Source organism: Eptesicus fuscus, chromosome 12, assembly GCF_027574615.1.
Source record: "Eptesicus fuscus isolate TK198812 chromosome 12, DD_ASM_mEF_20220401, whole genome shotgun sequence".
In the NCBI taxonomy this organism is placed as follows: Eukaryota; Metazoa; Chordata; class Mammalia; order Chiroptera; family Vespertilionidae; genus Eptesicus; species Eptesicus fuscus.
Window position 1 is genome coordinate 35,521,481 of NC_072484.1, and position 113,520 is coordinate 35,635,000.

General features: G+C 48.6%; 6 protein-coding genes and 1 pseudogene across 10 annotated transcripts in view; 3 read left to right on the forward strand and 4 right to left on the reverse strand.

The window, feature by feature from the left end:
• Window positions 1-5,872: 5,872 nt before the first annotated feature.
• On the reverse strand, window positions 5,873-9,558 carry GDF5 (growth differentiation factor 5). Its single transcript, XM_008149686.3, has 2 exons — window positions 8,934-9,558; window positions 5,873-6,816 (listed from the first exon to the last, which is right to left on the reverse strand). The coding sequence occupies exons 1-2, from the start codon at window positions 9,556-9,558 to the stop codon at window positions 5,942-5,944; spliced, it is 1,500 nt and encodes a 499-aa protein (XP_008147908.1). The 3' UTR covers window positions 5,873-5,941.
• Window positions 9,559-15,303: 5,745 nt separating this feature from the next.
• Window positions 15,304-16,408, forward strand: LOC103293419 (polyadenylate-binding protein 2-like; annotated as a pseudogene).
• Window positions 16,409-24,653: 8,245 nt separating this feature from the next.
• CEP250 (centrosomal protein 250) lies at window positions 24,654-68,729 on the forward strand. Of its 2 annotated transcripts, XM_008149685.3 has the most exons (33): window positions 24,654-24,766; window positions 31,210-31,498; window positions 32,555-32,611; window positions 33,545-33,627; window positions 33,852-34,017; window positions 34,811-34,917; window positions 35,171-35,422; window positions 36,852-36,948; window positions 39,094-39,195; window positions 39,881-40,042; window positions 40,573-40,751; window positions 41,073-41,255; window positions 43,675-43,819; window positions 44,577-44,723; window positions 45,836-46,066; window positions 46,877-47,070; window positions 47,294-47,421; window positions 48,530-48,699; window positions 50,401-50,568; window positions 50,957-51,091; window positions 52,395-52,538; window positions 53,222-53,355; window positions 54,876-55,014; window positions 55,872-56,214; window positions 56,838-56,959; window positions 57,951-58,071; window positions 59,132-59,253; window positions 59,730-62,339; window positions 64,849-64,962; window positions 65,141-65,296; window positions 65,749-65,850; window positions 66,538-66,597; window positions 68,078-68,729. In XM_008149685.3, the coding sequence occupies exons 2-33, from the start codon at window positions 31,313-31,315 to the stop codon at window positions 68,345-68,347; spliced, it is 7,329 nt and encodes a 2,442-aa protein (XP_008147907.2). In that variant the 5' UTR covers window positions 24,654-24,766; window positions 31,210-31,312; the 3' UTR covers window positions 68,348-68,729. The 2 variants fall into 2 exon arrangements, with proteins under 2 accessions (XP_008147907.2, XP_054579972.1); XM_054723997.1 differs by lacking the exons at window positions 24,654-24,766; window positions 31,210-31,498; window positions 32,555-32,611; ... (8 more) ...; window positions 41,073-41,255; window positions 43,675-43,819 and having other exon boundaries at window positions 44,686-44,723; window positions 45,833-46,066.
• Window positions 68,730-72,341: 3,612 nt separating this feature from the next.
• Window positions 72,342-72,681, reverse strand: LOC129150948 (60S acidic ribosomal protein P1-like). The gene has a single exon (XM_054724278.1). The coding sequence runs from the start codon at window positions 72,679-72,681 to the stop codon at window positions 72,385-72,387; it is 297 nt and encodes a 98-aa protein (XP_054580253.1). The 3' UTR covers window positions 72,342-72,384.
• Window positions 72,682-78,777: 6,096 nt separating this feature from the next.
• On the reverse strand, window positions 78,778-81,186 carry C12H20orf173 (chromosome 12 C20orf173 homolog). 4 transcript variants are annotated; one of them, XR_003620698.2, is made up of 6 exons: window positions 81,084-81,186; window positions 80,585-80,948; window positions 80,174-80,352; window positions 79,891-80,093; window positions 79,739-79,790; window positions 78,778-79,075 (listed from the first exon to the last, which is right to left on the reverse strand). XR_003620698.2 is itself a non-coding variant. In XM_028157954.2 (6 exons), the coding sequence occupies exons 2-5, from the start codon at window positions 80,894-80,896 to the stop codon at window positions 79,764-79,766; spliced, it is 642 nt and encodes a 213-aa protein (XP_028013755.2). In that variant the 5' UTR covers window positions 80,897-80,948; window positions 81,084-81,186; the 3' UTR covers window positions 78,778-79,075; window positions 79,739-79,763. The 4 variants fall into 4 exon arrangements, 3 of the variants coding, with proteins under 3 accessions (XP_028013755.2, XP_008147986.2, XP_028013754.2); XM_028157954.2 differs by having other exon boundaries at window positions 79,922-80,093; window positions 80,633-80,948; XM_008149764.3 differs by having other exon boundaries at window positions 79,928-80,093.
• Window positions 81,187-86,320: 5,134 nt separating this feature from the next.
• Window positions 86,321-98,290, forward strand: ERGIC3 (ERGIC and golgi 3). Its single transcript, XM_008149683.3, has 13 exons — window positions 86,321-86,487; window positions 86,623-86,693; window positions 86,813-86,900; window positions 87,120-87,239; window positions 89,349-89,442; window positions 90,503-90,668; window positions 90,802-90,859; window positions 95,870-95,901; window positions 96,713-96,809; window positions 96,887-96,951; window positions 97,609-97,745; window positions 97,822-97,877; window positions 98,066-98,290. Exons 1-13 carry the CDS (start codon window positions 86,400-86,402, stop codon window positions 98,143-98,145), a joined length of 1,152 nt encoding a protein of 383 aa, XP_008147905.1. The 5' UTR covers window positions 86,321-86,399; the 3' UTR covers window positions 98,146-98,290.
• A 1,540-nt stretch (window positions 98,291-99,830) lies between these two features.
• The window catches only part of LOC103293417 (fer-1-like protein 4), a 31,293-nt gene continuing 17,603 nt past the window's right edge, over window positions 99,831-113,520 (reverse strand). Inside the window, exons 24-45 of the mRNA XM_054723930.1 lie at window positions 113,257-113,381; window positions 112,482-112,616; window positions 112,187-112,360; window positions 111,614-111,730; window positions 111,358-111,519; window positions 108,861-109,056; window positions 108,667-108,725; window positions 108,447-108,578; window positions 107,771-107,813; window positions 107,581-107,681; window positions 107,367-107,504; window positions 107,149-107,265; window positions 105,668-105,795; window positions 105,314-105,484; window positions 104,735-104,889; window positions 103,995-104,155; window positions 103,124-103,209; window positions 101,658-101,756; window positions 101,193-101,434; window positions 100,468-100,754; window positions 100,281-100,381; window positions 99,831-100,174 (exon numbers count right to left, since the gene is read on the reverse strand). Coding sequence (XP_054579905.1) covers window positions 99,970-100,174; window positions 100,281-100,381; window positions 100,468-100,754; window positions 101,193-101,434; window positions 101,658-101,756; window positions 103,124-103,209; window positions 103,995-104,155; window positions 104,735-104,889; window positions 105,314-105,484; window positions 105,668-105,795; window positions 107,149-107,265; window positions 107,367-107,504; window positions 107,581-107,681; window positions 107,771-107,813; window positions 108,447-108,578; window positions 108,667-108,725; window positions 108,861-109,056; window positions 111,358-111,519; window positions 111,614-111,730; window positions 112,187-112,360; window positions 112,482-112,616; window positions 113,257-113,381 — 3,134 coding nt within the window. The 3' untranslated portion in view covers window positions 99,831-99,969. The remainder of the gene's footprint in view (window positions 100,175-100,280; window positions 100,382-100,467; window positions 100,755-101,192; window positions 101,435-101,657; window positions 101,757-103,123; window positions 103,210-103,994; window positions 104,156-104,734; window positions 104,890-105,313; window positions 105,485-105,667; window positions 105,796-107,148; window positions 107,266-107,366; window positions 107,505-107,580; window positions 107,682-107,770; window positions 107,814-108,446; window positions 108,579-108,666; window positions 108,726-108,860; window positions 109,057-111,357; window positions 111,520-111,613; window positions 111,731-112,186; window positions 112,361-112,481; window positions 112,617-113,256; window positions 113,382-113,520) is intronic.

Here is a 113,520-nt window from a genome sequence, read left to right on the forward strand (position 1 = left end):
TGATGAATGGCTAAATAAAATGCGGTATATCCAGAAAATGGTTTATTATACAGCAATAAAAGGGAATAAACTGATACATGCAAGAACTTTATGCTATGTGAAAGAAGTCAATCACAAGAGGTTGCATATTGTATAAGTACGATTCCATTTCTATGAAGTGTCCAGCTGTCTATTCCTGGACCTCATCACCAGAATTATAATTCTGAAATTTTTAATTTATGTCATTCTGTGTTCTCATCATCCTGTTATTTCAGCTCTTATTCATTACTCCTACTACACCTGTCACTCTACCTTGTTGAGACCTCCAGGCTTTTAAACTCCTCTTTATCGTCTGTCAACCCTCGCCTCTCTTTACTACTTCTCCTATCTAGCTCAGACCATGTGGTCTGTCATTTTAATTATTTTTTTGCCAGTATTAAGTCTTTTGCTCAAATGTCTTTCTATCCTGTCCACCTGGAAAGACCCCAACCTTGTAATTGTCCCTTTAACCTACCCCTACACCTAGATTATTGAGTACTATTGGAGAAAATCATGCAAAGGCCTATTGGTAACTCCCAAATATGACTACCAACTTCTGTTATGCTCAACCCTGCCACCCGCCCCCCTTATCCAGTACTACTATTTGTAACTGTATTAGATTCCTAGGGCTGACATAACAAAACAAACAAAAAAATCAAGTGGCTTAAAACCATTAAAATGTATTGTTTTGAAGTTCTGGAGGCTAAAAGCCCAAAATCAAGGGGTTGGCAGGACCATGCTCTGTCAAAGACTCTAGAGGAGGATCATTTCTTGCCTCTTTCTAGCTTCTGGCAGTTGCCAGCAATCCTTATGTTTCTTGCTTTACAACTGTATCATTCTATTCTCTGCCTCTCTCATCACACGGCCTTCTCCCTGTGTGCTTGTCTCTGTGTCTCTTGTCCTCTTATAAGGATTCCAGTCATACTGGATTAGGCCCACTAATGACTTTATATTAACTTGATTACATCTGCAGAGACCCTTTCTACTGTCTCTGGACAGATTACCTCACCTCCTACTTCACAGAGAAAATAGAAGTTATAAGCCATCAGAAGGAAACTCAACTTCCAACCACTAAACCAAGTACCTGATTTTATTGTATGCATGCATTCTTTCTTCTTTTTTCATTTCATGGAAGAATTGCTGCTTTTCCTACTTAAAGCTAATCTCTAAAGAGTTTTTCTGGCCCTGGCCGGTTTGGCTCAGTGGATGGAGCGTCGGCCTGCGGACTGGGTGGGGGGTCCCAGGTTCGATTCCGGTAGGGGGCATGTGCCTTGTTCACAGGCGCATGGCATCCCCAGTGGGGGGTGTGCAGGAGGCAGCTGATCGGTGTTTCTCTCTCATCGATGTTTCTGACTCTCTATCCCTCTCCTTCCTCTCTGTGGAGGAATCAATAAAATATATATTTTTTTTAAAAATAGTTTTTCTGGTCAGGTCACAAATAAGACGCAACCAATGAATGCATGGGTGGGTAGAGCAACAAGTCGATATTTCTTTCTCTCTCCCATCTTCACTCTCTCTAAAATCAATCAATAAATAAAAGAACTTTTCAAACTTGATGTCCAAAGCTGACCTCATCATCTTCCTCTCAAAATCTATTTCTCTTTCTGTGTTTTCTTTTTTTATTGTTGAATGGCACACCGTTTACCCAGTTACCCAAGCGAAAAACCACAGGATTCACCCTTGACTTTGCTTCTCTCCCTTACTCTCTCCATCCCAACACTCTCCAAGTCCTGCTTAACTAAGCAGAAACACAGTTTCCTTAGGACTTAACACTACATGTCTATTAATGAAGCCCACACTTGTATTCACATTTAAGCACCCAAATAATATTCAATTGATTTCATAGCCACCTACAACACTCTTTCCCATCTGAAGTTATGAAATCACATTTTTTTCCACATCCTGTAATTGTAGGGTTGATTTCATGCATTCAGATGTATAATTTGACTTTTTCTCCTGTGCTGTTTGTTTGTTTTTTTATCTCCTTTGATTGGGCCTATCATAGACTTATCATCCTAGCATCTTTGGGGAATCTTTATTTTCTCTTCCAGTCATGCATGAAACTTGAGGACATGATCATTGCAAGATAAGAGATTTCATGGAAAATGCTAGGCATAGTACCTGGCACATAATAAGCCCTTAATAAACATTAACAATTGTGGTTGTTGTTATTATTTCAATACTCAGCACAGAGTCTAGATCAGAGTAGACCTTTAATAAATACTTATTGGTTAGTGAATGAATCAATCAATCAATAAATCAAAGATTGATAGAATGAATACATCTCAAGCGCAGTAAACTCGATATTATTATCCCTCTTCTGCAGATAGGGAAACTGAGGCTCAGAGAGGTTAGATAACTTGCCCAAAGTCACTCAGCTGGAAAGTGGTGGAACCAAGACTGGAACCTAGTTCTGACTGACTTCCAGGCCTATGTGACCAATCCTTCTCTACTCTGCTTTCTCATATCTATTCTCACATTGGATATAACAACTAAGTTGTGGAGTCAGAGTGAAGGCTGAGAGGCTTCCCAAGGTTCTGTATTCCAAGCCTTAGGAAAGCTGATTCTCCTGCTTATGGCCCTGGAACGTGGGATTGTGGAAGAGGCCAAGAGATGGGCATCATAGCACTGGGAGCCCCACCTCTTGCCTTTCCTATGGGCCTCCCACTTTCTCTGCCTTAAGCTCTCTGCTTAGCTGTTTCTCCCAAGGAACTAACAATGCCGTGTGTCCCCAAGGGGATACTTTTAACACAAGGAGCCAAACCCCAGGTGAGTAATTCCACTGCTTGCCAGGACTGGGGTCAGTGGAATCTAGGGCCCAGAAAAGAACCAAAAATGGTATAAAGAACACTGAGACCTGTAGGACACCTGTAGTTACCTCCCTGGCTGTCAATTTCCTTTTCTGTAAAAATGGGGTGGGGTCGGGGGGAAGAGTGATAGTCCTTGACCTGCCTGCTTCATGGGACTGTTTGAGGCACATTAATAATAACAGCTAGCCGAAACCGGTTTGGCTCAGTGGATAGAGCGTCGGCCTGCGGACTCAAAGGTCCCGGGTTCAATTCCGGTCAAGGGCATGTAACTTGGTTGCGGGCACATCCCCAGTAGGGGGTGTGCAGGAGGCAGCTGATCGATGTTTCTCTCTCATCGATGTTTCTAACTCTATCCCTCTCTCTTCCTTTCTGTAAAAAATCAATAAAATATATTTTGAAAAAAAATAATAATAATAATAACAGCTAACATTATTGAGTGCCACCTCTGTGCCAGGTACTGTGTTGTGTGCCTTTCATATCCTCACAGTCAGTCCTATGAAATAGGTAGACTGTTTACCTCTTCCCCACCTGTTTCCCCCCACAAATGAGGAAACCAAGATTCATGGAATTAAGTTACTTGCCCAAGTGCTCTAACTCTAAATGACAGATCTGAAATTTGAAACTGGGCTGCCTTTGAGCCCTTCAGTGCTGCAAGACCACGGCCCGGAGAATGTTTGTGAATTCTAAGGAATGATATAAGCCTTGTACCTTTTTTGTACAAGAATGCACTGTATAAATATGCAGCTTGTTAAGATTGAGACTGGAGGAGGGTGCCTGGTGGAGATAATTTTCCAAGGAGGCAGTTGAATAGATCAGATGGTTAGGATGGAAGGGCTGTTCCTACCCACCCTACAATTTTCTGGGTGGGAAAAGGGGGACAGTACACAGTCTGAGTGGCTCTTTTGTGAAAGAGAGTCCTAGGGCAGGTTGAGATGGGAGAGGAGGTTCCTTGTGTATCGAGCCAGAGCCACAACAGTCAATAGTCAATTCAACGCAGAAGAGCATTGTGGCTGAGGTGATATGAAACTCTCTGACGGCTCGAAGGCAGGGAGCAGCTCCAGTTCTGTCAGACTTTCCAGGAAACTAGGGACACGCAGCCCAGAAAACAAGTGTGTGCAGGAGCCAGCCCCACCTGTGACCCCTTCGTCCCCTGCCTCTCTACCCTTGGGGCTTCAGCCACCCAGTTTCTACACTGCTCACTCTGTATGCACAGCCCGCTGCCTGGCTTCCCTGGTACCTCCCTTCCAGGCTCATTCTCTCTCCCACACACCAGAACTCTGTCTGCCGTGGCAGCTTCTTTGTTTACTTCCAGAGTTAGCGGGCCTGCCACTCGCCAAACACAACGAAGCCCAGCCAGGGAGGGCGAGGCTCCAAGCTCAGGCTGCCCCCTGCACAGGGCGCTTGCTTTAGGTCCTAACAACCCAGGTTTCAGGTCTGGAGAGAAGGGACACAAGATCTGCCCATAGCTGGGCAGGAATCCCCACTGTTGAAACAGCTTTGGCCAGGAGCCCTGGGAATCAAAGACTCAGCTGGAGAGAAGCAGGGAAAAAGTTGAGGCCCCTTGGGTGGGAAACAGAGGCCTGGTTCTCCCTCTCTTCAGCCAGGCAGATTCTGGTCCTGAGCCCTTAGAACGAGGACTTGGGTGCCCAAGTTGCCCTACCAGAGCGCTGTGCGCCCCTCCCAAGAGTTCAGGTCTCATGCCCCTCCCCAAAGATCCTAGTAGAGAAAGGGAAGTGGGCTTTTAGTCTGGGCAAAGCCCCAAGTAGGAAACATTGTCAGGATGTGTCTGGCACTGGACTGTCTGAGATTAGTGGGGAGGTTATTTATCTCATATGTAATTATGCATTTATATCATGTATAATGTTAAGGGGAGGGGCTCTAGCTCTGTTTCTGGAGATGGGGTGAAGAGGTCGGAGGTGACAGGTGAGCAGTGAGGTGTCCTGAAGGTGCCAAGCAGGAGGGTAGCAGGGCCATAGACAAGATCACGTGAGGAACAGTGATCAGTGGCAAAAAGGAGATGTCTCAATAGGAGAGGAGACATCTCTGGCAGCCCGGGTTCCCCAGAGAAAAACAGAGGCCCCTTTAAATGGTGGTCAGTTCATTCTGTGAGTATGTGGGGGGAGGGAGGGGGGAGCAGGCAGCTGATACTAGTGATTTTAGAGGAAATGAAATCCCCAATTTTCCTCACATTTAGGGAATTTCCCTCACATTTAGGGATCCATTTAAGAGACAATAAGTTTGACTAAGAAGTGCCGGAAAGAAAACCTAACTAACGCTGTTGGCAGGCCACAGCAGAGCAGATCGAGCTCCAGACCGACGGGCCTTTGGAAGGAACAGGAATGGGGTTAGAGGTAGCACTGGCCCCGCTCAGCCTGTACTCTCTGCCCCATTCTGCTTCCGTTTCCAGGACTGGAAGCAAGGACTGGGCCCTGGACACCAGGTTTATACATGAGGCAACCCATCTCCCCTCCCTGGGCCAGTCATCCTTTGAGGGGTCATTGGGTCCCCTGGAGTAAATAAGAAGTTTTCCACAGTTTTAGGCACAGCTTTGCTTTTTATCTCATCAACGTACATTTTAATCTAACAGTCTAACAGCCCCACATTCCTCACCCCTGCCCAAGCCCTCTCCCCCTCTTTCCCACCCCTGCCCAATCAGCATCGCATCTACATCAGGGGCAGAAAGTCACCAGGCACCATGTGATTCCAGGAGGATGCAGCACCCGTGGCTGTCCCAAGGGGAGCACTCCCTGGGGTGTCCAGAGTCCAAGGAGGCCCAGGAAAGGAGAGGTTCGTGGGTTGAGTCTCATTGGAAAACCAGGTCTGCTGGGTCTCTGTCCCATTCAGAATCTGTCTCCCTGGGCATGTCCCTGCCAGTCAGAGCAGCAGAAGAGCAGAAATCCCAGACAGAGGGACCTGTGGGTAGAAAGGGGCCTGTAGCCCAAGTCCCACTCTGAGGGTGAGCAAGGCTGTTGGAATCCCCTTTCCGGGCTGGCTGTAGAGATGCTCCTGGCTGCAGCTTCCTGACTGCTCTGTGATCCCACAAGTGCGAGGAGGGGCTCTTGTGACCAGCATCTTGGGGCTGTGCCACCAAGGAAGACAGAGGGCCAGTGCTGCTACCTGCAACCACAAGACTCCACCACCATGTCCTCATACTGCTTGTAGACCACGTTGTTGGCGGAGTCGATGAAGAGGATGCTGATGGGACTCAGCCGCGTGGGCACACAGCAGGTAGGTGGCGTGGACTCGGGGTCCATAGAGTTCATCAGGGTCTGGATGACGGCATGGTTCGTGGGCTCCAGGTGGGAGCGCAAGGGGAACTCACATAGCCCCTCACAGTGGAAGGCCTCATACTCAAGGGGTGCGATGATCCAGTCATCCCAGCCCATGTCCTTGAAATTGACATGCAGCGCCTTCCGACTGCAGCGGGCCTTGGGGTTCTTGCTGGGCCGCTTGCCCTGGCGTGTGGCCAGGGGAGCCCTCCGCTTTCGCCGCTGGCTGAACAGGTACTCATACACAGTCTTATCATCCTGGCCGGAGCGGGCCTTAATCTCATTGAAGAACAGATCCCGTTTCTTGGTGCGGCCAAACACCAGGAACAGGGCCTTCTCGTGAACCTGACGGGCAGCCCGGTCAAAGCCCAGGCCACGGAGGTCCACAGCCCGGCCCCGTTCCCAGGCCTCCAGCTCCAGGCACAGCTGGGCTGAGTTCTTAAAATTTCGGAAGAGCTTCCAGATGTCGAACACCTCCCAGCCAGATCCGTCCAGGCCTGGCACTGAGCGCACATCCAGCAAGGCTGCCGGCTGCCGGCCGCTGGGGCAGCTGGACAGCTTCAGCTGGGCAGCCCGCCCGCTACTGGGGGCCACTGGCTTGGCTGTGTCTGAGGGCTTCTTCCGCATTATCCGCAGCTCGGCCCCTAGCAGCCCATCCTTCTCCAGGGCACTGATGTCAAACACGTACCTCTGCTTCCTGACCACAGGACCTCGGTCATCTAGAGAGAACACCCAGAAGTCATTCCCTGCAACCTCATCAAGAAAGCCAGTCACCTCCGCCTCAGGGGAGGGCCAAGCCCTCTCCCCTCTAGAGAGCTTTCTTTAACCTCTTCCCCACTCTGAGAGAGGCCAAGACCCAACCACGGAGAGCCTTTTTCAGAATAAGGAGCGTCCTACACAGCCTACCAAGGGTTGTTTATCTGTAGATGTGGCTGGGGTGATTTGAGTGGTTCTGGGTATTTGTGTCAATCACCGTTCATATCAGAAATCCACCAGCTTCAGGATTGCCTTCTACCTACCTCTCTCCTATCTGTTATCTAATATGATATCTCACTGGTGAAATAGGTTTGGCGGCATTGTAATTAAGCCTGTTTTCCCGGCGGGGGAACCTGAGGCTCAGAGAAGTTAGGTCTTGCTCAGAGTCACCAGCTAGGAAAAAGCATAGTTGAAACACTAGCCTAGAACTTTTTATACTCAATCTGAAGCTGCTTCCACTACACCTTAAAGAAGATCTTCGTGTTCTCTTTTTACAGATGTGGCACAGAGAGGGGGAGTGACTTGACTATAGTCACACAGTGAGTTAATAACAAAAGTGGTCTACAATCCAATTGCCCTGCTTCCCAGTCTAATGATTTTGTTGTGTATGCGTCTCACCCTGTTGGGTGTATGAGTGTGTGTGTGTGTGTGTGTGTGTGTGTGAAAGTTTGTGTGTATGACTGGGTTCATATGTGAGTAAAAAAGTGACATGTCAGGCGTATGTATGATTTGGCTTGTGTCAAAACGTAAAGGGCATATGTGTGTGTGTATGTAAGAAGATTCCATGTATACATATGTGTAAGAAGGTGTGTGCACACCTAAATACATATATGTGATTCAGCATGTATGTACAAATATAAGGCTGTGTGTATGTATAAGAAACTCAGTAGTATGTCCGAATCAGCATGCCCTCTTTCCTAAATACCAATTTGCCATTGGGAAGCATTCATATATTGCTCTAGAAGGTGACTAATTAGGCCTTTAAACTCCCCATCTCCCCCTCTCTGAGCTCCCTTAGTGCTGGGGGGCACAATGACTTACTTTATGAGCCCCCAAGGGGTCACAGCTTTCCCTGACTGGGCAGGCAGCCAGGTCACCTCCCCCACCTCAGCCAGACCTGCTGCCTCTGTGGCTCCCCCGCCCTCTGTCATTCCCCCACAGGCCAGCTCTAATGAGGAGCCTCTCCCACTCGCTGACCCCTCCCCCACCCTGCCAGCCAAAGTCCTAAGACTCAGAACCAGAGCGTATGAGCTGCAATCACACTTAGGGAGAAACTGAGGCCCTGAGAGGGGAAGAGACTTGCTGAGATCACACAGCAAGTTGAGAGGAAAAGCCAAGACAGTAATGCCAGGTGGGCAGAGGGAGAAATGAGGAGAGCAGTTATTCTCCTGCGTTAATGATAAAAATTATCTGTTTAGGACAGGACATAAGTGTCATATTTGAAGGGCTCTCAGAAATCACCCAGTCCAGCCTCCATATAGTTATACAGACGGGGAAACTGACCCGGAAGGGAGAAGGAGCTTTCCCAAGGTCACATTGTTAAACCCTAGGTCTGTTGTCCACTCCCAAACCCCGTATAGCTGAATGTCATTCCATGACTCCAAGATGCCTCAGTTACTGTCTTCACCTATCCTGCCTCCTCTGCCCTCTAATCTGAGGGCAAAGTTGCAGAACCATGCGTGGCTAGAGATTAATTTCTCTGCCTTCTGAGAAAACCTACAAACCCCTAGAGCCTACAAAGTTTGGCCAATCCACATAGGAACAGAGCATGGCCTGGTGATCAAGAGTCTTAGAGTCTGGTCCCCAACTCTGCCACCAACTGGCAGGTCTTGTCTCCTCTCTGGACTTCAGTCATCCCCTCTGCACCTTGCAGGAACTGGTCTTGGTGATTCCCAGGTGCCTCCAACTCTGACATGCCAGCAACCCAGAACCTGGTATGTGTGAGATAGTCCCAGAGACCAGCCCAGGCCAGGTGCACACTCCGTCTCCCACCAGGGCAGTGCCAGGGCTCTGAAAGGCCCCTCCATGCATGCAGGTGCCCCTCCCTCTGAGCCGTGCCCCTGCCACCCCGCCCCCTCACCTTGCCCTTTGTCAATAAAGCTGGTGATGGTGTTGGCCAGGCCAGCCTCCAACTTCACGCTGCTGTTGCTTCCCTTTCTGTCAGCATCGGACAGCGTCCTGTACAGCGAGAGCATGTACTCGTGGGGCGTGATGGGGGGCGGGCGGAACGGCTCCTTGGGCTCTCGAGGGGCCCCAGGCTCCCTGGCCTTCTTCAGCAGGAAGGGGCTGGGGACAGCTCCTGCCTTTGGGGATACCTTACCCCCAGGAAGCTGTCCTTTTGGGGTCACAGTCCGCGTTGCAGCCTGCCTTGCCTGGGAAGGGTGTCCTGGCTTGGGTTCGGGGCCACCCGATCTGGGGGCCGGCTTTTTGGGTTCATCCTTCTTGGGCTGTGTCAGGCCTCCTGCCTGCCCGGTGCCCCCCTTTGCCCTGGCATTGGTGGCTCCCCCACCATAGCTGTGACCCCCTGGCCTGAATATATTCCGGGCCAGAGGGGGCCTCTCTTTGGCTTCTGCTTTGGCCAATCCTGGCCTGGTCCCCTGGGGTCTCTGGCCCAAGTCAGGGGCCCCCACAACAGTGCAGATAAATTCCAGGTCCAGCCAAGCCAGGTGCCAAAGCAAAAAAGTGAGGGGTTTGGAGAGTCTCATCCTCTGGCCAGCCGCTGAATGACACCAAAGAGAACGGCGGCAGCAGCGAAGGTGCCTCTGGTTTGGCAGGAAACACCATGAAAGGAGTGGACCCTCAAAAGCAGCGGCAGCAGCAGTAGCAGCAGAAGGAAAGGCTTTCTCCTCAGTCTGAGACTCTTTAAGTCTGCCGGGTGTGTGTTTGTATCCAGTCCCATAGTGGAAATGCTCTCGTATCCAGACGTGCACCGTCTCCAGTCAGCAGCTGAAAATAACTCGTTCTTGAAAGGAGAAAGCCGACCGCCCCCTTTCTCCTGCACAACTGACTGAGGGCTTGAAGGAGGCTTGTATAAGGCTGAGGGATTTTTCCAAGAAGGAAGAATGGCGTAATGCTGCCTGTGTGCTCCAGTTTTTTTTTTTTTTTTTTTAAGTTTTGAATCCTTTCCAGTGAAAATACTTCACACACACACACACACACACACACACACACACACACGCCTGCAGGTGCTCAGAAAAAATCTTTTACAAACCTGAACTCAGGAATTGGAAACGGAATTTCAACCCAAACCAATTTAATTACTCTCTGATGTCATGCTGTCTAAACTCATTTAAGTGCGATATATTTATGTGAAAAAAATCACCGCTGCCCTTTCGAGGCCATGGCTCACGGGGGCTCTTGGCACAGAGCCCCGAAGCGTGACTCTAGGCTTAGGGGGCCCCTCAGTCCATGGAACAGACTCAGGGGTCTTCACCTCCACCGTACCGGGCAGCCCACCCCACCCTCCTGAGGAGCGATGCTGAGGAACGAGCTCAAGGATCTTAAGCTCCCAAACATGGGGAGTGTGGGTTTTCAGCTAAGTCCTTGGGGTGTTTTTAAAGCAGTTTCAACTCCTGCGTCTAGTCTGGGGCCTGATTTGTTGTTGGGGGGGGCAGCACAGATGGCAGCATTTACCCACAGTTTCTTTTATTTTAATAAACTTGTGGTGACCTAGAGACAGAAAAATATCAGTACCCACCACACCCCTCCCCCAAACGCCATTGACTGAATTCAGATGATCTCTTCAGGCATTGGAGGGGCACTGCCACTCGGGAGCCCACTGCTTGGATAGAGGTATGTCCAGGGTGTACCTCACTACCACCCCAGGAAAGACGGACTCAGAGTTTTGTTGGAAAGGACTGGTTGAGTCCAGAGGCGGCAGACCCAGCCTGGGGCAGCAGCGGCCCCTGCAGGAGGCTGGGAAAAATGACTTCCCACATGATGGGTTTCTGGTAGCTCTGGAAGAAGTCTGAAGTCCAGCCGGAATACCCTCCTTTAACTTCCACCACTGGAGGACGTCCTCCTCCTCCTGAGAAATTCATCCTGAAAATTCACCTCCTCTCGGAAGCCTTCCCTGATCCCCAGACAAAGCCAATGACCTCTTCTTGTACATTTCGCTACAACACTTGTCACAATGTAAGAGGTATATCAGGGGTAGAAGCAGTAGTCAGGCAAGCTTCCTTCTTAATCTGAGATTCTTGGAGCCTGCCTAACAGAGATCTGTTCACACTCCAAGGTCACCAGACTGGTTTTCCAGCACAAGCTGACACACAGTGGAAGCGGCGCAGTGTCTGATGGACGAAAGATGAAACTCACAGCTGGGATATGCAGGTGCCTGACCAGCCCTTTCGTTGTGATGCTCCTGGGTCCTTGCTGATCTTCAGAGCGCAGCAGTAGAACTTGGCCATTTCAAGCTTCATTTGGTGCTTCTAGGTGAGAAACCCAGCAGAGCTCCACCACCCCATCTCAAAGGACCAGTGCACACCAGGCACACTCTTCGGGGAAGCTTTGAGGAAGACTCTCCCTCCTGTTTCCCAGATTCCCAACACTTGGCTTCCCTTTTGACTTGTCCCCACTTAAGCAGTCATCTCTGGCATTCCTCCCTCCTCTCCATTTCCACTGCTTCACTGTCTTCATCCTCCTCACGGCCTGTCCTACTATAATTCCCTTATGACTGGCTTCCATGCCTTGAGGATATCTCTGTTCCAACCCTCCCTCCCTCTAAAACATACCCAATGAAAAGTGCCATCTCATGCGCCCTCTCCTACAAGAAGCCTTCCCTCGTCTGCCAGAAAACACACACTGCAGATTTGCCTTCACACATTTTCTGTGCTCCTTTCCACTTTGGTAGCTCAAAGATATCCAGTTCTGCCCCTGCCCTTTGTCTCAAACACAGTTCATTTCTTCCACTCTGTACTCTTTTCATATTTTAAATACATTTTTATTGATTTCAGAGAGGAAGGGAGAGGGAGAGAGAGATAGAAACATCAATGATGAGGGAGAATCATTGATCGGCTGCCTCCTGCACACCCCCTACCGCAACCCGGGGCATGTGCCCTTGACCGGAGTCGAACCCAGGACCCTTCAGTCCGTAGGCCGACACTCTATCCACTGAGCCAAGCCAGCTAGGGCCATATTTTTTTTTAAATCATAACTTAATTCCTCATAACTGTAATAATTTATTTACATATCTGTCTCCCTCATTAGATTATGACTAGACTGTAGTATATTTATCTTTCAATTATTCCCAGCGCTGGGCACAGGGCCCAGCACATAGCATATTCTCAGTATGTGTTGTATGGATGAATAAATCTCTAACTGGCCTTATATATGAAAGCCATCATTTTCTGCTTTAATATGTAGTTATTTGTAGACACACCATGCCTTCCCTGCTGGACTCTGAGTTCCTTAAAAGAGGGATTCTGTCTTGCCACTTACTAGGAACTTTGTAAGGTCGAGTGAGTGAATAAATGAAGGGATGAATGAATCAAACATCAATATGTCCCATGCGCCTGGTTTGATAAAGAGCAAGGACTCGGGAGCAAGCAGACCTGGTTGTGAATTCCACTTCTGCTGTGTGGTTTAGTGCATTGTGCGATCTTTGGAAACCTCTAAACGTCTCTGAAACGCTGAACAGGGATCATGACAGTACCTACTCACAGGGTTTTTATGGGGATTCAATGAAATGAATCATAAAAAGTGATTAGCCTAGCACCTGGAAAACATTAATAACAGCTACTATTTACTGAGCACTCCAGTAAACTAGACTTAGGCCCTGGTGTCCCACAGCATTTTCACCTTATGATGAAGGTATTGTTAGTCCCACATTTTGCAGATAAAGAAATTGAAGTTCAGAAAGGTTAAATTACTTTTTGAGCCTAATTCCTGCCTTGACACATTTTTTACCAAGGAATCCCAACCTGGCCTCTAGAAACACAAGAAGTAAAAGGGTAGTGGGGCAATTACGGTATTCTTGGCTTTCAGTCAAGGTCTCATCCAATGAGCTGGAACTTTGGGACATGGATGATTCTGATCAGGGGCTATTGTTTGAAGACCCGGGGACCCCAGAGTGGGGTGGGAGCAGGGAAAGGGGACTCGGAGCTTACTTAGAAGGCCCTCTCCAGGGAGGAGCCCAGGAGACCAGCCTGGCTCTCACTATAAAGGTGACTAATCACTTCGGTCCCCTCTGGTAATTGCAACCAGATGCTGCCGCTGGCAGCGCTTCAGTCCTAACATGTTTAATTACTGGGACGTAGAGTCCCTCAGTCCCCCATGTCCCCTTACCTCCCCCTCTCCTGTCAGCAATATTAATGTCAAACTTGAGGTAGAGGATGGGAGCCTTGGGAAGCCACTGGCATGGAAATATTCTTTACAGTCCCTTCTACCATGTAGAGCCTTTAACTCTTGTACATGTTTACCCATCCATTATCTCATTGGCACTCCACAAAACATTCTCTTAAGGCCGGTAGGCAAGAATATTATTATCCCCATTTCACAGATGAGCAAACAGTAAAATGAATAATAATAATATAATAATAATAATCCATTGTTTTCAAAAATTTGCTAGTAGCAATTTTCGAAGTGGTTTTACATTCATTATGCTGTCAGAACCTCCCGAGATCTCTTGGAATCGGCCCAGCACAGCACAGTGACTAAGAGCATAGCCTCTGGGATCAGACAACTCAGTCTGTGTCCTGGCTCTGCCACGAACCAATTGGGTGACCTTGGGTATTCATTCATTTGCGCACTTAATTATCCAGCAACTATATATTAGGTGCCTAACGTATGGTAGGTCCTGGGCCTGACCACTGGATATCTAACAGTGGACAAGACCACCAAGTCTATGCTCACATTTTGTGAAAGAGACAGATAACGAAGAAAACAAATGCATAGTTTCAGAGAATTCTGAGTACTGTGAAGAAAAATTAAGCCGTGTCAAAGGGATGTCTATTTTAGATAGGAATGTCTCTTTGATAGATGACATTTGAGCAGAGAGGTGGATGTAGTGAGGGAATGAGCCATGCAAGGGTCTGGGGGGTAATCATTCCAGGTGGAGGAAACAGCAAATGCAAAGGCCCTGAGGCAGGAATGTGCTTGGCATATCTGAGGGAACATCTGAAGCAGAGTGAGGGGAGAGTGGTAGATAGGGTCAGATCATGCCGGAACCACGTCAAGTATGGCCTCACACACCAGAGGAGGAAGTTGGATTTTGTTTTCAGTGCAGTGGGAAACACAATGAAGGGTTCTAAATAGGAGAGCTCTCTGATCTGTAACATCATGTTTAAGAGTTGGGCTATCTGCCTTCAAATCCCGGCTCCCCAATTCACCAGCCATGTAATTTCAGGCTAGTTATTTAATCTTTCTGTGCCTCAGTTTCCTTATGTATAAAACTAGAGGCCCAGTGCATGAAATTCATGCACGGGTAGGGTCCCTAGGCCTGGCGGGCGATCAGGGCCGATTGGGGCTTTCCTTCCAGCAGCTGCCGGCCGAGGCCTTCCTTCATTCAGCACTGCCCCCTGGTGGTCAGTGCACACCATAGCAAGCTGTCGAACTCCCGATCGGTTGAACTCCAAAAGGGACAATTTGCATATTAGCCTTTTATTATATAGGATGAGGATAATAATAATATACCTACTTCATAAAGTTGTTGTGAATTAAGTTGTTGTGAGTCAAGTTCTTAGAACAGTGGCTCCATGCATAGTAAACACTACATAAATGTTGGCTATTGTTTACGTAAAAAAAAACACAACACTTCCTGAACCTGCTTCTTTACCTATAAAATGAGGATAAAAATATCTTCTTCACAGACTTGTTATAAGAGCTAAATGTATTTATATATGTCAAGTGCCTTTCTTCCTTTTTTTTTCTCTTTCTTTCAGCAGATAGTAGGTGCTTGATAAATTATAGATTTTTTTTAAAGATTCAGTTGTTAATATTGTTCCTGTTTCACAAATGAGGAAATTGAGTCTCAGAGAAGTTATGTGATTATCAAAAGTTTGAATTGTTTGTTTGTTTGTTTGTTTGTTTATAGCTATAAAGGATGGAAGTAAAACTAAGCCCAGACCCCTGACTCTGAATCAATGCTCTTCCCACATCAAGGAAGAACTGACCTTTCTTGCTATCACCCTACATGTTAGGGATCGGCTGGAAGGAAGGCCTGGAATCCCTGACCCTCTATCTGTTTTTCTTCTAATCGGAGGGGCCTGGGCTGTCCTGATCCAGAGAAACCAGTCCTCCCCCAGCCATCCTTCTGGTTTGTGGTGTTTCCATTCCCCAGGAATTGCCACAGTTCTCCTCCAGTAAGCTCTCAATGGCTCCCCCAGCTGAGCTTCTTGGAAACTGCACCTTGTCCAAGCGTGGGCCTTTTGTCCTGGTCAACACATCTCACTAGTCACAGAAAACCAATCTGAAAATTATGTGTGGGTGTATGTGTGTTTCTGTCTCTTGAGGGTATGGGGTGTGAACAAAGTAGCTATATATTGTTCACTTTTATTCTTTATTTAAAATATTTTTTCCACCCTGGCCACTGTGGCTCAGTTGGTTGGAGCATCTTTTGTACACCAAAAGGTGGTAGGTTCAATTCCCTGTCAGGGCATATACATACCCAAGTTGCAAGTTCCATCCCTTGTTGGGGCACATATGGGAGGCAGCTGATCGATGTTTTCCTCTTTCTCTCAAATTAAAAAAAAAAAAAAAAAAGGTTATGTGTTTTCTTTTAAAAAAGAAGAGTGCCCAGAACCTCCCAAGCTGCTTCCAGTTGCTTTTTAAAAAAAATATTTATTGGCAGAGGCAGCAGGGCCTGCAGGTGCAGGGCGGCGATGTCATCTTGTGCCTGGCTGTGGGTTAGGGTTAGGGACAACCCGGCGGGGGGGATGCAACAGGCGACTATGGAATGGCCTGGAGCCTGAGGAACAGGAGCCTGAGGAGCTGCTGCTGGAGCCTGAGCCTGAGCCTGAAGAGGAGCCAGTCGGGCCGTGCCCCACCAGGCGCCCCAGGCCCTGGGCCTGGCTCGGGAGTCCTCCCCCGGTCCCCCTTCCCCCCCCCCCCCCCCCCCCCCCCCGCCAGGAGGAGGAGGAGGAGCCGGGACTGGTCAGGGGGACCTGGGGGACCGTGCCATTGAAGACCCGGAGCTGGAAGTGATTAAAGCTCGAGTCAGGGAGATGGAGGAAGAAGCTGAGAATCTAAAATACAGAACGAGGTAGAGAAGCAGATGAATACGAGTCCACCTCCAGGCAATGCTGGTGCAGTGATCACGTCTATGGAGGAGAAGATGGAGGCTGACGCCCGTTCCATCTGTTGGCAATGTGGACTACGGTGCAACAGCAGAAGAGCTGGACGCACATTCTCATGGCTGTGGTTCAGTCAACCATGTTACCACGCTCCGTGACAAATTTAGTGGCCATCCCAGAGGGTTTGCATATATAGAGTTCTCAGACAGAGTCAGTGAGGACTTCCCTGGCCTTAGATGAGTCCCTCTTTAGAGGAAGACACATCAAGGTGATCCCAAAACGAACCAACAGACCAGGTATCAGCACAACAGACCGGGCATTCCCATGACCTCCATGCCACCAACTACAACAGTTTCCCATCTCTTCCCCATCTCTATTCTACAGTGGTTTTAACAGCACGGGTCTTGTCTACAGGTGCAGGGCTAGAGCGACTTCATGGTATTCCCCTTACTTAAGAAAAAGTGTGGCCCTGGCCAGTTTGGCTCGGTGGATACAGCAATGGCCTGCAGATTGAAGGGTCCCGGGTTCGATTCCAGTCAAGGGCACATGCCCAGGTTTCGGGCTTGATCCCCAGTAGGGGAGCGTGCAGGAGGCAGACAATCAATGATTCTCTCTCATCATTGATGTCTCTCTCTCTCTCTCTCTCTCTCTCTCTCTCTCTCTCTCTCTCCCTCTTCCTTCCTCTCTGAAATCAATTTAAAAAAAATTAAAAAAAAAACACGTTTGTATTAGGTAGAGAGAAAGGAAAAAAAGAGGAAAGAAAGCGGGGGGAATAAAAAAATAAAAAAAACAACAACAGAAGATGACCTTGATGGGGAAAAAAAAAAACCCACAAAAAGATATATTGTGGAAGCAGGGAGAATCCTACAACTAACTGCTGAGGAGGGACCTGCTTTGGGGGGTAGGGGAAGGCCCAGGGAGTGGGTCAGGGGGCTGCTTATTCACTCTGGGGATTCACCATGCACTCGACTCAACTGTGCAAGCTGCTCCCACTGTTTCCTTGTCCCACTTCACCCCTTTGGGGGCTGCTCAAGGGTAGGTGGGCATGGATGGAAGGAGGGATTTTTTTTTTAAACCCAGGGCTCAGGAAAGACACCAAACTGTTCTGCTTGTCACCTTCCCTCCATCTCTTCCTCACTTTCACAGTACCCTCCTGCCTGCTCCTGTCCTGCCAGGTCAACCACCCACGCCACCCCTTTTCTGGCTCCCTGTTCCTTCAGATTGCCTGGTGATATATTTTGTTTCCTTTTGTGTTTCTTTTTCTGTTTTGAGGTTTCTGTAGCCGAATATATGATTCTGCTCTAGTGTAAATTCCCCTCCCCACTGGGGAAATGCACTACCTTGTTTTTGGGGGGGGGGGTGTGGGGACTTTTTTTGTTTTTCAGTTTTGTGTTTTATTTCCTTTGCTTCCCCCTCCCCTTTTTTATTTGGAGGGAATGGGCACAGAAGTGGGCACAGAAAGGGGGGAGGTGGCTTTTATTTTTCTAGCTCATTTCCAAGGGGTGGGAGTTTTTTTTAAATATGTGTCATGAATAAAGTTGTTTTTGAAAATAAAAACTGTTTGGCTTTTTGAATGTAAATATATATATATATTTTTTAATTTATTTATTGTCTAAAGTTTTACATATGTCTCCTTTTTCCCCACTTGACCCCTCCCCCCCCCCCCCCCCCCCCCATTGATTTTTATGAGAAAGGCAGGGAGAGGGAGAAAGAGATAGAAACATGGATTGGCTGCCTCTTGCACACCCTCTACTGGGGATCGAGCTAGAAACCTGAGCATGTGCCCTGACTGGGAACCGAACTGGTGACCTCTTGGTATTTGGGTTGACGCGCAACTACTGAGCCACACTGGCCTGGCTCCAGTGGCTTTCCTGTACAAACGGCCTGTCTTGGCTCATGCTGCAGATTTTCCTAAATTCTCTCAAAGGTTCACAAGCCCCAAACAAGTAGCATCTGGCCTTGGCATGCCATGTGCCTCTGGCTAGTGGCCCCAAGCCTGTACTACTGGCAGCCCAACTCAGTTTGCAACTTGGCCTCTCGCAGGCACTCCAAACCCAGCACAAGTAATAGCTATCTGTAGATCTCTTTGTAACTCATGTCGGGTGGCCCCAGGGCAGAGCAAAGGTGGCAGCTGACCTTGGCCTGTATCCCTAGGAGGCCCCAGAGCCAGCACACCCAGTAGCCAGCTTCAGATCACGCCAGAGCACCATCCAATCATCTCCATGAGTGATACACTCAAGGGGCAGACTCAGCGGGCACCAGAGGCCTGCTGAAGCAAGTCCTGCTCTGTGGGATTGGCTACTGCACAGCAGCTCCTCCACTATAGTCATTCAGATTCTCATAGCCAATTGGCCTGGCACATTTGATGTGGCAACAACAATCAAGGCTCAACTACAACAGGAGAGTGCACACAGACCCACATGGGGGTTCACCTGGAACACTCAGCCTGGGTGATCAGGGAAGCTGTGCCTACAGGACACTTACTACATAAGACCACCCTGACAAGCCTGGGAGACATAGCAGATATATCCAATACACAGAAGTAAATACAGAGAGGCATCTCACATGGGAAGACAACAACAACAACAACAACAACAACAACTAACATATCCCAAATGAAAGAACAGGAGAAATCTCAAGAAAAAGAACTAAATGAAATGAAGGCAAGCAAACTACCAGATACAGTGTTCAAAACAATAATTACAAGGATGCCCAAGAAATTTAGTGAGAATTTCAAGAGCATAAAAAAGGACATAGAAACCATTAAAAAAATCAATCAGAAATGAAGAATACGATAACTGATTGAAGAATACACCAGAAAGCCCGGCCGGTGTGGCTCAGCGGTTGAGCATCAACCCAGGAACCAAGAGGTCACTGGTTTGATTCCCGATCAGGGCACATGCCTCGGTTGCGGGCTCTCGATCCCCAGTAGGGGTGCATGCAGGAGGCAGCTGATCAGTGATTCTCTCTCATCATTGATGTTTCTATCTCTCTCTCTCCCTTCCTCTCTGAAATAAAAAATTTTTTAAAAAGCATAACAACATTCACATCATAGGGGTACCAAAAGGAGAAAAGAGAACACAAGGAATTGAGAATCTATTAGAAGAAATAATGACTGAAAACTTTCCTAACCAAGTGAAGGAAAAAGACACACAAGTCCAGGAAGTATAGAGAATCCCAAACAACATGAACCCAAAGAGGCTCACACCAAGGCACATCATAATTAACATGCCAAAGACTAAAGACAAAGTGAGAATCTTAAAAGCAGCAATAGAAAGACAGTTATGACATGGGAGCTCCCACAAGACTGTCAGCTGATTTCTCAACAGAAAGTCTGCAGGACAGAAGGGATTGGCACAAAATACTCAAAGTGATGAAAACCAAGGACCTACCAAGATTATTCTACCAAGCAAAGCTATCATTTAGACTCATAGAAACAGATAAAGAACTTCTCAGACAATAAAAAGCTAAAGGAGTTCATCACCACCAAATCAATATTATAAGGAATATTAAAGGGTCTTTAAGAAGAAAAAAAGTTTAAAATATGAATAATAAAATGACAATAAATAGTTATCAACAATTACATTAAATGCAAATGAATTAAATGTTCCAATCAAAAGACATAGGATGACCCTGGCGAGTTTAGCTCAGTGGTTAGAGCATTAGCCTGCAGACTGAAGGGTCACAGGTTCAATTCCCAGTCAAGGGCAGGTACCTGGGTAGCAGGTTTCCCTGACTCAGTTGGGGCACGTGCGGGAAGCAATCAATCGATGTGTGTCTCTCACATCGATGTTTCTCTCTCTCTCTCACCCCCTCACCTTCTCTCCCTCCCTTCCACTTTCTCTAAAAACCAATGGAAAAAATATACTCGGGTGAGGATTAAGAAAAGAAAAAATACATAGGGTGGCTGAATGGATAAGAAACAGACCCTTATATATGTTGTCTACAAGAGACTCATTTCAGATCAAGACACACACACACACACACACACACACACACACACACACACACACACAGAGACTTGAAAGTAAAGGGATGGCAAAAGATATTTCATTAAAATGGAAACAAACAAATAAATTAAAAGCTGGGGTAGCAATACTTTACCAGACAAAATACACTTTAAAACAAAAGCTATAACAAGAAACAAAGAAGGACCCAGAAATTCCACTTCTGGATATTCATCTGAATAAACACAAAACACTAAATTAAAAAGATATATGCATCCATATGTTCATTGCAGTATTATTTTCAGTAGCCAAGATATGGCAGTAACCTAAGTCCATCAATAGATGAATGGATAAAAAAGTGATATATTTATGCAATGGAATATAATTCAGCCATAAAAAAAAAAGAATGAGATATTGACATCTGCAACAATATGGATGGACCTAGAGGGTATTGTACTGAGTGAAATGTCAGACATAGAAAGATAAGTGCCATATGATTTCACTTATATGTGGAATCTAAAAAACAAATAAATGAACAAGCAGAATAGAAACAGACTCACAGATACAGAGAACATTTTGACAGTTGCCAGATGGGAGGGAAGCTGGGGGATGGGTGAAAAAGGTGACGGGATTAAGAAGTACAAATTGGTGTTTACAGAATTGTCATGAGGATGTAAAGTGCAGCACCGGGAACATAGTCAATAATATTGTAATAATTACGTATGGTGTCAGATGAATACTATTTTTATCAGGGTGATCACTTCGCAAGTTATATAAATGTCTAATCACTAGTTTGTACACCTGAAACTAATATAATATTATATGTCAACTGTAATTGAAAATAAAAAAATTTATTTTTAAAAAAGAAGAGTACCCCAAGGAAATTCCTGGCATTCCCCTAACATCCCATGCTCTAGCATACCACATACCTGCACACTCTTGGCATGTCCTTCCTGCCTTTGTCTGCTCAGCAGATTTATCCTTCACCATCAGCCTCTATAAAACCAGCCACTTCCTCTTTATAGAATTTACCACAGTGTGTGTGTGTGTGTGTGTGTGTGTGTGTGTGTGAAATATTTGTTTACTCACCTGCCTCCCATGTGAATCTGTGAACTGAAGCTCTGGGCAGGGTTCATGTGGTTTTGTTCTATGCTTCTCTCCCAGCGTCTAACTCAGGATTTGGCACATGGCAGGTATTCAATCAATATCTGTTTAATGATGAATGCATGAACTCAGATAGACAGCAGCAAGTTGTTCACTACAAGCAACTGCATCCTTTTGGTGCCCATGACTCTGCTTAAGACAGTTAGCTTGCAGTAAGAAAAAGAAGAATAATTTTCCCCCTCTGTCATCCTCCGATCACTTCAGTCACTCGGGGTGTTGATATGGAGAGGAATGTGGAGAAAGGAGTGGGAAAAGTCTTCTCTGAACTAGTATTATAGCTGGCTTTGTGCTTTCTGGGCCTGGAAGATGTTTATAGCTGTTTCTATGCATCATCAAAGCATCATGGGGTGCTTTTAGAAGCTGTGCTGGGCTCTTTTCCCTCAGTAAAGGCATCTCTATTACCAGTGGTCACTTTTCCTCTTACTTCTGGGCTCCCTGTACACCACTAGGAGGCCCTACTGAAGAGGGCCCAGGGGGGGCCTATGCAGGCTCTTTTCCCCTCACTTAGTCCACATCTGGTCTACAGAAAACATTCCCTGACAATTTCTGGGAGAGCAGGCCAACCTCAACATAGCAGCAATCTCCTGGGTTCTGCCATCAAAGCAGTTGGCATGCTTGTCTCTTGTTGATAGATTTCCCAGACAGGAGGTAGAACGAGTCACTATGCTCCCCAACTGCAATGGGGACCTCAAACAATCATGGAAGTTCCTTCCCCCAATCACCTGATCTTCCCAAGAAGGGTGGGGACTCACAGCCAGAAGTATCTCCACATAAATTCTCTATCCTCCACTCTCTTGACCCTAGAGGTAGGGATTGAAGGACTTTAAAAATCGATTTTAGGCTATTAGAAAAAATATGTATGACATTTTAGTACCTCACTTTGAAATTTCACACATATCATTTTTAAAAAATGTGTTTTTGCTAATTTTAGAGAGAGAGAAAGGGAGAAGGATAAAGAGATAGAAACATCGATGAGAGAGAGACATCAATCATTGGCTGCCTCCTGCACACGTTCCCCACCCCCACCCCATTGGGTATGGAGCCTGAAACCTGGGCATGTGCCCTGACCGGGAATAGAACCGGGGACTTCTTGGCTAATGGGTTGACACATTGGCCGGGCCACAATAAATGTTTGATGGGTGAATAAATAAATGAATAAGGGAATGAGTGAATTAATCTCCCTTTACAAAGACAAAAGATTACTGTTTGGCTTTAACCCCTTTCTACTCCATTTACCTTTTATTGGTATGTCTTTGTAGTCCCAAACCTCTGTTTACTCCTCATGGTCTTAAAAATGTATTGTGCAGCTTGCTGATAGATTTTATGTCATTAACCTTTGTAACACTGAGGCTGACTTGATTAATTCATTCAATGGATACTTATTCATTAACACCATATGTCAGGCTCTGTGCTAAATGCTAAGTCATACATAGTCTTCTATCCTCATGAAGCTTAAATTTTAGAGTGGGCGCTGGCCGGTTTGGCTCAGTGGATATAGTGTCGGCCTGTGGACTGAAGAGTCCCAGATTTGATTCCAGTCAAGGGCACATGCCCGGGTTGCAGGCTCGATCCCCAGTAGAGGGAGTACAGGAGGCAGCCAGTCAATAATTCTCCCCCATCATTGATATTTCTATCTCTCTCTCCCTCTCCATTCCTCTCTGAAATCAATAAAAATATATTTTTTAAAAATTTAGAGTGGAAGAAAGATAATAGGTAAGCAAACAAACAAAAAAAAAACAATGAAAAGTACTGTGAAAGAACCAGAGTACTGTGATAGGAAAAGATAGGGTATTTATTTTTTTTAATATATTTTTATTGATTTCAGAGAGAAAGGGAGAGAGAGATAGAAACATCAATGATGAGAGAGAATCATTGATCGGCTGCCTCCTGCACTCCCTCTACTGAGGATTGAGCCTGCAATCCGGGCATGTGCCCTTGACCGAAATCAAACCCAGGATCCTTCAGTCTGCTGGCCAATGCTCTATCCGCTGAGCCAAACCAGCTAGGGCAGGGTATTACTTTAGATAGCATGATCAGGGAAGATCTAGCTAAGGAAGTATCATTTAAGATGAGATCTGAAGGGGGGAAGGTATCAGCTAAGCCAAGAGCTGGGGGGAAAGTGGTCTAGGTAGAGGACAAAATATGTGTAAAGGCCCCGAAGCAGAAAAGAAGTTGGTGTGTGTAACCTTCAGGGTTGCTTTCATTTCTCCATTCCCTATATTGCTGTAGCGAACATTACACAGTACCTGCTGCATCAGTATTTCCCTGGGATGGATTCCTGGCATCTCTTTATCTGTCCAGTTTCTGGGATGTATCTTCCCTCTCTAAATTGTTTGCCTTTCAGAATCAGTATCCCCCCTTCCTCCTTTTAACCTCCTTTATCTTTTTCTCAAAGTAACTATTAAGAAATTTTTTTTGTTCTTACAGGAGAAAAGATAATGTAAGTTATCAAAGTGGCTATGAATTGCCTGTTTGACTCCCGTTATCCATTCATCCATCCATTTACTCACTTAGCACTTACTGAGCACCTGTTTTGTACCAAGCCTTATGTTGGGTGCTAGAGATGCACCATCTTATGTAGGGCTTCTCAAAATGTGTTCCCGCAGCGTATTTGCTGAAATGCAGATTCCTGGGCTCCACCCTTGTTTACTGACTCTCTAGGGGTGGAATCTGAGCATCTGCATGGGGGCGAGTGGGGGGGGGGAGTAATTTTTTTTTTTCTAAATCCCAACTAAAACCTTACAACCTCTTAGTGGAAGTTAGACGCAATTCACAACTCTTAAGAAAGGGCAATGATAATTTATGCAAAAAAAAAAAAAAAAAAAGCTATGGGAATAACGCCAGGGTCATGGAGAGAAGAAATAAGTCAGGTTTACGCAGAAAATTAGATGTCAATTTTCGGGACGGATGTAGGACATTCAGGCAAAGAGAACACCCTGTGCAAAGACAAGGCGAAAACAGTGCTGTGTGTTCAAACGGCACGCATTAGCTCTGAGTGTTTGTGTTGCCTGAGGCTGCTGGGAGCTGCGGGTCTGAAGGTTGAGAAAAACCTAAAACCGGTGGCCCCGCCGGTGTGACCGCGACCTAGGAGCGGGTTCTCGGATGGCTCCTGCAGCTGCTAATTGCCCTCGGGTTTGTGGTCGGAGCGGTGCGCGGGCCACCGGGCGCCCACACACATGCGCAGTGCGTGACCCCGAAGCCAAACGTGGGGGGGGGTTGAGGGCAAGTTTTTCTCTGTTACTGAAACTCCCCTTGCTCAAATTCAGCAACCCTGGCTGTCCCCGTTTCTGGCTAGGAAATCTTACTGTTCTTCATGCAAGATAACCCCTCCTTGCATGCCGGGCTGCTCCAGGAAATCGCTGCCAGTACTCAACATGGCGGACGGCCCTGAGCGGCGCCGGCGCTCCTAGGCGCCCGGGTCGGAGGGGCGGGGCTCTCCCAAAGGGCGGGAGCTGGGGGGCGGGGCCTGGCCCCGGCCGGGCGGTGGGCCCGTTCCCGGCCAGGCCTTAGCTGCGGCTTCGGCCGCTCCCGCGCGGAGCGACAGGCTGGGGGATCCGCGGACCGAGCGCGGTGAGGTGGGGCCTCACGGGCAGGTGGGAGGTGCCAGGTTAACGGTCCGAGGCCGGAGACCGCCCGGCTAAGGCGCCTTAGGGAATTACGGTCCCCGGGAGGACCCCGAGGCCCACGGCGGGTTGGGACCTGTCCCAGGGCTCCCGGCCCCTTCCCTCCGCGTCCGGCAGCCGCCCCCACTCTGGGCTGCAGTCCGCGCTGAAAGGGATCTTCCCGATCCCCTCTCCCGGCTGCCGGCGGGCCGGGGGCGTCCGGAGCCGGCGCTGAGCTCTCCGCCCACCTCGCTCCCGGCTCCCTCTGCCTTTGGGGCTTTGCACGTGGTCTGCCCGACCCGCTCTGGAACGCTCCTTCCTCGAGACCCCCGACTCAAGTAGCACCACTTCCTCGGAAACCTTTCCCAACCCCCCTGCGGGCGCAGCCCGTCTCGCTGCTCGGCTTTTGCACTCTCGGCGCCCAGTCGCTTTTCCTGCCCTCGTCTACACCCGTGCACTTGGTTGGGGCGTTAGGCTTTGCTCTTTTTCATCTCCGTATCCCGGGTCTAGCACATGATGACAATAATAATAACCAATATTTACCGAGTAGCCACAAAATGTCAAGTGCTACTTAATGCATGACATGTACGGGCCCATTTAATCTTTTAAGCAGTTCCATAAGGTGGGTTTTATATGTTCTCATTGTATGCAAGAAAGAAGTTGAGGTACTCAGAAATCTATTTGCCTAGAGTCCTACAACTAGTGAGTGGAGCTGGGAAACGAATTGAAGGCGGTTGGTCCCAGGAGCATGTGATAATTTCACTAGAGAGCCTTTGGGTTTGTTAAATTTCTCTTTAGTTGGTCTACATGAGCCCCTGCAGTTATGGAGGCCAGGACTATGATACACATGGTATTTTATCGAGAAGGCTTAGAAAGGAGAGTTGATGTTCCTAATCATGCAGGGAGTTCATGACAAAACCAAGGCTGCAACTTGCTGCTCTTCCTTCAGTCACACTCCTTTTCCATCAGAAAGCTGCAGACTTCATCATTTCACACCCTTTAGGCAGTGTCCCTCGCAGAGTTGTGATTTCATGTTTCATGATTTGGGAGGCACTTACGTAATGGAGAGGGCACAGAGTTTGAAAGCAGGTTGCGGTTTAATCTTTGACACTGACCAGCTATATCCCTTCCATTTTTTCAACCTCAGTTTTCTTGTCTGTAAAATGAGGACAATAATTTTATCTCAAAGGTTTGTGGGGTGTTTTTTTTTAAATGAAGACTGCAAATAATTGTTGTGAGAGAGTAAAGTGCTATACAACCTACATGATCTGTTTGGGTTTTTTTAAATCTTTTATAAAGTTATAGAACTGTCAGCATTTTGCAAGACCATTGGTGATATGAATCAATTTACCTAATTTCCTGATGTTCATTCAGGCACTGTTTTAGGAGCTGGGAATGCAGCACTCAACAAAACGATGTTCTTACATTTGGGAAATTTAGACTCTAATAGCTGTATTACACATAATAATCAGGACGGGACAGATAAGGCATGGTAAGGTAAATAGAAATTTGTGTGAAGGGTGGTGGAATTTTATTTTGGGTGGTTAGGGAACAACTTAATGAGAAGGTGACATTTGAACGGAGACCTGAAGGTGGTAAGGGAGTGAATCATGAGGATAAATGGAGGAAGAGGCCCTGAGATGAGAGCGTGGCTTGGTGTGTTCCAAGCATGTACAGCAAGGAGGGCTGGTGGCTGGAGGGTTGTGAGCAAAGGGGATAGGAGTAAGAATGGGAATGAAAACAATGGGACACTGGGATCAAATAATTAGGACCCTGTTGGCCATTATAATGATCATGGGTTTTACTCTGACTAGTACTCTGCGTGGCATAATCTGTCACTGTTTTAAAAGGATCACTTTGACGACTCTTTTGAGGAAAAGCACATACTGGAAGCAAGGTTGGAGCATCGCTACCATCTAGGTAGCTTTCGCAGTAACCCAGGTGTATTATCTATTTTTTTGTGCAAGTAATTAGCCCAAAATTTAGTAGCTTGAAACAACAATCATTTATTATCTTATATGTTTGTGGGTTGGAAATTCGGGAGCAGCTTAGCTGCATGTTTCTAGCTTAGGATCTCCCGGGAGATGGTAGTCAAGTTGACGGTTGCTCTGCTTCCAAGATGGTTCCTTACCACTGAGCTGCCTGAGTCTCCTCAGGACACTGGGGAGAGCTGGAGTGCCTTTTATGACCTTGCTCTGGAAGTCATTTCCGCTTTATTAGCTTCATTAACTTTATTCCAGCTCACGTTTAAGGGGAGAAAGTTAAGCCCTGAAACTGGATGAGATTACCTAGGAAATAAAGGTTGATGGAGAAAAGGTCTGAAGCCTGAGCTCTGGGGCCTCCAACTTTTGGGGAGATGAGGAGAGCCAACAAAAGAGATAGAAGGGAGAGGCCAGAGAGGTGGGAGGAAATCCGAGAGAGAGAGAGAGAGAGAGAGAGAGAGAGGCCCCAAGTATGAGATTTATAGAAGGAGCTGCATGTTAACTTTTTTTCTGCAGTAAGAAACTAATTGTCTCTGCAGACTAATATATATAGTTTCTTTGCTCAGAAAATAAAACGCTTATGCCCTCAATTGTTTTTCCTTTTTTGCTTTAAGTGACAAATTCTATTTAATAATAGTAGTCCACATCTTAGTCCTTGCAGCATTTACTAGTACACCTCTATTCCAAGTTTAGGTGGTGGTGCTTCTATTTTAAACACCATTTAAATACTCCTTTTTGAGTATTTTGAATGAAGGAAGACCAAATACATAATCTATGTCACTCTTCTCTCGCTGTCCACCCAGGTTCAGAGGTTCCTGCCCTTCCCAGTCCGGTTTCTAGCAAAAGTAGGAAGTTGGTCTTATTCATTTCTGTATCACTGGTAGACAGACTACCTGATACTGAGCTGGAATTCATGAGTGTTTATGGGGTAAATTAATGTATAAAAGAAGTGATTCTTTTTCCTTTTCCTACAGTAATGATAATGTCTCTGCAGTGGTTTACAGTTTACAAAGCACAGTGACATCCATTATCCCATTTGAATGCAGTCCAGTCTGTTACCATTTGCCAACTTCTGACCTTTTCCTTTTCTGAGGGACATCGAAACCTACCTCCTTTTGGAGCTGTGCTAGTTTATTTTCTGGCTGATCTGACAGTGTGTTAATAAAAGGGTGCTGAACTGTGTCTTGAAGCTCAGAACTAAATCTCAATTTCAGAATTGTTGTAATATACTATGCTCCCTCCCTCTTTTTCTTGTTTTAGGGAATTGCAGTTTTATAGGGATTTTTTTATTTGTTTGTTTTAGTCATAAAACACTTCAAATCGTTTTTAAAATAAACTTAATTTTTTAGGAACGATTTTAGATTTATAGAAAAATATCATAGTACAGAGAGTTCCCATATACCCTGCACCCAGTTTTCCCTATTAGTAGCATCTTACATTATTAGTATGGTACATTTGCTGCAATTTCAAATCATTTTCTGAGGTAAAGAGGGCATATAAATAAAATGTGAATAAAATGAAGTTACTTCAACTCTGTAGGCCTCAGGTTCCTTATTGTCAAATTAGAGGTTTGGACTAAATTTTTAAATAGCTCTAAAAATACTTAATTATCTGCTAAGGTAAAATAATTATATAATTCCATTTCTTTACTGAAGTATTACTATTACCTTCTCAAATAATGTTTACATGTCAACAGCAGTCTGATCTTAAAAGAGGATTTAATATGTGAATTCTGGTAACTGGCATGGCTTCTTATACACATTAGATTGAACTACATGAAATTAGCATTCTTACAGGTTCAAAAAATGGGCAAGCATTGGCAATTTCATTAGGTTCAGCCCAATATCTGGGAAGTGAGGATTCAAAGAAGGGTAGGGAGCCTTTGGGGCCTCTGAGACTCCCACTGTGTGCAAAAGCCTGGCCCAGCCCTCACGGTATTAGGAGAGAGAAGGCTTCTCTTGGAGCTACTCACGTTGGTATTGTTGGCACTAAGAGCCGTTTCCCAACAGGTGTGTGCCTCCAACTAGCAGAGAGATTGAACTAGCCACTTACAGAGCCATGGTGAGTTGGTTGACACTGCCTTGGTGGAAAGGAAGGTGTATGGAGTAGGGGAAGGCTGTATTAACCCGGTTTATAGGCTAGGAAGAGGCTGCCTGGGGTATTGGTACCACTAAGCCTTCATTGGTGCCACTCAGTTCTTCCTACTTGATGCACTTTCCTTCCTGTCTAGCACAAGCTCTGCAGTTGCCCAGGAGGTAATGTAAATTAGCAAACTGGGTTTTCCTCTATAACTCTGTCATAAGAAAAGCACCAGCACATGCCGAAACCGGTTTGGCTCAGTGGATAGAGCATCGGCCTGCGGACTGAAGGGTCCCAGGTTCGATTCCGGTCAAGGGCATGTACCTTGGTTGCGGGCACATCCCCAGTGGGGGGTGTGCAGGAGGCAGCTGATCGATGTTTCTCTCTCATCGATGTTTCTAACTCTCTATCCCTCTCCCTTCCTCTCTGTAAAAAATCAATAAAATATTTTTTAAAAAAAGAAAGAAAAAGAAAAGCACCAGCACAAGTATAATGGTAAATGACAACTGAAATCTGCTATCAGTGTGAGGGAGAAAATAGGTTGGAGTGGGGGTGGGGGCAGAGACTGGTGGACTAGAGAGCATATGCTCTAAAGGGGATAGACACTGTTCAACTGCAGGTGGCTGTGCCTCATGGGACTGTGGGTCAAGGGTCACTAGCTATTCCTATTTTCCAGAATATGAGTCGTTATATGCATTTTCCCAATGGTAAATATTGGCACCTAATTTGAATTCTTAAAAATTCCTTGTATGGGCCACACAGTGGTTGAAAAGAGCCATTGGGCCACATTTATAACCTCTGGCCAAGGGTTTAAATCTGCCAGGAGTAAGGCCCCATGCATTTCTTCATTATGCATTGCTGATAACCTATTAATGAGTAAGATGAATTACTCTTGTCTTTGAGGCACTCACAGATTAGTAGAAGAGATAGGCAAATAATGATAAAATGTAGTATAGACATTATATTCTCTCTGTATTATATAAAAATATTTTTATTATATAATATATATTTGATAGAATACTATAGGTGTGTGTATATACATATATATTATATATCTATATCTGGGAGGACATGATAAGTGACATTTGAGCCAGGATGCAGGAGGTTATTGGATGTGTTTAGAGGCATAAGAAACACAGAGGTCATGTAGCTGGGAACCCTCATTTTTGGACAAGGAGAATGAAGAGGAAGTGGCATGCCCAAGGTCACAGAGCCCATTAGAGGCAAAGCTTGGACTAGCACCTAGAACTCTTCTTGACCACCATGCCTCCACCTCTCCTGGGTATATCTAAAGCTCATTGCCTGCAGGTAGCCCATTGCCCTGTTTTGGCCCAGCTCCTGTGGGTGAGGAGGGTTTGCCATCCTGCTGAAGCTGGTTCCTTCTTCCCTGTCTGTTGGATCTCCTGCCTGAAATGCCTGCTACTCCATTTCTTTGTCAGAGGGTCAGACTGTTTGTATTCAAATCCCTAACCAATCAAATGCCAACTGTATGAACTAAGACAAATTGCTTAGTTTTCTTCTAAGCCTCAGTTTCCTTATTCATACATAGAATTATAATCGCACCTATGCAGAAGTGTGATAGGGAGGCATTGGAAGGCTTTTAGATTCTTACAATGACGAAATGGCATAGTGTTTGTAAAGAACCTATGAAGTGACTGAACCCTAGAAGCACTTAGCAAGTATTAAATATGATGATTCACACCGTTCACAGCCATCAGGTTGGTTAAATGCCCTTCCTTTGTTTTCCCAGACTGTCCTGCATTGCCTCTATTATTGCATATACTACATTGTACAGGTCCTCAAATAACATATTTTGTTCAGCGTTGTTTGGTTATAATGTTGATGCAATGCCATAGGAACTTAACTCTTGTTTATATCAATTAGCCTGTGTTAAAATTGATTTTGTTATACGTCGTTTTACTTAAAGTCATAGAACCTATGAACGGCATTAAATGAGGACTTACTGTATTGTAATTGTGTCTATCTCCCTTGATAGATTAACATCACCTTTAGTGATTCATTCATCAGGTGTTTGTTAGGCACTGTGCCAGGCTCTAGGGATGCAATGGTAAGCCAGGAGCTCTTGGTCTAATGCAGAGTTTCAAGAGGCATGCCAGGCAACACTCGTCCTGTGAACTTGGTCATGGTCAAATAAGTTTAGGAGATAATGCTCATCAAAGCTCTCCTTAGAGATTGGGGTCCATCTTAGTATTATAAAGGCTCTGAGGGGTCCTGTAGTAAAGGAACCTATTTACTTTGCCCAACCCAGCTTTGTGGGACTGAATGAGTATTTGCTGAATGAATTTGAGTCTTGCAGACAGTCCTTTTAACCACACTGTGTGCTTTGGTCCCCAGCTCAAGAGAAGGTCCAAGTGGCACAGCAATGATTAGAGACCCTGCTGGGAGCGAACAGCCTCTGGCTGCATAGGGGCCGGTGGGCTTATCGTCTGGTGCCTCCATGGAGACAGGAGGCCCTGGATTGAACAATATGAAGCCCCAGTCACTGCAGCTGGTGCTGGAGGATCAGGTGCTGGCGCTACAGCAGCAGATGGCAGAGAACCAGGCAGCCTCCTGGCGGAAGCTGAAGAACTCCCAGGAGGCCCAGCAGAGGCAAGCAGTCCTTGTGAGGAAGCTTCAGGCCAAGGTGAGGCCGCTGCCTTTTCAGGGAGGGGAAAAGAGAAGAACACCTCCTAGAGCTGGGTGCTGAGGTGGGATAAGGGTTGCAGGTGGCAGAACCATCTGGTAGGAATTCCCAAACAGCCTCTCCTTTGATGCTCACAATTACTCCATGAGATATATATTGTCTCCCTTTTATCTTTTTATTATTATGTTTAATCCTGACCTGAGGATGTTTTTTTCTAATGATCTTCAGAGAGAGAGAGTGGAAGGGAGAGAAGAGGGGGGGAGAGAGAGAGAGAAAACATTGATGTGAGAGAGACACGTTGACTAGTTGCCTCCTGCACACGCCCTGACCGGGGCCGGGGATCAAACCTGCAACCGAGATGCGGGCCCTTGATTGGGAATTGAACCCACAACCCTTCGGTCCATGGGCTGACGTTCTAACCACTGAGCAAAGCCTTCTCTCAGGGCTATCTTATCTCCCTTTTAAAGATGGCGTTCATGAGGGTTAAATTAGTTGTCTAGGGTTGCTTCCCTAGTCTAAACCTAGGACCTACCATAGGTTTTCTGGTTCCAAAGTCCATGATCTTGCTTTTAATACAAGAGATGTAGAGAAAATATTTTTTTAATATATTTTTATTGATTTCAGAGAGAGAGAGAGAGAGAAACATCAATGATTCGAGAGAATCATTGATTGGCTGCCTCTTGCACACCCCACACAGAGGATCGAGCCCGCAACCTGGGCATGTACCCTGACTGGGAATTGAACTGTAACCTCCAGGTTCAAAGGTCGATGTTCAACCACTGAGTCACACTGGCTGGGCAAGAAAGTATTATTTAGATGCCCACATAGAAACTATAAAATGTTATTTTTGGAGGGGTGGCGGGGGGCTGGAAGAGGTCAATGGGGGGAAAAGGGGAAAGAAAAAAAAAAAGAAACTATAAAATGTTATGGCCTTACTTCAATGTCATCACCGAGTCCCCTGTTCACAGCAGATTTGCCCATGATTCTTGGGGCCTTTGGTTTGGGCAGTTTGTACCAGCTGTGCCCATTGCTCACATCCTGCTCTGTTTGCTTCAGGTGTTGCAGTACCGGAGCTGGTGCCAAGAGCTGGAGAAGCAGCTGGAAGCCACTGGGGTGAGTGAGGCTGTTCTGTGCTCCCCCTGAGCCCTCAGTGAATATGCTTGTCAGGCTTCGCTTGCTGAGAGGGGATGGGTGTGATAAGGCGGTGTTTGACAGAAGCCTCTTTCTTCAGCCCCTGAGAGCTTTGTCATACAGATACCTTATTGGACCTAGCTACTTCAGGCCTGTCAGACTTCAACCTTTGGCTCTCTAAGGACAAAATGCAGCATCAGGAGATTTAATCAGAGTGGAAGTTTTGTGGAATCAGAGGGAAGAAATGCATTTTTCCTCCAGAAGGTGTCAGTGTTTCTCTGTCATAGAGAGATGTGCCTCTGCAGCCTAAAAACCATGTTCGCGGCAGAGGGATTTGTTTGTGCTTTTGGCTGGGTAGAACTGGCTTTCAACAGCTCATTTGCCTTTGCTCCACCTCCCTCTCAGTACCATCTCACATTCCCCTTGGAAAATTCTCTCAGAGGAAGGAAAGAACCAACATTTATTGAGTACTAAGTCTATGTAGGCCTGGCACCATTAGGCATTGTTATGTAATTATATCACTTAATCTGCAAAACAACTTTCTGAGGGGGGTTATATTACCTTCATTTTGTAGCTAAAGATTTTGTGGGTCAGAGAAGTTAAGTAACTGCCCAAGGTCCAAAAATTCGTGTGGTAGAAGTCAAGGCCATCAGTGAAAGACATAGCTTACGCTTCTTGGGTTGAAAGTTCTTTTCACTACCAGGTGCGTCTTTCAGGGGAAGTCACAGTTCCCTTTTGGAGAGAGGGATGCAGTGGACTTACTTTCAGGATGCAGTGATTGAGAAAAGAGGCATGCGGCAAACAAAGGGAAGAAAGAATAAAAAGAAAGTGGCTGCTGTAGAAGAGGGCATCAGGGAATTGGTCTGAGTGCTATCCTCTTTGGAGGTAAATAAGGCTTCTCTCTGTCTGGCTAAGGGACCGATCCCTCAGATGTGGGACAGTGTGAAGGAGCCAAACTTGGAACAGCTGCTGATGCGATTGGAGGAGGAACAACAGAGGTGATGGACCCCGAATTCTCTGTCCTGGGTGCTTGGTTAGTGGGTAGAAAAGGCTGATGGGGAACTTCTGTTCTGGGGCTAGCACAGATTAAAACCATGGACTTTCAGCCGTAGCCCTCCAGTCTTGGCACTGGAAAATTCCAGTGGTTGTCCTCTTACTCCAGGAAGTCAGCGGTTGGACCAGACCTTTATTTTGCACTTGCTCTTACCCTTCCCCAGTGCAGGTGTGAGAGTCTAGCAGAGGTGAACACTCAGCTTCGGCTACACATGGAGAAAGCTGACGTGGTCAATAAAGCACTTCGGGAAGATATGGAAAAACTGACAGTAGATTGGAGCCGGGCCCGGGATGAGCTGATAAGGAAGGAGAGCCAGTGGCGCATGGAGCAGGAGGTAGGAGGGACAGGGGCTGGGACTGTGAGAGGAGGGCTTGTACTCTGGGCACCACCCTGGTCAGTGTTGGAAGGGGTTTACTTGAGGACTTGGATGGAAACTGGGCTGTCGTTAACGTCTCTGACCACCCTCACCACTCATGCTGGCAGCTGACCCTGCTTGGGCCTTCAGCTTAGTTCTGCCCTTACTTGCTTAGTTGAGCTTTTGCTGGCAGATGACATGACACTCAAAGCAACTCTGTCCCTGTGTAAGTAGACTAGCTTTATAGATGGATCTGAAGTTACTGACTCCCTCATCTGGAGGTCTGCAGATGTAGATGCTAAGGAGGTAGCTATTGAAATTGAATGGGGAAGAAGTACCAGATATGGACCCTAAGGAATTTTCAGATCCCAGTTAAAGGACACTAATGTTTTCTGAGTCTTCACTCTGTGCCAGGTATTATATATTATGATAGGTGATTTAAGATATGTTGCATCATTCAATCCTTATTTTAAGTCTAATAACAATGGTAATACAGTAGATCCCATTTGTTGAGCAGCTACTATTTATCCTTTTCTAATCTAGCTCAAAGGAAGGCCAGAAATGCAGGTCATATATCCCAGGCCCTTTGATCTCTTGAATCCCTCTACTGACTTGATTAAGCTCTTCAGCACAACTTGAGTATAGACACCCATTTATAAGTTATAAGTCCCTCCTTCCCTCCCCCTCAGTAGTTAGGAGGAATCCAAGACTCCTGGTTTGGCAAAAGATAGCCCTCTGCCCTTTGGTATGACCTGGGTTTCTGGACACACAGTTCTTCAAGGGCTACCTGAAAGGGGAGCATGGTCGCCTTCTCAGTCTGTGGCGGGAGGTGGTGACCTTCCGACGCCACTTCCTGGAAATGAAGTCAGCCACTGACAGGTTAGTGGGGCATTAAGTGGGGAGGTGGTTTGCCTCTACCATTCTGGACTTAGGATGGTGGGCTGCTGTTGGAGGGGATCAGATGACAGAGGGCAGCGGGGGGGTAGGTGAGTGGAAATGTTGGTGGGGAGGGCTGGTGTTACTGCATTCAGATGATTTCTCCTAGACCTGCTCCTCAGGCTTCAATGGTCTGATCTCCATGCTCCCTTCCCTGGTCCCTATTGGAGTCTGCTCTTTCCTTGCTTGTACTCAGAGACCTGACGGAGCTCAAGGCTGAGCATGTGAAGCTTTCAGGATCCCTGTTGACCTGTTGTCTGCGCTTGACTGTGGGAACACAGTCTCGGGAACCTGATGGATCTGGGCGACTAGATGGGAGTGCGCCAACCCAGCTGCTGCTGCTACTAGCCAGGACCCAGGAGCTGGAGAAGGAAGCCCATGAGAGGAGCCAGGAGTTAATGCAGCTGAAGAGTCAAGGGGATCTGGAGAAGGCCGAGCTTCAGGATCGGTGAGATGGGCTGGGGTCCAGAAAGGGGTCACTGGGGGGGAGTTGACTCCCATAGGGTGTGAGAGATAGTGGAGGAGATGTGAAGAGCATTCCTCCCATGAAAGGGGAAGGAGATGTGCCAGAGGGAGTTGGGTTTGAAATGCAATGCCACAGCTGGGGCCATGTCACTGCCCTCTGCCCTCAGACTATGTTGCAGCTCAGTTTCTCACCAGTTGACTTAAAGAGCTTGCTATGACTCTTTCTTCTATCAACACCAAACTACTTGCCATCCCCAGACCAGCCGAGCTCTTCCATGTTTCACTGCCGTTGTACATGCTGGCCTTAGCCTGCAATGCCTCCTTTCCCTTCTCTCTGCCTTATCCTTTAAGACAGTTCAGATGTCACCTCTTCTGTGAAGCCTTCTCTGACCTCAACAGCCTGTTAAATTAGGCCCATCTTGGTTTTTTGACCTGCTTGTTGCAGCATTGATCTCATTGTAGCTCATTGATTATTTAGTTTCCTTTTTTCATTAGATTTTTTTGTGGATTTTTTTTTTTGGATTATAATAAAAAAGATTTTTTTAAAATGATGATAAGAAGGACAGGGACATAAACAAAGAGCCTGTTTGAATCTCAGGGCAAAGTTCAGTTTATACTCCATGGCCAGGGTTGTATCACCACCTATTGGTGGTGTCCATAAATTGCAGTTTGTTTGGTTTGATTGTGAAGGCCCTGGGAAGCATGGCAGAGACCTTGTCTTAGTAAGTTTTGTGTCCCCAGTGTTTTGCACTTTTTCTGCCATATAGTACATACTCAGTAAATGTTTATTGAATGATGCAATAATTAAATGAATGACCATACAGTGAGTTAAGGCTCTTAGAGTTGGTACAGAATAAATGATTAAGACTTTGAAAAAAATTAAGAGTCCTAGATGACATTAATTCAAGAAATATTTCTTCAGCTACCCACATAACACCCGGTACTGAGCTCCAGGATACAGTGTTAAAGTGATAGAGATGTGTGGTGATTTTCCTGGGAGGTTAACCATAATCTCCCCCAAGTTGCCCCTCCTTTTTTCCTATCAGAGAACCTTGGGACTATCCCATGTGGCAGTTCTGATGTTCTTATTGACTTCAGGGTGCTTGACTTCAAGATCAAGCGGGGCCTGGAAGGGCCTGGGCCAGGGCTTACCTTCAGCTCTCAGGCCCACAAACACGTGTTCCAGACTTGAGATGTGGTAAATCCCTGCATGTGTCTGAGTGGCTTTTGGCTTCCCCCCAGTTCAAAACGATAGCATCCTGTGTTATTCAGGGAGTGCAGGGGCTGTGGGCACCCGGGGCTCTGTGGGGGCTACAGTGGGAGTGTCTGTGTTGGGCATGGGGTGTGCTGCATAGTAGCTCTGTTCACATCAGTGGGCTGCCCAGGTGACAATGCTATGCTCTTCTCTTCAGGGTGACCGAGCTCTCTGCTCTTCTGACCCAGTCTCAGAAGCAAAATGAAGATTACGAAAAGATGGTGAAGGCTCTGAGAGAGACAATGGAGATCCTGGTATATGATCCTGTGTTCTGGGAAGGAGGTGGGAGTAGGCTTGTAGATTCCTTTGACCCTCATGAACAGGTAGTACTGGGTAGAGTTAAATCTCTCTCGATGAAACCCCCTAAAGCTAGAAAATAAATATTGGCTGAATCTGAAAATTGATTAACTCATTCATTTATTCATTCAAGAAATATTAACTGTCTACTGTTCCTGGGGAGACTACAGTGGTATATGTATGCAGTGTGTCCTTATCAGAGAGAGTGGGACACACTTTAAGGGCACACTGGCAAACTAGGAAGGGGATGTGTGGAGAGATTCAAAACCTAGTCATAAAGGAAACAGCTGGGGAGTGTGGCAAGGTTAGCCCAGGAAGAAAGGCTTGAGGAAGCCGTGATGGCTGCCTTCACATATCTGAAGGACGGACACCGGGGGAAGGCGTTGACTTGCTTAGTGTTTTCCAGATGGGCACAAGCAATGTCAATGACTACAAGTCACAGATTGGTAGGGTTTGGCTGACAGCTAGAGCTTTTCAGTAGTTGAATTGTCTATCTTGGGAAGGAGCAAGGTGTGTGTCACAGGCTTGACATCTGCCAAGGCTGTTATCAAAGGGATTCTCTCAGGCTGGGTGCTAGAACTGCTGGCTTGATCCCACATTTCCTTTCATCTCCAAGAGTTTCCAGACCTCTGGTTTTAGGCAGATCCTGAACCCTTACCCACATGCATACCCCTAGGATCCCAGCTGGGATCAGCTGGGAGCTGGACATATTTATGCCTTTTTGGTTCCTGTTTGTCAGGAATTTGCAAATTCAAAAGTCTGCAGGGTCCAGGTAAGGTAAAGTGAGTGAAGTGGTAAGAATTCAAGGGCTGTCATATTAAGTTTTCAGTACAGAGAGCACTTAATCTTGGTGTTAAGAAAACAGTGAGGAGTAGCAGGGACTGCAGGACCCTGAAGAATACGTGTCTCATCGGGAAGTGGTATCCACTACTCACTTAAGTAAATTATTGCCATTTAGGAATGAGGGCTGGTGTGGCCCATTTGTTAAGTTTTTGAGAAGACAGAAATTCAGATCTCAATTCATAAAATCTCTCAATTTTGTAAATTTTGGTCCAACAAAACATCGCTACAGGTATGTGTCATTAGGCCTTCACTAACACAATATGATAGGAAGAGAGGAAATCTTTTTTTTAACTATATTTTTATTATTGATTTCAGAGAGGAAGGGAGAGGGAGAGAGAGAGATGGAAACATCAATGATGAGAGAGAATCACTGATTGGCTGCCTCCTGCACACCCCACACTGGTGATTGAGCATGCAATCCAGACATGTGCCCTGACCGGGAATCGAACTGTGACCATCTGGTTCATAGGTCAACCGTCAACCATTGAGCCACAGCGGCCCGGTGGAAGAGAAGAAATCTTGAGTCTTTCAGATTTATTGCTAGCTTTGGGGCTAGAGGTTTCTTTGGTTTAACCTTAGTGTCTTTTTTTTTTAATGTATATTTTTATTGATTTCAGAGTGGAAAGGAGAGGGAGAAAGATATAGAAACATCAGTGATGAGAGACAATCATTGATTGCCTCAAGTCCCCTACTGGGGATCGAGCCCGCAACCCAGGCATGTGCCCTGACCGGGAATCAAACCGTGATCTCCTAGTTCATAGGTCGATGCTCAACCACTGAGCCAAGCTGGCTTTAGTCTTAAGCATCATTTTGCTGTTTAGAGACAGTAGCCATCCTCCAATGACAGCTCACATTTATTGAGCATTTGCTTTGTGGCAGGCATTATGTTGAGTAATTTACATGTATTGTTTCCATTTAAGCATCAAAACCTGTGGAGTAGTTACTGCTAATTATTTGTGTTTTAAAGAGAAGGAAGCTGAAAGGAGCAGTTACCTAAAGTTACCAAGTTAGTAACTGATAGAACAAGAACTCTGATCTAGGCAATCTAGTTTGGAGCTCTTAATCACCAAACTGAGCTCTTAATCACCACATCCTATTGTCTTCAGTCTCCCGGGACAACGTTAGCATTCACGCATGGTCAGGAAAAAAAGTGGGTTAACAGAATAGACAGAATGAGACTCTGGTTGATTTGGGGCTTTGGAAAGATAAATTCTTTTCTGAGAATTTGGCTCTTAGGTCCTATTTTGTTCCCTATTCAGGAGACAAATCATGCAGAATTAATGGAGCATGAGGCATCTCTTAGTAGGAATGCCCAAGAGGAGAAGCTGTCATTACAGCAAGTGATCAAGGATATAACCCAGGTACTGGCAGACCTCCTGTTCATGATAACCAGGTTATGTCTCACTCCTCCCAGGCTTCCCATCATGCCTAGATTTCCACTCTCTGAGATGTTTGGACTTAGGATCCCGTGGGATGATATCTCTTAGTGTATTTGAAGACTGGGACCTAAGGAGTAGCTAAGCATTCGTGTGTTCGTTCTGCTTGCTGGAACAGGCCCCCTCTACTCCCGTTACTTCCCCCCATTGATTTATAGAGAGAGTGGGAGGGAGGAGGAGAGACAGAGAGAGAGGGGGAAACATTGATTGGTTGCCTCCCACACGTGCCCCTACCAGAGCTGGGGAACCTGCAACCACGACTCTTTGGTCCATGGACTGACACTCTAACCACTGAGCCAAACCGGCTAGGGCCAGGTTCCCTTTCTTATTGCCATCTGTAATTCTCAGGCCAGTGGCTGGGATCTGGTCTATGTTACCTCAAGAGCCTCTTCTTCCTTCATTTCATCATTTATTACCTCAGAGAGTGCTCTAGCCTTGTTGCTAGTCCTAGCTTTAGGTGACCGAAGGTGAAGAGTTGAAGGAACCACCTGTTTTGCTCTTAGATACCCTCTTCCCACTCCCTAGGGAGAGAACCCGAGAAGGAAAACATCAGGTTTGTCCAGCCTGTGGTGTTAGTCCCTGTGTGGACTCTGGCTGTGTTGGGTTTTAGGTCATGGTGGACGAAGGGGACAATATGTCCCAAGGCTCTGGTCATGAGAGCACCTTGGAGCTGGACTATAGTGACTTCTCCTCCCAGTTTGACTCCCAGGACCCAGACAAGGCTGTAACTCTGGTGCGTTCAGTGCTGACTCAGAGACGCCAGGCTGTGCAAGTAAGAACCCCAGATTCCTCCTCAACCACAGGGGTGGGTATCTAGAGTGATATGCGCCCCAGGTACCCTCCTAGCCTGGACTGCCCCTTTCACTATGTTGACCAGTCATGAAGTGTTTTGTCAACACCCCAAAGTTCCCATTAGAATCTCTCTGTGTCTGCCCAGTTGTACTGGTGGGTAACAGGCACATTCTCTGTGCCAGTCAATGCAAAGATTGGTGATCGAAGCCCTGGGAGAGTATGGATGAGTATGTCCCAATTCTAAGCCCTCTTCCCCACCCCACCCCCACACACACACTATATATATATATATATATATATTTGAAGGTGATGGACTCTGAGACTCCAGGAGCCACAGAAGCTCAATAATCTCTGATCCTCTGTCTTCTCGACTGGTCGCATTTCTTCTTAGCTTACCCGTGTCGCGGCAGCCCCCAAGCCCTTTGCCCAGCTCTCCATTCAGGCTTCCAACATCCCTCCTCTCCCTGCCCTCTTGTCCACCATCTCACTTCTGCTACTCTTCCTGCACAGGACCTAAGGCAGCAGCTTTCAGGCTGTCAGGAAGCTGTGAGCTTCTTGCAGCAGCAGCATAATCAGTGGGAGGAAGAAGGTGAGGCCTTGAGGCAGCGGTTACAGAAGCTCACTGGGGAGCGGGACTCTCTGGCCGGGCAGACTGTGGACCTCCGGGGAGAAGTGGACGCGCTCAGCAAGTGAGCAGGGGCTGCTCGTTCCCCGCTTTCTTCCCGGGCTCAGTTCTTGCCTGGCCACTTACCCTCTCCCATCGTGTTTCTGGTTGCCTGGCCCTGCTCTCCCTGAAACCCAGGGCTGCTCAGGGCTGCCTTGCTTTGTGCTCTGCTTGTTCCTGCTCACTCGGTTTTGGGTTCTTGTGGTGACAAAAAGTGTCCTGCTCAAAAGGGAAGATGAGATGTTTAAAGGAAACAGATGCCTCTGTCCTTTAACCCTGTGATGTCTGCTTCCAGGAAGGACTCTAGGTTCCAAGGTCTCTGCTCATCTCTGGCTCCTTCTTCCAGGGAGCGAGCGCTCCTGCAGGAGACCCGGGGAGAGCTGCAGCAGCAGCTGGCGGTGCTGGAGCAGGAGGCCTGGCGCCTGCGCAGGACAAACATGGAGCTGCAGCTGCAGGGGGACTCTGCTCAGGGCGAGAAGGAGGAGCAGCAGGAGGAGCTGCACCTGGCTGTCCGAGAGAGGCAGCGCCTGTGAGTGTGACCCGTCCCTGCTCACTGGGGCTTGATCTTCCCTTCATTTAAAAAAATATATGTTTTTATTGATTTCAGAGATGAAAGGAGGGAGAGAGAGATAGAAACATCAGTGATGAGAGAGAATTATTGATCTGCTGCCTCCTGCACGTCCCATACTAGGGATCGTGCCCACAACCTGGTCATGTGCCCTGACCGGAAATGGAACCGCAACCTCCTGATTCATAGGTCGATGCTCAACCACTGAGCCATGCTGGCCGGGTAGTCTTCCATTTAATTCCACACCCTCCTCCACCACTCCCCTCTCTTAGAAAGTGGAGTAAATAGAAGCCTGGTGTGAAGTGGGTTCCGATTAGCTTACTACCCCTTTCTTGGCAGAAAGATGAATACAGAAAGTTCATCCAGGCTTTGCTCAGCACCTGTGGGGAAACAGAAATAAGACACAGGCCTTAATCTCAAGCAGTTTGCAATCTGATGGGGAAGACAGATAAGAACTAATTGTAGCATGAGGCCAGATGAAGTATGAGCTAAATAGAGTTTCAGGCCAGGAGCATAGGAATAACATTTATTTATTTATTTATTTTTAAATATATTTTATTGATTTTTTTACAGAGAGGAAGGGAGAGGGATAGAGAGTTAGAAACATCGATGAGAGAGAAACATTGATCAGCCGCCTCCTGCACACCCCCTACCAGGGATGTGCCCGCAACCAAGGTACATGCCCTTGACCGGAATCGAACCTGGGACCCTTCAGTCCGCAGGCCGATGCTCTATCCACTGAGCCAAACCGGTTAGGGCAGGAATAACAATTATTGAAAGCTTCATGGAGAAGAGGGTAGACTTTGAGTTGGGCCTTGACATATTTTGATTTGTGGAGAGTGGAAGAAGGGCTAAAGGTGTAGGTTAGCAAAGAAAAGGAGGCAGGAAGGTTTATGGCGTGTTCAGAGTAGCCTGGGCTGGCTAAAGGGTAGGACTTACCCTGGAAAGTAGTGGGAAATGAGCTGGTCAAGAAAAGGAGTTCCCACCCTAGCCATTTTGGCTCTGTGGATAGAGTGTTGTCCTGTGGACTGAAGGGACCCGGGTTCGATTCCGGTCAAAGCCACATACCTTGGTTGCAGGCTCCTCCCCAGCCTGGGCCCTGATCAGGGCGTGTGCAAGAGGCAACCAATTGACGTGTTTCTCTCACATTGATGTTTCTCTCTGTCTCGCCCTCTCTCTTCCACTCTCTAAAAATCAATGGAAAAATAACCTTGGATGAGGATTAAAAAAGAAAAAGAAAGGTAGCTCCAGAGTAAAGAGACCCAGCTAATCTGTAAAAAGTAAGGCCTTTCAGGCGGAGCAAAAGCTTGGTTTAAATTATGGCTCTGCTACTGGGACAGTTTATTTGTAAAGTGGGGGTGATAATATTTACCTTGACCAGTCATGAGGTGTTTGGTTGCCTCCCGCTCGTGCTCCTACCAGATCTGGGGAACCTGCAATCACAACCCTTCAGTCCATGGACTGACACTGAGCCAAACCGGAAGTGTCGTTGGGAAGATTAGAGTTTTTGCAAAATGCCAGTGTAGAGCCCTGCATACGGTAGGCTTTGTGCAACTGGTGCCAGGAGCTGTATCTTCTTCACCTCTAGTATAACCCCTCCTCCCCTGTGCCCTACCTCCTTGCACCTTAATAAGCACAAATAGTGGATTCTTGAAGGATTACTATAAGGATCACAACTTGTGCAAGGAATGGTTCTTCTGTACCAAGGAGAATTATTAACAATCCATAAAAATAACCACATTATAAAATCTAATTTGTTTGAATAGATAATACTTTTATCAATATTTGTATGATTCAAAAGTCAAAACTATTTTAAAAGATATACACAGAGCCTGACTGGTGTTGCTCAGTGGTTGAGTGTTGACTTATGAAGTAGGAGGTCACGGTTCGATTCCCAGTCAGGGTACATGCCTGGGTTGCAGGCTCGATCCCCAGTGTGGGGCGTGCAGGAGGCAGCCAATCAATGATTCTCTCTCATCATTGATGTTTCTCTCTCACTCTCCCTTCTTCTCTGAAATCAATAAAAATATATTTTAAAATAAATGAACAAAAAGATTTACACAGAGAAAGTATTACTCTCCGCTACTTCATTCATCCCATTTTCCTTCCTTCTCTAGGTAATCATTTAAATTAATTTCTTGGTTGTCTTTCCGGTGCTGCTTTATGCAAACAATGCATACTTCTTATTTTCTCCAGTATCTTGTATACACTACATACACTGTTCTGCACCTTTCTTTTTGTCTCTTTATGTCTTGGAGATCTTATCATTTATTAGAGACCTTCAGTTTTTTTGCATAGCAAAGGTAATTATATTTCTGTTACCTTTTGTCGTGTGGCCACTTGTAAGACTTCCTCTAGCCCCATCTCCTTCCCACCTTAGTCAGGAGATGCTGGCCGGCCTGGAAGCCAAACAGTCAGAATCACTCAGTGAACTGATCACTCTTCGGGAAAACCTGGAGTCAAGTCGCCTGGAAGGGGAGTTGCTGAGGCAAGAGCAAACCGAAGTGACCGCAGCGTTGGCGAGGGTGCGTAGGCCTCCCCCTCACCTCATTCTTCACCCTGCAAGCCAGGTCCTTTATATTTTTTGCCTCAATCACTAGTCTGTGCTTTTGTGTTCTTTCCCTCCCAAAATACTCTCTATCTCGGAATTAGAATGGTTTTCTGAAGTATAAATATGTCAGTCTCTTTTCTAAAACCATTTAGTGGCTTCCTAGCTCCTTGGAGCTGCATTCAAAGCCCTTTGCCATCTGCCTCAAACTGTTTCTAGCCTCCCCTTCATTCCAAACCCCAGTCCTAGCTCCTCATATGCCTGTACTCCTGCCACAAAGCATGAATTGCAATTTCAGTTCCACTGTGTTCTTTCATGACTCTAATACTTTGCAGGTGTTACTGCTTCCTTCCTCCCCTTTAACCACAAACTGTTCCTTATCTCAGTAGTATCCAACTTAATGGTCAACTCTTCTCCAAGCATATTTGATTCTCCCAAACTGAATCCATGCTTTCTGTGAGTTCCCAAAGCACTTTGGCTTACATTGTCTATGATGTCACTCCAGTTGTAGTTGTTTACATCCCTCTGTCTGTGCCTCTATACTGTGAGCTCCTCTTTCTCCTCAGGGAATGAAGAAATGAATGAATGAGTGAGTGGAAAACTTGGTCAGACTGTAAGGGAAGGAATGGAGTGTTAACAAATCTCTGCAAGGAAAGCAGCAGGTGTTGGGGATGTGAGCTGTGAGCTGTTGCAGGAAAACTAGTAGGAAACCCTTTGACTCTCTTTATTTTTAGGCAGAACAGTCCATTGCAGAGCTGTCGAGTTCTGAGAACAGCCTGAAGGCTGAGGTAGCTGATCTTCGGGCTGCAGCTGCCAAGCTCAGCGCCTTAAACGAGGCTTTGGCCTTAGATAAAGTCACGCTGAACCAGCAGCTTCTCCAGGTGAGGGGAGCTTTTCCTGATAAACGGGGTAGGGCTGGGCCCGACGGAGGGTAAGCCAGTGACAGAAGCAGCTGATACCCATGACAAGGAAGAGTCCTTAAATGGATCAGCTCAAGGCGGATCAGCTCCCAAATGTAGTCCAGAAATGAGCAGAGCATTTATGGTGCAGAGGAGAGCAGACTATAAGGACTGGGCTTAGCCATTAAACTACTCCCTTCCCTCACCTACAGCAGAACCACGTTAGGGCTTTAGGGTAAAATCACCAGGGCTGGGAAAGAGGCCCGTGGCCTCAGAAAGGAAGACTAGGTTTTTATTTATTTAATTTATTTTTATTAGCATAACAATTTATTAGCAAACAAATGAAATGACACCTCTAGATCTCAACACATATAGGATCTTAAATAATAAACATCACAAACACAAGGAGATTAGGGTTTCTTAAAATTGCTGATAGTATTACAGATGTCTCCCAATTCCCCCCGCTCTGTACCCTTCCACCCAGCCCCACCCCACCCCACCCAGGCCTTCACTACATTATTGTATGTGTCCATGGGCTATGCATACATGCATATATGTTTTTGGTTAATCTCTTCCCTCCCCCTCCCCCTGCTCCCTTCAGGTCTGTCAGTTTGTTCCATGAATCCATGCCTTTGGACCCATTTTGTTCATCAGATTATTTTGTTCATTTTGGAAGACTAGGTGTTTAATCCTGCTGCATGAGATACCAGCAATCACCAGAAAAGGACTTGCTGAAGAGCCTAAGTCTCAAAGCATCTTCTCTGGGTTACAAATTTAGCATATCTCAAAAAAAAAAAAAATTTAGCATGTCTCTTTACTACCTGTTCCCTTGAGCCCCAGAAATCTTTGATGTTTTCCTATTCTGAATTTTTTGAGAATAAGATTTTGCCTTGTTATCTCTATCCCAAGCATCAGTCCATCTAATACCTGGAATATAGGCACTAGATCAAATGAATGCATTGTCCCCCTCTGTTATAAGCACTCCTGTGTTCATCTTTGGAGAATAGAGTCATATCTCACTTGGATTTCTGTCTCAGCACTTGATCGCTAAACTAACCACTTGTCTTTGATGCCTTTCCCTTGTTGGTCAGTAGTTAGAACAGGAGAACCAGTCTGTGTGCAGCAGAATGGAGGCCGCAGAGCAGGCGAGAAACACTTTGCAGGTGGGCCTGGCAGAGGTAGAGAGGAGCAGGGAAGCCCTGTGGGAAAAGAACACTCACCTGGAGGTCGAGCTGCAGAAAGCAGAGGAGACCGGGGCTCAGCTGCAGGCAGATCTCAGGGGCATCCAAGAAGAGAAGGAAGAACTTCAAGAGAAACTAAGCGAGGTAAGAAGTAAAATGCATACCGTCACGTTAAGGTATAATACATGCTCACTGCAAAACACTACAGAGATGATTGAGAAAGAGATAAAGTCTTACTTCCTAGAAATGACCAGTGTTACTAGTTTGGGGTATATCTTCCAATTTTTAAAAAGAATTCCTGTAGGAATCCTTCGTGATCCCCCACTACTCCACCCCCCAGTTTGAATTAGATGCCTCTCCTGTATGCTCTGGGAGTACCTTGTGCACATTTCAAACACCACACCTTCATACTATATTATAATTGTCTGTTTACCTGTCTCCACCATCAGAGCACAAGCTCCTTGAAGGCAAGACTATATCTTATTTGTTTTTGTCCCTCCAGCTTATAGTACAGTGTCTAACACATAACAGGGGCTCAGTAAGTTTTTTCTGAACCAATGACCTGCCTCAAAGGTCATCTTTCTCCTCCACCACACTTTCCATTGCCATAATAATTGCACATAATCTCCCTTCTCAGAGTCCCTTTCTTAGGGCACTGATCATTTTCTTCCTGGTATTATGCATGTGTCTTTTCCTTAAGACTAAAAGCTCCTTAGAGGTAGGTCTCTTGCAGCCCTAGCACAGAGTCTTGCTCGAAGGAGAGCATGCTTCCTGTCTGGGGGCTCGATGGGTTGATAGAGAAATACATTAATGCTACTTTGTATGAGTGGGCAATGCCCAGGGCTCACAGAGCTGGGTCCAGAATCTCTGAAGAGCCGATGGTCCTAACCCATGATGGCAACTCTGTGGGGAATCCTGTCCGTGTTCTGAATTTCACCAATGTCTTCCCCTCAGGCACGTCACCAGCAGGAGGCAGCCTCAGCTCAGCTGGAGCAGCTACATCAGGAAGCAAAGCGACAAGAAGAAGTGCTGGCCCGGGAAGTTCAGGAGAAGGAGGCCCTAGTTCGGGAGAAGGCAGCTCTAGAGGTGCGGCTGCAGGCTGGGGAGCGGGACCGGCAGGACCTCTCTGATCAACTACTGGGGCTCAGGTAGGACCCAGACCCAGTTCAGCCAAGGGCAGGAGGAGCTTTTCAAGGCAAAGGGTAGCCAAGCTAAGTTCCCTGCCCGAAGTGTATGGGTTCTATATGAGTTACGAATTTGTGATTGCCCCCCTAACTTCTTCAAGTAGCCAGTACTTAGAACCCAACTCCTCTTAAGGAAGGGTAAGGGCCTTGATGGGTAAGAACTCTTCCTGATTCCTGAACCTGACAGCTCAGCCAAGGAGTTCCTGGAGAGCAGTCTGTTTGAGGCCCAACAACAAAATTCTCTGATAGAGGTCACCAAGGGGCAGCTGGAGGTCCAGATTCAAACTGTCACTCAAGCCAAGGAAGTAATCCAAGGTGAGAACCGAATGGAATGGCCACACATGGGGATGTTGAAAGCCTGGAAGGCAGAGGGAAGCTATTAGAGGTCCTTCTCTAGCCCGGTTCAGGGCTTCTTGGATGGGAGTTGCTCAGAGGTCTAAGGAGAGGAGTTTTGTGAGTGTGTTTTAATAGATTTTTAAAAGAGAAAGATAAGCCGAAACCGGTTTGGCTCAGTGGATAGAGCGTCGGCCTGCGGACTGAAAGGTCCCAGGTTCAATTCCGGTCAAGGGCATGTACCTTGGTTGCGGGCACATCCCCAGTGGGGGTTGTGCAAGAGGCAGCTGATGGATGTTTCTCTATCATCGATGTTTCTAACTCTCTATCCCTCTCTCTTCCTCTCTGTAATAAAATCAATAAAAAAAAAAAAGATAAGAAGGGAGAGAGAGAGATAGCAGCATCGATGAGAGAGAAACATTGATCAGCCCCTTCTGCACAGCCCCCACCAGAAATTGAGCCCACAGCTTGGGCATGTGCCCTGACCAGGAATTGAACTGGCGACCTCTTGGTGCATGGGTCTATGTTCAACCACTGAGCAACATTGGCCCGGTGGGAAGAGGAGTTTTGTTGTTTTTATAATATATTTTTTTAAATATATTTTTGTTGCCCTAGCCGGTTTGGCTCAGTGGATAAAGTATCGGCCTGCAGACTAAAGGGTCCCAGGTTCGATTCCGGCCAAGGGCACATACGGGTTGCGGGCTCGATCCCCAGTGTGGGGTGTGCAAGAGGCAGCCAATCAGTGATTCTCTCTCATCTTTGATGTTTCTATCTCTCTCTCCCTCTCCCTTCCTCTCTGAAATAATAAAAATGTATTTAAATAACTAAATAAATAAATAAATAAATTTTTATTGATTTCAGAGAGAGAGAAACATCAATGATGAGAGAGAATCCTTGATCGGCTGCCTCCTGCATGCCCCCTACTGGGGATTGAGCCCACAACTCAGGCATGTGCCCTTGACTGGAATCGAACTCAAGACCCTTCAGCCCACAGGCCAATGTTCTATCCACTGAGCCAAACCAGCTAGGGCGGAAAGAGGAGGTTTTAAAAGGAGGGCTCAGAGACCAGATCCTGACCCTTGCATCTTAGGGGAAGTAAGGTGCTTGAAGCTGGAACTGGACACTGAACGGAACCGGGCAGAGCAGGAGCGGGATACAGCAGCCAGACAGCTTGCCCAGGCTGAGCAAGAGGGGCAGACTGCCCTGCAGCAGCTGAAATCAGCCCATGAGGAGGAGGTGAACCAGCTCCAGGAGAAATTGGTAGGTGGTGGATGTGGCTAGGGGATGGGAGAGGCCTCCCTGGCCTCCCTTCAGGGAGTGTTCCACCTGCTGACTCTTGGTCCAGATATTACTGCTTATAAGAGTGAAATATGTATAGGACTAGCCTGGTAACCAAGGTGCCAACTCCTGCTTCTAGCTCATTTTTATTTTATTTTATTTTTCAAGTACAGTTTACAGTCAATATTATTTTGTACTAAAGGCCTGGTGCACGGATTTGTGCACTGGTGGGGTCCCTCAGCCTGGCCTGCAGGGATCGGGCCAAAACCAGCCGTCTGACATCCCCTGAGGGGTCCTGGATTGTGAGAGGGTGCAGGCCAGGCAAGGCCGAGGGACCCCACTGGTGCACGAATCCGTGCACCAGGCCTCTAGTATGCATATAAGATCTTTGGTTAATCTCTTCCCGCCCTCCCCCTTCCCCCTTCCCTCTGAGATTCATCAGTCTGGTCCATGTTTCCATGCCTATGGTTTCTGCTCCTGTGTTGAGCATCTGCCCTCTGGTGGTCAGTGCATGTCATAGCTACTGGTCAAATGGTCGGAGAGTTGGACAGTCGCTTAGGCTTTTATATATATAAATTACTTTCAGGTGTATAGTAGCTAGGCAGTCATATACTTTACAATGTGGTCCCCCCATATTTCCAGTACCCACCTGGCACCATGCATAGTTATTACAACTTTATTGATTATATTCATATGCTATACTTTACATCCCCTTAACTATTTTGTAGCTACCAATGTGTGTGTGTGTGTATATATATATATATATATATATATATATATATATATATATATATTGATTTCAGAGAGGAAAGGAGAGGGAGAGAGAGATAGAAACATCAATGATGAGAGAATCATTGATCGGCTGCCTCCTGCACGCCCCCTACTGGGGATCGAGCCTGCAACCCAGGCATGTGCCCTAGGCCGGAATTGAACCCAGGACCCCTCAGTCCACAGGCCGACGCTCTATCCACTGAGCCAAACCGGCTAGGGCTACATGACTTATCTTAATCCTCTAAACAATCCTAGGAGGGAGAACACTGTTGTTATCACCATTTTTCTAGATGAGGAAACTGAGGCATGGAGATGTGATAGACTTTAACTGAGGTCACACTAATAGTGTTGGACTAAAGACTAATCCAGGCAGCCTGGCTCCAGAGCCCTTCACCACTAACAGAGGGTGCTGGGTTAGTCTGGGAGATCAGGGAAGGCTTTGGTGGACCTCTGGGAGGACCGGATCCCGTGTCCTAGTGCTCTTGTATAATACAGGAGACACCCTTGCTGGGCTTGACCTGACTTATTGGAAGGCTAACTGCCACCCTGAGCAGGGGAGAGTGGGCAGCAGAGAGCGAATCTGCCACCTCAGTTCATTGTTACAACCGTGAGCCATGATGCGGTTGCTTTAAAATAAGGCATACTCGTAACTTATGTTAGGGACAACTACACTTTAGAAAGCACTTTTATGTGTGATACCATTTGATTTTTTTATAAATCTCATTTGATTCTCATAAAGTTTGGTGTGATCGGGAAGGCATGGGTTATTAGCCTTACTTTACAGATGAGGACACGGGCTTGGAGCAGTACCAAGGTCATACAGCTGGCGAGCAGTGGACTTACTCTCATCCAGTTTTCCTGCCGCCTCTCCTCACCCATTTGGTTCTAACAGTGTTTCCTTTGTATGACCAGGAGAAAGAGTGCTCCCGGCACCAGCAGGAACTGGGTAAGGCTCTGGAGACCCTAGAGAGGGAGAAAATGGAGCTAGAAATGAGGCTGAGGGAGCAGCAGGCAGAGACTGAGGCTCTCCGGACCCAGAAGGAAGAAGAACGGGCCAAGGCCGAGAGCGCCCTATGCCAGGTGGGAGTCTGGATGTCCAGCCTGCCGCTCCCCTGCCTTTGAACACTTCCTTTCCCACTCCCCCGAGCAGGGCCGCGGGGGCTTCTAGAAGAGAGTGTAGCTACCCATTTGCTGCGAGTGAGCTGGGTGACAAGCAGCATTAATTGCAGGGCCGGCAGTATGTCATACTTCCTGAGGGAGGGCTGACGTTTACCACATCCTGTCAGCTTGAAAACTAGTGGCAATCTTTGCACTTCCTGGTTCTCAGTCAGTGGGTCCAGACCTTCCTTTGCCCTCAGCCCCCACCCCATTTGCCGGAAGAGCAATAGAATAGCTGGAATATGCTGGTGGCCTAGTGCTGAGCATGGTGACCAGATCCAATAAGCCCTGCGCTCCTGTCCCGCCACAGATGCAGCTCGAGACAGAGAAGGAGAGGGTGTCCCTCCTGGAGACGCTGCTGCAGACCCAGAAGGAACTGGCAGATGCCAGCCAGCACCTGGAACGGCTGAGGCAGGACATGAAGGTTCAGAAGTTAAAGGAACAGGTATGGAGGGTGGTCCTGGGCAGGGAAGAAAGGGGAACATCGATTCACTCATGCAGCATTGGCCAGTTCTTTGGCACTTGGGGTCAGGCCCTGTACGGGTGGTAACGTATGGCAGGCATCACGGTGTGGCGCCCAGTGAACATGACAGACATGGTCCCTGCCCTCCAGGAGCTTACTTTCTAGTAGCAGAGACAGACAAGGAGGAGCAGACACAAAATAAATGAGGTAATTGCAGGTTGTAGTAAGTGCTGTAAAGGAAATGCATAAGGTGATATAATTGAGAGTGATTCAAAAGTGGCCACTTTGGGCAAGGAGGCCAGGGAGGACCTCACTGAGAAAGTGACATTTGAGCTGAGACATGAGGTTTAAAAGCCCCGTGAACAATAGGGATGAACCTTGGGAACATGCGGAGTGAAAGAACCAGTCACAAGAGGCCATACAGTGTATGATTCCATTGATAGGAAATGTCCACAATAGGCCAATCTACAGAGAGAAAGTAGAGGAGTGGTTGGGAGCGAGAATAAGGGATGGGAATGTACAGGTTTCTTCTGGGTGATGAAAATGTTCTAAAATTGATTGTAGTGGTAGTTGCAAAACTGTAAATACACTGAAAAACGTTGAATTTTACGCTTTAAATGGGTGAATTGTGTGGCATCTGAACTATGTATGATAAAGCAAAGAAGCCAGCGATTTGAAGAGTGGTTTAGACGAGGAAATAGGCGCCATAAGGGCCCTGGGACTGACAGTAAAGGGTTGGGGAGTTCCAGGACAGAAAGGAGGCGGCGTGGCCCCAGCGTGATAAGCTCAGGGGTGAGCGGAAAGATAGGCAGGAGCCCTTTGTCAGCCATGGGAGGAGCCTGGATGTGTCCAAGGGCAATGGGACGATGTTGGTACGTAAGAAGCAGAGAAGGACATAATTTAGGGTGTGTGTGTGTGTGTGTGTGTGTGTGTGTGTGTGTGTGTGGTAGTGTGTGTGTGTGTGGGGGGTGGTATGAAGTAGAAATAGGGCCATGCAACAGGAGGTTGTTGTGATGGTCTGAGGGACTGCTGCCAACTCAGGGACCTTGACCGAGAAACCCTGGGTGAGCCAGTGCACTTGTGAGGGAGGAGCGGGAAGAGGAGGTGAGGAGTTGAGGTGGCAGGGCATGACAGACACAAGGTGGATTGTGGGTCCTGCCTTAGCTTTTGCTACCCCAACTAAAAAATTAGTATTTATATGATATTGATTTCTACAACATGAATTTCAAGACCAAGGCCCCTGTGAAAGTTTTCCTCTTCTCACAACTGTCTTCTCCCTTTGCAGGAGACCATTGGAATGCTGCAGACGCAGCTCCGGGAGGCTCAGCGGGAGCGGGAGCAGGCAGCCCAGCAGCACAGAGATGACCGCACTGCCCTCCGAGGAGAGAGCAGCTCCCTGCTACAGGATAAGATAGACCTGCAGAAGCAGGTCCCTCCTCCTCTCTCCCAGCCCCCCAGCACTTCCCCAGCAAAGCCAGGCTGCCCCACTCCCTCCTGCAGGACAAGGGGAGCCTTGGGAGCTTGGGAGGAGGAGGGTAGGCCCCAGTACTGAGTGGGAGATTGAAGGATGCTCAGAGCGGAGCATTCCCCTTGAGCTCTGGGGTGGTAATCTTTCTGTGATGACTACAGAACTTAGATATTCTCAGGCAGCTCCACTGTCAGTTGTTCTTTTTTGTCTTCCCTCCTAGTTCATGGGTTGACACTCAACCACTGAGCCACACCAGCCAGACCAAATTGCTTTTTTTATTCTGATTGCTTTTCCTTCCCAAAATCCTATATCAGATGGTATTCTGATTGTTCATTTTAAAAAATACAATCACTCTACACTTGCCCATCACTTTGCCTTTGGGTGTATTTTCAGCAAAGATTTTTATTTGTGTCTGTCTTTATCCAGATGACTAAGCTAAATGGTGGGAGACAGATGACTAAGCTAAATGGTGTTTGGGGAGGAGGGTAGTTAAGAAGAGTATGTAAGGATTGATTGGTGGAACCTCCAGAGCACTGGAAATGAGCTGGCGATTGAAGTAAACCTGGAAGGACCATGAAGCCGTAGGCGAGAGGCATCCTCCCTTTGGGCCCCTCTCCTTGGTCCTCATGCCCTTAACTTTCCAGGTGGAGGACTTGAAGTCTCAGCTGGTTTCCAAGGATGACTCCTGGAGGCTGGTGGAGCAGGAGGTTCAGGAGAAGCGGAGAGAGGCCCAGGAATGTGGCCGAATTCAGAAAGAGTTGGAAAGAGACAAAGCCAGGTAGGCTAGACAAGCCATGGAGTTGGCTTTTGCCTGTCTCGCTCCAGTGGTCACTGGGAGGTTGACGGTTCTTTGTTCAGGTCATCTAGCCTTTCATGTCTCCAGCTGTGGGCTGTACAGGTAGCCAAGGGGGTAGGACACAGACCCTGTCTTCAAAGCCTTCACTTCATTTACTTAGTAAATATTTAGACAAATGCATATGTACCAGGCACTATGCCAGGGGTCAGGATACAGTGATAAACAAGATAGTATGGTCCCCATTTCAACAGAATTTATAATTTGGTAGGGAAGACATTAAGCCAGTAATCCCCAAAATAAATTACTGCAGATTATGTTCCATGGTGTGGAGGAAAGAAACAGGATGCTGAAATAGAAATGGGGCAGGCTGGGGAGGGAGATCTACTTTAGACGTTAGGGCAGGCCTTCCTCCAATGCAGGATGGAATGGAGCCACCATGCAAAGGGTGGAGAGTTCTATGCAGTAGGGATAGAAGTCACACGCAGTGGGAGAGTTCTATGCAGTAGGGATAGAAGTCACACGCAGTGGGAGAGTTCTATGCAGTAGGGATAGAAGTCACACGCAGTGGGAGAGTTCTATGCAGTAGGGATAGAAGTCACACGCAGTGGCTCTGGGGCAGGTCAAAGCTGGGGGTGTTTGGGGAACCTGAAGGTGCAGCATGACTGGAGCCTGGAGACTGAGAACAGTGACTTGAGCTAGACAAGTCCATGTCATTCAGGATATCGTAGGCCACAGGAAGGAGTTTGTAGTTATTTTAGGTTTGGTAGAAAATCATTGCAGGGCGTTGAGCCAGCAACTCAACATAATCCAATTTATGATTAGTAGAAGAGATAGTGATGACATGAAACATCAGGAATGAGGTCAGATCACCCAGAATGAAAAGCAGCATGTATTCTCAGGGCTGTCGGAGGTTGGGAGGGACAAATCCTTTTGTGAACGACTCTAGAAGCAGGAAGACAAGTTAGGAGACTAGTACGGTTGTCTAAATGAGAGATACTAAAGCCAAACCAGGATAGGGGAGTGGGATGGGGAGGACTGAAGGGGTTTAGAGGACGTTTAGGAAATTGTAATCAGTTATATGTAGTCATAGATTAGGTATATGTGGGATGAAGGGCGAACTGTGATATGATCAAGGCTTCTAAGCTGGGGTACTAGGTGGGTGGAGGTGCCATTCATTCACTGAGCTAGGGAACATAATAGGGGTGATTGGGGAGGTGCAGAGGGGATAGAACAGATTTGGACATGTTGAATTTTAGGTATGATATAGATATTTCTGGAATTTCCCAGAGAAGAATAAACTATGAAGTTGAAATTGGGTATCATATGCTAGAAGTATCTAGGAGCACTCAGTAAGTGCTCAGTAAATGGAAGTTTTTATTGTTACACTGTAATGATTATCATTACTATATCCATTTTGATTAAATGTTTAGAACAGTCAGATGAGAAGGCAGTTCTTCATTCCCTGAGAGGATGGCCTAGCTCTCTGACCCCTCTCTTTTCAGCCTGACTCTGTCTCTAGTGGAAAAGGAACAGAGACTCCTTGTTTTAGAAGAAGCTGACTCTGTTCGACAACAGGAGCTGAGTTCCCTGCGCCAGGATCTGCAGGAGGCCCAGGGAGGGCAGAAAGAGCTCAGTGCCCAGGTACTTCCCGCCGGTGATGGGCCCTATTCCCTGGTGGAAGCCTGCCCCTGGAGTGGGAGATGATTGCTCAGAGTCGGTTCATGAAGAGGACCTTTCTCTTTCCTTATTACAGGGCATGCTGGGACTTCAGCAGCCCTGGCAGGAGGGGGAAGCCAGGAGTGGGCAGGGTGGGGTTTGGAACCTGACACAGAGTTCTGCCACCTGTGGAGAACCTGATGGCCCAGAACATTGTTCCTAAAGGGCAGAGCTCATGCAGTTCATTCAAGCTTGGCTACTCCCTAGTGTGCTTTGTCTGTTTGGCAAGACACAGCAGGGCCATAGTATTACTCCAGAATAAATAGGCAGCAAGGGGACTCAGTCTGCTCACCGGAGGACCCACCCCAATCCTTGGTGCAGAGGAAAGATGGAACTAGGAGGAGACGAGTAAGAGAGCAAGAGAGAGACAGGAGACTGCAGCAGATAAGGACCCAGATCCTGAGTTAGATTCCCAGCTCTACTGCTTCTGGGTCCTAGTTCCATCTTTCCTCTGCACCAAGGATTGGGGTGGGTCCTCCTGTGAGCAGACTGAGTCCCCTTGCTGCCTATTTTTTTCAGTGTCAGGGTTTCAGGCAGAATTCTAATAGCAGGGAGTTGGCATAGTTGCCGGGGGGACCAGGGCCAAAGCCCATATGCGTAGCCTACATTCACGTGTTAGGAGTGAGTAGGTAGGCGTGCAGGTCAGATCTAGGGTAGTACTCCTTGCAGTCCTCCCTTCCTGCCCTGATCAGGTTGGTGCGGGATTGAGTTGTGTAAGACCAGGGAGGGTCTGAGGAGCAGGTATCCACTCCCTGCTCAGGGTGACTACTTCCTCCCTGTAGGTGGAACTACTGAAGCAGGAGGTAAAGGAAAAAGAAGCTAATTTTCTGGCCCAGGAAGCACAACTGCTGGAGGAGCTAGAAGCATCTCGAGTAACAGAGCAGCAGCTGCGAGCTTCCTTGTGGTCCCAGGAAGCCAAGGAAGCCCAGCTACAGCTGCGGCTGCGCAGCATGGAGAGCCAGCTGGAGGCGCTGGCTGCAGAGCAGCAGCCCGGGCACCATGCCCAGGCCCAGCTAGCCAGCCTCTATTCTGTCCTGCAGCAGGCCCTGGGGTCCGTTTGTGAGAGCAGGCCTGAGCTGAGCGGCGGGGGAGACTCTGCTCCCTCCTTCTGGGGTCCTGAGCCAGGTGAGGCAGCCATCCAAGAACTCAGTCCTTTGGGCCAAAGCCAGGCCTAGCTCCCAGGGGAGAAGGAAGAGGAATGCAGTTCCTTAGACCAGTGGTCGGCAAACTCATTAGTCAACAGAGCAGCAACCCGCGGCTCGCGAGCCGCATGTGGTTCGCGAGCCGCGGTTTGCCGACCACTGCCTTAGACAGTATGCCACAAGGCTAAGGCCACAGACTCTGGAATTAATCCAGTTTGAATACCCCACCCCTGCCAGCTCTGCAATTTGCTAGATGTATGTCCTTGCCCAAGTCACCTGTCCTCTCTGAGCTTGATTCTCTCAATTATAAAATGCAGATATTAAAAGTACCTGCCTCTCAGGACTTGTCTAAGGAGTTAATGAGGTTACAGAGGTAAAATAGCCCACACAGTTCCTGGCACTTATTAGATGATAGCTAGCATTACTGAGTGCCCACCACAGTGCCCGGCACATAGGTATGCAGACAGTGCATGATGAATGAACTACTTAGAAGGGCTTCTTTGAGGAGAGGAGGGATCAGGGGGAAGGCCAAGGCCATGTCTGGGGTGGTAGAGCTGTTTTTTTCAGACGGTAACCAAGTCAGGAGGTATTGCCTCATTTGTTCAGATCAGAATGGAGCGAGGGTCCTCTTTAAGAGAGGGCCCCTCCTGACAGCTCTCTCGGCTGAGGCGGTGGCGTCTGCCCTCCACAAGCTCCACCAAGACCTGCGGAAGACTCAGCAGGCCCGGGTATGTTCCCCTGCTCTCCTCCCCTGACCGCTTCACCTCCCCTGAAAAGATTCATGCAGCAGTTTAACCTGTTTTCTTCCTGAGATCAGGTTGGGATGAGTTCCATCTTTATCACTTACTACCTGGAAACCATGAACAAAGCATTTCTGGGCCTTGGTTTTGCTAGTAAAGTCGGGCAAATCATGCCTGCCTCACAGGGTTGAGAGTGTTAGATCAGTGAGGGGCTTATGTGAGCCCTATAAGCTGAAAACCCTGTACAAATGTGTCACATTATTTTGCATCATTTTCCTCTCAACCATGAATTATTCTTGGTGCCAAGACCTCCAAGAAAAAAACCAACAAATTGAGACCACTGAGATTTGAGGTTGTCATTTATAGGAAAATGCTAAGCCTAAGACTGAACTAAATGTCCTGTAAATTCCATCTCATAGTGAAGGTATTAGCCAATAAAAATATAGTGCCACAATGTGCCAGCTCGTCTGAGCTGGGAACACAAAATGCAGAAAGACCTGATTGCTCCCTCAAGAAGGCTTATAACATGGCTGAGGAGCCAAACTGTATTGTAAGACAAACAGAACCAATAGAATTAACTGGATCAATACAGGTGCACATGATGGTAATAGGAGGGACAATTCATTCTGACTTGAGGAAGGTCAGAAGGAAGAAATGACCTCTGAGTTAGGCTTTGAAGGAGGAGTTTAGGGAGAGGAGAGGTGACCCTGGGCTAAAACTTTAGCAACAGTTCTGTTTCAAACGACACAGATGGGACCAAAAGGGACTCTAGGCTCTAGTCAGCTGGAGCAGAGCTTGTCATCACTTCAGGAAGCCAAGTGCATACGAGTTCAGAGGTAAATAGCTCAGGATTATGAGAGTAGGTCCCACTGGCAAACCCCAAAAGAGACTGAAGGGGAGAAGAGGGCTTGGACCCTGGACTGGGATAGGTTTGTGGGAGAAGAGGAACGTGCATTTAGCCATGCCCTTTCTCTCCCAGGATGATCTGAGGAATCAGGCACAGAAGCTGAAACAGCATCTCACTGATACAGAGGCTGAGAAGAGCCAGGTCCAAACAGAGTTGCAGGATCTGCAGAGACAACTCTCCCAGAACCAGGAAGGTGAGAAGCTCAAGGCAGGCACAGGGATTTGGAGGGAGGAGAGAAGAAAGGCGGGAAGCCCAGAAGGGGCAGGAACAGGCCTAGCAGCCTCTCTTTACTGCTTGTCCACAACTGTGAGGAGGTACCTACAGGCATCGCCAAAGGGGTGAGACCCCATGAACGAGTTTCTGCTTCCGTGGCCTTTGAGGGCCGTCCCGGCAGAAGGGATTAAGAGGAACAGATTTGCTGAAGTGAGAAGTTGCTGGCTAGGCTTTTGTTTTCTCTCTCTGCAGTTTAACAATTGGCAACCCAGGGCCAGGACTGTGAGGACGTTTTAAAATTCTTTATCTTTTGTCATTTATCCATGTTACTTATTTTTTTCATCTTCAACTATGTCCCCAAAATGATTTAACCTTTGACAGCAGGGTTGAGGACTGTTTGAGAGATAGCAAGGAGGGGGATATGGGGAGAACGTATCTGAGCCACAGCCAAGGGCTGAAAAGGGTGGCGACTACTTGGAAGGGAAAGGAGAGGGGAGGATGTTGAGGCTCAAGGCTCTACTGTGGAAGAGAAGAGGACAACTTGGGGAGTGGGTCTGGGTCGTGAAAGTATCCCAGAGGTCTCCCTGAGAGACACACACGTAGAGCTGGGTTAGGTGCATTTTGAAGAAACAGTAGGGATGGGGGCAGCCAGCAGAGCAACCCTGGTCTCCAAGAACCAGAGCAAAATCATAGAGTAGGAGACTCGCAAGGATCTCCAGCGTCATTCAGCTCAACCCTGTCTGGAATCCAGGGTCGAGGATCTGAATGTGATCAGGCTGAGAAATTGTTGGGATGATTATAAGGCAGTGCTGGAGCTGGGCAGCAGACACAGACATGAGTCTGGAAGCAGCCAGGAGCCTAGACAAACAGGAGCAGATGGCAGATGGGTGATGTCTCTATGAAACTGGATATAATTCTCTCCTTGGCCTTCTTCCCCTTTGATTCTATTTCCCATCCTCCATCTGCCTCTGCCTCTGCCTCCCACTTTTCCTCTACCCCCCACCATCGGCCTTGCTCCACTACCTCTTCTCTTCCCAAAGAGAAATCCAAGTGGGAAGAAAAACAGAAGTCCCTAGAGTCTGAGCTGATGGAACTGCACGAAACTGTGGCATCCTTACAGAGTCGCCTACGGCGAGCAGAGCTGCAGGGAATGGAAGCCCAGGTATGGTGGTACTGGTGTGGGGCGGGGGTTGCTTCAGGAGTAGTCCCTCAGGACCCAGCTCTAGCTCTCAGACCCATCTTGGTCTATAGTCCTATCTCATCCATATGTAGTGCCCAGCTTCCTTCAGCAGTGTCTGATTCTCTGGCTGGCTCCACTCCCCGAGCCACTATTAAGGATCCAGTGAATCCTCATTCAGTTATTTTTCTAAACTAAGTTTAAAACTTTTGTCCCTTGCCCTGAAGGACCAGAGTCTGGGATGACTCATTTGCACAATGTGTTCTCCTCTGGGCATAGCTGAGCCCTGGGACGTGGTAGGTCTGCTCTTTCGCAGTAGTAGCTTAAGTGGAATGCAGGAGTTCTTTTGGTCCAAGTCCTTGACAATGCTGGTGCCTCAAAGTAAGGAAAGAAAGGACCCGTGTTGGAGTGATGGTATCAAGGAAGTGTGGTCTAAGGTGGCTGTGCATCTTGTTTTGCAGAATGAGCGAGAGTTACTTCAGGCAGCTAAGGAGAACCTGACAGCCCAGGTGCAACATCTGCAAGCATCTGTCGCAGAAGCCAGGGCTCAGGCGAGTGCTGCAGGGGTCCTGGAAGAAAACCTGCGAACTGCTCGCTCTGCCCTGAAATTGAAAAATGAGGAGGTGGAGAGTGAGCGCGAGAGAGCCCAGGCTCTGCAGGAGCAGGGCGAGCTGAAGGTGGCCCAAGGAAAGGCTTTACAGGAGAACTTGGCTCTCCTGGCCCAGGCCCTCTCTGAAAGAGAAGGGGAGGTGGAGGCTTTGCAGGAAAAAATCCAGGAACTGGAGAAGCAGCGGGAAATGCAAAAGGCGGCTTTGGAATTGCTGTCTCTGGACCTAAAGAAGAGGAATCAAGAGGTGGATCTGCAACAGGAACAGATTCAGGAGCTGGAGAGGTGCAGGTCTGTTTTAGAGCATCTGCCCATGGCCGTCCAGGAGCGAGAGCAGAAGCTGACTGTGCAGAGGGAACAGATCAAAGAGCTCGAGAAGGATCAAGAGACGCAGAGGAATGTGGTAGAACATCAGCTTCTAGAACTCGAGAAGAGGGACCAAGTGATCGAGTCCCAGAAAGGACAGATTCAGGATCTGAAGAAGCAGCTGGTTACTCTGGAGTGCCTGGCCCTGGAACTGGAGGAAAACCATCGCAAAGTGGAGTGCCAGCAAAAGGCAATTGAGGAGCTGGAGAGCCAGAGGGAGGTGCAGAGGGTGGCTCTGACCCACCTCACCCTGGACCTAGAGGAGAGGAGCCAGGAGCTGCAGGTGCAAAGCAGCCAGATCCACGAGCTGGAGAGCCACAGCAGCCTTCTGGCAAGAGAGCTCCAGGAGAAGGAGCAGGAGGTGAAGTCCCAGCGAGAACACATCGAGGAGCTGCAGAGGCAGAAAGAGCATCTGACTCAGGACCTCCAGAGGCGGGACCAGGAGATGGTGCTGCAGAAAGAGAGGATTCAGGTCCTTGAAGATCAGAGGACACTGCAGACCAAGATTCTAGAGGAGGACCTGGAACAGATCAAGCTTTCCTTGAGGGAGCGAGGCCGGGAACTGGCCTCTCAGAGGCAGCTGATGCAGGAGCGGGCAGAGGAAGGGAAGGGCCAGAATAAAGCACAGCGAGGGAGCCTCGAGCACATGAAGCTAATCCTGCGTGACAAGGAGAAGGAGGTGGAATGCCAGCAGGAGCGTATCCAGGAACTTCAGGAACACAAGGACCAGCTGGAACAGCAGCTCCAGGGCCTGCACAGGAAGGTGGGAGAGATCAGCCTACTCCTGACCCAGCGAGAGCAGGAGATAGTGGTCCTACAGCAGAACCTGCAGGAAGCCAGGGAGCAGGGGGAGCTGAAAGAGCAGTCACTTCAGGGCCAGCTAGAAGAGGCCCAGAGAGCCCTGGCCCAGAGGGACCAGGAGCTCCAGGCCCTGCAGCAGCAGCAGCAGCAGGCCCAGGGGCAGGAAGAGATTGTGAAGGAAAAGGCAGGCACACTGCAGAGAGCTCTGGAGCAGGCCCACGTGACACTGAGAGAGCGCCAGGGAGAGCTTGAGGACCACAGGGAACATGTGCAAAGACTCAAGGAAGAACTGACAGTGGAGGGACAACGGGCACAGGCCCTGGAGGAGGTGTTGGGTGACCTAAGGGCTGAGTTTCAGAAGCAGGAGAAGGCTCTGTTGGCCCTCCAGCAACAGTGTGCGGAGCAGGCACAGGAGCACGAGGCAGAGGCCAAGGCCTTGCAGGATAGCTGGCTACAGGCAGAGGCCATGCTTAAGCAACGGGACCAGGAGCTGGAGGCCCTGCGGGCAGATAGCCAGTCCTCCCAGCGTCGGGAGGAGGCTGCCCGAGGCCAGGCTGAGGCTTTGCAGGAGGCTCTCAGCAAGGCTCAAGCTGCCCTGCAGGAGAAAGAGCAACATCTCCTTGGACAGGCAGAACTGAGCCGCAGCCTAGAGGCCAGCACGGCCACCTTGCAGGCTGCCCTGGACTCCTGCCAGGCACAAGCCCGGCAGCTGGAGGAGGTCCTAAGGAAGCGGGAAGGTGAGATCCAGGACCGGGATCTCCGACACCAGGCGGCCGTGCAGGAGCTCCAGCAGGCGCTTGCACAGAGGGATGGAGAATTGAGACATCAGAGGAAACAGAGGCAGCTGCTGGAGAAGTCTCTGGCCCAGAGGCTCCAAGAGGATGTGATCCAAGAGAAGCAGAATCTGGGCCAGGAGAGAGGAGAGGAAGAGATGAGGGGCCTTCATGAGAGCCTAAAGGAGCTACAGCTGACTCTAGCACAAAGGGAAGAGGAGATCCTGGAGCTGAGAGAGCAAAGGAAGAATCTGGAGGCCTCAGCCCACAGCCGCAAAGCCTCCCCAGAGGAGGAGCCCTCTACAAAACTTGATTCTTTAGGACCCAGGCTGCAGCAGGAGCTGGAGCGATTACAGGCAGTCCTGAGGCAGACGGAGGCCAGGGAGATTGAGTGGAGGGAGAAGGCCCAGGACTTGGCGCTGTCCCTGGCCCAGAGCAAGGCCAGTGTTAGCAGTCTGCAGGAGGTCGCCATGTTCCTCCAAGCCTCTGTCCTGGAGCGGGACTCAGAACAGCAGAGGCTACAGGTGAGTCATCAATGGGTCATAAGGACCAGGGGGCAGAGCCATGGGCGGCTGAACTCAGGGGCTGCCTGCCACCCTCCACTTGGGTACCTCAAGGTGTGGGAGAGCTGAGATCACGAGCATCTCAATGTAAGTGGAATCCAGGTGGTTGTGCTAGTCTGGGGGGTTGGGGGATACAAAGGGAATAAGATACCCACGGTCCCTACCCTCATAGAGCTTACAGTCTAGTGGGTTAGCAGTTAGAATGCAGCGCCTAATTATACTCAGTGCTTCTTTGGGGAAGTTTAGTGTGCTCTGAGTATGCTAGAGGGACACCCTACCTTTCCTGGGGGTGAGTCCTGAAGAGCTTCCTGGTAAAAAGTCGTGTTTAATTTAAAAAAAAAAAAAGTGGTGTTTAAGGTTAGATCTGAAGGGACCAGCAAGGTATTAGCCAAGCACAGGTGGGGAGGAGCTTTCTGGGTAAGACAGAACATGGAGTATCTGTGTAGGGAGTTCAGGCTCCTGGAACCTAGAGGAGGAGATGGCAGGAGAAGTGAGGACAGCAGGGGCCCCATCATTCCGGGCTTATGAGTCTTGTTAAGGATGTGGATGACCAGGGAGAAGTGGATGAAGGGTTTAGGGCAGGCGAGTGACATGATCAGATATACAGTCCAGAAAGATCGCTCAGGCTGCTGTGTGGAGCAACACCAGACCTGAGGACACCAACTAGGAGGCTGTAATTGAGGTCAGGGAAGAGATGGTGACCTGAGATAGTAAGTGCAGATGGAGGCACAAGTGCAGACCTAGATGATCATAGGACGTCAGGCAGTTGATTGGCTAAGAGACTGTGGAGTAAAGAAAGGACAGAAAGAAATCAGACCCCAGGTTTCTGCTCACTGAGATGCACCAAGGCGGGTTTGGGGAAGAGGAGTGGAATGAGTTTAATTTGGAAATGGAGTGAGGTACCTGTGGGACATGCAAGGGGAGATGTCCAGTAGGCAGATCTGTCAAGTGATCTGAAGGTAAAAGATGAAATTGAGACTAGAGAGACTTTGGAGTATCAGCAGTTAGGAATAAGTAGGCTCCTTGGTGGAATGGTGAGTGAGGAAGGAAGTGGACCTTGGGGTATAACATTTAACCTCAAGGTCAGGGGCCATGTCTTAGTCATCTCTGCACCCCCAGCACTGAGCACAAGGCCTCCACAGCGTAGGCAGTCAGGAAAGAAGGGTTGACTGTTGGACACAGAGAGGCATTGTCTCTTTTGCCATGAGGAACCAAGCCCATTTTTCCTGGGAGACTGACTACAGCCTTGTGCTGGGCCCCAGAGAACCCCCTTCATCATCTCGGGGGACTTCCTTCTGGGAGCTCACAGTGCTCTGCTCTGGTCAAAGGGCAACATGCATAGAAGGGGTTACGTTTATGAACTTTGGAGTCAAGTTCCTGGGTTTGCAATGCAGTTCCTCAGTTTATTAGCTGTGCCTTCACTTTTCTGGCTCTTGGCTTTCTCGTGGATAAAACAGGGAATGATGGTACCAGCCCCATAGGGCCATTTTGTGTATGAAATGAGATAGTATGTACAAAGTGCACAGGAAGAAAGCATTCAATGAGTGGGGTGACTGTCCTATTTCCAGGCCCACGTTTGTAGGCACAGAAACAGTAAGGTAGACAGCTGGGCAGGCGGGCACTTCCTGACCATGCTCTTGGGTCACTGAGCAGTGTTTTCTCTACTGCGGCTCGGGTCAGTCTCTCCTGCCACACCCACTCAGGAACATCTTTCAGATGCAACCCTTCGTCACAGTAGTACCATTTTTTTTATTTTAGGTATTTTATATGCTGGGCACTGTCATTCTCACTTTTTTCCACAACAAACCCGGAAAGTAGGAACTGTTATTGTTTTCACTTTATAGATGAGAAGTGACAGTTAGGGGGGTTGAACAACTTGTCCAAGGACATACAGCTTAGTAAGTGGCAAAACTAGAATTAGGTCCAAGCAGCCCTTTTACTACGAAGCTCTTCCTCCCAGACAATCTTCACCCACACACGCACACTCATCTGTCTCGCTTCTCGACCATTATCACTTATGAAACAGAGTGCCTAGAATATATCAAGCACTAGGTTCCCCACTTATCTAAAGGGATTAATTCCAAAGGTTTGATTTATGCTTCATGGAGCATGTATTCATTTGACAAATGAGGAAATTGGGGTTTGGAGAGAGCCTCTCCTGACCAAAGTCACCTAGCCAATAAGTGATGACCTAATACCCAGCTCTGTGTGGCTCAGCGTCCATGCTCTTCCCAGCGCTCCAAGTTATCACTTAGCCTCTGGGAGATCTAAAACAAGACAGGTTTCAGTCCTAGCCCGCCACGTATCTTGTTTTATCCATCTGAGAAGTGAGGGTTTTGCACTAGAATAGCTCAGAGGCTCCAGGACACACAAGATTGCACCCAGATGAGAAAATTGAACTGAGGATAGAGGTGGAGTGAGTCTGGATCTGAGGTTGTGATGACATTTGTTTCACACCCTGACACCCCAGGATGAGTTGGAGCTCACCAGACAGGCCCTGGAGAAGGAGCGCCTCCACAGCCCTGGCCCGACCAGCAGAACAGAACAGGGACCCAGAGGAGAGGCAGGTGGACAGCTGGGCCAGGTGAGCTGTGGGTCTGGGGGAACAGATGGCCCAAGAGAGAGCTTGTGTCCAGGGGCCTTGTCCCCTTCTCTTGGGAATTGTATCCTGAATCCCAGACCTGCCAGCTTGGTCCCTTTGCCCTCTACCTGTTCACCTGTCCGAGGCACTGCCAGGTGAGATTCACAGGTCTCTCCCACAGGTCTCAGGGGTAGAGGCAGAGCCTAGTGCTGGGATGGAGGAGAAGCAGCCATGGGAACACAGGCTTGAACACCTGCAGCAAGCAGTGGCACAGCTGGAGGTTGACCGGAGCAGGCTACAGCACCACAATATCCAGCTGCGGACCACCTTGGAGCAGGTAACATCTATCCTCAGCTCCCTCCTCCGGCTCCAGTGGACACGATCTCTGCTTCTGGCCCTGCCCTCAGAGCAGGAGCTGGTACACTATAGCCCAAGGGCCAAGTTCGGCCTGCTGCCTGTTTCTGAAAATAAAGTTTTATGGGGATACAGCCAAGCCCCTTCATTCATGTATTGTCTACAGCTACTTGCTGGCTACAATAATGGAGTTGAATAGTTGCAACAGAGGTCAGATGGCTCACAAGCCCCAAATGCCACAAAAAATGTTTGTTAACCTTTATTCCAAAAGCCTGAGCGGCCTCCCTGCCTTTCCTGCCCCAGGAGCACTTCCTTGCACTCAGCAAGCAGGTTAGCTCCCCATGACTGCTGCCCCTGCCACTCACACCCACACATGCACTGGCCTTCTCTTGAAAAGGCGAGCCGAGCCCTGACTTCTCACTTGCCTCCTGGCAGGTGGAGCGAGAGCGGAGGAAGCTGAAGAGGGATTTCCTGCGCTCATCGAGATCAGGGGTCCTGGAGACCAGTGAAGCCACAGCATCATCCCCCACACCACAGGTTTGCCTCTTCATTGACTGCAGCCTCAGGAGAGCCCAGTCCCAGCCACCAGAATCATCCCTCTTCAGTGCATATCCCAGGCTACCCTGGCAAGGGGAGATAGCCACTTCCGCCATTCCAGAGAGCCCCTCCTGACCCGGCTCTGGCCCAGGCAGCACTGCTCAGTCTGTCCCTGACCCAGGAAGAAGGCTCAGCATCAGTAGGGTGGAGTCCGGGCTAGCAGCCCTGCATTCTGAGGAACTCAGCCCATTGGTAGACAGCCCTGCACCCTCACAGGGAGACTGTTTCTGTGTGCTGAGCATCTCCCAGCTCTCCATCCCCCTTCCTTTAATAAGAGCTTCTCAACAGCAGACACTTGTCTTACCTCCTCTCTGCATCCTTAGCTCAGAGCCAGGACTAGCACAAAGCAGGTGCATGATGTACTTCTGTAAATGAAAAGGTGCCTCAGTGAAGCCAGTGCCTTCCAAGCCTTTTGGAAACTCAGCGTCAGGTCTCCGTGGGCATCACCCATTAGACTGGTTTGGGCCTCTCCTTGCCCTGGTGCCCTAGAGCGTTCAGGCTGAGTTCCAACACTTCTGACCCATAGCCCTTGCCCTGGCCCCCGGGACTGTGATGAGCTGAGGATGCCTGCAGAACCCCTGGGGTGGGAAGGCCTCTTCCAACAGGAATGGCATTTGTCTTCCACAGAATGGAAGAGGACAGAAGGGCTCTTCAGAGGCCAAGCACATGGTTGAACTGCAGAAAGAGGTATGTTCTAGAAGGATCCGTTTTCTAAGCCCCCTTTCCCTCACTTGCACTCAGGCAACCGGCTTTAATGTCTGCTGTGTGCTTGGCCCTTTGCGCACCTCCCACAGGGAGAGGGGAAATAGTTCCTGGCTCAGCAAACTTCAGCCTCGTGGGCGGTAAGAAGAGCCCAGTTCTAACTCAGCCTCCCACATGGTTAGGGTGGGGTGGGGAAGGAAGCATTCTCCAGGCCCCAGACCTCCAGGTTCCTACTTAGGAAAGGAAAGGACAGGGAAAAGGACGAAGGAGCAGAAGAGCCTAGGAGGAAAGACTAAAGCCAGCAGAGTACCCTGGCCTCCCTGCCCTCACATGCACCTTTGCAGGCAGGTCTATTGCCAGCACACCAGGCGAGTAGCATGGCGCCAGGCCCTGCTGGGATCCATACCTCAGAGCTCGGGTCAAGCTGCCACACTCAGGGAAACAGTCAAGTGCCTTCTTGCCTCCGAGGCCTCACTAAAGGTGCTCCCTGTCTTTCCGGGCCCAGGGGTAAAAAGAACTGGAATTTTTACCTCTGAGCCTGTTTTAGAGATCAACAGTCTCTGCTGGCAGGGCCTGACTATAAAGCTAGACCTAAGCTATTACTTTGAATTCATACAAAACAATCCCGAAGACAGGACCCGGATTAGGATGAGGCAAGAGAGGCACCTTGCGAGTAGAATTTAAGGAAGCCCTCACAGTCGTCCTGGAGTGCTTCCTTAAACTTTGCACCATGGAGCCTCTCTTGTCTCACCCTAGTCCTGTGTCTGCCCTGAGCTCCCAATACTTCACCTCCTGGTAGTCTCAGTATACCCATCTGAGAAATGGGTGATTAATTGGTGATTTTTCTGCACATCAGAACCACCTGGGGGGCTTTAAAAAAATACTGGTGCCCAAGCCTTACCCTAATCTAATTAGGTCAGAATATTTTTCAAAAGCTTCCAAAAGAACACAATAGAACTTTCTGCAGTGATTAAAATATAGGTGTCCCAAAAAATGTACACACACACTGAATAATTATAAAGGCAGTGTTTATTAAAATACATTTCATTTTCAAAATTGAACTATCAGCTGTTAAAGTATGTATACCTTTTTTGGGGATGCCCTGCATTCTGTATATTGATTGGGATAGTGTTCCACATGGGTATATACATTATCAAATTCATCAAGATGTACACTTCAAACCTGGGCATTTTATTACAAGTAACTTATCCCTCAGTAAAGTTGAGGGATAGTTCTGCTGTTCACGCTCCCTGGTTGATTCTCCTGTGCAGCCGGGGTTGACCATCACTGGATTCCGATTCCCAGGGCCCTTCCCCCAAACACTGTAAAGCCTGATCCTGAGATTCGTGGATACGATCGACTGGTTCAAATGCTGGTCTGACAAGAGCCACAGGAGCAGAGTGGGAAGAGTTGGAGCAGCCTCAAGACCCTCAACTGCTCTCTCCCCTTGTTCCCTCCCCACCAGGTGGCCCTGCTGCGAGCCCAGCTGGCCTTGGAGCGGAAGCAGAAGCAGGACTACATCGCTCGCTCGGTCCAGACCAGCCGTGAGCTAGCAGGCCTGCACCACAGCCTCTCCCACTCCCTTCTTGCCGTGGCCCAGGCCCCCGAGGCCACTGTCCTGGAGGCTGAGACCCGCAAACTGGACGAGTCCCTGACTCAGAGTCTGACATCCCCAGGGCCAGTCCTGCTATGCCCCAGCCCCAGCCCCCGTGCTTCCCAGGCCACCTCCAGGTAGCAGCCTCAGCCAGGGCAGGACTCAGGTCAGCCTGGGAGCACACAGACAGACAGACAGATGGCTGTAGAGTGGGTGGTGGCCCCTCCACACAGCTGCAAGTTTGCCAAAGGAAAGGTCCAGCTGTTATCTAACCTGGGAGCCCCAGGTCAGCTGGCATTCCCAGGAAGAGAGAAGGAAACCTGCAAGGCTTGGGGGAAGGTCCCAACTGACATGGGAAGGAGACAAGTTAACCTTGCCTGCTAGCCTGCAGAGTCCCCCAGAGGCATGCCTTGCCCTGGCCCAGGGGCATGTACTGCCTCTCTAGAATTTATTATCCCAGCCCTTTGCCCTCTCCTTCCTCTTCCCTTTCCCCTTCAATAATAAACTCTAGATTTTTGCATTTGTTCTGTGCTGCTGTCTCCATTTGTGTGGCTGGGCTACAGTAGCACCAAAGGCATCTATTAAGGAAGGACTTGCTACAGATTCCTGTCAGGTGGCATGAATGTGTCATCTGCCTGCGTTCTGATAGAGAAGGATTACAGAAGATACAAAGACAAGCCCACCCACAGGGAGCTGGAATCCAACTGCCAAGAACAGACAGACATCGAGTCAGACAGTTTTGTGTGCTGACTGGAAGTGCTGAAAAATTCCAGGGACTAAGAAGGAAGGCATGAACTGGCCCCTGAAGGATGGAGAGGTGTTGGGAGGGGTTGCTTAGCATGCTGGTGAGAAGACTGGTCTGCCCTTGGCAGAGTGTTGGGGCTGAAGTTGGATGGGTAGGGAGGGAGATTATGGAGGGCCTTGTAATCTAGATTTGAACTCATGGGTAGTAAAGAGCCATCATATGTTCTTGACTTAAAACATATTCTGGGACTTCAAAAACACTGAGTTGACTTCCGGAATTCAGAAGCTCAGCCTGGCCTCATTCCTCTTCTGCTCTGGGTGAATGTCCTTAGGGTGTCCCTTCCTGGGCATATCAGCTAGAACCAACTCTGGTCCCTGTAGTCCAGCCATGCATCAGCTGGTATGGAACATAGACAATGGCAGGTCTTGTCACTTATGGACTGGCCCCCGTGAAGGCAGTCTGGACTGAACCCAGTTCACAGCCTTAAGACTCATTGGCAACCTCCTCAAAACCTAAGAGAACAATTTTCTTTAAAGAATTCCTCTGGCATTCCAACAATAACCTGGAATTCCTCTTACCTAAGCCTGGGGATGGAGCTAAGGCCCAGCTAAGAATGTGGGGGTTTGAGAGCAGCCCCCTCTCACCAAACCTACTTACTCGGGGCTTAGGCCCCATTGTATCCCGTTGCACCACGCAGAGTGGAAATGGGACTGTTCACAACTGCTGGAGCTTTGCTCCAAAATCCTATGAATGGGACTCAGCAGCAGATACTTAGTTAAAAGTTATAGTTCAAGAACCTCCCAGAACTAGACCTGGAGCCCCAGAGATGCTGGCCTGGTCCCTGCCTCTAGTCAGATTCTCTGTGGCTCAAAATCCTCACCTGCCCTTCTTACACTAAGAGGGACTCTGATTTTCACCTTGGAGTTTCTTCTCAGTACTATTTGGAGGTCAAGAGCCAAAGCCTTAAGCTCCTCATACCTACTGGGAGCAAGGGAGGAGCATCCAGCAGATGAAAGGCATTTTAGAGACTGCCAATCAAGGCCTTCATTCAGTAATAAACAAATCATTTGTTCTTTCCTCCCCATCCAACCCTCAAGAGCCCTCCACCCCCACTCTAGACCTTAGACTAGGGTCTCTCCCCTCCCCACCAGATATTCAGGTCAGAGTTGGCCTTCAGTTCAAGTGAAGACTGTGATCTTGCTCTCACACTCTAGCTTGTGGATAATTTTCTACTCCAACTGTGTGTGTGTGTGTGTGTGTGTGTGTGTGTGTGTGTGTGTGTGTTTTATTGATTTTTGGAGAGAGAAGAAGGGAGAGGGATAGAGAGATAGAAACATCAATGAGAAAGAAACATTATCGATCGGCTGCCTCTTGCCCCATACTGGGGATCGAGCCCACAGCCCAGGCATGTGTCCCAACCATGAATCAAACCAGTGACCTCTTGTTTCATAGGATGACACTCAACCACTGAGCCACCCCAACTGGACCTACTCCAACTTTCTTTATTCTTCCTTTCTTTTTTTTTTTTTCCTTCTTTCTTATTCCAGCAAGGTGTATTCATAAAACATTTTTATTGACAATTTCAAGAGGTTTAGTGATTCCTGAAAGCCTGTGAATGGACTCTGGTTAAGAACTTTTGGATCAAAGCTCATAGTATTGATACCATTATAATAACCTGGTTATTAAATAACAGGAAAGGAGTAAAGGGCAGACTAGATAATACTGGCATGCCATTTATACAGCTTTGCTAGGAAGCTGCAGTTAACACTCTTCAAGCCTGTTCCCCGCAGATCGCTGGGGGAAGGGACAGGACAATGGGTGCAAGGTCTAGGTCAATGATGGGCAACCTTTTGAGCTTGGTGTGTCAAACTTCGCCAAAAAACTGAGCATAACTCGGAAAGTGTGTCACTTTGAGGAAAAAACTAACTCCAAGACTCTAGTCACAAATGTTTCATCCTCGGCATGCGGCCGCGTGTCATCAGAAATGGCTACGCGTGTCAGTGCTGACACGCGTGTCATAGGTTCGCCATCACTGGCTAGGTGCATGGGAAGATGCTCATCTGTCAGTCACACCTGGGAACAAGTCAGTGGCCACTGCAGCACGGGAAGATTTAACATTTAAACTCCTGAACAAAGAAATTGCTGGCTCTCTTGCCTCTCCTGCTTGCCTGAGCTCCTGGGACTCCTATTTCAGGGGGTGTGCTCCCCTGCATTGGCCCACATGGCTCACGGTCCTGTGGGACCCACACAATGGACCACTGGACTAAATCTAGCCTGAGACGACATCAGACCCTGCTCCACCATGGAACAGAAACTCTGGACACTGGCCCTACTTTTGGCTCTGCTGGAGCCCCAGCTGCACCTATTCCAGGACTGGGTTAAGGACAGTGGGTCTTTGCAACCCGAAAAATGTAATTCAACACCAGTACAAACCATTTAGTTCTCCCATGCGAGTCTTAGAAAATTCAACCCCACTCTCACTAGCGATAAAGATATCCATTTCTCCGGCAACAGTACATTCCCTGCTACATTCCTTCTCTTCATAGGAGTTGCTGTGTTAGTTGGCTCATCATTCCAGAGACATGGGCACATGCATTTTGTGGCTCCCAGAGCCTCACCTCATTCAGTGACTATAGATGGCATTGCAGCAGGGCACCTGTTTTTGTTTTTGTTTTAATATATTTTTATTTTTTTAATTTCTTTATTGATTAAGGTATTACATATGTGTCCTTATCCTCCCATTGCCCACACACACACACACACACCCGCTCATGCCCTCACCCCCCCCCATTGTCTGTGTCCATTGGTTAGGCTTATGTGCATGCATACAAGTCCTTTGTTTGATCTCTCCCCCTTACTCCCACCCTCCCCTACCTTCCCTCTGAGGTTTGATGGTCTGATCGATGCTTCTCTGTCTCTGGATCTGTTTTTATTTTATTATTTTTTTAAATATATTTTATTGATTTTTTACAGAGAGGAAGAGAGAGGGATAGAGAGTTAGAAACATCGATGAGAGAGAAACATCGATCAGCTGCCTCCTGCACACCCCCTACTGGGGATGTGCCCGCAACCAAGGTACATGCCCTTGACCGGAATCGAACCTGGGACCCTCCAGTCCACAGGCCGACACTCTATCCACCGAGCCAAACCGGTTTCGGCTGGATCTGTTTTTATTCATCAGTTTATGTTGTTCATTATATTCCACAAATGAGTGAGATGTGATATTTATCTTTCTCTGACTGGCTTGTTTCACTTAGCATAATGGTCTCCAATTCCATCCATGCTGTTGCAAATGGTAAGAATTCCTTCTTTTTTACCGCAGCATAGTATTCCATTGTGTATATGTACCACAGTTTTTGGGGGAGTTTTTCATTTGTTTTTTTTTTTAGCAACAGAGGTCAGCTTTTATTGACTGTGTTACAAAAGAGCCAGTTTAGTCAAAAAGACCAAAGCCCATGTCATCATCAGACTCCCCAGATTCTTCTTTCTTTGCTTCCACTTTCTTCTCCTCAGCTGGGGCAGCAGCGGTGGAGGGGGCAGGACCTCCTGCTGGTGCCGCACTAGCTGCAGGGGCAGGTCCACCAGCCCCTACATTGCAGAGGAGACTCCCAATATTGACACTGGCCAGAGCCTTTGCAAACAAGCCTGGCCAGAAAGGTTCAACATTTACACCAGCTGCTTTAATGAGAACATTGATCTTATCCTCCGTCACCGTCACGGTGTGCGTCATAGCAACTGGTCATTCCAGTCATTCTGGTCGCTTGGCTTTTATATAGAGAGATTGTCTGTATGGAGGGTCCTATCAGTAATGGTGCCAATTGCTCTTCTCCAACTCCAAACCCAGAGAGGCCGGAAATGGAGAAGCATAAAGGAAAGTCTTCCAGGCAGGGACCAACCTTGCCTAAGAGCATCCAGCCAGCCAGAGCTTCCTTGTTACAGGCCACAGGGCATAACTAGAGCAGTGAGTCTGGCAGATGGGACATGTCCCTGACCATCCAGCCAGTTCTCATGGATATACTGGATGGATGACCTCATGGATGGTGTGATTGATCACCAGAACCCTGGGGCAAAGAAGGCCAGAGCTGAGTGTTTCCTTTCAGGAAACTTTCCCCCTCCCTCTAACCCCCTTGTCTGCATTAATAGAGGCTGGTACAGGCCAAAAAGTCCTGAGAGCAGAAGAAAAGAGTTGAGTCAGAGTCTGGAAAGTGTTCTTGTTCCCAAAGAGTGCCTGGGTCTGGTGGGCACAGCACCCCGTTCTCTCAGTAAGCCTCCACGCTTTGTGTGTTAGGATAACAATCACCACATCACGGCGTAATTACCTTTGCTCATCTGCTTCCCCACATGGGACAGGCAAGTAGAGAAAGAAAAGCTGGTGGTATATGTTGGAGATGAGGACAGTGGGGAGTGTACAGTCACAGGCTGCAGAGTGAGGGCAAGATCAACACTAACACCAAAAGCCCAAGGGCTGCCTGCTCTACTCCAGGTCTGAGGACTCCTCCAGTCACCACCTGATTGAACATGTCCTTTTCCATCTTGGCTCAGGACCATGGCAGCCCCCACTACATCTGGAGGCTTCAACAACACCAGCAGCATATCGGTGTTCTTGCCAGGTTGCGGGCATTCTCAGGTGTATTATGCGTAGGGAGGTTCCGTCGCCCATGTTCTCAGAGCCTAGAAGTGAGGCCTGATTCATTTTGCAGAGATAGGGAAAGAAATCAGGAAGGAACTGGGGCTCACCGCCTGGCACTGATCACACCCTCCCCTCCTGCCTCCACCGGAGCACAATGCATCCTCACCACTAGTTATCCCATATTCCAAAAATTTCTGATTCCCTGAGTTCCCCACTGTATAGCAAAGGACTGGCATGGAGGTTCTCAAGGTCTGGTTGGCCTGGGGATCAGCTGGAATAGTTCCTCCTTGGTCAGCTGGAGTTGACTTTTATTTCCTTGCTTCGGTGCCTATGGAGAGGAGCACAGACCACTTTCTCATTTCACTCCCATGTTCTAGCACAGAGGGGAGGCTGGGCCACATTATAGTAGAGAAGGGGGCCAGGGAGGGGATGCAACTCAGAACCCAGGACCTCGGGAGACAGGGGTTCTCCAACTCCATCAGGAGCTTCTGAGCCCATTCGGAAGCTTTGGTAAAACCAGGTAGACAACCTGCTGGTGGAGGCAGGTTATGCAGATGTGGTGCCTCATAAGCAGCCCAAGAGCCTCTATAGCTTGGGGGCCAGCAGCAGAATCTCCAAAAGTTCTTGTGGAGGTGGGGATACCTCACCCACAAAAGCAGCCAGGCAACTGTCAGTCTAAGACTTTGTATGCAAACCTCATCTCAGCCCATGAGACAGTTCCCTTATTAGGCAGCTGATTGGTTTAGTTTGGTTTTAGGACAGATGACACTTCCAGCCTCCCGCCCACCACCACCACCACCACCACAATACCTCACTTCCTCCTTTTGGACCCAATAACCACCTACTCACTCCCAGAGCCAAGGAAAGGAGTAGCTGAGCTATATGTAAATGCAGGTCCTAAGGAGCAGGGGTAATGGTGGGCAGGGGCAGGGAGGAGGAAGCAGGGGCTGTCAGTGTGCTCCAAGCAATGAGATGCCTCTGTGTGACCCTGGGGAACAGCGGGGAGGGGGTAGGCTCAGCTTGCTCCCCACACTTAGAAAGTGGGCAAGGGAGGAGGAAGAACAGGAACATGGGGTCTCAGGGCCCTGGTGCCCTGGGCCTTGGAATTTACTCCCTGTATCCTTCTGGAACTAGTTTGCCTAGACCCTGAAGGAAGTGAGGATGGGAAGTGAGGCTTCTCCAGAGAAGAAAGGACTGCGCTCCCTTGTCCCGCTGATCTCACTCAATTCATTTACATCAGCAGCCTGTCACAGAGTAAACAGTATGACCTCTTTTCTCTTAGTCCTTTATTACCAATGCCACCAGCTCTTTATATGCCTTCATAAGGCCTGAAGCTTGACACCAGTGGAAGGGCTTGGAGGTAAAAAGTTGAAGGGGTCAGGGGTCCGCGGAGAGATGGGAGTCTGCTAAGGCTGGAAGGTGTCCCTCTGAGCCTGGATGCTCCCTATTCCCAGCACATGGCCATTTGTGTGAGGCAGGGAGGGGGGTGAGAATTAGTATTCAGATTTGGTTCTTCTTTAATTACTAGTATTGTTAAGGTGAATGAATCAGGGAAGGCTTTTATTCAATGCCTGCACTTCCTATCTTGTTTCCTGTCATCATCTCTCCTGTATCTGAATATTCTAGCCCTATCAGTCAGATCCAAGAATTTAAGGCTTGTTGCTGGCCAAGAGTAGTCTCACTTTTGAGCTGGCTGGTTTTCTCATCTTTTGCTATTGCCTTAGGACTCAACAAGTCATACTTTTAGATGTAACTGTCTTCCCTGAGTAAGGGCCCACCTCTTCAGCTTGTCTGCCCAACCTCAAATAGCAAAGCCTTGTGGATGGAAAACATGGGCTGGTTGCTGCTCCCTGCCCCTAATCCAGCTTTTCATTCATTTGGCAAATACTCATTAAGCCTGTGTGTCACAAAGCTCCACAATAGGCACTCGAAGGAGCAGCTCGTCTCCAGGGGAGACAGAGCCTGGGTGCCCAGAAGAGACTCACTGGCCACTCAGGATGAGGTCAGGGGAAGTGTCACAGAACATTTGGAGAAAGACGGGGCTGATGGCCCTTTCAAAGTGTTTGTCAAGCTGATTGGATACGATGGGTATACAGGTCCTGGGAATTGTACCAGCTAGCATTGTTCCCATTAGACCTTTCTGACCAAAGAGCAGAAACATTGCCCACAGTGAACGTCAAGGCAGCCCCCAAACCTAAAAACTACCATAAAGCCTTTGTTCCTGTCCCAAAGGAGAAGGCACAGGGCAAGTGGCAGGCTGATTCAAGCACCACGCACTGGGAAAAGTAGGAAGCTGTGGTCACAGACTCCACCCTCTACCCTCCTCACTTCCTCAACCCTCTTCATCACTTCTCCTTCCAACGTGTCACCTCTCGCCTCCACAGCTACCTGCTAAGCCATACAGGGTGCTCTTCTGAGGAGGCTGAGAGGAGGGGAGGGATGACATCTGGTTTGTCCTGTGACCTCCCTTGAGAAAAGGTTGATGCCCAATGGGGTCCTTCATGCCAGTCCAGTTATATCAAGGACTCCACCACACAAGTCACATTGAGTTCCTGTATGGAGGCTTTGTGGATAAGACCGCCTACACCTTGGCATTTAATCAAGGTCCAGCTGGTATGGGAGGACTTGGAAATCAAGTGTAATGGAGACAGAAATGAAAAGGGCAAGAATATGTACCAAGGCTGATTTGAGAGGGGTGACATCTATTCCCAATGCAGGGTTGTTAAGCATGAAGTAGAGAGGGGAAAGGAAGAGCCTTTGCCCCTCTTGAGAAAAGAATCTATACAAAAACTTTGTAAATATCTACCCAACCAAACTTTTTTGGTAGATTTTCTTTTCATTTATTTAAAATGAAACAATTACATGCACATGATTTAAAAATTAAATAGAGCCCTAGCTAGTTTGGCTCAGAGTGTCGGCCTGCGGACTGAAGGGTCCTAGGTTTGATTCAGGTCAAGGGCACATGCCCGGGTTGCATGCTGACCCCCACTAGAAGGCGTTCTGGCCACTCAGAGGCCTGGTGCATGAATTCGTGCATGGGTGGGGTCCGGCCAGTCAGGCCAGGGGGAGGGGAAATGGGCAGTTGGCCAGCCTGCCTCTGGTTGAGGGGACAATTTGCATATTAGCCTTTTATTATAAAGGATATACACTGAGTGGCCAGATTATTATGCGTTCAGAGATAATAATAATCTGGCCACTCAGTGTATATATCTAAACAATGTATTATTTAATTTTGTATGCTTTTAATGTTATAGTTGTAATCATTACATGCATTTGTGTGCAACTGCTTTTTTATTGAAGTGAAATTCGCATAACATACGATGAGCCATTTAAGTGTACAATTTGGTGTACTCATGTGTTGTGTGGCTACCAGATCTCTCTACACTCAAGACTTTTCAAAAGCACCCTGTACTTATCAAATAATCACTCACCGTTCTCTCCTGCCCCAACCTCTGATAACCACTAATCTGCTATGTCTATACATTTGCCTTTTCTGGGTAGATCATATAAAAAGAATCATACACTATCTGATTTTTGTGCCTGACTTCTTTCACTAAGCATAATGTTTTTGAAGTTCTTTCAAGTTGTAGCATGTATTAAAACTCTGCTCCCTTTAATGGCTGAATACTATCCCATTGTATAAATAAACCATAATTTGTTTACCCATTCATCCACTGATAGACATTTGTGTAGTTTCTACCTTTTGGCTATTGTGAATAATGCTGCTATAAAGATTTGTGTACAGGTTTTTGTGTAGACATATGCTTTCATTTCTCTTTGGAATCTACCTAAGAGTGGAATTGCTGGCTCATATGGAATTGCCAAACTGTTTTCCACAGCAATAAGGTAATGATCTGCTATCCATGGAACTTGCTGGCCTTATCACATACTCACCCAGTTCATGGAACTGCAGGAGAGCTATGAAGTCTTAGTTTTGACTCTAGTTCTAGCAAAATAATGAATTAAAGACATCTAAAAGCTCTCCGATTACACATAGACACAAAGAACAGACTGACAGCTGTCAGAGGGAAGGGCATTGGAGGATTGGGTGAAAAAGGTGAAAGGATTAAGAAAAAACATACACACACAAAAACAAACACAGACAACAGTATGGTGAGAGCCAGAGGGAAAAGGGTTGGATGGAGGGGGAAGAGGGCAAAGAAGGGATAAATGGTGGCGGAAAAAGACTTGACTTTGGGTGGTGAGTGCAAGATACAGTACGCAAATGATGTATTGTAGAGTTGTACACTTGAAACCTGTGTGGTGTAATTAACCTATGTCACCCCAATAAATTCAATTTTAAAAAGTATAGTCCAAACTACATAAATAAATACTCTCCTACTACAAAAATTCAGAACTGCTGGTCAAAACATAGTATTAAGTTTTTTTAATTGTATTTATTTTTGAATATGTATAATATGGCACACAAGGCCAAAGGGTACAAAAAATATATGAAAAGAAACAATCCATATGTACACATATAATACCTTAATAAAAAAATGAAAAAAAAAAAAAGAAACAATCCATACCTCCCTAGTTCTCTACCTACCCAGTCTCTCCACCCCCCCGCCCCCGCCAGAGGCAACTACTTACTTTCCTAATGTCTTTCTATTCTTCATTCATATATATATATATATATATATATATATGTATATATATATACACACACACACACACACACACACACATATATATATATATATATATATATATATATATATATAGAGAGAGAGAGAGAGAGAGAGAGAGAGAGAGAGTTTTTTTATAGAAACTATTTTAAATGCTGAGCAGAGAAAGAAAAACAGGAAGTCCCCAGATGCCAGAAATGAAAAGCGAAATGAAAAACTGCATAGGGAGTGCTTGAGCTACCTGAGTGGCTGCTTAGGAATGTAGGAGTTCCAGAGGACCCTGAGTACAGGGGAGGCAGAGAATTGGGACAAAACTCAAAGAGCTGAACCTTCAGTGAAAAGCTGAGCTAGAAGAAATTCACCCTCCAGCATAGGATGAAACACGGAGGCTCATCTCTTTCATCTCATGGGAAAAGAGCTTCCCCCAAGAACTCCGTCTGGGCTTGCACTCTGCGTGAGGTTGGGTCTAAATCAAACAATCTGCATGATCCAGGGCTCAGGCACAGAAAGTCCCCTGAGATCCGGGAGTCGAGTCTGGGCATTCCTCTCCTGACACTGTCCTCGCAGGTAAGAAAATCAGACCAGGATTTTATTCAGTGCCCGACTGATGTCCACACAATTTCCTCTTGCCCTTTACCCCTGGAAGTCCTCGTAGCCCTACTGTTGCTGCTACAGTCCCAAGATTCCCCTGCTTTCAGGACCAAAGGACTAGGACGTGTGTGGATTCTAAAGGCGTTAGCTGTTGATGGTGAGCTTGTCCACCACTCACTCTTGCTGACTTCCATTTCTGCTTCTGTGCTAGGCATAGTCTGATTAACTTTCCCCCGTTTTCCTTGCTCCTCTGATAAAAATCCAAAGCGGGCATCCTGGTGAATGAGAGATGAATATATATGTTAGTAGACTGTCCTTGTCCCACTTCCCCTTATTCAACATCGAATGCGACAGGCTGCCTCCTGGAGCTGGGAGGGGAATGGAGTTCACCTTCTCCAAGGAACACGCACAAAGTGACCCGAGTCCAGAAAAGAGAGCCTCCACTAGCTGCTCCTCCTCATATTGGAGGAAGAGAAAGAATTCCCCAGGAAGACCGGAGAAGGGCATTCCGGGGAGAGGGAGCAGTGTGTGAGAAGGTACGAGGCAGCTGGTGTGTTTGGGGAATGCCAAGAAGCCCAGTGAGTGAGCCTGGGAGAGAGGAGGGAAGGAATCAGATCATGCAGGGTCTTGAAAGCCAGGCAGAAATTTTTAGGCTCTGTGCTAAAGTAATAGGGGCAAAAAGTTTTAAGTGAGAAAGGGAAGTTTTAAGTGAGGAAAGGATATGACACTTAACCAGGTCACAGATGGACAAGGCACAGAATAGCCATGAGCCCCTAGGGGTGGGTACTGGCCCTGGTTATCCGGCCCATTGCCCTGGTTGGATCTGAGGAAGGTGGAGCTGATCACGAGGACCTGGGGAAGAAGGGGGAGGGGGCCTGCCTCCCTGGGGCCCTTCCCACAGCCGCCCAAGCCATAGCTTACTCCCTCTCGTCCCCTACCTGGTCTGGGCTATGTTCCATTCCACTAGGGAACGAGATCTTCTTCCAAAATCTAAGAAAGAATTAGGAGGTGGGGAGTTTCAGCAGCTCCTGAGACCTGGGCGTGGCCTGCAGCTGCCTCAGTAGGTTACCCTGCAGTCACCTCCCCTCACCTCCATGCTAAGAATGTCTGAGTTCCCAGACCTTCACCTCCTGGCTCAGAGCATCTGAGGTCCATGCCAGCCCAGAAAGCTTCAGGACAAGCAGAAGCAGCTGTCTCCAGTAGCCCTGGTCCCCCACATTCCTTCGGCAGGTGGAGCGTCCCCTGGTTTGGTTCCCTACCGTCTTGAAGCTCTGAATGGGGGCCTGGTTCATCCTGAGAAGGAGAACAGAAACTGGAAGAACTCTGGGGGCAGGCCTGGACCTTCCTGCTCCTGCCCTCTCCTCAGCACCCACCCGAAGACGGTGGTATGCTGGGTGACATTGTTGCTGACGCCAGAAGCCGGCAGGATCTTGGAGTTCCCCACCAGCACACATGTCCTGCAGTACAGATTGTTATGGCTCACCGAGGGTCTGGGAATCACCTTGAACAGCTTCTCCCACATTTTGCCCAGCTCGCTTGCTGAGTCCATGCCCTGGAAACAGCCGGAGGGAGGAGGTTGAGGGCTGGGACCCAGGTATCAGCGCCCAGTGGAAGGAAAGCAGCCCCAGGTGGGTGAGAGCGCCATCCAGAGCTCAGGGGCTGAGGCTCTGAAGATGGCAGGTGCACTAAGCCAGGGCCAAGATAGGGGTTTGGGCCCGAAAGTGGGAGATGGGCTAGGCCTGGGAAGGGCAGGGGCAGGGTTAGGCCCAGTGTTAACCACTGACCAACCACCAGAGCACAGCATCAGGGGTCATGGACTCTGTTGTCCCCACCAGGTACCCCATCGTCTTCTCATAGCATGCATCAAACCAGTTCTGTCCTCTGGCTGTGTGGTGGCAGAGGGAGTCGTTGAGGGTCTCAGGTGGGCAGCCACACTTCCTGAACTTAAACCAAAGGCAGTTGCCACGCCGTGGTACCAAGTCCATCACTTTTTCCTGGGGTGCCGAGTCAGGTTTCTGATCCAGGCAGGGAACCATCAGGCACAAGATGAGCACCCAGAAGACCCATAGGACACAAATCTGCCACATGCACTTCATGTCTGGCTTAGGCGATGGCTTCCATTGGCAGGCAGTAAACTGGCTCCTCCACCTGGGTCAGGGGCAAAGGAATGAGATCACAAACAGCCTCTGTCCCCGACAAGCCTCTGTCCCCTTGGCTTCTATGGCTCCTCAATCCTCCATACCATACCTCCTCCCAAACCCTCATCCTTACCCATTTGCTCACCTCAAATAGGACTCTAACTGGGCCTGGGATAGAATGTGCAAGAGCAGAAAGATAATATATGGTGTATCCTGTACCCTCTCTGCAGGAGGAAAGCTTGGCTCTCAGTGTGGTCCATCTGCTACCCATTTATATCACAGATCCCATCACAAAGTGCACATTGTGACTCCCTCCTTTAGCCTGCCCAGGCAAAGCCACCGCCCTATCCTGTCTGTAACACACAGCTGCCCACACTGAATGTGAAAGTCATGCAGGCAGGGACCAACTTTGTCTACTTTACTTCTGCATCCTTAAAACTTAGAACCATATCATAAACATTTATGGGATACAGGAACAGCGTTGAGAGGGAATTTAAATCCTGTTCTTGTGTAATACCCCATCTCCAATTGTGGAACCAGCTCAGACTTCTCTCCTCTCCTCTCCTCTCCTCTCCTCTCCTCTCCTCTCCTCTCCTCTCCTCTCCTCTCCTCTCCTCTCCTCTCCTCTCCTCTTCTCTTCTCTAAACCCTATCTCCTTCAGCTATTGGACTTCCACTAAGATGTCTCAGAGACCTCTCACACTGAACAAGCCTGAGATTGAATTCAGATTTTTCCCTTTAAACCAATTCTTTCCCAAGATTTCTCTGTCTCTAAATGGTCCCACCATTCACTCAGTTGGTGAAGGCAGAAGGCCATGTGTTCTCCTTAACTTCTCCCTCTCCTATAATTTCCAAATCCATTTTTTAATGTATTTATTGATTCCAGAGAGAGGAAGGGACAGGGAGAGAGAGATAGAAACATTGATTATCAGCCTCCTGCATACCCCCCGCTGGGGATCAAGCCTGCAACCCAGGCACGTGCCTGGACAGAATCCAACCGGTAACCTCCTCGTACATGAGTCGATGCTCAGCCATTGCACAACACTGGTGGGGTCAAATCCATTTTTAATCCATTTGCTTCTGTCTCCAAACTGCATCCTTTTCCTCTCCACTCTCACCCCTTAATTCAAGCCTAGCCTAGGCATTGTATAGCTTTTAAAACAATTCACCAAAAAATCTGAGTAAGGTCTGTCATCCAGTTAATTGTATTGTACCGATGTCAATTTCCTGGTTTGAAAAATGTAGTATTGGTACTATATGGTAAGATGCTACCATTGAGAGAAACAGCATCAGTACCAAAAAATGTTGCGGGTTTGATTCTCGGTCAGGGCACATACCTAGGTTGTGAGTTCAATCCCCAGTCACAGCGTATATGAGAGGCAACCGATTGAATCGATGTTTCTTTCTCTCTCTCTCTCTCTCTCTTCTCTCTCTCTCTCTCTCTCTCTCTCTCTCTCTGTCTCTCTGTGTGTGTGTGTGTCTCTCCCCCCCTTCCTCTCTCTAATATCAATGAAAAATATCCTCAGGTGAGGGTTTAAAAAAAGAGAGAGAAAGAGATAAATTGTTTGATGGGTACATGGGACCTCTTCTTACTATTTTTGCAATTTCTTATGTGCCTATAGTTATTTCCAAATAAAAATATTTTTAAAATCACCTAGAAAAAGATACATAATAAGTTGAATTGCTGTTTTATTTATGTCAATTGATATAATCTTTTTACTGTTGTAACACTCAAAAACTTAATCATTTTAACCATTTTCAAGTGTACAATTCAAAGTGAGCACACAATACAATATACAGGTGATGTATTGTAGAATTGTACACCTGGAACCTATATAATTTTATTAGCCAATGTCAGCCCAATAAATTCAATAAAAAAGAAAAAATAGCAAAATAGAAAGAAATAGCAAACTTCTGTCAGGATATTTTCTCTCACTCCTCTCCCTGTTAGCCAGCCTATTGGCTGTGCATGCCCACCTAATCCATCAGTGTGGTCAGTGGATTCCTCTCTAAGACCCTGCATCAGTATTAGTGCAAATGTTTGGAACTCTTTGTGATGCCTGTGGAATTCAGACTGGAAAGAATCACAGTAGAGTGTTGGAGGTGGATAACGGGGTTCTGGAACTTTCTATTTACCTTCAAAGATGAAAACAGTGAAAAAGGAAAAAAAGGATATAAACAGTAACCATTCAAGACTCCAAGAGACAGGAACAATAGACCCTTTCCGGCATCCTGCAGGAGACCAAGTTCTCTTTAGGCAGGGCCCTGCATGTGAGAAGGAAACTGGACTGGGAGTTAGAAGATGTAGGTGTTGCCCCAGTCAGCAACAATGAGCTGTGTGACATTGGCAGGAAAACTTGATCTTTACTTGGTCTTGGTTCCATCTTTTCTAAAATAAGAGGGAAGAGCCCGTTCAGTGTGGCTCAGTGGTTGAGCATCGACCTATGAACCAGGGGGTCACGGTTTGATTCCCAGTCAGAGCACATACCCAGGTTGTGGCTCAATCTCAAGTGTGGGACACGCAGGAGGCAGCTAATCAATGTTTCTCTCTTATCATTGCTGTTTCTATCTCTCTCTTTCTCTCTGAAATCAATAAAAATATTTTTTTTACAGATGGGCTTATAATGTTTTTCTTCCACAACCTGCAACAGCTTCCTAACTGGTATATCTGCTTCCATTCTATCTGTTGCAGAGAGAAGAGAGAGAGCACTTACATCTTTGTTTAGAAGTTTAAATATTTAGGTTTCTCGAGCTTGCAGTAGCCATGCCTATCCTGGCCAATTACCTGTTTCCAGGTGTGATTGACAGGCAAGCACTTCCCTTGTAACTCAGACCTTTACTGGGCATGCGTCTAAATTACCTTTGTTCAGTCCCTTCTCCCAACAATCAGCAGGGAACAGACTTGGAGAATGTTAAATGCAGCTTTATGGCAAAGCTGTATAAATGGCATGCCTATATTATTTGGTCTCCCCTTTCCTCCTTTCCTGTTAAATAAAAACCAGGTTATTACCATGGCATCATATTCATTCCTTACCCATTCTTCACCCAGTAACTGGCATGATCTTAAACTAATTTCCTACTTGGATTCTTAAAATGGCGTCCCATTGCACTCAGAATAAAATTCAAAATCCTGCCCTGGCCAGTGTAGCTCACTTGGTTGGGAGTCGTCCTGTGCATTGAAAAGTTGCCAGTTCGATTCCAGTCAGGGCACATGCCCGTGATTGCAGGCACAATCCCTATTAGGGGTCATGCAGGAGGCAGCTAGTTAATGTTTCGTTCTCACATCGATGTTTCTCCCTCTCCCTCTCCCTCCTCTCTCTCAAAAAAAAAAAAAAATCAATAAAAATATATTAAAAATCCTCACTCATCTCACACATTTTCCAGCCATTCTGGCTTTTTTATATTCCTAGAACTTTCCAAGTTCCATCTTGCCTCAGGATCTTTGCACTTGTAGTTGCTCTTCCTAGAACATATTACTCCCTCCCACTCCCACTCTCAGCACTTCACCTCCCTAGTTCCTCCCCTTTCTTCAGGTCTCATGTTAATGTCACTCACTTGGGGTTCCTTCTCCAACTCCTATATTATTGAAGTCCCTAAGAAGCTCTCCTAATTGGGCCCTGAGACCCTCCCTGAAACATATTCACCATGGTATTCCCAAAACCCAGGGGAGACCTAGGAAATAGGAAGAGCTTGATACCATAAATACGTATTGAAGGAGTGAAAGAGTGAATCATTGAGTCTAGAGCCCCACCGAGGATGGACGACTTTGAAGTAAAATGTGGATGGGACAGAATGGGCACAGGTCAAAGAGGAGAGGACACTTTCTGCTAAGGTTATCCCCGGGCATCCACCTGAGAATAGGTGCCTTTCTCATTTGGCGGTGGTGTTAGAGAGTGGGAATCTTTGAGCATGCTTTCTCCTAGTCGACTTGGCCATAAATCCCAGCTGCAACTAACAAAATAGCCTTACAAGATAGATCACTGTCAACTTTCCTGATAACAGGATGCAGTTACTTACTCCACCAAGCGCCAGGACTGTTTAAATGACATGTTGACATTACCTAAGAAAAACTACTTTGTTTTAAAATTGTTAGCTCTGCAAAAACAGGAGGTAGTGAATGGGTATAAATATGGTCGGACACAAAGGGTCGGGGCTGCTCTCGGGGCTACATGGAGAGAGCAGTCAGCCGGCCGGTTATTAAAAAAGGTTCCCTAAATTTTAATTTGGTCTGGACTCCAGTGGTCATTTACTCCCGTTCGCTCCACAACAGTGGCAGCTTAAGCGTGGAAAAGACCCAAGCTCTGGAGGCAGAAAGAACAGGCCTTGAATCCTAGCTTTGCCCCATTAACTAACCCTGCAACCTTCAGCAAAATCAATTCACTTCTTTGCTTCCCCATCTATAAAATGCGGTTTGAAATAGCACCTACCTCCCAGGGTTGTTCTAATGGTAGAATGGAACTAGAGCAGTTAGCATATGGCCAGTTTTCAAGTAATATGAGTTAGTCCTTTCCTTCTCCCCTTCCCTAACGAACTGCAGTCTGAGAGCAGAAGGGAGACTCTGGCATTGCTCAGCTTCTCCCGAGTCAGACGGCCACGAGGCACCCAGCTCAGGTGTCCTTCCTCCTGTCCCTGGAAGCCTTTCTAACCTAGCATGGCAGTCACTTTCTCCTACAGACTCCCGCAGTCCCCTGAGCCACCTCTCATCAAAGCCCTGGTCTCACCTCACTGAAATGGTTTGAGCTGTGCACCACCAGGAGACGTGCTCAGGAGAAGCATTGGTGCTGTTCCAGTAAAATCAGCCCGAAGACCCTGGCTCCCAGAGTCTTTTGAGGTCCAGAAGAAATGGGTTGGAATCAGGTCCTGCCATTAATGAGCTGGGATTAGGGCAAGTTACCTAGCTTCTCCAGGCCAGTTTCTCCTCCAGGAAATGCGCATGGCACACCTACTTCCTATAGATTCTCAAACTTGTAACTTGAGAACCACCCCTACAGGTTCTGATTCAAAAGGTCTGTGGTTGGACCCGACATTTTTCATTTCGAACCAGTTCCCAGATAATAATGAGGCTGCTGGATGGGGACACCTAGAAAACCACTGTTCTAGGAGGTTCCAAGTCGTTCCAAGAGTCTGATGTGAAACTCTTGTCGCAATTCCTTGCAGAAGCTAGGCAAGCGAATGCTGCTATTGCTCTTTCCACCCCGCAGAGACCGCCTCCGGGCACCCTGGTCCACAGAGCACCACCCTGACTGAGGGAGTATTTGCCTGCGGGCGACGTCCAGACAGAGCTGCCTGCAGCACCCACGGGCCGGAGGAGGGGAGGAGCGAGTGAAAACGCGGGGAAGGGGTGGGGCCAAGCGTGCGCGCTGCTGCGCCTGCGTGCGGAGAGGGGGCGTGGCTCGGGCTCGGGCCGGAAGCTGGAGGCTGCAGGGGCAGACCGGCTGGCATCCCCTTTCCGGCTGGTCCCCATGGAGGCGCTGGGGAAGCTGAAGCAGTTCGATGCCTACCCTAAGACTCTGGAGGACTTCCGGGTCAAGACCTGTGGGGGCGCCACGGGTAGGCGGTGGCGGGCCGGGGTCGCGGGGAGAGGGGTGTCCTGGAGCTTGGCCGGGCCTCCTACACTCAGTCGGCCTGTCAGGGGCTGAGGGAGCTGAACCGAGGCCGTTCTGACCCTCGCCCCCTGCCCTGCAGTGACCATTGTCAGTGGCCTTCTCATGCTGCTGCTGTTCCTGTCCGAGCTGCAGTATTACCTAACCACGGAGGTAAGGGGCGGGGCCTAGGACGGGCGCGGGTCTGGACTTTCTAGGAATCGGATCTTGAGGGATGGGGGTGGGTGGGGAAGAGGCAGGAGGCCAAATCTTACTGAGGCAGTGCCGCCCAGGTGCATCCTGAACTCTACGTGGACAAGTCACGGGGAGATAAACTGAAGATCAACATCGATGTGTTTTTTCCGCACATGCCTTGTGCCTGTAAGTACCTTCCCCTGGTGGGGATTGCAAGTCCCAGGGTTCTCAGGTGGGCCTCCAGATTGACACCTCCAGCTTTAGACTTCGAACTGGACCCCAGGACACCCTCCTTCCCTTAACCCACTGCTGCCTCAAGACAGGTCCAGCATCCCCCTACCCTCCAAAACCCAGATTCCCTGGCCCCTGGGATCCTAGTACCTTACCTTGACTTACTGTTTCTAGATCTGAGCATTGATGCCATGGATGTAGCTGGCGAACAGCAGCTGGATGTGGAACACAACCTGTTCAAGCAACGGCTAGACAAGGATGGCATCCCCGTGAGCTCAGAGGCTGAGCGTCATGGTAACTGGGGGAGGGGGCCCAATCTCCCATCCCAGAGCTCAACATGCCTAAGCCCTGCGTTCTGACAAGTGGGCTGTGGCTGGCCCAGTGACCAGTGAAGCAGCTGTGACCCAGAGAAGTCAAATGGCTTGCCTAGGGTTCCCCAGCTATTAATCAGAGTGGGATCAGAGTGGGCCGAAATCCAGGCTTGGAGCCTCTATATGTGGAGTAGAGTACACTACCTGGCTGCCATTCTCAGAGGTCCCCAATTCTTGCATATCATGGTTTGAGTAACAGAAGTTTGAGGATGGGTCCTATTGCTCTGGCCTTGGCAAACTTTCTCTAGATGGACCCAAGATTCTCTGACTGTTTGCTTTCTCATCCTGTTGGCTAAGAGCCCTTAATGCTCTTCCCTTTTGGAATGTAGAGTGGCTTAAGCTTAAGAGTTTACATTCTTGAGTTAGATTACCTGAGTTCAGATAGAGTTCTTTTCTCTTTTGGTCTGTGACCTTAGCTATAAAGAGGTGATAAACAATTGTACCCACCACATGGAATTATGGGATCAAATGAAGTAATGTGTGTACAATGCCTAGTACAGAGTGGTGGTTCACTTTTAGTTTCTTTTTCTCTCTCTAGGCAGCCTCCCAATGCCTCCATTAACTCAGTTTTCCACCATAAAAAACCCTACTCAAAGCTATGATTTTTCATACCTTAGGGAGTGCTCTGTTGGTGAGCTTTATCATTCATGTATTCAATAGATACATGTTGAACACCAGTAAAATCCAACAGGATTTGCTGTAGGATTGGATGTGGGTATAAGAGAGCACTGAGGGCTTTAATTCCAAGGCTTTTGCCTGAGCAAATGAGTGATTTGAGATAAGAATGACCAGAGAGTACCCAGCCAGTATGCTCAGTGATTGAATGTCAACCTATAAACCAGGAGGTCATGGTTCAATTCCCAGTCAGGGCTCATGCTCAGGGTGCGGGCTCAATCCCCAGTGCGAGGAGTGCAGCAGGCAGTCGATCAATGATTCTCATCATTGATGTTTCTATCTCTTTCCCTCTCCTTCCCTCTCTGAAATCAATAAAAATATATTTTAAAAAAAGAATAACCAGAGAGGAGAAAAAGGATTTTTTTTTGTATGTGTGTGGGAAAGGGGTGTGTGTGTAATATTATATATCCACTACTGTGTAACAAATTACCCCAAAAGTTAGTGGCTTAGTAGAACAAACATTTGTTTTCAGTTCTGTGGGCCAGGAATTCAAGAGTGATTGGGAGATTCTGGCTTAGGGTTTATGAGATTACAGTGAAGCTGTTAGCTGGGGCTACAGTCATTTGAAGGCTTGACTGGGGCAGAGGCTCTGCATCTAAAAGGGCCCATACAAATGGCTGTTGACTAGATGCCTCAGTGCCTTCACCACATGTGCCTCTCAGTAGGGCTGCTGAGTATCCTCACAGCTTGGCAACTGGCTTCCCCCTGTGCCAGGGGTAGTAAACTGGGAAAATAAGGATAAGCAGTTGAATACTTGACATTGCATTTTTGAAAGTTTGTGTAATTGCTAATGATAAGGTCTAGGTGTAAGCATGGAAATGGATAGCTGAGGTGAGATGACAAAATAAGAAGAGTATTGGAGGACAGGTGGTCAGGTTATTGAATATTGAAATTGCCAATTATGATGGGGTAAAGAGTCGGAGCCAGTGCAGAGACAGAGGTCTGAGAAGCACCATGGTGAAGTGGTTAAGGACATACACTTTGGAATTGGAGCTGAAATCTGCGGTCAGTTCTCATCTCTGAGCCTCAGCAACTTCTCCAGTATGATGGGGATAATAACCTCACCTTCATAGAGTTATTGTGAAGATGAAGTGAGGTGATACATATAAAGTACGATGACCTGGAGCTGACATTTAGTATTTACCATTATTGTTTTATTACTATTGCTATTTTTAGAAGAAATAATACATGTGTAGAAGTGCTTAGTGCCTGACACCTAGTATACGCTATGTAAATATTAGCTATGATTATAACTTTTATTATTCCCAAGTCACAGGCCAAAGGGCCTGTGCAGGGCTTGGGAGTAGATTTCACTGTATCTGCCCCCAACTAATGCCTGCCTCTGCTCTCTCCTTAGAACTTGGGAAGGTTGAGATGAAGGTGTTTGACCCTGACTCCCTGGACCCTCACCGCTGTGAGAGCTGCTATGGTGCTGAGACCGAAGACATTAAGTGAGCCAGACCCTGGTGGGAAGGGAAGGGGGGGGTGGGGAGCAGGGCTGTTTGTCAGCCTTCCTCATCCTCGTCTGGCTCTTGGAAAGTTGGACCAAGAATTTAGAGGGGCTGGGGTGTGTGCCTCAGTAACAGATCCTGGTGTGAGTGCCAGGCCCTGCCTGCAGACCTGGGGAAGAGGCTGAAATGGTCCTTGCTCTGGTTCAGAGGTGCTCTCCAGAGTCCAACTGCCTGGTTCCACCCATGTGTCCTTGGGCCTAGCCACATAACCTCTCTTGTGAATGGGGATGATCATAACACCTTTCTCATAAGAGTTACCTCTGGATTAAATATGTGTACCGGGTATACTCTTTGTAAAGCACTGAGACAGAAGGTCTAGTTCAGATTATTAAGCCCTTGATATATAGCAACTGCTATTATGTTTCCCAGCTCCTGACCTCTGAGAGGTGGGTCCTGGGAATATGTTTTGTTTTGTTTTTTAATTTTTATTGTAATAAAACATATATGCCATAAATGTTACCATTCTAACCATTTTCAAATGTACAATTTAGTGGCATTAACTACATTCATAGCAATCATCACCACTATCTGTTGTGCAATCATCACCACTATCTGTTCCAAAACTTTTCATCACCCCAAACAGAATGGGAATATGTGTGTGTGTGTTTAATATACTTTTATTGATTTCAGAGAGAGGAAGGAAGAAGTAGAAACATAATTGAGGAGAGAGAGTCATTGATTGGTTGCCTCCTGCAACCCCTCACCCCCCACTGAGAATCAAACCCACAACCCAGGCATGTACCCTGACTGGGAATCAAACCGTGACCTCCTAATTCATGGGTCAACACTCAACCACTGAGCCACTCTGGCTGGGCAGGAATATATATTTTTAACATTTCTGCTGCCACTGAGGAAACACGCTTTGAGAACATTTGATGGTCAGGGATGAGGCTAACAGAGGCTCCATTAGCAGGCAGAACTGCTCAGGCTTTATTTCCCAAGGTGCCAGCACTATTTTTGTGCTTTTCTGACACTCTCACCCGTTCCTCCTCTCCTACAGGTGCTGTAACACCTGCGAGGATGTGCGGGAAGCGTATCGCCGTAGAGGCTGGGCCTTTAAGAACCCAGACACTATCGAGCAGTGCCGGCGAGAGGGCTTCAGCCAGAAGATGCAGGAGCAGAAGAATGAAGGCTGCCAGGTGTACGGCTTCCTGGAAGTCAACAAGGTAGAGGAGGGACTGAGGCGACGCAGGGCCAGTTGGGCCCCACTCCACTGTGAATCTCAGGCCTGCTTAGGCCCTCAGGGGACAAAGGGAAGAGAGGAAACAGCTGGAGAATGAGAGGGAATATCCCCTACAGGTGGCTGGAAACTTCCACTTTGCTCCCGGGAAGAGCTTCCAGCAGTCCCATGTGCATGGTGAGTGATCCTCCATCAGCCGGCGAGGCTTAGACCCTGGACACCGTGGCGGGTTTGAGTGCCCCTTCACCTGCCCGATGTTCTTTTGTCTTTGGCCCAGAAAAGATCCTCATATCAGGGTGGCAGTTTGGTACAACAGTTAAGAGCACAGCTGAGGAGCAGACTCCTGGGTTCAGATTTCAGTTTCAGACCTTACTGGCTGTATGACACTTTGAGAAAGTTTCTTAACTTTTTAAACAATTTCCTACTTTACAAAATGGTGATAACAGCACTTATCTCCTAGGGTATGTGTGAAGCTTAAAAACTGTAGCATAGAGCCTGGCTTATGGTAGGCACTTGTTTAAAAGGTAGCACCCAGTCTCAGATGACCTGCATGTGAGGCCTTGAGGGAAACAGAGTTGGGTTGGAACACAGGTCTTGCCACTCCCAAGCTATGTCATATTTGGGAAGTAGTGAACCCTACTCAGTTTATTCTTCTATAAAGTGGGGCTGACGATACTAGTACTTACCTCACAAGGTTGTTCACGGGTATGAATAAATGAAACTTAAGCTCATTCATTCATTCATGCACTAGGTATTTATTAATCACCTACTATGTACTATATGCTAGTCTAAGTGCTAAGGATACAGCAGTGAACAAAACAAAGTCCCTGCCCTTAGAACATTCTAGTAAAAAACAGACAATAAACAAGTATGTGAAATATATAGTATATCAGATGCTATTAAGTAATATGGACCAAAAAAGGCAAGATCGGTGATGGGGATGGGGGGCTTGGGTGAGCCGACATGTGTGTTCTATTTTATATGGGGTGACCAGGGAAAGACTGACGGGGCAGTATTTGAGCTGACCCTATGGGTGTCTTGGGAAAAGTGCCTCAAGCAGAGAGCATAGCAAATGCAAATCCCTAAGGTAAGAATGTGCTGGTGAGTTCAAGGTCCAGTAAGAAAGTTAGGATGGCTGCAGCAGAGTGAGCAGAACTGCACAGTTAGAAAGAAGGTGAGAGCCCTAGCTGGTGAGAGCATCGGCCTATGGACTGAAGGGTCCCGGTTCGATTCTGGTCAAGGGCACATGCCTGGGTTGCAGGCTCGATCCCCAGTAAGGGGCATGCAGGAAGCAGCCGACCAATGATTCTCTCTCATCATTGATGTTTCTATCTCCCTCTCTCTCTCCCTTCCTCTCTGAAATCAATAAAAAATGGTGTGTTTTTTTTTTTTTTAAAAAAGGTGAGAGACCTGGCCGGTGTGGCTCAGTTGGTTGAGCATCGTCCATGCACTAAAGGGTCGCCGGTTTTATTCCCGGTCAGGGCACATGCCCAGGTTGTGGGCTCAATCCCCAATAGGGGGCATGCAGGAGGTTGCCTGTCGATGTTCACATCAATGTTTCTCTCTCTAAAAATCAATAAAAGGGAAGAAAGAAGGTGAGAGAGGTGAGGAGGCCATGTCATGTAGGGCTTGGAGGGGCATTGTACGGCCGTGGGCTTTCACTCTGAGATGGGAAGCCCTTGCAGGGCTCTGAAGAAGTGGTATATGACCTGACCTGACTTTGAAAAGGCGGGCAGCACTCTGCTCTGCGGAGAAGACTGTAGGGGGAAGGACAGAACCAAAGAGGCCAGTTTGGAGGTTTTTGCAGTGACCAGTCCAGGCACAAGGTGATGGGGCGGGGCCAGAGTGGTGATAAGATGGTGAGAAGTGACTGCATATATCTTGAAGGTAGAGCTGAGAGGTGTTGCTGAAGGATGTGAAGGGTAAGAGAGAGGAGTTAAGGTTTTATACCTGAGTAGCGAGAGGGATAAAGTTGCATTTAGTGAGAGGGGGAAGATTCAGAGGAACAGGGTTAGATGGTTGGAGGTGGGGAACATAAAGCAGGTGTTAGCTTTTGACAGGTTCAGACCAACGGCATTTAGACATCCAGGATGTCTAGTATGCAGTTGGCTATTCAAGTCTGGAGTTCAGGAGAGAGATCTGGGGATACAAAGGTTAGAGTCATCAGCGTATTTAAACCCATGGGACTGGATGGCATTGCCCTGGCAGGGAGGACAGATGGAGAAGAGGGAGCTCAAAGAACTGAGTGCTGGGCTTCCAACATGAGAGGACAAGGGCCTCAGGAGGAAGCCGCAGAGATGAGTCAGACACACCACTGAGGTGAGAATGCAAACCCAGGGAGTGGTGTCCTGAAAGCCAAGGGGTGGAAGTGTTTCCAGAACAGTATCATGGTCAGAGCTTCTGGACGTCAGTAATAATTGCCCGTGGATATACATGGCGTGGTTATCGACCCTGACAGAGCAGCTTGGGCGGAGTGATAGGGAGCACCCAGAGGAAGAAATGGGCAAGGAGTTGGAGCCGTGAGTGTATGCAACTCCTTCATGCAGTTGGCCCTAACGGGGGAGAGAGCTACAGCTGGAGGGAAATGTGAAGAGTCAAGGGAGGGCTTTGTAAGATGTGTGATGTGGGAACCCCTTTCACGTCCCTCGTGGTTCAGGGTTCGGGTTCTGGAGAAGGCTGCACACAAATGAAAGACTAGAAAAGTATTAATTTGGGAATATTGGGGGCCAGGCGGGAGCCCACCTCTAGAGGGAGGACTACCCCCGCTCTGGCTTTGCTATCCCTTTTATTAAGGTTTTGAAATACACCCATATCCTTTAGGCAGGAAATTCCAGTAATAGCCAATCAGCAAGAATTTACATAAGAGTAACAGGTGGCGGCTGCTTTAGCTACCAATGTCTCAACTAAACAATGAGTGATTAGCTCCGACCTTTCAGAGCAATTAAGGTTGACCAGCCTTCCGGATTCCCTGTTCACATCTCTTTATTAGTGACAGTGATTGGTTTGGGGCAGTGTGATATGTTTATCTGCTGTCTGATTAAAGAGAGACAAAGTGATGCTCCAGAGATGAAAGGGACAGTTATTGCAGTGAGGACCTTAAGAAGGAAAAAGAAGCCAGAATCTAGTGCCTCTGAAGTATAGGAAGCTCAAACTTGGCACAGGGGGAAAGGCAGACCACTTAGGTAAAGGTAGATTGGCAGCTGGGTGATATGGAATCACCAAGAACGGTAACAGTCATGTGGGAGAGGTCTCTGTGATGGCCAGTGGCTAGGACCTGGGAGGACTGACCGGGGGTTCTGGGTGGTGCTCTAAGTAAGTAAAACAAGTAGGGCTAGTTGGTGGAATAGTTTGCCATGAGCTGCAAAGCTGGGGATTTTTAGGGGAGATTGAGGGACCGTGATCTGAACGAAAGTGGCATTTAGGAGCAAGGAGGACCTCTCTCTAGACCAAGGAGAAGGATGGGTGTGGGAAATAGTCACCACTTGGGGGCGAGGGGCGCAAGGGAAATAGTACTTTAAAGGAAGTGCCCAGCTGTAGTTGGAACAAGAAGCTTTGGGGAATGTGTGGAGGTTGAAGATGTATAGGTTTTGCTGATGAGTAACAGGGCCCATAAAAGGTCTAGGAGGAATGGGAGTCAGGATCATATTAGGTAACAGGAGTCTAGTAGGTGAGAGATGACCTGTCAGTCCTGAGCTGCCCATGACTAAGGTGAGCAGGAGTAATGGGCCCAATGGAGATAGCCCTGCTGGTTTTTCAGGCAGTTTGTGGGTGTGAGGCCAAGTGTTGGGGAGAGACAGGTAGGTGGGTCTGGAGCCCCCTCTACTATGGAAGGGGCTGAGGAAGGGTGGACTTATTGGGATTGTGGGAAGTCGGCAAGCTGTTGGCAGAGGACCTGAGCACATGCAGTAGGAGATGGTGCTGAAGGCGGCAGTAGCATCTCTGCTTCTCAGCCTGGGCTATTGTCAAGAGTCAGGGAGCCCAGGACGAAGGGTGTTCTGTACCCCAGAAGGAGGTTCAAAGCAGGAAGCTACAGTAGCCCAAGGCCAAAAATCTAGCTCAATTGAAGGTCAAGGACCTAGTTCTGACATCCTTTTTGACTTGGGTGGGCGAGGAGGAGAGATTGTGAAGTTTACCAGTACTTTTCCATCTTAGATCGTACGTGGTCCTCAGGACAGACCTTTGCAGAGGTTACTGAGGCCCTGAGAGGGCAAGTGATTTGACCAACATCACACAACTAGAAAAGTGGCTCGGCTCCTTTGTTTTTCCTAGGCCACCATACTTCTGCCCCCAACCCTCTTTGTACTCTTTCCTGCCCGGGGAAGGGCTCCTTTGGACCAGGAGGAGTCTTGTTAGCTGAGTCCAGACCCTACTGCTGAGGCAAAAACATTCCAGTCTTCCCTTCTACTACATATCTTCTTGCTCCATAGTCCTCATTGTAAAGCTCTGAATTTTCTTTCTCTTCCTCCCTTCTCTCCCCTTCTCGCCCCCATGCTGCAGTCCATGCTGTGGAGAGTAAGTGGCCCTGACCCTGGGGAAGCCAAGCCCCCACGTCTGGGGTAGCCTACCCACCCAGGATGGGGGGAGGTTTGGATGGGCCTGGGATTGGGACCTTGTCTGGCCTGGCTGCTGGATGACTATAAAAAGCACTGGGACATATTTTTGAGTTGGGGTTCCTTGCAGCAGGAGGAATCAGGGTCAGAGGGAAGGAAGAACTTACTCTGGAACTTATGATACGGGGTACCATAGGATTTCCTTCGGGAGCTCTGAGGGTAAGAGCGTGGGCAGCATTCTCAGGTCCCACCTCACTTTGGGAGTCAGTGATTGGCCATCATGAGAGACCAAAGTTGGTGGTGCCTGTTTCCTGAGTTGCAAGCAGGACCTTGGTGGGAGTGAAGTCCTAAAGTGATGCCCGTAAAGGGTTCCCTACATATATCAGGGAAGAGCTGGGATCTGTGTTCTTAAGACCCCCCAAGGAGGGCATGGCCTCTCCCACAGGCTCAAGGCAGGCCCTTTCCGGCTGCCCTCAAGTAAGGCCAGGCTGGGAGGGAAGGGGGAATGAGGGGTCAGAGAAGAGCTGGGTGGGTCATACTCCAGAGGGAAGAGCGAGGAGGCCTGAGCAAGGACTCCGAGGGAGCCAGGTGGCCAGTCCTGCTCCACCAGGTGACACTTTCCCCCCTTCTCTTCTAGTCCACGACTTGCAGAGCTTCGGCCTTGATAACGTATGTACCGGGTGGAAATAATAGAGGGAGGATGGGGTGGGAGATGGTTGCTGCCTTAATTTCTCGTAGGGACGTCCTGGGTTGGGGGAGCAGATTCAAAAATATATACCACATTCTGATAGGGGATCTAGACTGAAGGTTGAGTAACTGGGAGTGACTTTTGAGCTGAGATCTGTGCAGGCTGGGGTTGGACAAGAGCATTCCGGTCAAGGTCAGAAGGGATATGGCACTTCTCATGAACCACAAGGGCCAGAGCCATGTGGATGGATGAGGCTGGAGAGGTTGGTGGACACCAGTCCACAGGACTCAGGGGCCGTGCTGAAGAGTCTGGCCTTTGTCCTCAGGCAGTGGGGGGCTGTTCGCCTGCCTTAACTAGGGTCACGACATAATCAGATTGGCATATTTTTTAAGATCCCTCTCGTGGCCGAGTTTGATATAGACTAGAACAGGACAGGAGTGGGAGCTGGAGACCCTCCAGTCTAGGTTTCCTTGGCTTGAAACCTCAGGGAAAGCTAGCACCTGCCACGAAAGGCCCTTGCCCGTCTGTTTGCCTAATGTGTACGGATGCAACCGGAACCTCAAACTCTGGAACCCCAGCAGCCCACAGACTCTGTGAAGGTGGAGTTCCTAAGTGGGGACTGGGGTGCCTGTCTCAGATACCCTAACAGGGCCCCTCCCTCCCACCCCCATCTCCACACATCTACTCCCCAGACCCAGGTGTCCCTGGCTTCTGTCCTGCAGAGCTTTTGATTGGGGGGGGGGGGGGTCTGCTGGGGCCTCTAGTGCTCTGAGTCCCAGGTGTTGCTTACAGATCAACATGACCCACTACATCCGGCACCTGTCATTTGGGGAGGACTACCCAGGCATTGTGAACCCCCTGGACCGCACCAACGTCACTGCACTTCAAGGTACCAGCCTGGAAGGTAACCCCCAGCTCCCAAAGCCCTGCCCGACACCCATGCCCAGTGCTCTCTTCTCCCTGCAGCCTCCATGATGTTCCAGTACTTTGTGAAGGTGGTACCCACGGTATACATGAAGCTGGATGGGCAGGTAAGTCTGCAGGAGCTCAGATAGCAGAGGCCCGCTCACTGGAGCCCCTTCAGCCTGGGAAGTGAAGTGCTGCTCTTAGTCCCATATGGTGGGTGACAAGCCAAGACTCAGAGAGTATAGGCGATGTGCCCACCAAGGCCCGGGCTGTCAGATTTGAAAGCACTTGCTCAGGCTGCATCCATCTGTTCCTCCAGTGCCCACTGTCTGCCTCACTGTGCCCCATGGTCTGCCCTGGGCTGGGGGCTAACCTTTCCTGGGCCCCCGCCTTCCCTTTCTGCTGCTGTGGCCTGTGGAACAGCACCTCGGCACACTGGTAGAATGCATGGGACTGAGTTTGCAGAGCCAGGCCCAGCCTTGCCAGGTGCTCATGGTGCAGCATGAAGAGTTGCTTCTCCTCCATAGACCCCCGTTGTGAGGATCCACCAAATGTAGCTGGGATTGGTAAACTCTAAAGAGCTGGTGACCAGCGGAGAAGCTGGGATTGTTAAGCTGGGTGGTCCCCAGGCCTTGCCATATTCGTTACCAACATGGCACCTTGTTTTCTCCTCCACAACTCTCAAGGTGCTACAAGACACAGGGCAGGAACAGGGGTCGGGTGGAGGGGGTCGGGAGTCAGGTTGTAGACCTGGCCCTGGTTCAGCTCCCCTCCCGTCCCAGGTGCTGAGGACAAATCAGTTCTCTGTGACCAGACATGAGAAGGTCGCCAATGGGCTGCTGGGCGACCAGGGGCTTCCCGGAGTCTTCGTGCTCTACGAGCTCTCGCCCATGATGGTGAAGCTGACAGAGAAGCACAGGTGAGGGTGGGGAAAGGGAGGGTACTAGGCCTGCTGGCAGTAGGGGTGCCTGCTGATCCCCCCACTCCTCTGCCAGGTCCTTCACGCACTTCCTCACCGGCGTGTGTGCTATCATCGGGGGCATGTTCACAGGTTAGTAGCTCTAGGGTGTCTGTTTGGGGTTGGGGTGTGGTGGGGAGTGTAAAGTCTGGGTGCCCCACAGATTTTGGTTGGGGGAGAAGGGGCACCTCAAGGCCAAGGGGAGATGCTGACCTGGTGAGTAAGGCTCTGGCGGTCAAGGGCCCAACTGGGCCAGTGCCAGCCCTTGTCTCTCTCCCCAGTGGCTGGACTCATCGATTCACTCATCTACCACTCGGCACGAGCCATCCAGAAGAAAATTGATCTAGGGAAGACAACATAGTTTTCTTTCCTCTTCCCCCTTGCTGCCCCCTCTTTCTCCTGTTCTCTGGTTTTGTGGTCATTTTCCCAGCCCCCTCCCGCTTCCTATTCCCCTCCCGGAGAGTCCTGCTCAGCCCCAGTTGATAAATCTATTGGTTGTGATAGTACTCACTGGTCTCTGTGTGGTTCTTGGGTCTGGTCAGAACCTGGGGACAACCGCTCATCACAGCCACTTGTTGAAGGCAATCGGGACTGACATCAGGCCAGATGCCCTCTGGGAGCCCCACGTGGACATTTCCTGGTGTGTAGGGCTTTGTTCAAACTAGACTGATGCTGGCCACACAGCCCTCTCCTCGGTCTCCTCCACTGAGCTCTTTGGGCTTCTGGTTTCAGCCTCCGGGCTGAGACGGGCCTTTGTAGGATGAGTTTCCTGGAGCCACCACGGCTCCCAAGTTCATGAGTGTCTGAGTCCAGTGTCAGTAATAGAGCCCTGGGGGCAGTGACAGCTGAAGCGAGGGGCCCCCCACTCTGGGTTCAGTCACCTGGATCTGTGACCCTGCTCTGTGCCAGCCCTTGCTGGCTCCTGGTGCCGAGGTGTCCAGCCAGAGCCTATGCAGTCTCCTAGGTGGAGGCAGAACTGAAGAACAGGGAAGGAAGGTAGAAGCAGACCCCAGCCCTGGCCTCAGTGAGGGCTTCCCATTAGAGCTTCCCAATGTAGAACCAGGCCCTGAGACCTCACCACTCCCAGAGACCTGAAGCTGGTAGTTCATCCCGTCATGTCTCAGGGGGGTTCAGTATAAGACAGTAGAGGGGGAGAAGCGAAGAGAGGACAGAAAGCAAAGTAGGGTGGTGATAGCAAAACCCCTGGAGGCAGACAGACCTGAGCGCCAGCTCTGATGTGATCACTTACAATCTGAGATGTTGGACGTGTTATTTATCTATGGGCACCGGTCTCATCTATACATTGCGGGTGATGGCTGTAGAGAGCCTTGTTTTTTGACCGCCCAGGAACCCTCCCCATTTGTTAACAGCATCTTGAATTTCCTCTGGGAAGCCCCCTCCATCCTCTCAGCTAGAGGTTTGGGAAGAGGATCGATCTCCCACCCTGAGCTCCAGGGGAGGGTTCCATCAGCACATCCCGTCCCCCTGGTCATGGGGACAGTACGAGCCCGGCTGTAAGGACTAGGAAAGCTTTCCTTCGGATGTGAACGTGGGGACACGTGAGGTGGTTGCAGCCATCCTGCAGTCCAAGGGGAGACCCTATTGGTGAATGAGCTGCCCCCAGAGGATAGCAGAGCTGAGCCTAGAGGCAGAGAACCAGTCCTGGTGACATCCTTTGAGCCCTGTGACAAGCTGCACCCGAAGCCAGTTTGTGTTGGGATTGCTATTACTTGCAGCCAAAAGTGTCCTTAACGGATATGGCTACCCTCAGAACTGGTAAAGAGTAAGTCATTGAAGTCTGTGAAGTGCTTAGCTGTTATACGCAGATTAGGTAAGAGGGACCCAGCCATTGGCAGGAGCAACAGGTGGGCTCTCAGAGGGTATGACACCTGGCCAAGCAGGCCTCCTCAGCCCTGAGCCTCCTGCCAGGTCCTATTCCCGGAGGTGGGGCCATGTGGTCAACTTTCCACCCTGTGTATTCATGTTCCCAGTGAGTCCCCAGCATCTGAGGTCACCCAAGAACATCTCTGTTCTCTGCCCCTTTATTCTGCACATTCTCAGGCATCAGAGTGGATGTGAGTGAAGGTTTATTCAAAGGAAGCCGTGAGCTTGAGTAGCTCATTGGTGGGAAGGACTTCCGGGAGTAGGAGTGGAGGGGTGGGTGCGAAGGGATGAGTGTCCAAGGTCAGTTAGGGCCCGGGGAGTGGTGGAGGGGCTGGAAGATGACCTGGCTGATCTGGCCGGGCATGCTGTAGAAGACGAGGAGGAGGAAGATGATGATCAACGCCAGCAGCACCAGTAGCACCAGGATGCGCCAGTACCGGCGCCAGATGAAGAAGACGAAGGTCTTCAGCGGGTTCACAAACCAGTTGAAGGAGGTTTTTGGACGGCTGTTGGGGAACAGGGCAGGTGATCAGGTTTCGGAAGGATAAGGAAGCCCTAGCCCTCTGGCACCTCCCACTCAAGCTCCAGCCAGCCTCCCAGCCGCCCACTCACTTGGGCTTCTCCAAGGCCTCAGGCTCCTTCCGCCCCATCCCCACTGGCCGTTTCTCGGCCTCCTCCACCGTCAGCAGCTCAAACTCTGCCTCCACCTTCCCCTAGAAAAAGAAGGAACAGGGGCTGAGCTCTTAGGTGGCTCAGTCCTGGCTCCCTGCCAGCCCAGTCCAGGTCTGGCTGCACCCACCGTGAGGATGTAGACGTTGCCTCCGGGGTCTGCAAACTCTAAGTCTTCTGGCCGGCCCTTCCTCTTCCTCCTCCTCCTCTGCCTCTTCTTGCCAGCCTGGGCCTCCCGCTGCTCCCGCTCCTCATCCTCCGGCTCCCGAAGCTTCACCACAGGCCACCAGCCCCGCAAGCGGCGGCAGCGGAACAGATTGCACCTGGGCCCAGCCCCATTGCGGGCCAGCCGCACAGAGCACAGCTCTGGGCCCCGGGCGCCCCGCACCATGTCTGGCAGCTGCAGCTCCAGGGATCCTGCAAGGCCAGAGCTCCCTGGGTTAGGCGGAGACCAAGGCCTATCTGGGCCAGGGGCAGGAGGCGGCACAGCGGGATTGTAAGTCAGGGCATCAGAAGTTAGAATGTGGTGGTCAGGCACAGCTACGGACCACACACCACAGCCCCCAGTGAAACAGGGCCAAGGGCGGGACCAGACTGCTAAAATAGGACCAAAGGCCATGGAGTGGGAGTCCAGAGCAACCCCGGCTGGGTCAAACCCGAGGACTGAGTCAGGGACTTTGGGAAGGAAGGGAGGTCGGTATGCATAGGGCTGAATAAATTTAGTAATTAGGCCGGAGAGCAAAGTTAGTGACCGAGGGCCTGAAACCCAGGATCCGGGCTGGGTTAGAACAGGGAACCAGGGCAATGAGGGCAGAAATCGGGACTAGGTTAAGGTGGAGGAAGGCTCCGCAGTACCGAGGAAGTCGTTGGCGGAGATGCGGTCATAGTCCCAGACCTGCAGGACCAGCACGGCGGGCTGCCGGAACTCAGCCTCTTCCAGGGCGAAGGGTCCCGGCCGGCGCCGGACGCTCACCTCCCGCTCCGTGGGCAAGTAGTCAAAGCGGAACACGAAGCGCCAGTTGAAGTTCCCCTCCCCAGTCAGAGAGTTGAAGTGCACGTCTGTCTCCTGCTTGTCCTCCTCCAGCCCCTTCACCCAGCTGGAGCCCAGGGGAGGCGAGGGGCAGTCTGAGGGGCATCAGCTGGGACCAAGCCCAGAACCCAGCTTGCCCCTGCTCACCCACCATGCCAGGCCCTCCACCCAGCTCCAGGCATCTTAGAGGGCTTAGGGGGCAGGGCTTGGCTCAGCCCCAGGGCCCAAGCCCCAGCTGGCAATCTCACCTCAGTATGCAGGTATTTGCACAGCCCAGCGGGCAGGCCTACCTTTTCACGTAGATGTCACTGGACATCTCTCCAGTGAGTGGGTTCACATCATCCAGAACCACATCCTCCGTGTTCCAGATGATGACTCTGAGCTCATAACTAGGGGGTGTTGGGGCGGGGGGGGGGGGGGGGGACATTCAGATTCTTGAGAGGAGTCCTGGGAAGGGCTTCAGGAAGCAGGAAGGACCTGGGCCAGGGTCACTGACATTCATTGAGCACCCAATGTGGGCCAGCTGGGCGATCAGGCTGTGTGTGGTCCCATGAAGGGTAAGTATCACTGACCACCCTAGCTACAGCAGATGACACCCAGCATGGTTTGCTGACCCAACTGAACCAGCAAGGTTCTCCCTCCCATAAGTTTGGAATTAAATCCTGAAAAGTTGAGTCATGTAGCATCAAATGCAGGGTTGGAGGCACAGTAGCCAAAGTGACATGCAACCTGAAGTTTTGGCGTGCAAAAGAGGGGCACGTGAGTAGAGAAAGCCAGACTGCACAGAGAAGTGGGAGAAGAAGGGATAGAATGGCGATGACAGCATACAGCCCCTGGGGGACAAAAGGAGGGGCTGCAACATTCTTGTTCCTACCCCAACTAGCCCTGGCCTTGGCTGTCATGGGGTTTCCTGGGTATCTTTTCTCTTGCCCAATATCCATTTCCCCTCATTTGTTGACAGCACCCTGATTTTCTGTTGGTGACCCCCCCTCCCCCACTACGGTTAATCTGTGTGATTCTGTTAGGGTAGACAGACTCACCTAGGACATCACCCAGAACTGACCAATCAATTACAGTCCCATGACCACATTGAGTGGTTCAGAGATCAGCATTTGACCCAAGCTGGCCCGATGAGAGTCAGCCCTGAGACTTTTGCTCCAATTGGAAAAGAGGTGTGTATTTTTCTGCTCAAGTAGTCTAGTTGGTCAGATGTAAACCTGGCACCATTACGAGCCACCTTGCCCTCAGACTGTGAAAGTCTCCCTGAGAGTGGCACCAAGGAAAGCAGAGCCCAAAGGTGGAAAGTGACAGATTACTGACAATATCTTAAGTGCATACACACCACACAAAACTCTACCCATATTAGCTCAGGGCAGAAGAGGGCTTATTGGTATTGGAAGTGACGGTAGCTTATTAAAAAGGGGTGGGGGAGGCCCTGCCAGCATGGCTCCGTGGTTGAGTGTCAACCTATGAACCAGGAGGTCACAGTTTGATTCCCTGTCAGGGCACATGCCCATGTGCGGCAGCCAATCGATGATTCTCTCTCATCATTGATGTTTCTATCTCTTTCTCCCTCTCTGAAATCAATAAAAATCTATTTTAAAGGGGGGAAGGATTTAATGGCTCACCTAATTGAAAAGCCTGTGTCAACAACCTCTGCCTGCTTCACCGGGGGCTCAGGTTTTTGGAAGGCCCTTTTGCAGATAGTCCAAGATGTGCCCACCTCATGGGAAGAGGGGCCAGGACTCTCTCTCACCTGATTGGCTGCCGAGGCTTGATGTCAACTGGGGGTGGCGCAGGCACATTGTGGGGGAAGATGTCAATCCACATGTGAAGGGATCCCTGTGAAGTGGGGCCAAGCTGTACATGTGAAGTGGAACCAAACTGTAGGATCTTGCTGGGGTCCCTCCCTCCCCCAACAACCCTTGCCCCAGGTGGAGAGAAGAGCTGGGGTCAAGAGGGCATGGTTGAGCCCAGCCAGTGTGGCTCAGTGGGTGAGCATGGACCTATGAACCAGGAGGTCACAGTTGCATTCTCGGTCAGGGCCCATGCCTATGCCTGGGTTTCAGACTCAATCCCCAATAAGGGGCATGCAGGAGGCAGCCGATTAGTAATTCTCTCTCATTATTGATGTTTCTATCCCTCTCCCTCTCTGAAATCAATCAATATATATTAACATATGTGTTAATATTTTTTTAAAAGAGGGCATGGTTGGTCAGATCCTGGGTAGTGAGGATGAAGGTGGAGTCTGAAATGGAGGTTCCAAGGTTGAGGTTAGGCTAGGGGTTGAGGCCCCAGAAGTGGAAGGTTGGGAGCAAAAGTTAGATCTGGTATTTTCGAGGTCCAGATCCTAATGACCCGGTCAGGTTGGGAGTGCCAAGTCTGAGACTTAGTGGCCCAGGGGTGGGAATCCTTCAGGACCAGAGTCAGGGGAGGGGGTATGAGGTCCAGGATGGAGATCCAAGACTGGAGTGGGAATGCTGGGGACCAGGATCAGGAGCCAAAATCAGAAGCGGTAGTGCAGTGCCCAGATGGAGGTCTTAGGAAATGGGCATCCTGGGGGCCCGGGGTCCAGGACCAGCTGGGAGTCCTGGGGTTCTGGAGTTGGGTGCTAAGCCCCCCCTCACCTGCAGCAGCCCCGGGCTGCGGGGATGGTAGAGGGGCCGTGTTTCTACATGCTCAGGTACCAGCTGGATCCCAAGACCTGGCATCTCCTGCCAGCACCGCAGCACAAACAATGCCTGGGCCTCCTCAGGGACCTCACTTGCCACGTTAGGTCCTCGTCTACCTGCAATGAGAGGTGTGTGAGGCTGAGTTCCACACAGCTCCCTACTCTCCTCCCTTCCTCCCCCACCCTTCAATCGAAGCTCTAAGCTGAAACAGCGGCTGTGGTGGACAAAGTCCATGGGCTGGGAGGGCAAGTCCACAATACACAGAAAGTGGGAGGATGCTGCTAAAACAACTTTTGTCAGTGAAAAGCCAGCAGTCAGGAGGACAGTGGGATAGGAGGGGCGGTGGCCTTTGCATAGACACTGTTTAGAGACAGACCACCAGCCATTTATGAGGCTTGAGCTAAATTCTACAAGCACGTTCTGTTGTAGGGGACCCCCTAGGGACCACCTGTGTTCTGGGAACAGATTAGCTATTCTGGGGTCCACTTTGGCTCTTTGGAGATCTCACGCTCACCAATAAAGACCATTTTCTCCCCACATCCAGGAACCTCCTCCTTACTTAGCCAAACTCACCTCCTGTTTGCAGAAGGAGGCAGGCTCTTTGGGGGACACACTAGACTGGGCACCAGGGGTCCCCTATACCTTGTTCTACCATCTTGCTCACTCTGGGCTACCCAGCAGAGAGGGACTGGTACCTGGGGGCAGGGTCTCAGGCGGTGTCGGAAAGACTTTGCTGCCCACCTTGACTGCCCCAGCTCGGTATTCAGGGCCGGGGAGGCCACAGCGTTGGCACAGCCCCGCCAGGATCTGTGAAGGCCGGAATGCATCACGCCAGGCATTGTACCCATCCCTGCAGGCACAAAAGGGATAGGCCTCATTTGGGGACAGCCATGGACACAGCTGGGCACAGGGGCAGGGATGGGGCCCTTGAAGACATGGGACCCAGGTCCATATCCCTGATGGAAGTCAGCTTAGTCGTTGCTATGGTAACCATGAAAATAAAAAATGTATGCCAGGTGCTCCTGTGAAGGAGATACTAATATTATGACCTCCATTTTGAAGATGAGAAAACTGAGGCTTAGAGAAGAAAAGTGACTCATTAGTTACAGGATCCCAACTCCCAAGCCCAGGTCTTGACCACTAAGCTTTAATGTCTTGGTCATGGAGAGGTTTCCTTGCATGAAATCAAAGGATCTGCAGACACTAATGGAAATGTGAGCTTGAATGTCTTTGGTAAGACTAAGAATGGCTCTTGAGGGCCCTGTCAGACTCACACGTCATACTGGGAGGCCAGCCCACAGTTCGCCCTGTGGTGGCTATAGAATCGGTTTTCCAGGTCAATGTGGGTCTCCCCGATGAGGTCGTCAGAACCCACGAGGTCATGATCAAATACAGCCACAGTCAGCTCTGGCTCAGCAGGGAGAGAGATGCTGAGCTCCAGGACCCTGGCCAGGAGGGAGAATGGCTGAGGACACCTCCATGCCCCAGGAAGTTGTCTTATGTGGGTAGGAGTTTCAGGGTCTCAGAAGCTTCTGTCCATTCTCCCACCATCAGCACATAAGCTGCCTGAGCATGAGTCAGACCACTTATGTCAAAGTTACTCCCCAAAACCTAGGGCCCAGCCTCACTCTCCAAAGATGGGGTTCAGTTGCTTGGGGATGTAGCGCTCCTTGGTGTCCTGCCGCTCCCGGCCAGCGCTCACCACCACATAGGGGTCTGCTTTGCCGTTGGGGTCCGCAGGAGCCAGGTTGGTAGCCTAGGGGGACAGTGTAGAGTGAAACTGAGAGAAGTGTCATTGTCACACCCAAGACTTGCTGAACCTAATCTCAGATTGAGAATGAGCGGGGAGTTACCAAGGAGAGATCTCCCACAAGAAGTTAACTAGAGGTTGTCCAAGATGACTTTTATTCTCTTTTAAATTAATTGTGAAATACGTAAGACATATAAATAGGTATAACAAAAAATACAATAAATTAAAAAGAAAATATGTGGGATATGCATAAGGGCTTCTATTCAATTTATAACTTTTCGTATTATTTGACTTATTTTTTACAATGAGCATATTGATTTCAGAGGGGAAGGGAGAGGGAGAGAGAGATAGAAACATCAATGATGAGAGAGAATCATTGATCGGCTGCCTCCTGCACGCCCCACACTGGGGATCGATCCCACAACACAGGCATGTACCCTGACTGGGAATCAAACCGTGACCTCCTGGTTCATAGGTTGATCCTCAACCACTTAATTTTCTTTTAAAATTAATAATTTTAACTAAATAAAAGAATAGTACAGTGAGCATATGTGCCCAGCCTAATTAATAAAACTCTGCTACCCAGCCAGAGTGGCTCAGTGGTTGAGCGTCAACCTATGAACCAGGAGGTCACGGTTTGATTCCCGGTCAGGGTACATGCCTGTGTTGTGGGATCGATCCCCAGTGTGGGGGCATGCAGGAGGCAGCCGATCAATGATTCTCTCTCATCATTTATGTTTCTATCTCTCTCTCCCTCTCCCTTCCCCTCTGAAATCAATAAAAATATATTTTTATAAAAAAGGAAATTACTTATTCTATTTTGATAACTATATAACTTAGTAAATGCATAACATGCATAAATTATTGAAGTATAATTTATGTACAGCAATATATTTTAGTGGTTTTTACACTGCTACCTGCTATGTATGGGAATTCCAGATTCTCCACATTTTTACCAACACTTGGTATTGTCAATCTTTTTTAATTTAGCCTTTGTAGTGTATGTGACATTGTAGCTCATTGTGGTTTTAATTTACATTTCCTGATGACAAAGCATGTGCTTATTGGCCTTATGTAGATTTTCTTTTGTGAAGTGATTGTTCACATCTTTTGCTCCACCATTGAGCTTTTCATTTTAAATATTACTATGAACAAGGAGTCAGGAGACCTCAGCTCTAAATTCTGGTGCTGCCATGAGCAAGCTTTGTAACCCTGGGGAGTCTCTTAACTTTGTGCCTAAAATTTCCCACCTGAAAATAAAGGTGAACTCTGATGCCTAAGGCTCCTCCGAATCCTTCAGTCTATAGTTTCATGTATTGTTACCTTTGCTGGAGGCATGCTGGGGTGATGGGTGCTCACCTTTATGACATATACTCTGACCAAGAGCTTGATGGGCCGGTTTTGTGGGATTCCCCGGGAGATTTTGGGCTCCAAAAATGGCATCGCCTCTGATTCAGGATAAATGAGGAAGGAGCCCTGGAGTGGAGGGCGGACAGACAAGGCCCTGGTAAGAGAGTCTTCGTCCCGCATCCCCGCCTCTGCTTCCTGGTCCCGCTTCATTCCTTTTCCAAGCACACCTTAAACTTGCCCACAAGGTGCCCAGACCCTTCTTCCTCTCCATCTCCGTCCTGACCCCCTTGCCCTCGATACAGGGGAAACACATTCAGCCAGTCTTCGAAGTGGTTGAACTCTTCCTCCAGGGACCGGCTGTAGATCTGAAAGGCAGGGGCCTCAGGGACAGCCCGACGTCCAGAATCCAAATAGAATCCCCTCTGCCCAACACACAGTCACCTTCAGAGTGGCGACTGCTTTTTTCCGGGACCTGGAGTCTTTGACTTCAGCCTCACCCTGGTCTTGGGCTTCCCCATCCATGGAAGTGAAGTTGACCCCGTCTGAGAACAGCAGAATGCCCAATTAGAAATACTGGTGTCGGGGGAGGAGGGGAGACAGAGAGCAAGAGCAAGAGGGCTAAACATCTTACCTGAATCCCCAGGATCATCCATTTCATCGTCATCAAAGTTGGGCTGAAATCAAGGGTCAGGTCAGAGATTCTGCCCCACCCCTCACCTCCTTAATCTACCCTTTTTCTGGGATAGGAAGTTGAGAAACTTCAAGTTCCAGCTGGGTAAGCCCCTTGCAATTTCAAAGCTTCAGTTTATCATCTAGTCCTGTGCTGTCCAAGACAGTAACTCCCGGCTGCTTGTATCTGTTGAACTCTTGAAATGTGGCTAGTCCAAACTGAGATAGCTGTAAGTGTAAAATACACACCACATCTTAAAGACTTTGTGTAGAATAATGATGTAAAATGTCTCATCAATCTCACCACTAATTTTTATAATAATTACTTGTTAAAATTATTTTTAGATGGATTAGGTTAAATAAATGTTATTAAAATTAATTTCACCTGCTTTCTTTTATTTTTTTAAAGGTGGCTCCTACAAAAGTTAAAATTACGCTAGTGGCTAACATGATGTTTTTATTGGATAACAGCTCTAGATAATGGAGTTAAATAACCCTCAGTTTCTAGAATTGTTGTGGAGATGAGAAAAGATGACTATAATGAAGAGATCTGAGCTCCACGTTCAAAGAGATTCTTCCTCTTGCCATTTACCCTCCTCTACCTCCAGCCCCTACCCGGGGGCCTCCTCTGCCTCCACCTGCCCCTGGAGCTCCTGCAGAGAAGCGTAGTACTTGGACCACCAGTCGAGCTCTTCAGGATCCGGGATGTCCTCCTCCAGCTCTGGGCCTTGATTCAGAAGGCCACTCACGGGGAGCTTCTTCAGAGGATCCTGAGGAAGAGAGAATTCAGCAGACCTAACCCAGTACCACCCCCAGTCCTGCCATCCCCTCCTCCACACATCTCCCATACGCCATCACCTTCAGGAGCCGCCTGGGTATCCCGGCTTCAACCAATAAGGGATCCAGGGACATCTGTCCTGGGAGAGGGGAAATGAGATCAGGAGGTCAGGCGAGGAGCAGTCAGACTCCATGCCCCTCAGAAGGTTCCTAAAGCCATCTCGGCCTGGAACCAAGGGCTTCGATCTGGTGGTCCCTAAGAGAAAACCTCTTACCTTCATGTTCCTTGGGCACCAAGACCCCTGTCTCCTCGTCTCCTTCCTCCTCTGGGGGATCCTCATGACCCCGGAGTATGAATCGCATCATGTGGGAAACAATGTGGGAACCCACGAGCACTGTACGGCCAAAGGCCCGGCGTTCAATTACTAGGATGCTGAGGGGAGGCTGCAGGTAAGGCCGCTCTGGCAAGTCCTAGGGGTGGGGAGAGAGGACCTGTGTTTCTGAAGACCTGGGGAGGAGGGAGAGGCAGCGGCAGAGACAGATGGAAAAACAGAGATTTAAATCTGCATTCTTAGCCCAGCTCTGCCACAACCTCATGGTGTCATCTGGTAAGTCGCTGCCTTCTAAGCCTGTTTCCCAGCTAAAAAAGAGACACAATCCTGGATTTGAAAGATTTGTAAATATCAAATGACATAATAGCCGAGACCGGTTTGGCTCGGTGGATGGAGCGTCGGTCTGCGGACTGGGGGGTCCCGGGTTCGATTCCGGTCGGGGGCATGTGCCTTGGTTGCGGGCACATCCCCGGTGGGGGGTGTGCAGGAGGCGGCTGGTCGATGTTTCTCTCTCATCGACATTTCTAGCTCTCTATCCCTCTCCCTTCCTCTCTACAAAAAAATCAATAAAATATATTTAAAAAAAAAAAAAAAATGACATAATAGATACAAAAATACTTTGGAACCTACAAAGTGCTATAAAAAATGTGAGGTGCTTATTGTTATTATTATCATGGAAAGGACCAATGCCCAATTTATTTATATAAATTTAGAATCCTAAAAATATGTATGCCCATGAATTTCATATCTATCAATAGATCCTAAGTGGGAGGAACAATAATCATAATACTGTATTGCTGGGCTTATTTTACATGTATGTGACAATTATAGCATGAAGTAGGGAGGAAGGAATGGAGCTATAATGGAGAAAAGTTTCGATATTCTACTATAGCTAAATTATATTGTACAAAATTAGTATGCATCCTGGCCCATGTGGCTCAGTTGGTTGGGCATTGTCCCATGCACCAAAATGTTGCTGGTTCTATTCCTGGTCAGGGCACATGCCCAGGTTGCAGGCTCAATCCCCAGTAGGGGGCACTCAGGAGGCAGGCGATCAATGTTATGCTCTCGCATCAGTGTTTCTCTCTCTCTCTCCCTTCCTCTTTCTCTAAAAATCAATATAAAATCTTGTTGTTTTTTTTAAATCAGTATGTGTATCATAATCCCCAGAGCAACAATTAAGTAAAAATCAACAACGGAATTAAAGTAGTAGACAAATAACTACCTATTTAATACAAAAGAAGGTAGTAAAGGAAGAACAAAAATATGAGACACATAGAAAACAAATTGCAAAATGGCAGATGTAAACCCAACCATATCAAGTATATAATGGAGAAAGGAAAATGAGAGAGCCCGACCCCTGGAAGTTAAATGAGCAAACGCTTTTCAGTTTCACCATCTTATAGTGCAATAAAGCTTTCAAACTGAAAACTCCTGCTTGTGGAACAGAATCACGAAGCAGGGTTGGGTTTGTTGTTGTTGTTTGCCTTCTTGTAGTCTGGTATTACTGTGCTTTGTCCTAGTCACCCCCTCACAGAGACAGTCACCCTCATACTTCCAGTTTACAAAGCCTTTCACCCAGATCCCGTCTCTCATTGGCTCCTCACAGCACTCCTGAAAAGGAGGCATTTGTTTTATTTTCTTTCCCTTTTTTTTCCCATACCTGTTACTCCCTTTTACAAATAAACAAAACACTTGCCCAGCCAGAGTGGCTCAGTTGGTTGAGTCTGTTCCCATGCACTGAAAGGTTGCCAGTTCAATTCCCTGTCAGGACACATACCTGGGTTGTGGGTTGGATCCCTGGTAGGAGAGCTTATAGAAGCTAACCAATCAATGTTTCTCTTTCTCCCCCTTACTCTCTCTAAGCATGTTCTTGGGTAAGGATTAAAAAATTTTTTTCTTTGAAGTTCAAATAAGACAAGCGTTTTGACAACCTCCTAAGTGGCATTGCAAGAATTGGACTCCAAAGCCCATACTATGATAATTACAAATTACACAAAGAATGCCTTTTTCTTCTCAGCCCCTGGTATCTCAGAGACTAGAGTCCTTAAGACTCATGACACTTGGCTAATCCTCCCATTCAACAGAGCCTAGAGAGCAGCACCAGCTCATGGATATCCAGGGATCAGCAAACTATAGCCTGTAAGCCAAATCTGGCCCGGTTTTTGTAAATAAAGTGTTATTGGAACACAGTCATATTCGTTCATTTACTTGTCTATGGATATCTGCATGATACAATGATACAATGACAGAGTTGAGTAATCACAAACTATAAAACTATATGTGTCACAGAGCCTAAAATATTTACTATCTGACTGACCCTTTATAGAAAGTTTGGTGACCCTTCGATTAATCTAAGATAATCAGCCTGGAATTCACCATCTCACTGTCCTCTCTTACTTCTCAGCCCAGTGCTTCTTGCCCCAGCTCATGCCCTCACCACTGTCAGATGCCTGACGAGCTCAGTGAAATTGGGGTTCCCACGGTAACTGGCCAGGACCTCAGACTCCACACGTCGCCCAGCCACCTCCAGCACAACCTGGGGCTGCTCCACCTCGAACAGATGCACACGGCCGAGGCCCCTTAGACCCCAGAACAGCACCTAGGGTCGGGAAGTGGGAGATTCAGGGGCCTGCACCTGACAGAGGGACACCCAGGTGTGGGGGGAAAACGGGGATGTGAGTGCCTTGTGCTACCTCAACGCGGAACTCCCTGAGCACTGGGCGCACATTGGGTGGCAGGGACAGGCGCCCGGAGAGGGGCTCAACCAGGGGCGTCAGGTCCTGTGGCTCCACATCACTGGGCACTGAGGGCTGCAGGGGGCAAGAGGTCAGAAGTCAAAGAGGAATCAGGCCAAAGGAGGGAAATCCTGGACTCAATTAAGAAAAATGAAGATTTGCTAGTGAAATATAAATCAAAAGGGTCAAGGCAAGGCTGGATTGTTGAGAGGACGATGTCTAGGAAACAGCCCCATGCTTAGGAACAATGGGTGTGTGTCTGAGGTCTGAGGATCAACCCACAGCCTGGGTTCTCTGGGGTTGGAGCCCCGGCAAGATAAACCTAGGGTATGTCTACTTCTAGTGATCCCTGGAGTCTGGAGGTCTAATGAGGTAACCCCAGGACAGATTTGCAGCCTGCATTCTCTTGGGACAAGAGATTTGGGGTGACCCTGGAACATGCCCATGTTATATATTCCCTGGGGTTGGACAAGCTGATGGAATAACAAGAGGAATCCACAGCTCATGGCAGCTAGGCCACGGCACTCTGACCTCAAGCCGGCCGCTGTAGTCCAGTTCAATGAGTTCAAAGGTGGCGATGAGCTCTCCGGCTGCCCGGGGCCCCTTCCTCAGGGGGAAGAACTGCAGCTCAGGGCGTTGGTAAGGGTCCTCCATCAGCTTTACCCTCGGGGCAGCCAGTGCCCTGCCCAGGAACACAGGGGGGCCCTGCAGGGAGCAGGCCAGTGAAGACAAAATTGGAGGAGGCTCAGGAGCCAGGGGAGGGGGCATCAAGACAAGTGGAGGTGCTTGGGGGCAGAGAGCCAGGTGAGGCCCAAGCCACACTCACAAACTTATTGTGGTCAAAGACATTGATGATCACCAATGGAGGCTCCTGCTGCAGGTGCTCCCTCCTCCCGTCCACGATCAGCTGATCGAACACCAGAAGCTCATCCCACAGGGGGCTCAGCGTCTGCTCCAGGACCTTGGGGGCCATGCGGGGAAGGAGGCGATGGTAGGCATCAGAAGAAGGCTCCCAACACACATGATACAATGATACAATGACAGAGTTGAGTAATCACAAACTATAAAACTATATGTGTCACAGAGCCTAAAATATTTACTATCTGACTAACCCTTTATAGAAAGCCTCTTCCAATTTTGTCTTCACTGGCCTGATGGAGGACCCTTACCAATGCCCTGAGCTGCAGTTCTTCCCCCTGAGGAAGGGGCCCCGGGCAGCCGGGGGGTCCCAGGGTCCCAGCTGAGCACGGCAGCCCTAAAGTAACACTTTAAATGACTGCTCATCACAAAAGGAGCGAGAATGTGATGACGAGGAAAGCACCCTTCAGACTGGTGTTGGAGCCTGCCCAGCCCTGGTCTCCGCTTACTGCAATCTGTCACCCTCCGAGCTTGTCTTAAAGTCCAGCCCAGAAAACAACGCCTCACTCCTAAGACAGCCAATGCTACACCACCCTCTAAATCAGAGCTTCCTGATCCAATACCCTGTCCTGAAAACCCAGGGCAGGAAGAGAGACTTAGGGCCTGGGGGAAAAAAGCTCGATGCCCACCTGACTTTGTCTCCCAAAGCCTCCGCCACCCACACACCCCAGCCCAGCCCTCACCCGTGTGGTCTGGCACTGTGTAGAAATGAGGACTCGAGCAAAGGGGTCCGAGAGCCCACTGTCATCTGCTGCCAGCACACCTCGGGCCTGGTACAGGTGAGCCCGGAGCTGGAAGTAGCTGAAGTCTGGGGTTGGGGAAAAGAAGGGGCTATGTTTGCTCAAGGGATCACAGGAGTCTATGACCTAGACCCCACTGAACCCCAAGCTGAGCACAGCCCCACACTTTGGGCCTACTGGTGCCCTCCCCCACCCCGCCCCGCCCCC

Bases quoted from the DNA above. Each gene is read 5' to 3' on its own strand.
- CEP250 (XM_008149685.3), top strand. From the start codon at position 31,313: ATGGAGACAGGAGGCCCTGGATTGAACAATATGAAGCCCCAGTCACTG. The intron at 39,196-39,880 runs GTACTGGCAGAC...GTTGGGTTTTAG, and splicing joins TGATCAAGGATATAACCCAG to GTCATGGTGGACGAAGGGGA. The intron at 53,356-54,875 runs GTAGGCTAGACA...CTCTCTTTTCAG, and splicing joins TTGGAAAGAGACAAAGCCAG to CCTGACTCTGTCTCTAGTGG.
- GDF5 (XM_008149686.3), bottom strand. From the start codon at position 9,558: ATGAGACTCTCCAAACCCCTCACTTTTTTGCTTTGGCACCTGGCTTGG. The intron at 6,817-8,933 runs GTGAGGGGGCGG...TGTTCTCTCTAG, and splicing joins CTTTATTGACAAAGGGCAAG to ATGACCGAGGTCCTGTGGTC.
- C12H20orf173 (XM_028157953.2), bottom strand. From the start codon at position 80,896: ATGAAGTGCATGTGGCAGATTTGTGTCCTATGGGTCTTCTGGGTGCTC. The intron at 80,094-80,173 runs GTGGGTGCTGAG...TCTCCTTCTCAG, and splicing joins CAGCATACCACCGTCTTCGG to GATGAACCAGGCCCCCATTC. The intron at 79,791-79,921 runs GTCTGGGAACTC...ATTCTTTCTTAG, and splicing joins CTCTGAGCCAGGAGGTGAAG to ATTTTGGAAGAAGATCTCGT.
- LOC129150948 (XM_054724278.1), bottom strand. From the start codon at position 72,681: ATGACGCACACCGTGACGGTGACGGAGGATAAGATCAATGTTCTCATT.
- ERGIC3 (XM_008149683.3), top strand. From the start codon at position 86,400: ATGGAGGCGCTGGGGAAGCTGAAGCAGTTCGATGCCTACCCTAAGACT. The intron at 86,488-86,622 runs GTAGGCGGTGGC...CCTGCCCTGCAG, and splicing joins GACCTGTGGGGGCGCCACGG to TGACCATTGTCAGTGGCCTT. The intron at 96,952-97,608 runs GTAAGTCTGCAG...CTCCCGTCCCAG, and splicing joins ACATGAAGCTGGATGGGCAG to GTGCTGAGGACAAATCAGTT.